Source organism: Lithobates pipiens, unplaced genomic scaffold, assembly GCF_037356315.1.
Source record: "Lithobates pipiens isolate NorthernLeopardFrog02 unplaced genomic scaffold, aLitPip1_a1.2 Scaffold_8, whole genome shotgun sequence".
Taxonomy (NCBI): Eukaryota; Metazoa; Chordata; class Amphibia; order Anura; family Ranidae; genus Lithobates; species Lithobates pipiens.
The window spans coordinates 325,582,808-325,726,986 of NW_027507903.1; the positions used below are offsets into that span (position 1 = coordinate 325,582,808).

General features: G+C 42.9%; 1 protein-coding gene across 2 annotated transcripts; it reads right to left on the bottom strand.

The window, feature by feature from the left end:
- Positions 1–27,813: 27,813 nt before the first annotated feature.
- Positions 27,814–111,972, bottom strand: DRD1 (dopamine receptor D1). Of its 2 annotated transcripts, none has more exons than XM_077472943.1 (3): positions 111,663–111,972; positions 110,412–111,330; positions 27,814–29,776 (listed from the first exon to the last, which is right to left on the bottom strand). In XM_077472943.1, exon 3 carries the CDS (start codon positions 29,301–29,303, stop codon positions 27,930–27,932), a length of 1,374 nt encoding a protein of 457 aa, XP_077329069.1. In that variant the 5' UTR covers positions 29,304–29,776; positions 110,412–111,330; positions 111,663–111,972; the 3' UTR covers positions 27,814–27,929. The 2 variants fall into 2 exon arrangements, with proteins under 2 accessions (XP_077329069.1, XP_077329068.1); XM_077472942.1 differs by having other exon boundaries at positions 110,412–111,368; positions 111,663–111,971.
- Positions 111,973–144,179: the final 32,207 nt, after the last annotated feature.

The following is a 144,179-nucleotide window of genomic DNA, read 5'->3' on the forward strand; positions in this document are numbered from 1 at the left end:
TGCTGGTCCAACTGACCAAATACGACACAAGGGTAGCTACAGCACCTGCCCACGAGAATGTTTTGCGCTGGTTCTCGGCGACAGGATATTTTACATCTCACGCTGGAAGCACCATTTAAAGACCTTCAGGTCTGGTATGGATTTTAAGGGGAACCCCACACCAAAATGTAAAGAAAAATTACCAGACCTTTATCCGAGCATGTAACCTGGCAGGCCGCAGGAAAAGAGGGGGGGGCGAGAGAGCACCCTCCCTCCTGAACCGTACTAGGCCACATGCCCTCAACATTGGGAGGGTGCTTTGAGGTAGCCCCTCAAAGCACCTTGTCCCCATGTTGATGGGGAGAAGGGCCTCATTCCCACAACCCTTGCCCGGTGGTTGTTGGGGTCTACGGGCAGGGGGCTTATCAGAATCTGGAAGCTCCATTTAACAAGGGGACCCCCAGATCCTGCTCCCCCTGTGTGAATTGGTAATGGGGTACAAATGTACCCCTACCATGTCACAAAAAAAGTGACAAAAAGGTTAAAAAAGACAAGAGACAGTTTTTGACAAGTCCTTAGTTATTAAATGCTTCTTCTTTCATCTTCTTTCTTCTGGTCTTCCTTCTATGTTCATCTTGTCAGAGGGGGAGTCACCCGTAAACAGATGACCCCGCCCCCCGACATCACGGGGAAAGCCATAGGGAAGTCCCTGTGCGTTGACGGTGGCCCCGCCTTCCGTTATTTAAGAAGTGTCAATAGAATCAAAGTGTCACACAGCTGAAGACACCCACAGAGGCGGATTGTGTGGACAGCATGGAGAAGAAGCCGGAGCAAGATGCGGGATGAGAAGAGCGGAGGAAGAAGAATATGAAGATGGAGAAGAAGTAGATGGAGAAACAAGATGAACACGGAAGGAAGACCAGAAGAAAGAAGATGAAATAAGAAGCATTTAATAAAGGACTAGTCAAAAATTGTCTCTTGTCTTTTTTAACCTTTTTGTCACTTTTTTTGCAAGATGGTAGGGGTATGGCAGATCTGAAGGGTATGGAATTTAGGGGGACCCCCACGCATTTTTTTTTTTTGGTTCGGGGGGTCCCCTGTGGGGAAATCCCCATGCCGTTTTTATCAATGAACTATTATGTGTATTGCGGACCGACAATTAATTGTAGCCGTAAATAGTTTTAAATGACTTTTTTTTCCTTTAGAAATGTAATTTTGCTGTCAGACTGTTCTAAACATGCGCCCCTTTACAGGCATAGTATAGACTATAGACACCCCCAGGTATGAAATTTAAAGGAATATTACACTTTTATTTTTTCACTTTAAGCATTATTAAAATCACTGCTCCCAAAAAAACTTTTTTTTGCATTGATACATGTCCCCTGGGGCAGGACCCAGGTCCCCAAACACTTTTTATGACAATACCATGCATATAAGCCTTTAAAATTAGCACTTTTGATTATTCATGTTCGTGTCCCATAGACTTTAACGGTGTTCAAGTGTTCAAACAAATTTTTTGCCTGTTTGCATGTTCTGGTGCGAACCGAATGGGGCGAGGGGGTGTTAGGCTCATCCCTACTGATAGATCACCATGTCTTTTTTACATTTTCTCTCACAGAGAAACCAAGTGTATATGAAAGGCAGAGACTATCCTGGTCAGTTCTTAAGGTAGATCTAAACCCTGAATAGGAGGGTATCCATGTTGCTAAAACATAGTGTATGATGGTATTTTCCATTGTCTCAGTCCATTGCATGCTGCACATCATTGCTCTGGAACAGCTTCCTCATGGTGGTAGTGAACCCTACCTGTGCAATGTGTATTGGAATCTGCTTGTAGTCTTCACCAGGGATGCATCTGACAGGATTACAATGCAGGATCACAATTTGGAAACAGGGGCACAGCTTTGTCACTCACAATAGGAAGTGTCTAAACAATGACCATCACCAAGTATTATTTTAAATGCTTCCCACTCAGCCACTGCACATGAACGCTGGGTGGGAACATGGCACTCATAGGCCACACAGCTGCTCGCTTCCAGTGTGCGTGTGTTCCCTGGAAACAGTGTACTGCCGATTGGCAGATAAGCTCTATGATTGGCCCTTCTGATCACATGATGTGTCCAATCACAGCCAACATGTAATATAAACATTGCAGCCTGTCACTTGATAGACACTGCTTCTCTTCATTCAGAGCCTATCAGTGAGGAGAGCCGATCTGTATTGCCAGCCGGGGATCAGTGAGTTTACAGCTTTTTTACTGCTTTATACACACTGATCATATAAAAGGTGTTCACACATCTGCCAAAGTGTACCAGTGTCTAATCCACATCTTTCAGTATACCAGTGAACATCAGCATCTGTCACAGTGTACCAGTGACCAACATCTGTCACAGTGTACCAGTGATCATTAACATCTGTCATAGTGTACCAGTGTCAAATTCACATTTGGCACAGTTTACCAGTGTCAAATTCACATCTGTCGCAATGTATGAGTGATCAACATCTGTCACAGTTTACCAGTGACCATCAACATCTGTCACAGTGTACCAGTGATCAACAACATCTGTCACAGTGTACCAGTGATCAACAACATCAGTCACAGTGTACCAGTGATCAACAACATCAGTCACAGTGTACCAATGAGGAGGCCTTGCAGATACTGAGTATGGTGGATGGGAGTAGCGGGGAGCTTGCTCTGTCAGACTTAGAATCTGTGTATGAGCCAGTTGAAAGCAGTGGGTCAGCAACAGATTCTGAGGATGAAATAGTCCAAACAAAAAGATTCAGAAGATCTGAGCAGGAGCAGGCATCCACCAGTAGCGCTGTAAATCCTGGTGCAGTGGCGAGTACAAGCAGTGCAGCACTCCCAGTTGATAAGCCTACTAGTAGAGGAGTGTCCCATCCCCAACAATGAAGTAGGGCCCATACTAGCCTCCCAGACTTATTTTTATAGCCCACATGGCTGCCCATTAATTTGGCCCTTTACAGCGCAGCCAGGCCCACTTTATTTTTTCATTTATTTTTTACTGATGATTTGCTAAAAAATGTTGTGGAACAGTATAATCTTTATGCCAACCAACATATTGACAACAATCCTAATTCATCGTATGCCCACCCATTTGTCTGGAAAACCATCACTGTGGAGGAATTTAAAGTTTTTCTTGAACTTACATTGAATATGGGAATGAGAAAAAAAGTCCATGCATACTGGTCTACCCAATCCATACATTACATGCCAGTCTATTCTTCTTGTATGCCCAGAATAGGTTATGAGATGTTGAGAGGTTTTTACACTTCAATAATAATACTCAATACCCTTCTCAAAATCATCCAGATTACAATAAACTGTTCAAATTTTAGCCACTAATCAAATTTGTTTGCAGTTAGTTCAAGGAAATGTTTACTCCCAACAAAACTATTTATGTAGCTGAGTCCCTCATCCACTTTACTGGAAGGCTTGGCATTAAACAGTACAGCCCTAGTAAACGGGCAAATTATGGGGCAAAATTCTACAAGGTATGCGTCGGGGCCACGGCATATACATACAACTTCAAAATTTATGAGGGAATGGACAGGTAGCTACAGCCCCCTGGATGCCCTACCTATATGTGGGCTAATGGTAAAATAGTTAGGCAAGTTTTAGAACTACTATTTGAGAAGGAGTATCATCAGTATGTATAAAAAGTCTCCCATTATTCCCCCATCTCTAGCTCTATCTAAAGCAAACTGTGGCCTGTGGGACAGCATGAGTCAACTGCAAGGGTTTCTCACAAAGTTTGGTCACCCCTAAAACAGGGAAACAGACAGTTTGCATAATGAAGAGATGCTAGCCCTAAAAGTGGAGATGTCTATATCTTTTCCCCAAACCACAATAATACCTCGGTGGAACTTCAAACAAAATAAGGCCCATCCAGAAACCAAAATACATACACCACAATTTGCAAATACACGCGTAAGCTTCAGGCCCCCCATATCTGTAGTCCTATCACTAGCTTATGAGTGACTCCACAATGGAAGCACATGAATTCTGATGGATAGATGGAGGGCAGATGGACTGAAGGGAGCCCACCCCTTCTTAACCACTTCATTACCCAGCCATAGTCAAATGACATCTGCAGATGGGATCTCCCATCCTGGGTGGGCAACATATGACGTATTTGGCTTCCCGGCTTCCCGGCTTTCCAGCGTGCTCTCTGATGAGGGTAATGAGCGGGTGGCGGAGCGCGGGAGACAACATGACTGGTTGTATCCAATCACAGCCAGTCAGAGCGGCATGCACCCTGCTCGTGCGCGTCCCTGGGGGTGCGCAGCTTAGCAATTGGGGTTGAGGCTTTTCCCTCGGACAAAGCCCAGCCCCGATCAGGGTAAAGAGCCAATGAAATTGGCTCTTTACCACATGACAGGCTGTGTCCAATCACAGTTGGTCACAAATGTCAACAAAGTGTGAGGAGGAGATCAGCTAACAGTGAGTTCCACATTACAGTTTGTACTACTGTGCCCAGATTGCCCCAACAAAAAAAGAGTACCTGTCACTACAGTACCTGTCATCAGAGTATCTGTCATACGAGTACCTGTTATCAGGAGTACCTCCCATCAGAGTACCTCCCATCAGAGTTCCCGCCATCAGAGTACCCATCATCAGAGTACCCGTCAAGAGGGTACCTGTCATCAGAGTAATCGTAATCAGAGTACCAGCCATCAGAGTACCAGCTAGCCACCCATTGTGGCTACGTTCTAGCACAGGGTCAGCCACGATCCCCCCTTTCACAGCACAGCCAGGTATGCAAGTCAACACTGAAGGTTTTTCCAAAACTGATTTTTTACATGTATTTTTCCCTGACGAATCAAGGCATCGTGGACCAAACCAATCTTTTTGCAGAACAAATCACTGAAAACAAACCCAGCCCAAGCTATGCCCACTCTTTTGAATGGAGACCCCTAAAAGTGGAAGAGCTTAAATTGTTTTTAGGCCTAACGCTCAACATGGGGCTTACAAAAAAATTAAGTGCATAAATATTGGTCAACCAAACCTATCCACCACATGCAAATTTTTTCATCTGTCATGTCCAGGTTCCGATATAAAATTATAATGCACTTCCTGCATTTCAGTACCCCCACCCCCAAATCACCCATGCTCTGATAAATTATATATATGATATAAAATTGATATAAAATTCTCCCCTTAATAGATTTTTTCTCCAGGAGGTTTGCCGAAATGTATATCCCTGACAAGAACATCTATGTGGACAAATTCCTGGTTCATTTCCCAGGCCAGCTGGGAATTAAGTAGTATTTCCCAATAAGAGGTGAGGTACGGGTTGAAGCTCAACAAACTCTATGAAAGCTCCACCAAATATGTGCACTCATTCCGCATGTACAAAGGCAAAGACTCCCAGCTCCAGCCCCTTGAGTGTCCACCATACATAGGAAAAATTGTCTGGGAGTTGGCATTCCTACTCATCCATAAAGGGTATCAGATTTACATGGACAATTACTATACCAGTTTGCCCCTTTTCTGCCACCTATACCTGAAAAATACTTTGGCCTGCGGTACAGCATGGAAAAACAGAAAGGGCTTCACACAGAATCTAGTCACCACAACGCTACGAAGGGGGAATCGACAAGCTTGAGGAACGAGGAAGTGTTGGCTGTGAAGTGGATAGAAAAGATGTGTACATCATGTCCACCATCCATGATGACACCTCGGTGGAACTTTGCAGTTCGAAAGCCTTCCTGTATCCACGAGTACAATAAATTGGGGGGGGGGGGGTGCATTTCAATAATCAAATGTTGCAGCCCTATTAATCAACATTAAAATCCCTGTACTGGTATAAAAAAGTCGCAATTTACTTTTTTCATTTGGCCATGTATAATTCTTTCATCAAATATCAAAACTCTACAGAAACACCCAACAGCTTCTTAAAGTTTATTGAAGACATTGTCACTGCCCTGATATATCAACAAGTATCCCCCCCCCCCCCCAAAAAGCATTCGCTCCGTGTCTACATGAGCATCATTTTCCTGACCATATTCCACCATCAGGATCCGGAAGACGACGATCAAAAAAATGTCGGGTGTGCACCAAAAGAGAAGACACCAGTTTCCATTGTCCCCAGTGTCCCTCCCTTTGCATCGGAGAATGCTTCAGACACTATCACACTCTTGTAAACTATTAGCCAATATTTCCCCGTTTTCAATTTCTGTCCTGAATATTTCCCTGGTGCCTCAACCAACCATATCATTGCCTTCCATGTGAACAGACCCTGGCCTGTTTATCAACTATGCCTCTTCCTGCCGTCTGCATTGTTTATCTGCCATGTTTCTGCCTTTCACGTGAACGGACCCTAGGCTATCGACTATGCCTCTGCCTACCATCTATTTCTGCATTTAACCTGCACTGAACTCGGCCTGTTGACCATGTTTTTGCCTGTCCCTTGGACTGATCTTTCACCCTGCTATACAGGGGTCTCACATATGTGAGGGGCTCCAGAATAGTGTTCTGTGTTGAGAAAACCAGTTTTTGGATTTCTGTGTTTCCAGAACAGGGTCTGGTTGTCCAGAGGCTTCAAAGAGATTTGGATGGGAGAAGTCTCTACCCCTGTCCCCATTCTTTCCTGACCGATGCCCTAAGCTTAATGGTCCTGCCTGCTCCCTGGTCAAATACTTTGGCTGTGCTGACCATATCACTGCCTGCTGCCTGTACTAACTATGGACAGTATTCTTGCCTTCTGCATGGTCGATCCTTTTGCTGCTGTAGACCACATCCATGCCTGCTACCTGGACCAATGCTTTGGCTGTGCTGACAATATCTCTACCAGTACTGACTATGGACAGTATTCCTGCCCGCTGCCTGTTTTGCTGTCCACGTTCCTGCCTGCTGGCTGGACCGATGCTCTCCTCTGTTGACCAGTGCACTACTAAAACCGCAGGTAATCTTTTCATTACCCTTTGCTGAGCAGAATGTATTTTGGTTTGTAATTGGTATGTACAGTACATGCTATGTGTTAGAAATATGAAGGGCCTTCAACAATGTGATATGTTGTCAGGAAATTGCATGTGCAATTTATGCTCCTAGAATGCCTAGAGGTGCTACTAGGATGTTGAGCCTCTGTATGTGGCCAGGTTATGTAAAAGTCTCACACATGTGGTATTGTCATACTCAGGAGGAGTAGTAGAATGTATTTTGGGGTGTCATTTTTGCTATGTACATGCTATGTTTTTCAAATATCTTATAAATTGACAACTTTGTATTAAAAAAATAGTTTTCATTTTTTTTCTCACATTTCCAAACACTTCTGGAAAAAATGAACCATTCAAAAGACTCATTATGCCTCATAGATTATATGTTGGGGTGTTAGTTGATGTCACAGTCCCAGAGGATGCTGGGACTGTGACATCATAATGGGTGGGGTCACCACGTGACATCACCTGGTGACCACGCCCCATTATACCTATATAAGTTGCCGCACAATGCGTCCCTGCCACTGTGGCCAGAGAGAGTTGTGTCAACATCGGAAGGAAGAAGGAGAAGGAGAAGAAGAAGAAGAAGGTGGCGACAGTGACAGAAGACCGGGCCAACGCTAGTAAAAGAGCTGGAAGAAGATAGCGGAGGCCCGACAAGAAGAACCGACGAGCGGGACAAGACCCCAAGTCGGTAGAAGACCCCCGGACAGCGGACGAAGAAAGCCGGGCTCCTCCGCTAGTAAAAGAGCAGAAGTTAGCGGAGGAGCCTGGCGAGAAGACCCCTGAAGACAGAAGAAGACCCCCAGAGCTGTCTAATAAAGTACTTTAAAAACCTGTGTTGTTTTTTTTTATGTACACTTTTCCCCCAGTTGAATGGGTAGGGGTACATTGTACCCCATAGTCATTCACATAGGGTGGGGGGCCAGGATCTGGGGGCCCCCTTATTAAAGGGGGCTCCCGGATTCTGATAAGAACTCTCCGCCTGCAGACCCCGACAACCAATGGCCAGGGCTGTTGGGAAGAGGCCCTTGTCCTCATCAACATGGGGACAAGGTGCTTTGTGGTGAGGGGGCCGCAGGGCCCCCCACCACCCAAAGCGCCCCATTTTGAGGGCACGCGGCCTGATGCAGCTCAGGAGGGGGGGCGCTCACTCGTCCCCACCCCTTTCCTGACTGGCTGGGCTGCGTGCTTGGATAAGGGTCTGCTATGGACTTTGGGGTACCCCCACGCCTTTTTTTGGCGTAGGGGTCCCCCTTTAAATCCATACCAGTTGACGGAGCTAGCGAGGTGTCAATCTCGCCGATTGACTTCCTTCCCTAGTTCTGTCTACCTGGAGCCACGTTCAAAACAGGCAAGTCTGTTCATTTCCAAAGTCCGGCAGACCCCGCCATAGTCCGGTGGATTGTCCGCCGTACCTAGTCCACCGGAAAACTCAGATCGTGTGTGGGCAAGTCCACTCGTTCGGAAAGTCCGGTGAACCTCCGCTGCAAAATCCAGCGGGTTGTCCGCCGGATAGTCTGATCATGTGTACGCAGCATTAGATGTTGGGCCTCTGTATGTGGCCAGGCTGTGGAAAAGTCTCACAAATGTGGTATTGCTATATGCAGAAGGAGTAGCAGAATGTACTTTGGGGTGTAATTCTTGCTATGCGCATGCTGTGTGTTAGAAATATTTTATAAATTGACAACTTTGTGTGAAAAAAAAAAAAGTTTTCATTTTATTTCCACATTTTCCAAAAACTTATGGGGCAAAAAGGACTAAAGACTCATTATGCCTCATAGAATATACATTGTGGTGTTTGCTTTCCAAAATGTGGTCATTTTGTGGGTAATTCTATTGTCCTGGTGCTCCAGGGCCTTTAAAATGTAGCCAGGAAATTAGATGTGTAATGTATGCCCCTAGAAGGCCCTAAGGTCCTCTGTATGTGGCCAGGCTGTGGAAAAGTCTCACACATGTGGTATTGCCATGCTCAGGAGTAAAAGAATGTATTTGGGCTGTAATTTTTGGTATGTACATGCTATGTGCTAGAAATATCTTATAAATAGACAACTTTGTATATAAAAAAAATAAGAAATACGTTTTACATTTTCTTTACACATTTTCCAAAAACTTGTGGAAAAAAAACTTGTGCCTGAAGGTGCTACTTGGGTGATGGAGCTCTGTATGTGGCCAGGCTTTGGAAAAGTCTCACACATGTGGTATCGTCATACTCAGGAATAGTATCAGTATTTTGGGGTGTAATTAAAAGTATGCTTTTGCTGTGTGTGAGAAATAACTTGTTAACCAGTTCCCAACTGCTACATGTAGATGCACGTCTACAGAATGGCAGGGCTGCACAAATGGGCGTTCCGGCACATTCATTTGAATTTGCCACCATGCCAAAAAGTGCATGTGGCACGCACCCACCGCAAGCTCCGTGAGTAGGATCACGGGACACCCACAATCATCTCACAGAGAGGAAGAATGGGGAAATGCTATTGTAAACAAGCATTTCCCCGTTCTGCCTAGTGACACTGTCACTGATCACAGCTCCCTGTAATTGGGAGCGGTGATCAGTGATGTGTCACATGTAGCCCCCTCCCCCACAGTTAGAATCACTCCCTAGGACACACTTAACCCCTACAGCGCCATCTAGTGTTAACCCCTTCACTGCCAGTCACATTTACACAGTAATCAATGCATGTTTAATCTCACTGATCGCTGTATAAATGTGAATGGCCCCAAAAATGTGTCAAAATTGTCCGACGTGTCACCCCATGTCACAGTCATGATAAAAATCGCTGATCGCCGCCATTACTAGTAAAAATAAATTTATAATTAAAATGCCATAAAACTTTCCCCTATTTTGTAGATGTTATAACTTTTGCGCAAACCAATCAATAAACACTTATTGTGATTTCTTTTACCAAAAATATGTAGAAGAATATGTAGCGCCCTAAACTGAGGAAATTTTTTTTTTTTATATATATATTTTTGGGGATATTTATTATAGCAAAAAAATGTGGGGGGTTTTTCGGTTTTGTCAAAAAAAAAAGTTAAAATGACGCAGTGCCGAATCGCAAAAAGTTCTCTGGTCTTTGGCCAGCCAAATGGTCCGGGGCTAGAGTGGTTAATATGAACATTTTGAACAAAAAAAAAAATTTTTTTTCCAAACAATTGTGGTAAAAATACTCTGGAGTGTCTTTTCTCCAAAAAGGGGTCATTTGGGGGGTATTTGTACTGTCCTGACAATTTCAGGCCTCAAGAAATGAGATAGGCAGTCAGCACATCAGTATTGATAAAGTGTTAATAAGACGTAGCATAGCTTTTAGACAATATAACTTTCACACAAACCAACTAATATAAACTTATTGGGATTTTCCTTTACCAAAGATGTGCAGCAGAATACAGACTTGCCTAAATGGATGATGAAATTTGATCCTATTGAATATTTGTTTTTGTAGTCAGAGTCTTCATACGGAAATACGATTACCCTAACTGCCAAGGCCTGAGGTGTGCCTTGGCCTGGCTGGACAGTATGCCTAAAAGAGGGCAAAAAGACACAAAGTAGGTGTGATGTGAAAGCTACAAAGAAGGCCTGCAACAATCGTTTAGTCCGGAAAATGCGAATGCCCGGCTGACTACAGGAAAGGGGGTTACGTATGTAGCTGCTAACATGGAGGATCTCCAGCGCCCCATGAACCTAAAGTAAAGAAAGGACCCCCTGCGAGACCTACCAAAATTGCCCAGGAACCAGATGAATCACCAGAAAAGGGGGTTTAGGATTCCAGCCAGGTTTGGCAAGTAACCTGGCGTGAGAACAACTGTTGGTAGTGAGAGGATGGAGAAAGCGCAGACCCACGGAATGATGCAGAGAAGGCCAACTTACTTGCCCGACCCTAAGGCACCGAAATATGACCAAACCCCTAGCTTACAACATCCCCTTCATTGGTATAGATGGGTAAGTGGTAAGAGAGAAACTGCCTAGAGCACTAACTGGGAACTGCCAAGGAAGGAGACAGGAAGTCTGAAACACCACGAAGACCTGTCCGGTAACTGGTAGCCGTGCCAAAGAGAAACATCCCTGACTCTCCTCCCTTGATGGTTAGAGAGGGTGAGCCGCAAAAATGGACAGCTTGACAGGAGTTTGTAGGTCCTGAAAACTGGTCACCTGCTGGAAACTTCATGGATTTGGCAGATGAGGCCAAATTGCTGATACGATACCCAGCGAAAGCCATAAACATGAACCTATGAGACCATCCCTCCTTGTAAGAAGCCCACTGCAAACTCTGGATAAGAACCAATGGTCAGATTGATTATGCGAGACCACACTGCCCCCAGTTCTACAAGCCACTGTGAGAAATTCCAACCACACCTGAAGGCGCACTGAGAAGAACAGGAGCCGCAGATGAGACCTCAGTGCAAGCCTAACAGGCTATGAACCCCACCATCCTGACTAACAAATAAGAGCGCATAGAGAAACTTCATGAACTGGGTTGAAGAATCCTGCACGAAACATGCGTTGCACTGGAGGATGTAAGAGGTTTGAACAGAGTGGGGAATAACCCACTGAATACTGCCCCCCCAGCTGAGGCCAGGAAAGGGGTACCCCGGCGATGACTGAGCTAAGAGAGTTTGGTCCCCCCCCTAAAAATGGAGTGCTACCAAGCACTGAACCCCCATGCCATGGTGGAAGGATGAATGCGCACCGGCCTCCTCCACAACCCACCCCAAACCCTGAACCAAGAAACACACAACAAGCGAAAAGAGAACAGACAACCAACACACGAAACAATACCCCTACGTACCTAACAAGTATGAGGATGTAAGTGCAGAAATGACAAGACCAACAGCGTGTGAATGTGAACCTAATGCTGACACAACCCTAGTGTATGTAGTGAGTGAGCCCGAGCAACCTGCAGCGCCAAGACAGGTAATTAAAAACGAACACTCAGGGCTAAGGTACCCACAGACCGTGGTGGGTAGTAGTAAAGGTATGGTGAACGTGCACGTATGACGTATGGTATACGGGCGAGAAGATTGTGGGACGACAATCAATTAAAAACGAAACCTCAGCCCGTATGGGTCCGTAGACGTGACGGACCCTGGATGTGAGCCCTAGCTAACCGACATACAACGAACATCAAGCTATGACATGAAAGTTACAAACTAAATGCTATGACAGAACAACAGAGACAGATAGCAAACAAACCCTCCGGGCTGGTGTACCCACAGACCGTGGTGGGTAGACATACAAGAGTGAAGAAATAACCGTGCAACCTATGACGTACAGTATACGGGCGAGAAGATTGTGGGACGACAATCAATTATTAACGAAACCTCAGCCCGTATGGGTCCGTAGACGTGACAGACCCTTGATGTGAGCCCCAGCTAACATGCACTATGAACGACAATGCTACGAATGGAAAAGCTGTGACAGAACAACAGACACAGATATCAAACAACCCTCAGGGCTAGTGTACCCACAGACCGTGGTGGGTAGACGTACAAGTGAGATGAAATAAGCATGCAACGTATAACGCATGGTATGCGGGTGAGAAGATTGCGGAACGGCAATCAATTGAAACGAAACCTCAGCCCGTATGGTCCGTAGGCATGACAGACCAGGAAATGAGCCCTGGCTAACAGAAAAGCTACGTAAAAAACGCCATGACAGAAAGCAGACAGGTAGCAAACAACCCTCTGGCCTAGTATACCCACAAACTGTGGTGGGTAGATGTGGAAAGAAATGAGCGTGCACCATATGACGTGTGTTATATGGGAGAGAAAATAAAGGGACGACAAACAAAATGAAACAAACCTCAGCCCATACGGATCTGACAGAAACGCTGGGCAGAAAACGCTACGACAGAAACGCTGGCCAGAAATCGCTACGACAGAAAACGCTGGCCAGAATACGCTGGACAGAATCGCTACAACAGAAAATGCTGGACAGAATCGCTACAACAGAAAATGCTGGACAGAATCGCTACAACAGAAAATGCTGGACAGAATCGCTACAACAAAATATGCTGGACAGAATCGCTACAACAAAATATGCTGGACAGAATCGCTACAACAAAATATGCTGGACAGAATCGCTACAACAAAATATGCTGGACAGAATCGCTACAACAAAATATGCTGGACAGAATCGCTACAACAAAATATGCTGGACAGAATCGCTACAACAAAATGCTGGACAGAATCGCTACAACAAAATATGCTGGACAGAATCGCTACAACAAAATGCTGGACAGAATCGCTACAACAAAATGCTGGACAGAATCGCTACGACAGAAATGCAGGACGGAACGATATGCCAGAAATGCAGGACAGAACGATATGCCAGAAATGCAGGACGGAACGATGTGCCAGAAATGCAGGACGGAACGATGTGCCAGAAATGCAGGACGGAACGATGTGCCAGAAATGCAGGACGGAACGATGTGCCAGAAATGCAGGACGGAACGATATGCCAGAAATGCAGGACGGAACGATATGACAGAAATGCAGGACGGAACGATATGACAGAAATGCAGGACGGAACGATATGACAGAAATGCAGGACGGAACGATATGACAGAAATGCAGGACGGAACGTTATGACAGAAATGCAGGACGGAACGTGATGACAGAAGAACTCAGAGACAGAAACCTGGGGCCGAATGCTGGGAAAAACCCCCCGTGACTGAAATGGGTGCGCGGACGCGCGGGGGGGGGGGGCCTCCCCTCCATGGAGCATGGCGAGAGTACCTGGGAGGTGAACTGCCGGCAAGTGGTAGGTGTAGGGTGACACCAAGACTGAAAGCTGGACAGAAACGAAATGACAGACCACGCTGGACAGGAACGTTATGACAGAAAATGCTGGACAGAAATGTTGGACAGCAACGCTGTGACAGAACATGCTGGATAGAAAACGCTTATGACCGAAACCTGGACAGAACGCAGGCTGCGATCGACACATAGACCAAAGAAGCAAATTTAACAGGACAGCAGTAACCCTGGCAGACCTGCCGTAGTAATATAGCTGTGGGTGGTCATGACAGTGACCGTACACCCCCAGAGCCCCGTCGCCCCCCCCCCTCCTGGTGGAGCCAGAGGAGAGGAGCAGGAGGGGACAGAACACTGACCCCCCACCAGGTGTGCGGCACGGATGTGGGGTGGATGCCGATCCCCCCCTCCAGAATCAGCCAGAGGGCATGGGGAGAGAGGAGCCGTCGGGCGGCCAATCCCCCCCCCCCACACACACACTGGGAGAAAACAGCAGGTGCTCTGCACCTGTGAGGGGAGAGGGGGAGTCGGCAGCGGCCGATCCCCTCCCCCTCACCAAGAGGAAAGCCGCAGATTCCAAAACTGACTGAAATGTAGGATAGAAAGACAGACCCCCCCCCCCCATTAAAAACGGGGAGAACCAGGCGGCGGCCCCCACATGGAGCCCGCAGTACATAGGGAGAGGAGCAGCCAATAAACCCCACCCCCCTCCTGACCTGAGTACCGAGCGAAGCGGCCCCGAGAGCCAGCATTACACGGGGAGAGGAACAGGCTGGTGGCCGAACATGCACACACACACCCCCCCTCTCCCGGCGGAACACCGGGAGAAACAGGCGGGTGGCCCCCATGTGGAGCCTGATCTACCCTGGACATGGGAGCTGATGGCAGCTGAAAGAACCCCTTCCGGCGGAAACCAGGAGAAGCGGGCGGCCCCCTCATGGAGCCAGACCCCCCCCCCCCCGGACAGAGGAGCTGACGGCAGCCAAACCCCCCCCTCTTCTCCCGGCGGAACAGTGGGAGAGGCGGGCGGGCGGCCCCCACGCGGAGCCAGACCCCCCCCAGGACAGAGGAGCTGACAGCAGCCAAACCACGCCCCCTTCTCCCGGCGGAACAGCGGGAGAAGCGGGCGGGCGGCCCCCACGTGGAGCCAGACCCGCCCCCAGGACAGAGGAGCTGACGGCAGCCAAACCGCCCCCCCTTCTCCCGGCGGAACAGCGGGAGAAGCGGGCGGGCGGCCCCCACGTGGAGCCAGGACCGGGAAGTTTGATGGGCAGCCGAATCCCCCCCCTCCTCTCCCAGCGGAACAGCGGGAGAAGCGGGCGGACGGCGTGTCCCCCCTCGAGCTGGTGGGCGGCCGACCTACACCGCAGTACCCAGGGGAAGCAAGGTGCACCTGGCGTGAAGTAACCCCCCCCCCCCACAAAAGCGGACGTATTACCGCGATTGGACTGACCACCACCCCGCGCTGACTCAGGCCGGCACCTGAGCGGGGCGGGTGGCATCCGATATGGGCCCCCGTTGATGCCACCCGCCCGCACCTACCGGAACTGCAATCACTGGGAGAGGAAACAGTGACAACTCCAGCAGGCAACCATGCTGCTGCTCAGCTAACCCGGAAGTGACGTGTCGGTAACCCAGAAATGAGCCGACGAAGGCTCTGATGGAGGAGGAGGGATTTTAAAGCCCTCAGACTCCTCCTACAAATTCAGGCTAGCCTGCGGCCAGCCTTCCAACATAACAGAAAGTTGAAAATATTGGGGTTTTTTTTCAAAATGTTCACTCTATTTTCACCCAGTGGTGATTAAATACCACAAAAATAAAGCTCTATTTGTTTGAAAAAAAATGATAATTTCATTTGCGTACAGTGTAGCATGCAATTATGAGACAGCACTGAAAGATGAAAACTGTTCTGGGCAGGGAGGGATTAAAGGTGCCCAGTATTTTTTAAAATAGAAAACTTTCTAAAATGCATTACCCTGTTGAACCTTGTATGACATTTTTGTTTTTGGGTTTACATCTTATTTAAGGTTGAGAAACAATTAAGGCTTGGTGTATTTTTCTATTTTTCTCATGGATTTTGTGGGGGTTTTTTCTTTCACCTGTGACCAATCACTTTTGTAAATGTTTTTTTTTTTTTTTTTAAGTATCCAATAATACTAAAGCAAACACAACTGGACTTGCTGATTAATCTAGAATAACCAGACAGTCCAGTTGTGTTAGCCTTACTATCACTATTACCACAGTGATCTGGATGACTAAAAATCTTCATTGATATTTCTTAAAAATAGGGATGAGGTCACGTTTGCATTTCTTCGTCTAAATGGGCAGATGGAGTCAAACCAATCCAACAATCTGCTGTAGGATTAAATATAGTAACTGTATCAAACCTCCAACAGCAATCAGTCTCTGCCTTTCATTAATCTCCAATCTCTTGAGGGTGGATCCAAAACTGAGGATATTAGCAGATTTATGAGGGTTAATTTACTGAGGAAGTACATATTTCACTTACCTCAATGAAGCCGTATTCACTTAGAGCTCTAAATTACATGCAAAGAAAATTCCTAGTTTTTTTAAACATTACACTGCACATGACTGAACACAGGTTCACTTGGCTAAGTGGAAAATGTAAAATCATCCCTATTGTGTTGCTGTCATTGCTATACACAACATTATTACTATTTCTTTATCAGACAGGCATAAAAGGTATCTAAACCCAAGAAAAAAAATATAATATATTTCAGCTTACCAGTCTATAGATGTGGTGGTTGCATAATATTTCCTTTTTAGTGTTTTACTTGCAAGGTCACAAAATGAAAATAAAGGAGAAAAAGCCTGAAAAAGGCAACTAATAGCTTGCTTACACTTACAGTTGGGGGAGGCATTATAATGACGTGGTTGAGCTTTGTTTTTGCTTCCTTTTTAGCTGCAAAGATAGTGGCTAGGGGTGTACACATGCAGCAAGCATGATGCTTTGTAGTGCTGCCTATGATTTATTTATAGAGTATTATTGCTGGGTCTTTCTTTAGGAAACCCAGTCTATGGTCCCATCACACATATCCATGTAATTAACCCTTTATGCACTGATGTTGTGATTTGGGTGTACATTAGTTTATTTTCAATTTTTTTGGGGCAGGAATCATACCCCTTGCCATGCTCTGTGGGCACTGTTCAAATTGATGAGCATGCAATGCATGCAGGCGCGGCATGGTGGGTGGCATTTAGGGGATAAAAACTGGTGGAGGTAACACAGCACCTCCTCACCACCTGGCAAATGCCTCTGAAAAGCAATCCGCCCACCGCAGTTTTTGTCCCTAGTGTACACAAGCCTTAATGCAGCCACTAAGAACTGGTAAGCTGCAATATATTACATTTGTATTTCTGGATTTAGATAGATGTTATTATTGCAATGTAAAGATAAATAATCATGTGCAAAATATATAAAGCCATTGAAACAAATTGGATTTCTCCTTTTACCAATCAGGCAACTAAAATCCAGTGGGTTACTGTGGATATTGTCTTTTCCAAATGATCACTGACTTATTTTCTATGTTTGTAAGTTATTCTAAGGCCGCGTACACACGGGCGGACTGTTCGCCCAACTTTGTCCGCTGAACAGTGTTTGGGCGGACAGTCTGCTCGTGTGTGGGCTTTCAGCGGACAGTTTCAGCGGACAGTTGGACGGACAAGGTTTTTCGGAAATTCCGAAAAACTGTCCGCTGAAACCTTGTTTGAGCGAACAGTCCGCCCGTGTGTAGGCTTGTTCGTCAAACAAAGTTGCGCGCATGCTCAGAAAGGATTTTCACGCCGAAAGCTATAATGCAGTGTATAGGACGTCGTATTTTTCGTCCCGTCGTACGTGCCGTTCACGTCATCGCGCACGGTTTCAGCAAACTGTTCGTTCGTCGTGTGTGGGCATGTCCGTCCATGCTAAGTTTGAGCGGACTGTTTGCCGAAACTGTTGGACGGACAAAGTTGGCGAACAGTCCGCGCGTGTGTACGCGGCCTTACTCTGTTAGCCCTTGTACACACGGTCGGAGAATCCGTCGGAATGTGTCCTATCGGACCGTGTCGTCGGATAATCCGACTGTGTGTGGTATGCATCGGACTGATTCCGTCGGACCCAATTTTCCAACATGTTGGAAATATTTCCCGACCAACTGGGCCCGGCGGACATACTCTGATCATGTGTAGAGAATTTTGATCGGACCAAGTGCCACGCATGCTCAGATCAAATTCCTACATCAAAGCTATTGGCTACTAGCCTGAATGTAGTCCCATCGTAACGAAATTACGTCATCACGTTCTGAAAGATCGGATTTTTCGCCAACTTTGTCTGACCGTGTGTATGCAACAATTTCGTACAAGATCCGACGGACAAAATCCGACGGGCAAAATCCGACGGATTTGGTTGTGGAAATCTCCGACCGTGTGTACAGGGGCTAAGAGATAGTCACCAAAGCATTTGCATCTCAGAATAAGGATGTAGGGTTACAAGTTAAGCCTCCCAGGCACCATGCAGCACTTGGAGATTAGGCTGTGTTACATCCTTGAGACCCGGCTTCTGAACACTGTCTAGTTAGTTGGCATGTGTTATGGAATATCTGAGCTGACAGCACTTCATTAAATAAAGGTCAGTCGGTTTCAGGTTAGGGTGTGTGTGCTGCTTGGCTAAATCACTCATCAGCTTTTGCAATCTCTCAGAGACTCTGGCAGCACGATCACCATGTCAACATCAATGTCTGCGCCTCTGCTTCTGCCAGTACAAGGGTTGTCACCCTCGCTGCAGATTTTTTTCTTTCTTTTTCCATTGCTGAGAAACTGAGGACAAACTCTTCTGTCAGGTGAGACAGAAGCAGATAGAAGACATATTGCTAGGCAGTAGGAAGTAAACACAATTCTTTAGCTTTATTATAAGAATGCATGATAGTCCTCTCTGCAAGCATAGTGTTCAGAAAATGAAACTTCAGTTGCTTGTTTTAATTCACTGACCATACTCATTATGAAGAAAGGGATTCAAAAACTCAACTCCAGCCAAAACGCATCTTGTATTTAGTTGTGGATAGATTTGGGAAAACTAAATCTTCCTGTGAAATTGGAATTGCTATCCCGTTAGAAAGATTTATTTTTCTTCTTTGACAGGAGAACAATAAATTAAGGGAGGGATTGTCTCGGGACAGCAAAACACAGACACAGTAATAAAACCTGACACAGGTTCTAACCGTGCCCCATTTTACTAAAAAGAAAAAATGTAATTTGTGGCTCTCTGGAAATATTACAATATCACTTGCTGTCATAACAGGAAATTAAATAAAATGTGGACGTCCAATTGGGGGACAAACAGCAGTCAGGGTTTTGCTTGGATTTGTGCTGTAATAGAATAAAAGAAAAGATGCTGAAGCTTGTAAAATGTGCAAGTTATATAATACATTAACTAATAAAGGAGACCAGACCTATAAAGTAATCTATACCCAAATTTCCTATGACCCATGTCTTAAAAATGCTGCACCCTGGCCATTGCAGGTAGTTCAAACTTGTGGTTGTGTGAATAAAGACAAAATGGACAGGAGCACGGGATCCATTAAAAAGGCTGTATTTTACAGGATAGTTTGGGTGGAATGGCACAGGCGAGGGGATCTGCCCTGAGCTGATGGTCGAGCCTACCTATCCCCCCCCCCCCCCCCCCATTTTTTTGTTTTTCTGCTGTTTCCTTTCTTTTTGGGGTTTTGTTGTGGTCTATAGCAGACCCTATTTTATAACTAGCAGTTTTTATGTGGAGCTAGCAATGACCCACTATTGTCTGTTTTATTGTTTACTGTTACTCGATATACACTGGCCTTATTGCTGTTATGCTGAAGTCTGTTTATTACAGAGTCAACTTCTTATCTATTTACCTGCTCTTATGATTAATAAAAATTGATATTGGGAAAAAAAGGCTGTATTTTATTTACTACATAAAAAAAAAATATATATTTGCATTCCAGAAGCTTGTCCAGCTTGAATAGGTACAGGTCATTACTTGCACAAAAGCAACTAGATTGGGCTGTGAGTAATAGCAGTTGTTCAACTCTGGTACCAGCTGGTTACAGACCCGCTCAGCTGCTGGAATGTAAGTGTTCTATTATGTAAGTATTGTAATAAATTGGTAAAGCCTTTTAACTGGATCCCACGCTCCTGTCCATGTTGTCTTTATTGCATCAGTTGGCCTGGATCAGTGAGAGGAGTTGCAGGAACCCATCTACAGTGTATTATGGACCTTTACAAGGGATGGAGATTAATAGCCCCTTTGTTTTTCCTAAACTCAGAATGTAAGCAACTGTTCACTTGTGCAATTTCATTGGATATTTTATTTATTTATTATTATTTATTATTTATTTGATTTGGCTGGCTCTCATCACACAAAGTGTCATCACTACAGCATGTACAAGCTGGCAGAAGGAACTGCTGCATGCAGCTGTGAGAAACCGGTATTCCATCCACCTATCCTGCAGCAGCTGATCAGTAGTGAAACAGAGGTGTTTGCAGATAAAACTGTTACCAGTAAAACAGGGCCATGCTGTAGATATTCAAATATTTACATATAGTTAACAAGCAGTAATTGAAAGCTTTAAAATAAGTCTTAACTGACACCTGTAGCTGCAAAAACTATGGAGGAACTCATCCTCAAAGTTAATAAGAAAAACACTGAAGTTGTTCAAGTCACATCCCAGCAGTATGCTCTCTCCCCTCTTCCTATGCACCTGTTCTGTGTGTATATAACAGCCCTGGTGCCCAACGCACAGCCTGTGGACTGCCCACTATGTGCAGCATGTGGTTTCTTCAGCTGTGCTGGCAGCATTAAGTACTGGCAGAGTCTTAGAGGTTGAACACCATGAAAGCAAACATTGCCAACTATTCTTTGTTTTCCTAAAATGGTGGTTAACTCTAGGAATGAATAGAAAATGTTCCCCCTGCAAGGCAATATCATAATGTGCGATACATAATATGTATTGCATACTAGCACATTATGAAAGACGTACCTTAACACAAAGCCCTCCAGTGGCAACGCTGCAGAGGCTTCCATCTTCACCCAGTCTTCCTTTTGGGTTTATGGACTCTGGCTGTCTGACTGGCTGAGCCACAATGATGTCACTTTCATCTGTGGCACACAGCTCTAAAGGAACGGCATAAGAAGGCCATTCCTTCAGAGCACATACGTCTGTGGCGTCACCGGCTGCTGCTGGCTAGAATATCTCCTAAACAGTGCATGTTTAGGAGATATTAATTTCTCCTTGAGGTAAGCTTTATTATATGTTTACCTGTAGGTAAAAATACAAACAGTGGGTTTACTACCACTTTAAGGAGGGTCAGCCAAGTGTACTTCCTTCACAGCCCATGAGACAAGGGCATTTGAATGTGTTTGGCTGGGACTGACAGTTGATGTCAGAGAACAACAAGAGAATAAAATGAAAATAGAAGTTAATATGAGTTCATGTAATTGTTTAAAGTATAAAACTGCTGTCTGTATTAAAGTCCTCTAAATTACATTGTGTTAGTCCCCATTATAGCACACAGTATTTTGTGGAGTTAACTTACAAAGATGGATGGGAGGCCCTGGATTTCACTTACTTTAAAATCATCCATACATATGTATGGTAGGCAGATCCTGCTTTAAGAGAAACGTCTCTTTGGCATCTCCTTTCACACATGTGAACTCCGTGCCAATGCGGTCTTCATTATGAGAATGTAAAAACAGTTGATAACAAATGATATGTATATAACTATAACTGGAATAAGCTGACAACACAAATTTGCAGGTATCTGCAAGTAATTAAAGTATCTGTATTGCTGATCAGCACTGCACATCGTTTCTAATAAGGATCAGAAAGAATTACGCTATAATTAAATGTGTTCCATTGATTTCCATTAATGAGACACCATTGATAAAGCTACTGAACACACTTAGAGAAAGTCTAGTTTAGAAATGGAAATCACATATGAAAGAGATACAGGTTGAGAAAGCGAATGGATGGATTATTTCGCCTATTAAATATCAAATTTACTGTACTGATTGCAGAAATGAAACATCGGACAAGTGTCACAAAACGGAGCAGTTTAAAATAAGCTAAATAAAGGTAAATCTTTATAGAGTTTTTTGTTTTATCTCTTAAAAATATTGATTTAACATAATAAATAAAAGTAGAATATGCTTACAGTAATATTTTCTTAAAAAAATACCCACTCTTACTATAAGGCTCCATTATTTTTTAAACAGGAAATTATAAAGGCATTTACGAAATATTTTACACAATCCATCATGGTAACAACCATTTCATTTAATTGCACCTTGTATGCTTCTAGCATTAATCTGCTTATAGGACAGAGTCATAAAATAGTGAAACGATTTGATTTACTAAAGCAGAAGTGAGTATCTACTCCTTTAGTAAATATGCTCCAGAAGAGCTCAGTAGTAATTTCTTAAACATTCAGTAAACTGTTTTATGAGCTTATGTACAGGAGAACATTTAACTGTAAACTTTCATAGTGCCACTTTACGTGCTGCTGGTCATTCTTTAGCTTCCTTACCAGCTGTTTTTGGGATTACAACTGGATAAAGCTGAACACTCTGTACAATGCACTATATAAATATATACAGCACTACTGAAAAACTTTTTAAAATTAAAGCCCAATTGTACTTTGCTAAAAATATCCAGATAAGTTGAGGGCACAGTAAAAAAAGTGTTTAGTAAATGTCTTATTTGTCCTACTGATTTCAATTGATACCTAGTGACGGTTAAAACCATAATAGCATATATTGCTACTATCAACGTGTAAGCAGTGGTTTGTCTGCAGCAGTCTGACATGCCCTCTGCTGTGTCAGAGCTGAAGCTTTCCAATTAGCAATACAGATACATTGAAAAGTGGTTTCCCAGCCAGGAGAATGGGTCACGGTATCCTCAATGAATCTGGACTTTTTTTTTTCTTTTTTTTTTTAGCCAAAGTGCAATTGGAATAAAAGGCTAAATACATATAATACTGATACTACATAACAAAAAAATTGTTTTTAAAATTAACAGAAACAGGATATTGTGTCCGAATCCAAATTAAACAGCTGTTTATTTTCCACATTTATTAATTACAGTAATTTGGGATTTGTCTAGAGTACTTCCTAGCTGTTTGTAAAGTGCAATGTGTAAAGTGCAAAGTCTTTCATTTCTTAGTACTCTCGTAAGATATTCATATTGAAAATCCTAATTGTGCCACAACCTTTATAATTGGTTGTAAAGCCTTAGGGGTTTTTCGTTTTTGTTTTTTTACTTTAATGCATTCTATGCATTAAGGTAAAAACTTTCTGTGCCGGGGATCCCCTCCAGGTGCCCCCGTTATGATTAACTGAGCCCCATTGCGATCCAGTGCTGTGCATGAGAGCAGCAGCTCTCCCTGCTCTGTCAGTCCTCACAAAGTAGATTGATAGCAGCGGGAGCCATTGGCCCCCGCTGCTGTCAAACTCTGTGATGAGGGAGCAGGAAGCGGGGCCATGCCCAGCTGTATGTGTCTATGGATGCAGGTAGCAGAGCTTGAGAGCGAGCCTGCACAAGTGCCTTCCTATTGGGGCACTGGATGAAGAAGAGGAACCATGAGTGTCAGTGAGGCCCGGTAAATAGAAGGTCAGAGACAAAACCATTGCACAGAGCAGGTAAGTATACCATGTTTGTTATATTAGTTAAAGCTTTACAAACACTTTAAGAATCAAGTTTCTCATGATAGTTTCCTAATTTTACAATAATTAACAATGTGCAAACTGATCCAGATAGCCAGGTTTGGATCTGCTGTATTTTCTATTTTCCTATTATTTATTTAATAAATTAATAAATTAAAAAATAATTTGTTACCAGTGCAGAATATCAGGCATAGAGGTTAGTTTCCACATAGTAAGCAAGCCAAACCATGCAAGTCCACTGCTAAATTAATAACCACACATCAGCATAGGACAAGTGTTTTAAAAAGGGCCAACTTTCAAACTGTCCCACGAAGTGCTGTGAAAAATTGGGGGTATGCAGGTAAGTTGCTACTCCTGCTCATCTTGGGTACCAGTGCATCTTTGAAACAAGAAGCACACTTTTAGCCCCCCTCTTAAAGTGTTGTTTGAGATAACAACTCTTAAACTTAGAGTTGTTATCATCCTCAATAGGTAGGACAAGATACTCTCATATATCATAGGTGAAATTTGCTTGAAAAAAATGTGTCATCTATTTCATAGTCATTGATTTGGGGATTTTTGTGTTTGTTTATTTATTTACTTTTTTGCTATTTATTGTTATTTGTGTTGTACTGTAATTCCTCTGTTTTGTGTTTGATTGTTATTTGTGTACTGTGGCTGTAATTTATTTTTTTATGTTACTTATTTCACTGCCTTTGCTTTCTTTTGGTAAAAACAGTACAAACATTAGGCTAATGAGTGGTGCACAGCCACATCATTCATTCACAACTATAAGTCTGGTCCCCCACTGTAGTAGATGGATTGGAAGTTGTAGTGGATTGTTAGTGTGCTTTGAAACTGACAGCCCATACAGAGGAACAGGCACAGAGCTCTAGGCAGTGTCTGCAGGAGCCCGACATTGCCCTTGTGATCCACAGATTACTGGCGCAATGCTCCGAAGACTCTTGTGAAAAAATAATAAACACACATAACTTGCCTTTGCAGTAAAGTGCACAAGGAAAGTCAATACACATCACAAACACAGAAGGGATTTCCCACCTTACTTACCAGCCAGCCTGCAAAACCCTCTGTGAACTGTTAGACAGAGCCAATTTGGTTATTCTGCAGGCTGGTTGATAAGTGTGCTTGGAAAGCCTTTGTTTTTGATGTGTATTTCCCTTTCATGTGCAACTTTCTGCAAAGGCCAGTTAGAGGTTGAGGTGGTTGCCACTTTTTTGTATTGGGCTAAGGGACACACTGGATGCTTTTGCTGCCATTGTGCTCTTGCTGGGCATTGTGTGCATCCCTGTGCCTTTAAGGGGGGTGGGCTCCCTCCAGGCATACCTGCCTTTAATCTATCCATTCTTGTACGTATTCCTACTATGGAAGCTCTAAAAATTTTGAGTTAGGACCACAGTATATACAGAGGTCCCTTGATGCGGGCACAGTGGCTTACGCATTTATTTCAAATGTGTGCAAAAAAACCCTCTGTTTTTAACGTAAACTGTTAGAAAGGACCAATTTTACAGGCCGGCTCGTAAGTGTGCTGGGAAATACTTTATTTGTGATGTAGATTTGTTATGCTTGTTTTCTTTTTAAATGTTCTTTACAAAACCTGGATCAATTACGGATTGAGCTGGGAATCTCCAGTAATGACTGCGACAGAATGTCAGACCTGGTAACTCAGGAGCACAGATCTAATGCACTGCAACCGACTTAAGTAGCTAATGAATGATTCAACTTCCTTCAACCTCCTAAAGACTGCACTATCAATTTTGAGTAGACTGACCCTTTATTTAGGGGTTGCAGTTGTACAGTAGTGATCTTATATCATTTGGTAATAATTATTTTTAAGTAGTGTAACATTACATTCTAAATGAAAGTAAAATTCAAGGCTAGAATTAACTAAGCTTGACATTGCTCCCCTTCTAACACCTATACTAAATAACATGTAGAAGTAAGATGTATATACTTGCCTATTCTCAGAACGTCCTGGTCTGGTCAGGTGCCAGCTATAAGGGAGAGGAGAGAGCATTGAAAACAGATGGAATGCCTGAGTCTTGAAGTCACCCATGGGCTTACTGTGGGGCATCTGTTGTCCATTGCCTCTCCTCTCCCATGGAGCCGGCCGCTGGGAGCTGATTACATGACCAAAATGCCCTGAGAACAGGTAAGCATAAGCGTCTTCCGTCTACAGAGTAGTTAGTATAAGTGTTAGAAGGGGATATGAGCAGTTTTAAGCTTAGTGAGTACTGGCCTTGAATTCCACTTTAAATAAGCTGCACATTTCTTATCATGGCGTACTGCCCTATCAAATTCTTAATATTGCACATCATATATTTATATTTTGTTCGTTATTGGAAAATAACTTACAAATTGCATGTTCGCAAGATAAACCTGTCAGCAAATACTGCTCGCAATGTGAAAAGTGAATAATTAGATAATTAATTACATAATTAACTAATCATATATTCTGTGTTCGTAAATAATAAGAAGAACCCTTAAATGGATGCCAAAGTGGAACTAATAAAAACAATACATATGAACCAAATAGGTTCCAAAAATACATATACAAAATTGTGTTCAAAAAGTGCTCAGTCCCAAACATAGTGCACATGATGCAATCATCCACATCAATTAAGTGCCTTATGCTTTTCTTCATATATTGCTTTTCATTTCAGTGCCACCAATACACTGTGTGTAAGGTAAAGGCCCTACTCACCAGATGTATATGACCCTCTTGGCATATGACAAAGAGGATTCAAAAGGGCTTTAAGTGGTCTCTCACAGACCCGTGATGGTCTTCGGGGAGTCCCCAATGTTTGTTCTTCCCACGGTGGACACGCAAGACAAATAAATTATGGAGTAAAAAGAGAGAAAGCTGGGCCTTTCACGGTGTAAAAAAGTTCAGTTTTATTGGTAAAAAGCTCCTTAGCTGATTACATACATCAAATAAAAAAATATGGGTATCCAAATAGCCAGCGGAAGTCATCGGCCAGCTAGACTCCGGCGTGCGTTCCAGCTGCATAAGGCACACTGTGCATTCCAACTCGTCGTTCCACTTGGACTTCTGAAACACGTCAAGTTAGAATACACGGTAGACCCTCACGCAACTATAACGCACGTCGGAGTCTAGCTGGCCTGTGGCTTCCATTGACCATTGGGGTGCCATATTTTTTATCTGATGTATGTAATTAGCTAAGGAGCTTTTTACCAATAAAACTGAACTTTTTTACACTATGAGAGGCAAGTCCTTCTCTTTTTTTTTCTCCATAATTGATTTTATGCCATGAGTGTCCACTGCAAGGAGAACGAACATCAATAATTACCAGAAACCATCACGGGTCTGTGAGAGACCACTTAAAGACCTTTTGACTCTTCTTTGTCATATGACAAGAGGGTCAATTACATCTGGTGAGTAGGGACCTTTACCTTACACACAGTGTATTGGTGGCACTGAACTGAAAAGCAATATATGAAGAAAAGCACAAGGCACTTAATTGATGTGGAGGATTGCATGTGTTTTGGGACTGAGCACTTTTTAAACACAATTTTGTATATGTATTTTTGGAACCTATTTGGTTCATATGTATTGTTTTTTATTATTGTTATTAGTTGCACTTTTGCATCCATTTAGGGGTTCCTCTTCTTATTTAAGAAAATGGAATACAGTGGTACCTTGGATTATGAGCATAATTCGTTCCAGAAGAATGCTTGTAATCCAAAGCACTCGTATATCAAAGCGAATATCGCTATAGAAAATAATGGAAACTCAGATAATCCTTTCCAGTGACACTGCTAGTGTATGCCGTACCGCATGTAACCAGCGGTGGCGGGTGTCAGACATTCGGAAAACACTCGAAAAGCACTCAGATGCACTCAGAGAAGCTCTAGGACATTCGGGAATGGAGTGTTTCTGAGCGGCTCCGAGCCCCCACACCTCTGGCCAAATGCGTTACTACACACCCCAGAGGCATGAATCCTGCTCGTTTTGCAGGATTACTTAAAAATAATAGCTCATGTTGCAAAACGCTTGTAAACCAGGTTACTTGCAATCTGAGGTATTACTGTATAAGCTTAATTATATATAAGTATAATTTAATTATCTAATTATTCACTTTTCACATTGCAAGCACTATTTGCTGACAGGTTTATCCTGTGAGCCTGCAATTTGTAAGTCCCTTTCCTTCCAAGTTGTTTAACTTTTCCAAAAATTTTTTCACATTTTATTGACTCTGTCCATTGCATGCAGTCAGTGTAATACTTCTATTTCTTCTGAAAGTCTGCACAATAAACAAAGACACATTCTCATAATACAGTATATGCTGTATGCGCCATCTATGAAAACATTACTAATGGCCTCCTATCAATAAGCTTATTTCCCTGTGAACAGCACAAAAATAAACACTTATACAAAATACATTGGAATGCATCTTTAAAAATCTATTTAAAAGTCAAATGTCTTTATTAATAATGCTCTGCAATGGTGTCCAATAGCTCCATAGTTCATAGAGACAGCATCAAGGAACTCCAAGCCTCACAACCTCATATTTACTATTCAGCTTTTTGGCTGCCCATTCTGTGTGATAGGATTTATCTTTTCTAGTGAGACTTCGGCATCGTAATCCAAAATACCAGAGAATGCTGGAGACATTTTATCCAAACTTTTAGATAAGCCACTCTCCTCCTCTTTTTTCAGGACTTCCTCTTCAGGACAGATAATCGCATGTGGGATCAAGTAAACTAAATTACACTCATTAGGAATGGAACCTTTGGGCTCTTGGTGGCATGAGTAGAGCACTGCCCCATTATTGTTTATGCTAACTGTTTCTATAGCATTGTTTGATGTAGGGCAAAGCCTGTAGCAGCCTAGCAAGTTTGAGAAAGCCTTTCGGAAATCAGCATTAAAAGCATATATGATGGGATTTAATGAAGAATTGGCCCATCCGAACCATACAAAAATGTCAAATGTGGTGGAGCTAATACAGAAAGGTTCTGCTCCACGCATGTAGACACTGGGGTCACAAAACGGCACCATACAGTTTAATATGAAGAAGGGGAGCCAGCAACATACAAAAACTCCCATGATCACTGACAAAGTCTTCAAAACCTTGGTTTCCCTTTTAAATGAGGTCTTCAAAGAGCTTTCAGGTTGTTGGCAATCAATGCTACTTCCATTGCCAGTGCTGTTTTGACAGTTCTTGGCATGCACAGCTGCTCTTTCCAGAGCTGAGATCCGTCTTATTTGTTTTGCTGCTATTCTGTATATTCTTGTGTAGGTTACAATCATAATGGCCACAGGTATATAGAAGCTAATAAGAGATGAGGAAATTGCATATGTCCTATTTAAGCTGGAATCACAATTATCCATTGCAGTGCTTTGAAATGTAATGTTCAGGTCAAAAAAACTAGTTGTCTTTGCTTTATGCCAATTAAGCTGCACAGGAATGAAAGATATTAGGACTGATAAAGTCCAAGCCACACTTATCATGATAAAGGCTACTTTTGGGGTCATTTTTCTCTCATATCTAAAAGGGCTTGAGATGGCCCAGTACCTATCAACGCTGATGACACAAAGGTTCAAGATGGATGCCGTTGAGCACATAATATCAAAAGCTACCCATATATTACAAAATGAACCAAAAGGCCAGAAGCCAGCAATCTCAGCAATAGCTTTCCAAGGCATGACCAGCACTGCCACTAGAAGGTCAGACACTGCTAAAGAGATCACAAAAAAGTTTGTGACTTTTGACCTCAGATGACGAAACCTGATGACAGCTGCACAAACCAATGTGTTTCCCAGAAGGGTTGAAAGTATTAAAACAGAAAGGAAACATCCTGTTAAGATGCGAAAAGATGAATCCTTTTCTGCAAGTAATATTTCTCCATCCATACTGGTTGTATTTAAAGTCATATTGCCTTGTAGAAACATAGCATGTATTGCTAGAAATACAGTTTTCTGTATTGTTCTCTCACGTACCCATTTTGTCTCCTGGTTTTCTTTTTCCCAAGCAGTTACACAGTCCTAGTGTAAACCATTTGTCATTTACTAAAAGCCATTTGAGCAAGCTGACATCAATAGGCTGTCATTGCTAAGTTAATGGTTGGTGTGGCAGCAGGATACTAGACTAGATAACTGACATTCTGTTATACTATTGATAATACGCAATTTCCGCTGCCCAGACTGGGGGAAATAGGTTATTGATCTTGCAGTCTAGTGTTTCTGACTGGTTCCCTTTATCGATTGCTTCTTTTCCTTTTACATGCTCGTGCTTTAAATTAACTTTCCAACTTGTAATCACAGGCCATCCTTCTATGCAGAAAAGTGCTTGTGTATAGTCAGTTTTTTGGGCTCCTCTTTCTACTTTTGCTACAGAAAGCAATCACTTCTTTGTCTTCACCAGTCTGTTGAAAAAAAAAATAATAATAATTTTATTGCTTTAGCAAAATAACGTTACCTTTTTCTTTTCATAAGAGTTCTTCCTACACTATTCTGAAGTTCTAATCTTCCATTGCTAGGAAATCCTTAAGTGCTATAATGTAGCTTTTATTGCCATTAAAACAACGTGACAAGAAATGTTATTTCAGTATTCACGTCTTAAGGTTCTATTTGCAAATGCATGAACGTAACAAGAGTGTTAGGACTTTTTTTATACTTAAGTGTTTGTGCTGAATCCTGCCATGTGAACTGTTTCCATTTTTATTTTAAGAAAACCTTCTCTGACTGTTCTTTCTTCTACTTCTTTCTATTGATTTTGATAATTATCTGCACAGCTAATAGGCAAAACATACATAACAAAGTACTTTGGTGATATTAACAAATTATATGTTTGTCCCTTCTAGAAGTTCTAAAGATATGGGTGACCCAATTAAATTATTTTATTACTGTATGTAAAACCCGATTGTTATTTTTAATTTTTTTGTTTTTTTATTGAGTAGAGAAAGGTTAAAACCCTGTCAGTTTTTTTTTCTCTGCCTTTGACTAGGAGATATGCACTCACATCCTGTCCCAGAAGTTGTAACAGAACACAGCAGGTAGTAAGGGGACATCTCTCTAAGTAGGGGGGTTATCCCCTTTTAGATGGTTGTCACCAGAACAGGCTTGCATATTGAAAGTTTTCTCTCTCCTATTGTTTTTGTGGCAATGTAAACACTTTGAGTTTTCCATCCCCTTATGTACACCAGACCATGGTTACCAGGGAGAATCTCCCCAGCAGGTACATAGACAGCAATAAAAACTAGAGAGGGGTACTAATCCTTTCATGCTATATCCAAAACATTTTGGCTTTACATACACTTTAAAGACCAACTCAGAGAGCAGCTCTGCGGAATCATTTAAAAAAATACCCAAGGATGGGATTTAAATGCCCCAATAGAACATCATAATTATCATCATCATCGTTATCATGACATGCGGGGAATGAAAATCTTTCACAATCTTTTAAATGGTCCTAAGCATAACTCTATAGTAGTGCAACTATTGAAAGTTTTTCTTTTATTTAATCTTATTGGGATTTTAAAATATATATTCCATTATCATTAGCACATAAAATGCATCCCATCTAACAACTGGGTTAGATTAATACAAGTTGGAGAAAAGAGAATTGTATTTCTTGCCTGTGGCAATCAATCAAGTTCCAGTTGTTATTTATTTTAATTTTTTTTGTATTTTCTTTATTTGGTTAAGTTAGTTTAGATAACTAATATATATGAGTGTAATTTTGGCATCAATGTTTATATTTGTGATTAAAGTCATTTTGTAATCTATCATTATTAAAAATATCTTACTTCAGCAGCCATCCATAGCATTTTATACAATAACTGCCAAAAAAATGAAATTTCAGTGATCATAGAAAGCAACTGAAGTCATAGCCAGGATTTCTCAGAACCTTTACCCCCCCCCCCCCCCTTTTTTTTAAAAAAAATCACTTCATTTTTATTGTTTTTTCATACAGACAATAACTCAAACAAAAAAGAACATACAACCCCAGCACATAATAAAAACACAACAAAATAAATAAATAAATAAAAACCTCCAATGCTCCCCGCCCCCCTCCTCGCTTCACCCTCCAATTATATATCCGAAATATCCAGCCATCTTCTCCATATCTTTTCAAAATTCCCTCAATGTCCTCTATGCAGAACATTTTGGTATCAATGTTTATATTTGTGATTAAAATCATTTTGTAATCTATCATTATTAAAAATATCTTACTGCAGCAGCCATCCATAGCATTTTATACAATAACTGCCAAAAAAAATGAAATTTCAGTGAGCATAGAAAGCAACTGAAGTCATAGCCAGGATTTCTCAGAACCTTCATCCCCTTAATTTGTAATTGGCATATGCCCTTTCTCACAGACATATGCAGAGAGTTCGAAGCCAAATTATATTCAGACAACTTCATCAAATATGGCACCACCAGCATGCATGTAGATGGGAATATGTAAGCTGAGGTTTTTGTTCAGTAAAATAAAGTCTCCTAAAGGTATATTAGACATCTAGGCAAATAGCTAAATACATATTTGATACACACATAAACTGGTTCCTTGCCCAATGATTTGTAATTCCGATGAGACAGTCTTGTTCACATACTGTATATGGCCTGCCAGGTGACACCAATGTTTACAGACTGACAATGCTGATTTTGTTTTTTAGGCTAATTTATTAAATTAGTTGGGAATCTTTGTTTAGATTAGAGCTGTGTTCACTTTAAATACCCAATTATATGTAGATGAAATAAACAGGACTTTGCTTTCCACTATTAGATAACTGAAGTGAATCTTCACTGAATTTATTTAGTAAAGGTTCTCAGTTACTTAAGCCCCCCTTTTACATGGGATTTCCAATTAGGCCCACCTGTCAGTTTTTCAGGCAGAAGTTACTATACATCCATATAGGCAGGCGGATGCAAACCGATTTGTATCTGTTTACATTCACCTACCTCCGAGTCCATCAAGGACTGGAAAAAAAAAATGAAAAAAGGACTGCATTATTTTGCATTTGTCCAGGCTTAAATGTTTTGGATTGGAGAATGGGCCGATAGAAGGAGTGTCCAAGTACACTTGGACCATCAATGTCCTGTTATGTAGCGCAACTCATCTTACACCATTGCATCCTTTTATTATGTTGTTCAAGGATGTTGCATTTTGTGTATTTAAATAAAGATTTGATAAACAAACTGAATGGGCCAGATGTCACAAAACTGAAAACCATCACATTGTGCTCCCATTCAGCAGGGGATCTGCTCATGGATCCTCTCTTCTGAATGGAACAGAGCAGCACCATGAGAAAAGACCCTTAATAAATCAGACTAAGTGTCCTATGATCAAGTGAGTGACAAAGGAACCTACAGATTAGAAATAGAAATGTAGCCTTCAATGTAGCCAGATTTGTGTGATGAAAAAGTTCTTAAATTTAATTTCAAATCAGCTGCCAGGTAAACCAGTTTGTATATATTATATGGTCAAATCACACCTACATAAGGTTGTTGGAAATACCAATCCAACACCATAGGTATTAATATAGAGTTGGTGTACCATGTGAAACAAGAAAACCGGGAAGACTTTGTACAGGATTTTGGAGTTTGCAGAAATTTGTGCCTATTCAGCCAAAATAACATTTGTAAGGTCAGGTAGTGATGCTGGCTTGCAATCAGCATTCTAATTTATCTCAAAGTTGTTCAGTATAGGTTGAGATTAGGACTCTGTGCAGACCACTATACTTCCTCCACACCAAACATTTCATGCAATGTTTTTTTTTTTTTTTTTTTGTGTACAGAAGTACAGTTTTGGTGGAACAGCAAGGGATCTTCAGCAAACAGAATACACAATTGTTTCATATATCTACTGTTTGTATGCTGTAGCTTTACCAGTATACAACATTGCAAATGCCTATCCATAATAATTTGCAGGGGTGTCTACAGACTTTGGCAATGTGGCTATATGTACTGTATCTAAGCTGTATATTTTGCAGACTTTAGGAAGCTGTGTGATTTAAAAGTATAATCCCAGGGACAAGGTGACAAGGTGAAGGATGTGCTTACTCAGAACATCCAACAATACATATTTGGAAAACATTAGCAGCCGTACTGTCATTGTTTATGCTCAATATAAGGCAATAGGAATCAGCAATAGCATGTTTTAACATACGGTACTTGCAAGGTATGCACTTCCCCAAGGCATCTATTATTCATTTAATTAAAAATATAGCAGCTAGATGGGCACACTGGTTACCATGGATATAGCAAACAATTTTCTTTTGTGTGACATCTATAAAACTGCCCCACTGTGATTCAAGTAAAGTAATGAATGACCCATTAAAAATGTTTGTACTGGCAGAAATATGGAGGCTATAATATATGACCTTTTTCATAGATTGCTAGGTGTCTGGTTGTCTCTGGCTTCAATACCATTTCAGTCACAGGGCTGCAAAAAGCATGTCGATTAGAAAGTGGCAGAACTCCAGATCTGCACACTTGTTCCGCGTCAGTAATTATTGAAATCATTGAATTAGTATTACAGCTAGGCAAATGGCATTTTGAGAGGGAGAGGTCATCAGTGGTAGCCTTCATATTATGCTGGATTCCGTTAAAGTTACAAGGCATGCAGCATGATGCAAAGTAATTTCTATAGCAAGCAAATCTTTACCAGTGTTCCAATTTTGTAATAAGGACAATGCGTTATTTTAAATAAAGTTTGTTATAAGCGGCAGCGCACAATTTTTTAGCAAACAAAAAAGGATATCCAACCTTCTGTATTCATGTCACATTAAGAGGCTAAATCAGCATTTTCAGTAGCACACGTATCCAGCTGAAAGTGAGCGATGACTATAAGAATCATAAGGCCAGCAGTAATTACCATAGTCTCAATCTTCATTTAGGTGGAAGCAAAGCACACACAAGTGTATGCTTATTAACCACTTCAGCCCTGGAAGAATTTACCCTTCCTGACCAGAATACTTTTTGCGATTCGGCAAAGCGATGGGGGATCTATGGTTTTCACTCTTTCAGCCCAGTTGGGTATGGCCAGTGTATGGCCAGCTTAAAGCTGTAGTAGATCACACTTTTTTTTTTAAACCCTGCAAGACAATTGCATACTGTGTTAGAATGCATCGCATACTAGCACATTATGCAATACTTACCTTAGAACGCAGCCCTCCAGTGGTGTGCTGTCACCGCTGACAGAGTTTCCATCTTCACCTGGTCTTCCTTTCTGGGTTTGTGTCCTCCAGCCATCTCCGATCGGCCGGGTTGCAATAACGTCACTCCTGCATAAGCGTGTGGAAGTCACAGACTGCGGCACGGAACTCTGAAGGGACAGCACGGGTATGCAGACTTAGGAGATATTCACTGTACCAACAATTAAGCCTTATTATAGCCAGTAGGTACAAGTAATAATAAAAAAGGTTTACTTCCATTTTAAAGCATAAGGGTATGGCCAGTGTCCAGTTTGAAGTAATTGTAAATGCATTTTTTTTTCTTTTAAATAACAAACAGGCGTATACTTACCTGTTCTCTGCAATGAAATTGCACAGAGTGGCCCTGAACCTCCTCTTCTTGGGTCCCCTGCTCGCACTCCTGGTTCCTCCTTTCTGGCGAGTGCCACCATATGAAGCCACTTCAATGGACTCCCAATAAATTGTCACTGGCTTTAATTGACAGCAGCAGGAGCCTCAACAAAACCTGTGAGACTGGGAAGTGAGGGGAGAGAGGCGTGCACAGCTCTGGAACGAATAAGGGCTCAGGTAAGTAACACAGGGGAGGAGGGCGAGGGGACTACTGATGCCTGAACTATTTTTAGCTTAATACAAGGAATGCATTAAGGTAAAAATGTTTAGGCTTTATAACTATTTTAAGGAATAAGGTGATTTTACATGGGACAAATGTGACAGTCACCCGCGCTATTGAGCATAGTCGGGGCAAATGCACCATGCGATTCAACTCCGCCTCACTCTGGCCGCTTGTATATACAGCATACGCCTTTAATAGCAAAGCTTGGGAGGAGGTATTATAAACTAATGGTCAGCCAGGTGCTTCTATCGCACTCTATTAAACTTGCCATTTGGTATTTACTTGCAAGACTGCAGCTCATTGTGCTGTGATGAGAAGTGGAAAAAGTCCTCTCTGCTTTGTAAACCTCCACACAGAGGAGATGGGCTGCGGTAATCTTTATTGCAGCTTATCTCTGTTTAATAAAAGTACACCACAGTGTGGCTGATTTAGTAAAGGAGCTGAGCTTGTTCACTTTGGACAGTGATTTTTTTTTTTAGTGAATGAAGTGAATCTGCACGGACTTCCAAACCTGTTAGAAAAAATTCTAAATAGGTATGTAAAATGTCCATTCCATAAATTCCATTGCAAGGTGACATCATGTTCTACTTGTGTATTAAATTAGCCACATTGACTACTTCACTTTTCTCTTTTCTCCAAACAAAAGCAAACTGAGTGCGTATCTTTAAAACTGTTGTACTATGTAGAGCTACCTGAAATAGTTTTTTAAAGCCACATTTTTTTTCCTGACTGCAGTCTCTGTATCCTGCCAAAAAATGTCCAACTGCTTGTCCCCCCTCTCCTCCCTATAAAGTGTAGCCTGTAAGAAGAGGAAAAGAGGGCAGCACTGCTACAGATGGACACAGCAATGGATCAAGCCCTCTAATGCCGTGTACACATGACCGGACTTTGACGGACTAGGTCCGACGGGCTTTCGGCGGAGTTCCGACGGACTTTCCAAATGAACGGACATGGCCACACACAATCACACCAAAGTCCGACGGATTGGAGCGCGATGACGTACGACCAGACTAGAATAAGGAAGTTCATAGCCAGGAGCCAATAGCTGCCCTAGCGTCGGTTTTTGTCTGTTGGACTAGCATACACACAAGCAAATTTCTCGATAGGAACTGGGTTCGGCAGAGGTCCGGCGAAAAAATTTGAAACGTGTTCTATTTCTAAAGTCCGTCAGATTTTTGAACAGCGAAGGTCCGATGGAGCCCACACACGATCAAATTGTCAGACAGATTTGTTCCGTCGGACCTTTGCTGTCGAAAAGTCTGTGTGTACGTGGCATAAGTCCTCCCTTGATCCATTGCTGTGCCCATCTGCAGAAGTGCTGCCCTATTTTCCTCTTCTTACAGACTACAAGACAACACCAATAGCAGTGGGAGCCAATGGCTGGCAGTCAAATCCTGTAAAAAGGAAGCAGGGGGTGTGGCCAAGCCATGCTGTGCGTGTTTATGGATGCACACAGCTCAGCCCAACAGCATGCCGATAAATGGCCTTCATGACCATGCCATGAAGGTTATAACACTTCCATTTACAAGATGACACCATTCTGTCACTGTCTCCCAGCTGGGCTGTTGCATTGCCACCCAGTCACACGGGCTTCCAATAGAGACTTCAACTATCTGTTTTACACACATTTGTAGGCATGGTTTACTGTTTTCATCATCGGGAAACCCAGAAACATGCCATGCAGCCATTACTAGAGTGCATGTACTGTAGACATCTAACTGCAAATGACCACAGGGGATCAGCAGCACTTAGATGTAACAAAGGATGAAAAAAAAGTAAAAACATGTAGATTATTTAACCCCTTCATGACAAACTAAAAAAAAAAAACTGAACACAATTTTGCAACTGTAAAACAGTACGTACCACATCCCACCTACCTACTTGAGTTTTTTTTAGGACACGTTTGGTGGTGAATAATAATGGATATCTCTTTTTTTTAATTAACTGGCACAAAATAGTAAAAAAAAATATATATTTTTAAAACTTAGCTGCAAATCTCTTGCTATTACCATGGCCGGCCACCAAAGAACAACCCAAAACAAATTCTCCTACTCCTGACAATTGCAGCAATACCACATATGTGTATATTATTTGTTGTATGTTCCCTTAGTAGGGCCCACAAACAATAGTGCACATTTTCTTTTTCTTTTTTCCTACCTAAACACACCGACATGAAAGGTTTGAATCCAATTCCAATTCTATTTGTACCATGTATGGGCAGGCTGAATGTAGCAATGTTCCACCTGGTGGGGTGGTGATGAGGAGAACACAATGGCTCTGCGGGAAGGGTTCCCCCATCAACTCTGACTGTGGTTGCAGGAAAGAAAATTGGTCTATGGCCAGCTTAAATTACACTGTTACTGAATTATACAAATTGCCTCCTGTGTCCTAGGCAAGCTAATGTGCCAAAAGATAGACATTTGCGCTATCAATAAATGTGTTTTGTTCTGTTCCGTTTCATATTAGCCGTTAATTCATATTTTGTAATTTGTGTCCGAAATTCAATTTGGATTTGTACGAAATACAAATTTTCATTAGGTTCGTTAACTTTTCATAACAATTACGAACGTTCGTTATGATGAATTTATCATTATGAGGGGCTCCCACCACCCCTGTGCTGTCCTACTGAAGGGCGATCCGCATTGGATTGCTCTTCAGAGGGCATTGGCCAGCCAGTGGGGAGGTATTATAATGCCTCCCCACTGCCTGAATAAACCCTGTAAATACCACACTACCACACTACAATTGCATGCAGGGTGATTACGGCACAGCCCCATAGCCTTGCATTAGTCATGTTTGGTGGCCGTAACGTCCACCAGATGTGACATATAGTACTGCTTAATTTTTGCCACAGGCACATCATAGCCAAGGCATGTATATAGCCCTGAGTGTCTGCATGCCCTGGCTCAGGTGGACAGTTAAAGGGCAGTAAAAACAGGGCTTAACCTCCTGGATTTACTGCCTCCTGACTGTACATGTAAATGAAGCCTAACAAAATAAATCCATATTCTGCTGCTTGCTCACCTAATCCTCCCCAATGCTAATGAATGCATACAACTATCATGAGCAGCACCATTGTCACCAGTAACAGTGATTGCTACCTACGTACTTTTACTGTATCAGATTGCTGCAAGCTCTCATTATGTTTCCATTAAAAAGATTGATAGGCACAAAGCTACGTCATTAAAAAAATATATAAATTCTATTTACAAAAATACACTTGAAACAATATTAAAATCACTGACTATTCATAATGTTGCCTTGAAGCATATAACACACTACCTACAGAACAAAGGTAATACGCTACTTAGTAAAGAAAAACCTAGAACCAACGTCTATAAGATAATGTAGTATTGTGGAGTATGATAGGCGGTGTGTCGTAATTCAGCTTAGCTCTACATGTTGTGCGTACTCAAGAACGCTTCTTTAGGAGCTTGGGGCATGTTATATGAATAGAAAATTAACAATAAATGTCTACATAATTTTAATAAGAAAAGAAAATCCCCCTTCGTTGGGACTTTATAGGCAACAACCACACATAAATAGATTAGAAAATGTATGTATACATAAAATCGTTCTATCATGAAATGATCATTTGTTTAAAAAAGACATATCGGAGAATATACAAATTACCAAATCAAAAAAGAAAAGACAAAAAACACGACAAGCTACATGATTTTAATGACATAAAAAAATACTCTCCGGTACAGAGTGGTCTGCTGTACCCGACACATTTCTGGTTCAAGCACCTTCGTCAGGGATATTTGGTAAGAGTATATGCAGTCATAGTTTTGTCTTACATCTAAAATGTTCCATCATGCAACTTTAACAAATTAATGAAGCACTGCCAGCGGGGGTGCTAATAGGTGGCCACCAAGGACACCAGTATCGCATGGTAATGTCAAAGGAAGAAACTCGCCTATTTAATTTGCCTGGTGATCACAGGAAATCATATGTAGCATCTTGCCAACTACAAGGTCTGTAGATATAAGGAGTGCCGCTATCCAAAGCTTCAATATGGCTTCATATCCAGGTATAGCACTCTCTGGGTCATTTAACATTAGACTTCCATGTGGGAAAGGGAACCTCCGTCTGAGCGTCACCCCGCTCTGCAGTACTCCATAGGATAGTTGTATAGTGATTCTGGAATGCCAAGGGATCCCCCATTTGTCACATATTTCCATTAATCATCAACTTACTGTTCCCGTGCAGACATCTATTTAAAACAGATACAGAGCAAACATTGAAACAATTGATCAAAGATGCCCTTAATAAAAGTAATCCCCTTCAAAGGTCCCATCTCAAAATAACACATACCATCAAGATAATCCTCCACTGCAGAGCTCCGCTGTGCCTAACCCACCCAGCGGGGTAAATGGTGGCTGTATGAGATGCAAAACAGGCGTCCCTTTGTATACCTGTCCCAGTCGTGACGCCAGAGCAACGCGGCTGGAAGTGACACCAAACAATCCGGCTACCAGTCACTGTGCATGTGCCCAACATCAGAGATACTGCTCCTTGAACATTGAGTGACACAGGGAAGTATGAAGCCTGGCGGATGACGCAGCAGCCCAAGTCTGGGAGGGGGCAGAGTACCACCCTCATCCAGATGCTAAAAGAGCAGCCGACTGCCACTAATAGAGAGGCTCCGTCAAACGGCGCTTTGTGGCCAGCATAGCCATGATGTAGTACCCAAACATATACCCGGGAACCACAATGGCCAGGAGCGGTCAGGGAATCAAACAGTAAACAATACAAAAACAGTACAACAAGGATATTGACATATTTCTCATATAACAACCAGTATATAAAAGACGCAACCAGGATGTAACTTAATGTCTTGAGAATTTTTCTATTTGAGCCACAGCCATGGCCGTGGCAAATTTAACTTTGTCCATAGTGTGCATTTCTAGCCACTTGCCGACTGCCTCCTGTGCATATACGTCGGCACTTGAAAGATGGGTATCTCGGTAATGGCAGCAGCTGCTGCCACAATCGAGATGTCCGTCTCTTCAGTGGGCGGTTCTGTTTACGATAATGGTGATCTTTGTGGAAGATTCACCACGAGATCACCATTATCGACAGCGGGAGAGGGGCCACCCCCCCTCCCTCCACCGCTTACCGGAGCCATCGGCAGCAGCGGAGGTGATCGGGACCTGTCCGTGGCTGGGTATGGAGATGAGTGAGGAAGATGGCCCACACTCGTCTCCATACCATAGCAGGGCGGAAGTGACGTCAAAAACTTAATTTCCACCCATATACATCTTAAAGGGACATTTTTTTGTTGTCATTTTTTCAAATGACAAAATTCTTTATTTTTTTATTGCATTTAAGTCCAAATATGAGATCTGAGGACTTTTTGACCCCGGATCTCATATTTAAGAGAACCTGTCATGCCTTTTTTCTATTACAAGGGATGTTTACATTCCTTGTAATAGTAATAAAAGTGACCCAAATGTTCTTTTCTTTTTAAAAACAGTGTAAAAATAAATAAAATCAAGTAAAATAAATAAGAATTTTTTTTTTAACTACTTCCCATCCGGCCAATGTACATATATGGGTGCCCTCTGCTTCTGAGTGGACATTCAGGAATGTCCTTCAGAAGGAGGGGGATTGTGCCGCTACCCGGACATGACGCATCTTCGATCGGCAGGAGGGCTCTATGATTAGCCCTCCCGATCACATGATGGCCGTTTCCAATCACAGCCGCCATGTGATGTAAACAAACAGCCAGTTGCTTGGCAATCGGCTCTCCTCTCCTCACACGGAAGTCGTCGCTGAGGAGAAGAGAGAGGATTGCTGCAGCCGGCTGGGGATCAGTGAGTATGAGCTGTTTTTTACAGCTTTTTACTCACTGATCACCAGTCTTGTGTAAACACACATGTAAAACACACATGTCCCCAAACAATGTCCCCAAAACACACATGTCCCCAAATAATAAAAACACCTGTCCCCCATATATGCCCCACTAAAATCACATGTCCCAATGATTATCTGCACACATATGTCCGTGATCACCTGCACACATCTATACATGATCATTTGCGTACATATGTCCGTGATCACACAAACCAATTATTATACACTTAATGGAATTTTTTTACCAAAAACATGTAGCAGAATACATTTTGGCTTAAATTTATGACAAAATTCGATTTTATTGGATTTCTTTTAAAATAGAAAGAAGAAAATATTGTTTTTTTTCCAAATTTCCGCTCTTTTTTGCTTATATATCGCAAAAAAAAAAAAAATGGAGTCATGAATAAATACCACCAAAATAAAGCTCTATTTGTGCGAACAAAATGATAAAAATTTCAATCGGGTACAGCGTAGCATGACCCCACAATTGTTATTGAAGGTGCGAGAGCGCTGAATCCTGAAAAATGGTCTGGGAAGGAAGGGGGCGGAAGTGGCCAGTATTGATGTGGTTAAAGTGCCTCGTCTGACGAGCTCGCATGCAGAAGCGAACGCATAAGTGAGTAGTGCCCACATATGAAAACAGTGGTCAAACCACACATATGAAAACGGTGGTCATAACATTATCTTTCATAATAAAAAAAATAATTGGGCTAACTTTACTGTTTTATCATTTTTGTATTCAAAAAAGTGGATTTTTTCCAAAAAAAGTGTGATTGTAAGACTGCTGCGCAAATACAGTGTGACAAAAATTATTGCAATGACCGCCATTTTATTCTCTATTGTGTTAGAAAACATTTATAATGTTTGGGGGTTCTAAGCAATTTTCTAGCAAAAAAACACTGAGTCTGAAAAAGAGGCCTGGTCTTTAAAGGGCTAGTAGCTGCTTCCTCGTAGTTTACCAATAAAAAAGGAAATCTTGCTGTAGCATTACCTTCTTTGCTCTGTATGCTCTACTAACTTACTCCTTTATGATGTATACAGACTCTCAAAAAAATCATTTATTCACCTTGTTCACCTTCAACAGCATTCTTCCCAAAAAATAAATATTTTCTTAATGATTTTGAAATTTAGCAACATTATGTTTGTTCTAAGATACTAAAATTATTGTAATTATTTTTTTCTTTTTAAATCAACAAACATGTCATACTTACCTGACCTGTGTAGTGGTTATGCATAGAGAAACCCACGATTACTCTTTACAGGCATCTCCAATACACTTTCTGTAGCACCTATATTGAGATTTTCTCTTTATCTACATTTTTTACTATAGTATTTTAAGTGCAAAGGGTGATTAAAATGTTTTAAGGGTGTATTTCTTTACAGCTATATCCAAGGCCCAGTTCATACCAGATGCAGTCCAGTGTATTTTTTAATTTGCATCAAAAACGCATGCATACAGGTAGTATTTTCCTTGAATTCCAATGGCCTTAGTTCACATCAGTGCACTGTGTTCCAATGCAGTCAACAAAAGTAGAAGAAGCTGCATTTTTTCAGGAATGGAATTCATCTGTAATATGGCAAAATGAGTGCAAAATGCACCAGAGCGCATGTAAATGCACCAAAATGCACCTGTGCTGAATTGTGATAAAGAAATAAAGAGGGGAAACCATGCACTGTAACACATCAAAAACACATCAGATCACACCAAAAATGTGTGTAAACTCACATTCAGAAATGCATCTAAAACACAAAAATTGTGGCGTGAACCAGCCCTAAAGATAAGAGGATGTTCACTTAGCAAAGTGAATGTTAGTGAACAAGGGGGTTTACTAAAACTGGAGCACTCAGAATGTGGTACAGCTGTGCCAATCAGCTTCTAACCTCAACTTATTCAGTTAAGCTTTTGCAATAAAACCTGGAAGTTGATTGGTCTCTATTCAGAGTTGCACCAGATTTTGCACTCTCCAGTTTTTATTAAATAACCCCCAAGGCGTATTCACTTTGCATATCCAATCATGCGTTGGAAAAGTCCTCTTATTTTTTTCACACTAGGTTTTAAAAGTTCGTCTTTTTTACTAACATCGATTTTACAATGTGAATATTCACTTTGCTAGACGAACTTCCCTTGTTCCATTAGTAAATAACCCCAAAGCTTTTCTAATCCAGGTACCTGATCAGCCTAAAAACCCAAGTCCAAAAAGTGTCCAAAAGTTGAAGAGGAGGAGGGGATGCAGAAAAGTGCAATATGCCTTAGGGGTGAAGGTCCGCTTGAAATTGACTGCAATACTGACAAATGCATCAAATGTTAAGGTGTAACTGAAGGCAAAACATTTTTAATTTTGCCTTCAAGTTTTGCCTTTTAATTATACTTTAAGATAAGTATTAACTACTAGGTAGTTACAAGTTTTGTTAACTTCTTTAAGGAGGAAGTAAACTCTCCCTCTCCAATGCTGCTTTTCAAACAAGCCTGTAGCTAAATGTATTCTAATACATTTTACATCATATTTCAGCCCCAATTGCAAATTCCTTACTTTATTCCAGCTCTTTAAAAGTTTGTGTTTCCTGTGATAAGACAGCGCCAACTTAACTGCTGTCTTCCGTGTCCTTAGTGTAATATACTTCCGCCCCTTCAGCTGCAATCTCGCACATGGACACAGGGTGTATGAGGAGAGTATGAATGAGACTGTAGTCTCACGATATCTCGGTGCAGTACCGCAGGGAGCTGATATGATAGATACGGAGTTCAAACAGCACACTTCGTAATGGAAGAAGTGTGCCGTGAATCAGGGGGAGAGATGGGCATGCGCAGCTGAAGTCACTACAAAGAAAAATACAGATTACACGCCAACGGAGCAAGTAAGGTGACATTTACATACAGTGTCAAGCAGTGCTTTTAATGAGGATTTAGATGTGCAAAAGGTATTGGGGAGGGTTTACAACCACTGTAAGAATTCAAAATTAACCACTTAGAAAGGATTTAGAAATACCCTGACTTTTAACACTGGTCACACCTATTTATAAAAGAGCCACCCTGTTGAGATGTCTGGACGTTCGACCCCTAGTGCTGAAAGCGGTACCATTATTTTGCATGGAAATTTGGCGTTTTATATTGTGAGCCTGTAATTCTTAGGAATAACTCACTTTAAATCTGTCCAAACCAGAGTCTAGTAGACCTCCCGGTTATGATAAAGTTTGAAAAACGAAATAATAAATTATAATAAATAACTATAAATAATTATACCAAATAATAATATAATAATAATAAAAATTATTCAATAATGTAATCAAATCAAAAACACTGAAATTTGCTCAGTTGTAGAATTGTCGCTGTCATTACTTTTCAGTGTTCGATGACAGATCACCCCACAAATCACTATCGCTCAATTCTGCGAGTGATTCTAATTTATTATCGCTGTTTTCTAGCTGGTCTAAAACCACTTTTGATGTAAAGGAAGGGTTTTGGTTGCTATGAACAATCTCCAGTTTCCAGGCAGAAAGAACAGTTTTTATAATATAAAACTGCATGTAGGACACTGGAGAAACCACAAGGGACAAACTGGATGTGAAATAATTTCATACAGCAATGTAATCTGTAAGATCACAGTATACGGTACGTATAGTGTGTGTTTCACTTTTTGAATTTGGCGCCGTTCTCCATCCCCGTGCGTCGCAGCGGTTTCAGGGAACGGAGCCCAGCTCCATGATGAATCGAGCAGAGGACAAGCTGCTCACACTGCGGGGAGACATTGCAGGATTCTAGGGACAAGGTAAGTAAGCTCTTCCTGGATACTGCGATGCGATTCCGAGTCTGGCTCGGGGTTACCGGGTTTTGGTTCTAAAATTCGACCGCCAGGGAGGTTAAAGGCAGATTTTTTTGTTTAAAAATAACAAACATGTTGTATTTACCTGCACTGTGTAATGATTTTGCACAGTGCAGCCCCTATCCTCCACTTTCCGGGTCTCCTGCTGGCACTCCTGGCCCCGCCCCCTGTCTAGTGCCCCATAGCAAGCAGCTTGCTATGGGACTCCTGACCTGCTGCTCTTTGTGTCCATTCACACACAAAGCATGGCTTGGCCCCACCCCGCTCTCCTCATTGGCTCAGTAGCTGTGATTGACAGTAGTGCAAGCCAATGGCAACAGCTGCTGTCCCAGCCAATGAGGAAGAAGAGACCCGGGAGAGCCAAAGCTCTCGTGCACAGGGCTGGTTTAGGATTGGGCTCATATGAGTAATAGAGGGGACTGAGGGGGGGAGGGCTGTGCACAGAAAGTTTTTCACCTGCATGCATAGAATGTATGAAGGTGAAAAACCTTGAGCCTTTAAAACGACTTTAATGTCACAAGATTAACAGGTGAAAAGAACCATATATACTGTATATATAGAAAAGCCACAGACTAACTGATTTGGAACAACAACCACATGCAGTAAGACATTGTGCTGTCCCCTGAGGGAAGGCATTGGGGATTCTGGCGTCTACCCAACAAAAGGAAATGTGCGCTCTAATTAAAAAATTTTGATGAAACCCCCTTTTTTTTTTTTTTTATTGCTGCCAAAAGGAATGTTATTACAAACACAATTTTTCTATATTTTTTGTGTTTTTCTATTGTTTTAATTGCATTATTATTATTATTATTATTATTATCTGCCTATACAACATACATGTCCAGTAAGTTCACCCGAAAAAGAAAAGACTCGAAGCCGTCAGCAGATCCAGAGAAAGCAAAACATATCTTATACAGCATCAACCAATTTGTTCTAACATAGAAAGCATTTCCCAAAGGTAATATTGGATATTCCCTGGGTCAGCATTTTGCAGAAGTTATTAGTGAATGTATTTTATATGCTTATACTTTATATCGGTGACAGCATTCTTTTTCTTGGTAATTACTGCGTCTAGTGTTCAAAACACTCTATATTAAAATAAAATTATTTAATTTGTATTACATTTTGAAACCATGTTAGCTCTTGATCACTAGAAGTGAATTATAACTGCTATAGTAAAGAACAATATACTGCTTACATTATATTTGGATGATATGACTATTTTGTTTAGATATTACCAAAAATATATGTTTGCTAAAACTTTGCTAAAATGGAAAATATTAAAATATAGTAAAACCTTGGATTTGGAAACATAATTTCTGCTGGAAACATGCTTGTAATCAAAAGCACTTGTATATCAACACGAATTTCCCCATAAGAAATAATGGAAACTCAGATGATTCGTTCCACAACTATTTATACATACCGTAAGTCCTTCAGTTTATAGTACATATACAAAGATTATAGCAATGTGATAGGTTGTGTGACCATAAAATGTCCATCCACAAATGGCAACCTCCACAAGGAGATTAGAAGCCAAATCCGGCAGAAACTACAGTGTATAAAAGAGAAGAGAAGCACCTCTAAGTGTAGCAATATGGTTACATTTAATGAAGGTACAACATTTAGCAACTCACATGGTGCAGGCATCTGGGGTAAAGCTGTCCACATAGACCATCCTCTGCACCACCGACTCTCACCGTTGTCAGTCTGCAATTGTGACCGGGAAGACTACCCAGCAGTAGAGCGATCTAAAAGTGAGGCTTGAAGCGCTCGTGGAGTGCAGCGTGGAATGTATGACATTGATGGTGGGGTGGAGGATGGTCTATGTCATGGGTCTTCAAACTATGGCCCTCCAGTTGTTCAGGAACTACAATTCCCATCATGCCTAGTCATGTCTGTGAATGTCAGAGTTTTACAATGCCTCATGGGATGTGTAGTTTCACAACAGCTGGAGGGCCGTAGTTTGAGGATCTCTGGTCTATGTGGACAGCTTTGCCCTGGATGCCTGCATACTTAGATGTGCCTGTTTTAACCACTTTAATTCAGAGCACTTTCCCTCTTCCTGCCCAAGCCAATTTTCTGATTTCAGCGCTGTTGCTGTTTAAATGACAATTGTGCGGTCATGCTACGCTGTAGCCAAACAAAATTGTTACTATTTTTTTCCCACAAATAGAGCTTTCTTTTAGTGATATTTGATCACCTCTGTGTTTTTGTTTTTTTGCTAAACAAATAAAAAAAGACCAAAAACTAAAAAAATAAGTTTTCTGTCACTGATGGGCACTGAAAGGTGACACTAAGATGCAGCACTGATGGGCATTCATAGGTGGCACAGATGGGCACTCATAAGCGGCACATATGGGCACTAAAAGGCAGCACTGATGAGTACTTATGGGTGGCACTGATGGGCACTGATAGGCGGTACTGATGAGCATGGGCACTGAGTGGCACTGAGTGGCACTGATTGACACTGATAGATGGCACTGATTGGCATCACTGATTAGGAGGCACTGGCAGGTATTGCTGGTGGGCACTGTTTGGCATCATGTGTGGGCACACATTGCCACCCATGGCCACCAGGGATGCCATCCCTAATAGTCATCCGTGGTGGCCATCCCTGGTGGTCCTGGCATCCAACGGGGGGCTGCACTGATAAACAATCAGCGCAGATCCCCCCTGTCAGAGGAGCAGCCGATCGGCTCTCCTCTACACACGTCTGTCAGACACAAGTGAGGAAAAGCCGATAAACGGCTCTTCCTGTTTACATTGTGATCAGCCGTGATTGGACACGGCTGATCACGTGGAAAAGAGTCTCCGTCAGAGACTCTTTACCTAGATCGGAGTTGCGTTGTGTCAGACTAACACGCCGCAACAACAATCGCTGTGATGATTATTCTGACCATGTCATGTGACGTCCGGTCAGGATATAAAAAATACTTTGCCGGTGTCATTTTGTTACATGGCGGGCGGCAAGTGGTTAAGCATCAACTATGTGAGTTGCTAAATGTTGTACCTTCATTAAATGAAACCATATTGCTACACTTAGAGGCGCCTCTCTTCTCTTTTATACTCAGTTGTTACATGACGCTACTTGTATATCAAGAGATTGATTGTATATTGAGTCAAAATTTTAGAAAAAATGTTGCTTGTCTTGCAAAATGCTCTCAAACCAAGTTACTCTCAAACCAAGGTTTTACTGTATTAGTACACTGTGTTCATTTTTTCATGCTATCTTTTCAATTGCACTTCCATGTAATTGGAAAAAAAAAAAAAAAGCTTGTTGTACATTACCTTCAAAGCTCATCCTTCAATGTGCCTTTTATTCATTAAAAACAATACAGCTAAGGCTGTGAACAGCTGAGACTGTGTAATTGTGGCCTTTATAAAATTGAGGTCAATATACGTTTTTACACCCATGTGTTTAAATTTTCAAGTTAAAAATCGAAATATTTAGGGGAACATCTCAGTGTTTTGAAAATATTGAGGGGGCACCCTCTTATTTTTTTGTTTTTTAAACTAAGGCTAGGTTCACGTGTCTGTGTGTCAGAAACGTGGTCAAAATTTAAATTTGGCAGACGCATAGGGGGGCCATTAATTTTTACACCTTCACACATCAGCAACTGTGGCATGTTTTCACATGTGCCATACTGCATGGTGTCACAGCACCATGTGCTTAAGTTTCACAAAATGGTTGGGGGATTTCTTTCCCTGTGTTTTAATTTCAATGGGCAGCCCTACATGCAGCATGCAGCCGCACAGATGTAAACCATGGCTGATACTTTCAAGATATACATTTTAAAGACAATCAAAATGTAAGTAGAATAGCAAATGTTTCTAAGAAAAGAAATAAACATATTATTCAAACAAAAATATTCTAATAGAAAACGTTCATCCTGTGCGGTATGGTATATAGTGGTACGGCAGGTAGCTTTGATTATGTAAACAGGAAGAAGGTGGGAAGGAAAGAAGATTACCTCAATTAATTCCTATTCCAAATTAAAATGAAGTTGTTTCTCTTCCTAAAAAATATTGAATATTGAATATTAAAAAAATTAACCAAAGAAAATAATGTAAGGTAATCTGTGATGTTGCACATTCAGGAAAAAAAATGGGTTCCCTTGCACGCATCCCACTGACATTTCCACCATTGCTCCATTCAACTGTTGAAGCTCTGGGTCTAATCCCTGTTTAAACTTACATCATTCTCTAGCAAAGCTTACACAGGGTATATAATTTTTTTCCTCCCCTCACTTGACAGTGTTTGGGTTTGTGATTAGCTGCCCAGGACCATCCCGGCAGTAAGAGAAGCCTGTAACGGTGAGTATCAGATAGATAAGGAGATGGCGTAGAAAGATAACCTGAATGGGCAATGTAATAGATTATCTTTAAAATGACCAAGACAATATTCATCCATCTCTATGCTAACTGCAGGTGTCCCTAAAGTCTGGTACACACTAAAGCCCCTATGCACCATCAGATTTTCCAACGGGAAATATTGACAGGCTGTTGGCGAAAATCCGACTGTGTGTATGCTCCATCGGACAATTGTTTCGTACTTTCTGCCAACAATGTTAGCATGTTTTCACATTTTCAGCCAACAAATGTGTGTTGTCGGATTTTCCGATTGTGTGTACACAAGTCCGTCGGATAAAAGTCCAAAGTACACTACAAACATGCATGCTCGGAAGCAGAAGCGGTCGGTCTTGTAAACTAGTGTTTGTAATGGGAAATTAACATTCATGATGTGGCAAATTATGAAATCTCGAAACACAGAACCAAAGCCAAAATGTGGTACTTTAACCGGTTATGCACATTGGGCATGCTACACAAGCCAACAAGATTTTATCTAAATATTTTGGGTATGTGTAGTATCCTCATCCTCATTTACCACACTCATTTACTTATTTATTTTTAATTGGTGGCAGTGGGCATTTTTCCTGGACTGAGTAGTGCTCACATAATGGCATATGAGCGCTGAGTCCTGGATTATTATAAGTCCTGCATGATGGAACCTCTTGATGGGTGTAAACTACAGACTGGACTCACAGAAAATGGGCAGAATGACATGAATGTTATTCTGTCCCAGGACCACAGGGAAGTTGAAATCTAAAAGGTACTTCTTAACCACTTCAGCCCCGGACCATTTTGCTGGTCAAAGACCAGACCACTTTTTGCGATTCGGCACTGCGTCGCTTTAACTGACAATTGCGCGGTCATGTGACTTGGCTCCCAAACAAAATTGATTACCTTTTTTTCTCACAAATAGAGCTTTCTGTTGGTGGTATTTGGTCACCCCTGTGTTTTTTATTTTTTGCGCTATAAACAAAAATAGAGCGACAATTTTGAAAAAAACTCGTTATTTTTTACTTTTTGTTATAATAAATATCCCCCAAAAATATATAAAAAAACGTTTTTTTCCCTCAGTTTAGGCCGATACATATTCTTCTACATATTTTTGGTAAAAAAATAACAATAAGCGATTATTGATTGGTTTGCGCAAAAGTTATAGCGTTTACAATATAGGGGATAGTTTTATGGCATTTTTATTAATAATTTTTTTTTTACAAGTAATGGCGACGATCAGCGATTTTTATTGTGACTGCGAAATTATGGCGGACACATCGGACATTTTTGACACATTTTTGGGACCATTGTCATTTATACAGCAATCACTGCTATATAAATGCAGTGATTCCTGTGTAAATGACACTGACAGTGAAGGGGTTAACCAGTGGGTGGCAGTGTAGGGCTTAAGTGTTCCTAGTTGCTAGGCAGAACGGGGTGATGCTGTTTACAACGGCATTTCCTCGTTCAGCCACCCCGTGAGACGATCGTGGGTATGCCCGTGACGATTGAGTCCGCGGGACCCGCGACCGGACTCATGGGGTCCCGACCAGCACGCGATGGCAGGGCGGTAAATTTAAAGGAACGTACATGTACGCCCATTTGCCTGCCCGTGCCATTCTGCCAACATACATCGGCGTGCGCTGCTCGGGAACCGGTTAATAAGTAGGTCCCTAGCTGAAATATGAAAACTGGTCCATTAGGAATATGCAATTTTGAGAGCTGTAATGGATAAAAATCGGATCCTATTATTAAATGGGCTATACTCAGATTGCAATAAACCCCTAAAAATCACTTTTACCTTTAAATTAATGTTCCGCTGTTTTATCCACTTAGACCCCTTTTCACACCGAGGGCGTTTTGCAGGCGCTATATCGTTAGAAATAGCGTCTGCAATCTGCCCTCAAACTGCTGCAACATTGTCTCCAGTGTGAAAGCCCGAGGTGCGCTGGCAGGACGTCAGGAAAAGTCCTGCCAGCAGCTTCTTTGGAGTGGTGAAGGAGTGGTGTGTTTACCGCTCATCCACCGCTGTGCCACCTTGAAATCAATGGGGCAGCACTGCAATACCTCCGGCAAAACGCCGCCATTGCGGCATATTGCGGGCGGTTTTAACCCTTTCTCGGCCACTAGCGAGGGGTAAAAGGGCCCTGCTAGCGGCCAAAATGCGCTGCAAATCCAAAGGTAAAACGCTGCTAAAAATAGCAACGTTTTACCGTGACGCTATGGGCACGGCAGTGTGAAAGCCCTCTTAGGTCATGTTGAATAAGTGTAATAAATTTCTTCAGCCTGTGAGGTTTTACCAATTTTTGGATTCATAAGTATGGGGTAACCATTTTCTGCATCAAGTTTACAGTAAGTTGGTTGTTAAAGTGTAACTCAAGACATCAAAATAATAATAATTAAAAAAAACATTCATTAGTGAAACCCCCCTGTACATGTATTTAGGCATTTGTAAAAACATACATTTTTTCAGCTTTCAATAGAATGGTAAAGAGCCTTTTCCCTATGTTTTCTGCTGGCTGTGCCCCCACTTAAGTAGGAATCCCACACTTTTAGACTGTTAGGGTAACAAGAGGTGAGAAATGGGGACAAATGTTCTGTTGACAACAACGGTCTATGAAAACTCATCCACACAGACCAGTGCCTGCTTTTGACTCTTACCAACCACTAGAACACAAATTGGGGGTTATTGGAACTCTGCAATATTGGGCTGTAACAACAAACACAAAGTCTAAAGACAAAGAATACAGACATTTCAGGAGTGCACTAAAAATTTGTGGCTATGCAGACTGGAATTTAGCTAAAGCGATAAGGCCAAGCAAGATCACAGAGCCATAAAACAGCTTGTACATCAAAAGGCCCGAAACCCAAACACATTTAATGTAACTTGGTATTCGCAGTGTAGTGCCGTGAGGAGTACCAAGACCTGCACATTGGGGACATGAAGCAACCTCTTAAACAAATGACCCAATATAGAAAGGCAAATTCTAAAGATCAGGGCCCTGTAGTTTTCCTATACCTTAAGGAAAATGGATATTCTTTGAGGACAATGAGTTTCACATTTTGGATAGAAAGGATAAATGGTTTTCCATGAAAGAGGCCAACTACATCAAACTGAAGAAACCATCATTGTACGGAGAGAAGCCTTCAACACCATCTGTCTTCACACCTCTACTCCGGTATTTTTACAACAGTTTACACCTTCAGCCCTATAAATTGAAGGAATAACATTTATGAAATCTTCCTGACATCAGGGATGGGACTATGTAACTAGAACAGGGTGGTTCCACAGTTTCACATCTCCAATTATATCCTCAGACAATAATCTCTGCCTTTCCACGGTTTTGGAATAAGGTGTCGGTAATACCTGCACTGTCACTCAACTGTTTTGCCAGAAAGAGCTGGAGGGTCACAGATGTCCGAGGAAGGCTCTGCATTCAGTTCACACTAAGCCATGGTGGCACCAACATTTTCAGAAACTCCAAAATGTGACTGCAGCACTACCACTACAGCTCATAGAAACTATAATTCAGCCTCGGGTCAATATTTACAGCTTGAATGCTGGTTGCAGAGCAATATTCTGAAATGTACGGCAATGCTACTTTCAGCTGCTGCTGCTACAAAAGAGAGCAATTGAACTCTGCATGCACAGCTTTTAAATCAGAGAGGTGCTCACTGCCATGATGCTGGGGGCAAGCCATAAATGTATGCTGTGTCCTAGTAACCAGCAAGATGGTGGCATACTTGTGTAGCCAGGTGCTTGACTAAGAATGGATTGTCAGAGAAACACTGGCTGCAGCTGTTCTTTGTAACTGCTCCCCAGTGGAGCTGAACTGGGTAACAGCTATATCAGCAAGAGGAGGAAGTGGCTGACCAGGAAAAGTTCAATAGACTAACTCAGACAGCAATGCACTATAGGAACTGTAGCTCAGAGAAGAGCAACTCTACAATAATCAACTGTCAAGAATTGGGAATTCTAAGGATATTGGGGCAGTTGCTAAGGCTGCTCCCTTGATATCCACACCCAAAAAATGTTTGTTGAGGGGACTATTGCGGTACTAAATAAATAATTCATAGAAGACTTTGTTATAAAAAATTACAAATAATTTAATAAAGGCAAAAAAATAAAATCCATCAAAACTTCCATATTGCTAAAATCATACACACCGCAATTTAATAAACTACCGACGGGTAACCCCGTAAGGTTTCTATTGAAGAGGGGTATAGAAACGTTTCCTCTACCGGTTTCGCGGCAAACCGCTTCTTCAGGAGGATAGTCTACAGAATAAATAAAAATATTTGCAAATAGTCAAATAGCAGTGAATCATATAATGACATAACAAAAGATTTACAATAATTTGAATAGTGAGGGGATCAGCTCACCCACAGAGGAGGAAGCAGTAGATCGCAGGACCCATCGGTTTCCTCTACAATAATCAAGGGTTTTTCAACTGCATTTCCCAGATAGAGATTGCCAGGAGAAGGAGAAAGAGCTGAATTTTCTCAGGCTGTATAGGACACAGCTTCCTATTGCCATGAGGGAGACCAACGAGTGCACATCTCTGTCCATTGTGCACCATCACTGCTGCATGTCCGCCTGAGTAGGATTTGGAGTGCCAACAGTCAGTATCACATGGCTGCAGAGCAGAGAGTGGGCTAATCACTGTGTGTGACCAATTGGTGAGTTGCAATATCCCTGGGACTGGTGACCTGCTGTGGGGATTTACTACCTGATTCTAGAGATACTGAGCCTTTAGGAACAGACTATACAGCCATCTAGTAGACACATTGCTGCCTGCAGGATTGACTGGGATTATTGCACCAATGGTACAACTGGGCCCCAATGCTAGTGAGCTGAAAGTTAGGACTAAAGATTGCCCTCTTACAGCTTCTACACAGAGACCTTTACATTTTGCTTATGCTCACAAGGAACATTGCACAATATACTGGCCTTTCTCCTAGAATGCTCTCTAGACTAGTTACAGTATTATTATTCACATTGCAGTTAATGTTTATATGCACTGTTTATTGCTGACTTTGCTGATTTATGTGTTGACTCCAATCTAGTGGTACAGAACTATATACTATTTACAGTGATTATACGGTCTATCAAACTGGGATTGATCTACTAAAACTGGAGAGTGCAACATCTGGTGCAGCTCTATATAGAAATCAAATATCTAAATGGGGTTTATGGCGCAGCTTTAGAACCATCTTTTTTACAGTGTATTAAGTGTGTGTATCCCACTTTGAGCTGCTGTCTTTAGTTTATATTTGTTTTTTGATGTTTTGATGTCCTTTTACCTGATCGCAGTTTATTTTTACCTATATAGAAATCGGGCTATAACTTTTACGCAAACCAATCAATATAATTGCTTATTATTAAAATTTATTGGGAATGTTTTTTTTTGCAGAAAATCCAAAATATTGTTTTTTATTTATTTATAGCGCAAAAAATTAAAAGTGATCAAATACCACCAAAAGAAATCTCTATATGTGGGAAAAAAAGGACATCAAATTTTTTTGGGTACAGCATCGCACGAACGCGCAATTGTCAGTTAACGTGACAGTACCGTATCGCAAAAAATGGCCTGGTCAGGAAGTGGGGAAGACCTTCCAGAGCTGAAGTGGTTAAATAACAGAGCTAAATAACAATGCTAGAATGTCCATTTTAACACCAATCAATCCTACACTATATTCTCTAAATCTTTGTCTGTAAACTGTCATGGATAGAATAAACAAATCCCATGGTCTGCCACTATGTTTCAGTTCTACATCTGTTCTCTCTGGGGTGAAATTATATGCCTGAAATCAAATGAATAGTACAAAATATGATATTTCATCATAGCTGGCTTCTCATCTCCCTCCCTTCGGTATGGAAACAGCTTATCAGCCATGTAAATTCAGTACACCAATCCCATACATCATGTCCAGAGACATTTGTTCAAAACTAAATATAAAGAAAAAGCTGAAAATTGTTTTAAAATACAACACAAATGAACTCTAAAAACAATGTCAACTATCCTGAAAAATATTAATCTGAGTCATTACATAGTATAAAGATCACAATCAGAATTCCCATTTTATTTCACACTGCCAGAGTGACTACAACAGTTACCTTTATTCACAAGTGTTAAATCTCCTGTGACCAAGAGTCATTAATGACTACATGCTGGCCAAATATAGCATCGCCCATACGTGTTTGTAACTTGACTATAAAGCTATATCTAATTTTCCTCATCAAAAATGTTTTACATTTTCTATTCAAGGAAATATACCAATTTTATTTTGTATATTGGTTTAATTAATTGTTTTAATTAACACCCTGCTAATTTTTGTTTATTATAGGATGCACAAAAACTACTTTAACAGTGTATAATATAATGTAATATAATATAATAAGGTGGTTTTTCAACCTTTGTTCAGTCAAGGCACCCTTTAGAATCGCGCAGAATCCAGGGGCACACCAGTCAGAGGGCTCATTCACATTCAGAAGGTGCAGCCGAGCGCACACGCTTTTTTGCACGTTCCTACAAATCACTTTTTTTAAATGAGCTGCTCTATGTGTGAAACACACAAAAAAGTTCCGGTATTAGTTGTAAAATTGCATAGCACTAAGACACATGGTACCATGCATTTTATGTAAATAGTGTAGTACCTCAAAATGTTAAACAATAAAGGTTAATAAATTGGTATCCTCATCCTCTTTAATTAGAGCAAAACAAAGGGGGAGATTTGACATGGACTGCTCCAAATAGATTACCATGTACCATCAGTGGAATTGAGGACTATCTTGATGCCCAAAGGATTAGACTAAATAAATAAAAATTACATATATTTTATTCAAAAGACATTTTCCAGATTAAAAGCATTTGTTGGTAACCAACCATTTGACAAATTTATACATTGTAGCACAAACGATATTACAATGAAATGGTACCCGGCTTCCTATAGAGGGGAAGGATCCGTCTGTGCTCCTGGTCCCGGGATGTCTACATGGGAACCAGGAGCTGATGAGCGTGATCATAGCCTGACGCATGTGCATTAGGAGCGGTGGGCCCATCGACGTCAACGTCTATTTGGAGTAGTCCATGTCAAATCTCCCCCTTTGTTTTACCATGCGTTTTAGCAGGCACAAGCGTATGCGCATTTACAAGATGCCTGGGGGTGTCATTGGCACCCACACGTGTCTGCAAAGGCCAATACAATTTTGCCCATGTTACCACACTGCACCTGGTGTGACTAAGCCTTTAACCACTTTCAGACCGGACCATTTTGCTGGTAAATGACCAGAGGTCTTTTTACACTTTGGCACTGCGCTGCTTTAACTGGTAATTGCGCGGTCATGCAATGTTGTACCCAAACAAAATTTGCGTCCTTTTCTTCCCACAAATAGAGCTTTCTTTTGATGGTATTTGATTGCCTCTGCGATTTTTATTTTTTGCGATATAAACGTAAAAAGACCGCAAATTTTGAAAAAAAATTATATTTTCTACTTTTTGTTATTAGAAAAATCCAATAAACTCAATTTTAGTCATACATTTAGGCCAAAATGTATTCAGCCACATGTCTTTGGTAAAAAAAAAGTCAATAATTGTATATTTATTGGTTTGCGCAAAAGTTGTCACATCTACAAACTAAGGTACGTTTTCTGGAATTTACGCAGCTTTTAGTTTACGACTGCCTATCTCATTTCTTGAGGTGCTAAAATGGCAGGGCAGTACAAAACCCCCCCAAATGACCCCATTTTGGAAAGTAGACCCCCTAAGGAAATTGATAAGAGGCATGTTGAGCCCATTGAATATTTTATTTTTTTGCCTCAAGCGATTGAATAATGACAAAAAAAAAATTTTTTTATTTTTTTTACACAAAGTTGTCACTAAATGATATATTGCTCACACATGCTATGGGCGTATGTGAAATGACACCCCAAAATAAATTCTGCTGCTTCTCCTGAGTACGGGGATACCACATATGTGGGACTTTTTGGGAGCCTAGCCGCGTACGGGGCCCCGAAAACCAAGCACCGCCTTCAGGCTTTCTAAGGGCGTAAATTTTTGAGTTCACTTCTCACTACCTATTACAGTTTTGAAGGCCATAAAATGCCAAGATGGCACAAAACCCCCACAAATGACCCCATTTTAGAAAGTAGACACCCCAAGCTATTTGCTGAGAGGCATGTTGAGTCCATGGAATATTTTATATTTTGCCACAAGTTGCGGGAAAATTACAAACTTTTTTTTTTTTTTTTTTTTTCACAAAGTTGTCACTAAATGATATATTGCTCACGCATGCCATGGGCATATGTGAAATGACACCCCAAAATAAATTCTGCTGCTTCTCCTGAGTACGGGGATACCACATATGTGGGACTTTTTGGGAGCCTAGCCGCGTACGGGGCCCCGAAAACCAAGCACCGCCTTCAGGCTTTCTAAGGGCGTTACAGTTTTGAAGGCCATAAAATGCCAAGATGGCACAAACCCCCCCCAAATGACCCCATTTTGGAAAGTAGACACCCCTAAATTTAGGGGTACACTAGTGAGACTAGGTAATAAATGGCGGGGGCCCTGAAACTATAAAAAAATAACTAACCAACCAGTGTCACCTGTAACAGTTATATGGTGATCACTGGTGAAAGGGTTAACTAGGGGGCAATTAGGGGGCTTTATGCGGTAGTATATGGGGGTCCCTGGCGCTATAAAAAGCTGCAGCGAACCTAAATACCTACCTGCCTAACTAGCGTCACCTGTGACACTAATACAGCGATCAGAAAAACGATCGCTTATTAGGCTGGGTTCACACTGGAGCGATGCGGGAACGCCACGAATGTGCGGCGGGTTCCCGCATTGCATGCCTCCCGGCGGCAGTTCACACTGCCCTATGCGAACTGCTGGGAGTGTCAGTGAAATGTTACTGACACCCCCAGATCAGTTCACATATCGCAGTGCGATCTGCAAACTCGGATCGCATGGTGTGAACACCCATGCGATCCGATTCTGCTGCGGGCCAAAAAAAGGGTCCCGTGCGAATTTGCGGCGGGTGCGGCGGGTGCGGCGAATGGCTGAACTCGAATCGCACAGAGATCGGATGTGATTTGCACTGCAGTGCGGTGCGAATCACATCCGTTCTCATAAACCGCTGCAATGTGAACCCAGCCTTAGTGACACTGGCGACGGGGGGTGATCACGGGGTTAAACCTTTATTGGGGGGGTTAGGGGGGTACCTTAGAACTAAAGGGGGCTAACCCTAACTGCCCTAACAGTTATTAGTCACAAATGACACCCGCCGGGTGATCAGGGGGTTAAACCTTTATTAGGTAATAAATGGCGGGTGCCCTGAAACTATAAAAAAATAACTAACCAACCAGCGTCACCTGTAACAGTTATATGGTGATCACTGGTGAAAGGGTTAACTAGGGGGCAATCAGGGGGCTTTATGCGGTAGTATATGGGGGTCCCTGGCGCTATAAAAAGCTGCGGCGAACCTAAATACCTACCTGCCTAACTAGCGTCACCTGTGACACTAATACAGCGATCAGAAAAATGATCGCTTATTAGGCTGGGTTCACACTGGAGCGATGCGGAAACGCCGCGAATCCGCGGCGGGTTCCCGCATCGCATGCCTCCCGGCGGCAGTTCACACTGCCCTATGCGAACTGCTGGGAGTGTCAGTGAAATGTTACTGACACCCCCAGATCAGTTCGCATATCGCAGTGCGATCTGCAAACTCGGATCGCATGGTGTGAACACCCATGCGATCCGATTCTGCTGCGGGCCAAAAAAAGGGTCCCGTGCGAATTTGCGGCGGGTGCGGCGGGTGTGGCGGGTGCGGCGGGTGCGGCGAATGGCTGAACTCGAATCGCACAGAGATCGGATGTGATTTGCACTGCAGTGCGGTGCGAATCACATTCGTTCTCATAAACCGCTGCAATGTGAACCCAGCCTTAGTGACACTGGTGACGGGGGGTGATCACGGGGTTAAACCTTTATTGGGGGGGTTACATTAGAACTAAAGGGGGCTAACTCTAACTGCCCTAACAGTTATTACAGTCACAAATGACACCAAAAAAAAAAAAAAAATGACATTGGTGTCACTGTGACTGGGGGGCAGGGGTAATTGGGGGGGTGACCGGGGGGTAAAGGGGGGGTGTGAGTGTGCCTGGCATGTTCTACTGTGTGTGTAGAGTGTTGGTGCAACTCACCGATCCGCTCTCCTCCGTGTCGGAACGAAAAATACCGACACGGAGGAGAGAATACATCACTTCCTCTCCTGTGTTTACATTACAGGAGAGGAAGTGATGTCACCGGGGATTTCTATTCGTCGGGAGCGATCGCGAGGGGGTGGCCATGAATGAATGGCCGCCCCCTCGTCCCGGATCGCTCCCGGACGAAAACCGACCGCCGCAGGCACCGGGCGGGGGTCCGATCGGGCCCCCGACCCGCGGGAGGCAAGGGACGTACATGTAAGTCCTTATGCCTGCCCGTGCCATTCTACCGACGTACATCGGCGTGCGGCGGTCGGCAACTGGTTAAATGTACTCTGGGAGACAGTTCAGTCGTTTGTAGAATGTAAACCCCCGCTCCCCCAAAATCCCCCCTCTTAGCACAAATCCCCCCTAAATGCCTCCTCCTCCACAGCTTTCTATTTTGCCAGTAAGAGTACAGAGAGGAGTAGGGATTGGACTGTCGCCGTGGCACCCCTGAGGACTCCTCATGGCACCCTGGTTGAGAAACACTGATAAAATATAATCTAATATAACCTACTTTTTAAAATTAACATATTTTTTTCACAGGTCACCTGTAACTTTAACAGAGAGAGCTTACTTACTGCTTCCATCTGTGCAAGACACAATGAAAGCTGTCTGGCCCCAGGTCTTGGTATAAAAATGTCATAGTGAGCACATTATTAGAAACCATGCTCATTGGTTACCAATCACTGTATCTGACGGGGCCACTATCAGGTACAACGGTGTATACTTTTTAAAATGGTTTATATGTCTGCTATTCTGTTCGTGTTATAGTCATATCCACCTACTGTTGCTCTGCTGTTTTCTTGAGCAAAACCCCAAATGCAGAATATATCACTGTATTCCGTCCTCCCCTCCTAGCGCTAAAGCAAGAGGTTACATTGTGATTATATTGTTTTTCTTGGGGAGGTTTTTGGTGTCTAACTGCAACACCAGAGTTGAAAATGAAATTGGTACCTCTTAAAAAGCCAGGTTACAAATACTTGTTAAAGAGCGGTTCGAGTGTGACCAAGAATGACTACCGAACATTTTGGTGAAGGTCGTTTGTGATTGAAATGTTGTTCAGCACATTAAAGGCATTTGATTTTTCTGTTGAAACAAATATTTGCAATAACTGGTAAAATAAAAGTATGTCTTATTAGACTGGAAATTGACATTAACAGGGGTTGTAAAGTCAGAAAGTTTGTTTATCTTAATGCACTCTATGCATTAAGATAAAAAACTTCTGTGTGCAGCAGCCCCCCCTTAATACTTATCTGAGCCCATCTCTCTCCAACAATGTCCATGAGTGCCTCGGCCATCCAGGGCTCTCCTCCTGATTGGTTGAGACACAATATCAATCAAAGCCAGTTAGCCAATCATGAAAGAGAGTGGGTGGGTCTAAACTGGGGCTCTTTGTCTGAATGGACACACAGAGCTGTGACTCGGCTTGGGTGCCCCATAGCAAGCTGCTTGCTGTGGGGACACTCGACAGGAGGGAGCGGCCAGGAGCACAGAAGAGGGACTCGGGTAGAGGAGGATCTGGGCTGCTCTGTACAAAACCATTTCACAGAGCAGGTAAGTATAACATGCTTGAGAAAAAAAAAAGGAGACTTTACAATCACTTTAAGTTCTTTAGCTCCATCCAACACGCTTCAAAATTGCACAGGCACGTGGAATGGTGCCAAACTTCAGTACTTAAAAATTCCCATAGGAGACGGTTTAAAATTTTTTACTGGTTACATTTTTTGAGTTACAGAGGAGGTCGAGGGTTATAATTACTGCTCTCGCTCTAACGTTCGCAGCGACACCTCACATGTGTGGTTTGAACATAGTTTTCATATGTGGGGGGACATCCCCTTTCGCCACCCATAAGAATGATCAAGCGGGGGAACAGCCGATATGATCATTCTTATGGTGTAGGGAATCGCAGGCTGAAAATGCCGAAATATGAATGATGCCTGTAGCTTCAGGCATCATTCAGATACACCACTGCAAATTCGAGACTGTCAAATGACGGCCTGCCAGTGTCAAGTGGTTAAAGTATAACTAAAGGCAGAACTTTTTTTTTTTAGTTGGATAGAGTGGAAAGGGATTAGAACACTTGTCATTTTTTTTTTTATTGCTGTCTGTGCCCCTATTAAGGAAACTCATCCTCTCTACTTGAAAGTTATAGTATAAGAAAATCCCAAATTTTGGGTTGTCCCCAGAAAACTAATAGATAGGAAATCTTCCAATGGAGACACTACTTTTGGTGACCTGGGGGTCCCCAAGGAATTCTCTTAATTTGCAGGGGTGTCTGCTCACTCCCTGCTTGGCTATGGAACAGAAAGTATAGGGAATTCTCCACAATGGCACACAGATATGCAAAAAAATCTGACAGGGGTTATGCTCTATCCAAAATAAAAAAAATAAAACTTTTTGACCATAGTCCTATTTTAAGTATCTAAGCCAGTACCCAACAATTCTATTCCAAACAAGAGAAAATGTTATTTTCATGAAGTTAACAGCCAATTCCTATACTGTATATAACACATTTTCTGTTCTGAGATCTCAGATTTTTTTTTTGGTGGGGGGGGGGGGATTTGTGTTAGGAAGGGTAATTTTGGGGGGATCTGTGCTAGTAGGAATATTTGGGAGGATTTTTGCTATGAGAGGATATTTGGGGGGATTGTGCTAGAAGGGGGGATCTGGGGGGATTTTGGTTAGGAATGGGGATTTGTGCTTGGAGGGGAAATTTGAGGGGTAGAGGATTTGTGCTAGGAGAGGTGATTTGGAGGGAGGGAGATTTGGGGTAGGTGGGACCATTTGGGGAGGGAGAGGATTTGAGCTGGGAGGGGGGATGTAGGGACCAAAGATTGGTTCTGGTAGGGGGGGATTTGTACTGGGAGAAGGGGGAATTTTTGTTTGGGAAAATGTTGGCTTGCAAAGGGAATACATGCTTAGGGGATAAGCGTACAAATTAGTAATTCATTTTTTTGAGAGGGTGGGTCTTTTGGCTGACACATAATGCTGAAACATCTTGGGGGTTGCTACATGACCTTGTCCCGACACTGACTGTATGTGAGGGTTGGGTGCCATTATAAATGTATGCCACTGTCACAATTCATTCTAACATCGGAAATGTTTATTTACCTCTACTTTTCTTATCACTGATATGGTGGTATTTCTTAATGAATCTAACAAAGCCGTAGTGCCAGAATAAAAAAAGTGTTGCACATAGGAACTACCTGAATTTGTTACATGCATCAGTAATAGCAAGAAAACTGTTACACGGCTTCCATGAATTTCTAATATGGGTATATTACCAGAGAATTGTTGCAAATGCCTTACTGAATCACCCCCATAGTACCTTGTGTTAAAATGTACTGTATGTAAACCTTAACACTGAACTTATCTTATTTACTACCTTTTGATCTGTTAAATATACTATTAATGTTTTTTGTCAATAAGTGCTAAAGAAAATATCTGCTGATTCTACCAGAAATGCAGAGCTGTTCTGTGTCTTTTTTTACATCTGTGTTATATAAGAAAACCTAATCATTCTTCCCAGTTCATATCTTGGACTAAAAAATAAATGCCCTTTATGTTGTGGAGATGAAGAGGGGGAGGGATGCAGTCGTTTAGCAAAATATAACTGAGCAGAGCTGACACCATTTCTTCTAAATTGCAGTCCACAAAATGTTGTGTGTTGTCAATCCTCAACAGGTAATTAAGAGCCGAGTGCACTTCTGGCAGATCAACAGCTGTTTTTATGTGCCTGTATGATCTGTAATCCATTACCCTAGGTTCACATCTATGTGTTTTTTCTCTTTAACAAACTGTGTATAGCTTGTTGTTAAAGAGTGGGCTGGGAAGCTGGCTGTTGTGTTCTTTACATCTTTTTTTTTTTTTTTTTACATGAATGTTTTATTGATAAAAAAAGGAAGAAAACGAATTCACGAATTCAAGGGTACAAAACAAGAAAGTGGGGGGGGGGGGACACAGAAGGGAAAAAAAAACCTCCATTCTTACATAGCATAAGTATTGACTACAGAGGAAGTGAGAAATACAGCTTGTACAGGTTTATACTTCCATGTTCAGTAGCAAGGTTCTAAACAAACGTGTTTAGAGAACAAAACAAACAAAAAAAAAAAAAATAATAATTAACTTGCAATAGCATTGAATGTAACAGTAATGATATAAACAAACCCTTCTAGCTAGCATTGCCCTCGACTTGTTGTGCGTAGCTCGTAATCTATGGGGACATAGGGAGCGAGCGACTGAGCCCAAAAAATTGAGAACTGGGTAGCAGTGATAGTTAAAGGAAACAATAGGCTATCCCCCTGACGGCCAGAACATTACAAAATATCATGGATTGGGGATTTCAATAAAACCCTTCGGCTCTCTCCCGTATAGGCAAAGACTACTGTACTGAGGGAGGGCGCAGAAAAGGGGGGGAAGAGAAAGAAAAAAAAAGGGGGGGAGGAGGGATGGGGGAGGGTAAAGGAGAAGGGTAGGAAGGCTTGTACTGAGGTGGTGGAGGGTGCTTCCCTGGCTGGATCAGTGACCCAGCCCTAAATAGCGATCTACTTTCCGGATTCTGGGGCTTTCAGGCAGGGGTAGGGGGTGAGAGCTTCACCAACAGCCCTAACCCCTACCTGGAGGCCCCGCCCCACCTGCTTGATAAGGTTGGTCTGTAGATAGATTTTTAGGGGTTCAGAGAGCTATCAAGTTCTGCTTGTACGGCTTCCCTGTATTGTGCAGAGTTTCTAAAGGATAGCCAAGGCCCCCAGGTGTGTGCAAATTTATCTGCTCTGTCCACGGAAATGTGAATTAACTCCTCCATTTCCGCTATGCGGTCAGTTCTTTACATCTTATGAGTCATCAGCTGACAGCTGAATGTGAAAACAAGAATTGCTGGCAATAAAAAAAGAAATTTAAAAAAAATCGGGAAAAAAAACATGCTGGCCCGACAATGTCAAATGGGGCGTGGTTACCCAGTGACATCAGCGGCTGACCGCACCCCTTAGTTTTTTAAGAACTAGCAGACAGCGGAAGCCTTTAGCAGGAGTGGACCCTTTTAAGATTGATGATTGATCTACTTCAGGGGACATTGTGTTTTTTTAAAATAAAGGACTTCACTATAGTACATATTAAAGTCCTTTATTTAAAAAAAAAAAAAAAATTCCCCCGAAGTAGATCAATCATCAACCTTGACTCTCGCTGTCCCCGTCGACCAGAAAGAAGAGGAAAAAAAACGGTCCACTCCTGCCCCCTTTTGACATTGTCGGGCCAGCATATTTTTTTCCCCCGTTTTTTTTATTGCCGCCAATTCTTGTCATAAGCCCCCTGACCACAGACCACCACAACCACTGGTCAGGGTGGTGGGGAAGAAGTCCTTTGGGGGGGGGGTGCAGATCCTATATTGCATCTCCTCTTGTTGACAAAATAGATGCCCTTATTCAGGCGCTTTCATCTTCCCTTAATATCTTTGCCCCATTAAAAACTCCAACCGTCTCATTCTCCCATCCGGCTCCATGGTATATTTCCCACCTACATTCAGTGAAAGCAGTCTTGCGGAGACTGGAGAGAAATTGGCGCCTGTCCAGTTTGACTGTCTATTGTCAAGCATGGAAAGACCATTTGTGTGTCTATAAGTGTGTGTCTATAAGGGTAAAATTGAGACGGCTAGATCAAACTTTTTCTCCCATGCTATTGAAAAAAATCTGAGCAGCCCTAGACAATTCTTCTGCATCATTGACAGATTATTAAAACCTGTGTTACAGATCTCTAACACAGCTCTGTAACACCTAGATTTTTTTTCTCCTCAAAAATTTACAAAATAAGACACTAAATTCTTACCACACCACATGTTTTAGCCACATCACTTCCTGACCCACCCAGTTTTACTGGTTCTTCTCTCTCCCACTTCTCTCTAATTGACTCAGCATCTCTAACTTAATTAGTCTCTAATATTAAATCCTCCACCTGCATACTTGATTCTATTCTGACCCATTTATTTAAATCCTGTTTTTGTTCTCTATGCCCCATTATTCTCAATATCATAAATGACTCCCTTAGCACCGGTTTTGTACCAAAATCCTCAAAACTGCCACCATCACCCCAGTCCCAAAAAAAAACCCAATATGGCTCTGGACAATTAAACCACTTCAGCGCCAAAAGGATTTACCCCCTTAATGACCAGGCCATTTTTTGCGATACGGCACTGCGTCGATTTAACTGACAATTGCGCGGACGTGCGACGTTGTACCCAGACAAAATTGATGTCTGTTTTTTCCCACAAATCAAGCTTTTTGGATGGTATTTGATCACCTCTGTGTTTTTTTAGTTTTTGCGCTATAAACAAAAAAAGGCCAACAATTTTGAAAAAAAACAAAACAATATTTTTTACTTACTGCTATAATATAGAATAATAAAGTTAAGTGCAGCACTAAATTCAAAATATGATTAAAATAGTGTACAGATGGTTTGAATATAATGAACAAAATAAAAACATGTGTCCATAAGTGAAATATGGGGACCACACCGGTCCTAATGTGAAAAAAACAAAATAAAATCCAGTGAAATGAATAACAGTCTACTCGAATGGATCATGAGGAAGTATCAAAATATGAATATCACATAAATGGAAATTGATAGAAGATCCACCACCAAAGTCACCAATCGCTTACCGGAAGGATTGAATTCAGCTAGGTATACAACTAATGAGTCAATCAGGCTTTTGTGAGATGCCCAGGATGATTCAGGCTCACAGTATAACCGCAGCTACGACTAGCTGCAGACACAGGGCTGGAGGAGAGATTGGCAGTCCCAGACAAGGAGCCTTAGTGCGCAGGCACACTGCAGGGGGAGCTGCAGTTATACTGATAAATGAAACTGGCAGGGAAGGGATTAACACTAGGGGGCGATCAAGGGGTTAACTATGTTCCCTGGGTGTGTTCTAACTGTTTGGGGGCTACTAAAACGATGGGGCTGATACAAGGCAAATAGACTGTGCATTTTGCAAAGTGCACTTGCTCTAGAGCTTAGTAAATGAGGTAAGGCTTTACTTTGCAAAGAGTATACAATCACATGCAAGGAAAATAAAAAAAACTGCATTTTTGCTTGCACATAATTGGATCATGGAAGTCAGCAGAGTTTCTGTTCATTTACTAAACTCCGTAGCAACTGTACTTGCAGAGTGCAACTGCACTTTGCAAAGTGCACAGTCTGTTTGCCTTTAATAAATCAACCCCATTATGACACTGCAGTAGCTGCAGAAAGGAGACATCAGGCTGCACTCACACCTGAGCGACGGAACGTGTCACATTTTTTGGCATGTTTTTTGTTACATTTGTCACCTGACAGCATAGGGAAGCCCATTAACTTAAAGGTGCCACCCTACATGCAATAAACACACCAAGGTAGCTCAAGCATCTTTTTTAGGAACTGAGTCAAGCGAGTTTTGCATTGCGTGCTTTGTTGCACAACAAACGTGTGACAAAATGCAGGACTGATACCCACTTTTTGGGTGCCATTAAGAAATAATGGCCCTGTAAGCCTGATGTGTGTCTTGCCACATTTTTTATGTGTTTCTGGAAACGCAGGCAGAAATGCACATTTCTGCCCCTGTTCTGGGAAGGAAGTTGGGGGGGGGAATGCAGCCCTAAACATTATGTTCTACCAATCACTCCTCCCTACCTGGTTTTTCATGTCAGGAAACAAGTATCACTAAAATATTAGGTAAGGGGTGGTGAAATTTTGATACAAAGAAAGATGAAAGTTAACTGTGCAAAGCCCCATCAAAGTGATTGTTATTTTTATAGGAAAAACGAGACTTTACAAACATGTTATACTTACCTGCTCAGTTGTAGTGGATTTGCACAAAGCAGCCTAGATCCTCCTCTTCTTGGTTGCCTCTTCTGTGATCCTGAACCCTCCCTCCTGTTCAGTGCCCCCACAGCAAGCAGCTGGGGTCATCCGACCCGAGTCACAGCTTCCTGTGTCCATTCAGACATAGAACCCCGACCCGTCTGTCAGGGAACCCCCGTCGCACTCCGCTTGAGTACTTCCATCAGTACACTGGTTCCTCCAGCCTTGACCTTCAGATATCTGATATTAAAGCCACATATTGTAACCAAGAACCAGGCCAGACTAGCTCAGTTACAAAACTGCAACATGGAATGTTTTATTGGACAAGGATACAGGCTTTTTGAACAAACTCTAACCAGAAACATAAATTAACATGAGATAATTAACTAGTCATTTAACCAGCCTAGGTGACTCAGAGCTCGTCTCCTAGCTCACAAACTACAATACACATTATCATAAGTATAAACACAGGACATCTTCACACAATATCAGGAGCCCACCAGTAGCAGACTATCCGTTTCCTACATTGTACAGAGGCCAATGTGATTGGCTCTTTCAATTAATTTATAGTTCAATATCAAATAAATCAGGAATAGTCTTTGTATATTCCCTGGGAGATATTGTGGATGAATATTACTGTCACATCTGAAGTAAGCTAAACCACAATCTCAATGTCCATTAGTAGCTGTCCATTTTCTCAGTCACCCTGTGCCCCTAATAGACACAGGGAGACTTATACATAAGAGGGGCCTGGGGAGCTAAAACAAGAGTTTCCCAACCACTCCAGGGGATTCTGGGTTCCACAGGGCCCCCACCCAAAGCGACCCCCGTCACAACGCCTTTCTCCCTTGATTGGCTAGCTGACTTGGACAGCAGCGGCAGCCAATGGCACCACTGCTGTGTCTCAGCCAATCAGGAGGGAGAATCTCAGATGGCTGAGACACTCGTGGACATCGTTGGGCAGAGAGGGACCTCAGGTAAGTGTTAGGGGGGCTGAGGGACTGCTGCACATAGAAGGCTTTTTATTTTAATGTATAGAATGTTTAAGATATAAAAGCATCTGCGTTTTGAAACCACTTTAAAATACATTTAGCTTTTCTCCTTGTAATTATATATGAATACATTGTTCCCCAGAGTTTTTTTTATTTTATGGGACTAATACATTTATAATAATATTTCCTATAACATCTAACAGATGCATGCTGGCATTCTCCATGTTTTATTCTTTCCCCTTTATGTGAGATGATGCAGCTACATTCATACAATAGAACAATGTTTCTCAACCTTTTTTCAGTCAAGGCACCCTTTAAAATTCCACACAAACTCGAGGCACCCCATTCTAAACTAATAGTTTTGCATAATGTAGCAACATCCACATGTGTAGAACACGCAACATTAGCTGTTATTTATTCTTCCAAAGCAAATACATTTTTGAAAACTGGTACTGACTAGTACACAATGTTTCTCTTCTCCCTCGGTTTCTCTCCCTTAGTCAGTTAATGTGACCCCGGTGCAGAAGGAGAGTGACAGGGGAGGGGCAAACTAGGAAGCTGTGCAGGTTTCCGACATCCTCCTTAACAACCAATGACATCATTGGTTATTAGGACACTAGTAGCTAGAAGGTCGTAATGGTGTAAAATAGGCAGGCTCGATCCAACCGCTGACTTGTATACAGTGTCTGGACAATTTCTAAGTGTTTTGCTAAAGCACCCCTGAGGACACCTGAAGGCACCCCAGCATATCTGGGCACCCTGGTTGAAAAAGGCTGCAATAGAGTAATACGCTATGAGGAGCCTGAATACAGACCAATGCCTAACAAATGCATAGATATTTAACCACTTGCCGACCAGCGCACGACGATGTACGTCGACAGAATAGCACGGGCAGGCAAATGGGCGTACATGTACGTCCCTTTAAATTTGCCGCCCTGCCATCGGGAGCGTGCCACCGGCGGCGCGCTCCCGCGCTGGTCGGGACCCCCGTGAGTCCGGTCGCGGGACCCGCAGACTCGATCGCCGCGGGCATCCCCACGATCGTCTCACGGAACGGCCAAATGAAGAAATGCCGTTGTAAACAGCATTTCTTCATTCTGCCTAGCAACTAGTGACGCTGATCTCTGCTCCATTTGATTGGAGCAGAGATCAGTGTTCACTAAATGAAAGCCCAACCCTCCCACAGTTAGTAACACACCCCTAGGAACACTTAACCCCTACACTGCCACCCACTGGTTAACCCCTTCATTGCCAGTGTCATTTACACAGGAATCACTGCATTTGTATAGCAGTGATTACTGTATAAATTACAATGGTTCCAAAAATGTGTCAAAAATGTCCGATGGGTCCCCCACAATGTCGCAGTCACAATAAAAAACGCTGATCGCCGCCATTACTAGTAAAAAAAAATAATAAAAAATTATTAATAAAAATGCTATAAAACTATCCCTATTTTGTAAACGCTATAACTTTTGCGCAAACCAATCAATAATCGCTTATTGCAATTTTTTTTACCAAAAATATGTAGAAGAATACGTATCGGCCTAAACTGAGGGAAAAAAATGTTTTTTTATATATTTTTGGGGGATATTTATTATAACAAAAAGTAAAAAATAATGCATTTTTTTCAAAATTGTCGCTCTATTTTTGTTTATAGCGCAAAAAATAAAAACCGCAGGGGTGATCAAATACCACCAAAAGAAAGCTCTATTTGTGGGAAAAAAAGGATGTCAATTTTGTTTGGGAGCCACGTCGCATGACCGCGCAATTGTCAGTTAAAGCGACGCAGTGCCGAATCGCAAAAAGTGGTCTGGTCTTTGACCAGCAAATTGGTCCGGTCTGAAAGTGGTTAATAAATGGAGCAGAAAAATAATTTCTAGATAATTTGCCTGTTTTGTTCTTCAATAATAAACATACATTTAAGTATACAAGTATAATTTATAATTTAAGGTATAACTAAAGGCAAACTCTTTGCATTTTAGTTTTGAATAGAATGGAAAGGGATTATAAAACCTGTCAGGTCTACATTGCTGTCTGTGATCATCAAAAGTAAGAGAGAACCCCAAATGTTGGGTTGTCATGAGAACAGTAATAGAAGGGAAATCCTCCAATAGGGACTAGTTCTGCTGACAATCAGAGATTCCCTCATTTTGGAGGGATTTCCTCGCACTTCTTGTTTTGGCTATGGGTCCGGAAATGAAGGGAAATCTCCCTAATGGGACATAGGGGGCAAAAAAAAAACTGATAGGGGTTATAACTATTCCATACTCTATCCAAAATGAAAAAAATGTACATAACCCCCCCCCCCCCCTGCGTTATTTTGACTGACAATTGCCCGGTCATGCGACGCTGTACCTACCTAAACAAAACTTTTGTCTATTTTTTCCAAAACAGATAGAGCTTCCTTTTGGTGGTATTTCATCACCTCTTCGGTTTTTATTATTTGCACTATAAACAAAAAAAGACCATCAATTTTGAAAAAAAAAATATTTTTTTACATTCTGCTATAAAACATACCCAATAAAAAAAATTAAAATCCAATAATTTCATCAATTTAGGCCAATATGTATTCTGCTACATATTTTTGGTAAAAAAATTCCAATAAGCAAATATTTTGATTGGTTTGCGCAAAAGTTATAGCGTCTACAAACTATGGGATGTTTGCATTTTTTTTTCTAGTAATGGCAGTGATCAGCGACTTACGCAGGACTACGATATTGCGGCGGACACTCAGGACACTGACACTTTTGGCACTGTCACTGTACTAATGACGCTGGCTGGGAAAGGATTAACATCAGGGGCAATCAAAGGGTTAAATGTGTGCCTGACCAGTGCTTTACTACTGTGGGGGAGGTGCTTGTACTAGGAGAAGGCAAAGATCGGTGCCCCTGCTTAGCAGAGACGCAGGATCCATGCCTTCTGTACTGACAGAACATCAATCTGCCTTGTTTATATAGACCGACCGCCATTTTGCCTGTGGCCCAAAGCATTGGTTCAAGTCCGCCTACCCGCTGATCAGCTCCCACTGTATCTGATCACTGCATGGCAGCAAGCCCCTGTGCCCCAGGGCTGGAAGTGCAGGATCCTGTGTAGCAGGGCCCCTTGCCATCGTATATATTATATAATATATATATATATATTGTGGCAGCAGGCAGGTAAAGTCACCTGGTTGTATCCAGGATGGGAAATATGTGTGCCCTAGATTCAGGCTTTATGCAGACTTGTACAACTAGAGGGGAAGAGTTAATGAGCCCAGCTGAAGTAAGTGGGCTCATTAAGACCTCTACAAAAAAAACCAGCATGCTTAGGGAGATGCTCCATCCTGGAACCAGTTTTGTGTGTATAGATTGGGGAGTGTGACACCTGTTCGGTGCGGTGAGTTAACGCCTGTGTGGCAAACCTCTACAACAGAGACAGGGACTGGTGCAGCACAAGGCTGCACTCAGTTGTTAGACAGGGAATCTAAGTGTGTAGTTAGAGGTCGAGCTGACCAGGATTTATTTTCATGTTTTATTTTTGTTTGGCTGTTATATGTATCACTGCATGTAGCATAAATAAACCGCTTCTTTTGTTTTTTTTGCACCTACAACGCTGTCTGCTGTGCCTGATTTTGTGTTGTGAACCCATCCAGGGGGTCACACACACCCGCTGCCGAGCTAACCCCTCACAATATATATATATATATATATATATATATATATATATATATATATATATATATATATATATATATATATATATATACACACACACACATACACACTAAAATATTACATACATCTTCTGTGCTCTTTTTATTTTTTTTTATTTTTTTGTAGAACCAGAAAACTCTTGGAAATTGTAATGACATATATACATATATAAAGAGAAAGAGAATGAGAGAGAAAGAGAGACAGTGGGGAGCTGTTGTCATAAGTGAAATATGTTTTACTTGGGACAATCCTTTTTTCTATTTAAAGCTTGGATGCTTTGATAGATAGTTCCCATGGGGGACACAAAGACAAGAAAATGCAAATATGCCAAAAAGGCTTTGTGCCATAAAACTAGGGCTAAACCTCTGCTCTAGGTCAGCCAGAAGGATAAGTCTCATTAGTTGTGACATATTTTATTACTCTATATAGTTGTTTTTCTCCCCTGAAAGTCTGAACAGAAGCCAAAATTAAGCAGTCTCTAGCAACTGATGTCTGGTGAACAAACAAAAACCATATCGCAACTGTGGGAAGCTTTAGGAAATAGAAAACAATCTGTTTATATTACTCTTTAATACATGTATCCTGTTCCCACCGGCTGTACGCATATATGCGGCCATTAGGCGGTTGGACTTTAAAGTGATTCTAAAGGTTCTTTAACCACTTGCTTACTGGGCACTTAAACCCCCTTCTTGCCCAGACCAATTTTCAGCTTTCAGTGCTGTCACTCTTTGAATGACAATTGCGCGGTCATGCTGCAATTTACCCAAATGAACACACAGATAGTGTTTTCTTTTGGTGGTATTTAATTGCTGCTGGGTTTTTTTATTTTTTGCTAAATAAAACAAAAAGGGACTGAAATTTTGAAGAAAAAAAAAAAACTGTTTTATAGTTTGTTATCAGATTTTGAAAACAGGTAATTTTTCTCCTTCACTGATCTGCGCTGATGAGGCTGCACTAATGGGCACTGATAGGCGGCACTGATGGGCACTGATAAGTAGTGATAAGGCGGCACTAATGGGCACTGATAGGTGGCACTGATAAGCACTGATGGGGCGGCACTGATAGATGGCACTGATGGTTGGCACTGAAGGGCACTGATAAGCGACACTGATAGGTGGCACTGATGGGCACTGATGATCATCACTGATGGGTGGCACTAATGGGCACTGGTAGGCACTGGTAGGAGGCACTGATAGGCAGCACTAATCTGTGGCACTGATTATTACACACTGATGGGTATTGATTGGCAGCAATGGTGGGCATTTATGGGTGGCACTGTGGGCACTGGTAGGTGGCACTGGTGGGTACTGGTGGGTACTGATAGGTGGCATAGTGGGCACTGGCAGGTGACACTGGTGGGCACAGCCGCAGCTTTCTGAGTGAGGGACCGATGTCCCCCTGACAGAAGCCGGTGATTGCCTTTTTTTTCCCTCATGCTGACAGTGTGAGGAAAAAAAAATAATGGTTACCGAGCTTCTGTTTACATCACGTGACAGCTGATCACGTGGTAAGAGGCCAGGATCAACCTCTTATTCGGATCATAGAGTGAGCCGCGCATGACTTACAGGCACCGCTTGCTCGGGAGGAGGTTCATGGACACCCTCCCAGCAATTAAGGCTCGCCCTGTAGCCATCTTTCGGTTATAGTGCGGGCGGCAAGTAGTAAAAAAAAAAAACAACAAAAAGCATGCCTGCTCTGGGTAATGGTTTTGCACAGAGCAGCCCTGATCCTCTTCTTCTCTGGTTCCCATGCTGACACTCCTGGCTCCTCCCCCTTGAATAGTGCCCCCAATAGCAAGCCATTTGCTATGGGGGCACCGTTGCATGCTCACTCTTGACCCCCGCTCTATGCGTCCATAAGACACATAGAGCTGTAGCTCGGCCCCACCACTGTTCTCTCCTCATTGGCTTATTGGCTGTGATTGACAGCAGTAGGAGCCAATGGCCAATGAAGAGAGAGAGAGACCCGGGACAGCTGAGGCTTCCATGCACATCGCTGTAAACAGAGAGGGCTAAGGTGAGTACAAAGGACGGCCTGTGGGGTGAGCAGCACACAAAAAGTTTTTAACCTTCATGCATAGAATGCATAAAAAGGTAAAAATATTCAGCCTTTACAACCACTTTACCACTTAGCGGCAGCATATATGCATCCATACAAAAATAATTTTCTTTGCTAGGAACGTGCTTACTGCGCATTCTCAGCACAGTAACTGAGCTGTCACAGGCTGCTCCCGATGCATGCTTGTAATCAGCAGCTTCAGATCATGTGACCACTGTGTAAGTCAGTCAATCACAGCAGTAACAAGATCAGAAAGCCTGCCTCTACTTTCTGGCACTTGGATCCTTTTAACCACTTGCCAACCAGCCGCTGTCATTGTACTGTGGCTGGTTAGCTCTTTCCTGTGAATCGCCATCATTGTATGTTGGCTTGGGAACCCAGTGACAGAACGCAGTGACAGAACGGGGATCTGCCTATGTAAACAAGGCAGATCTCTTTTCTGACAAGGGAGATCACACAGATCCTGTCTTTCTGCTGTGTAGGAAGACGGATCTGTGTGTTTCCCCAGGCAGCCCATCTCCCTATACAGTTAGGCAACACCTGCAGGGAACACATTTAACCCCTTGATTGCCCCTGATGTTAACCCCTTCCCCGCCAGTGCTAGTACATAATAATAATAACAGTGCATATTTTTAGCACTGATTACTGTAATAATCAGTCACTGGTTCCCAAAAAAGTGTCAGTTAGGTGTCCGATGTGTCTGCCTCAATGTTGCAATCCAACTAAAAATCGCAGATCACCGCCATTACTAGTAAAAAAAAATAATAAAAAAAATGCGATAAATCTATTCCCTATTTTGTAGACACAATAACTTTTGCACAAAGCGATCAATATACGCTTATTGCGTGTTTTTTATTACCAAAAATATGTATGTGTAAAGAATACATATCGGCCTAAACTGAGGAAGAAATTTGTTTTTTTTATATTTTTGGGGATATTTTTTTTTTTTATTTATTTATTTATTTTTTCCATGAAAATTTTTTTATTAGAGATTTTCGAGATAAAAACAACAAAGAGGCAAAACCGATACAGAAATGTACAGTATACAATAAATGAACCGGTGACGTGTGTAATCATACTCTAATACAGGATAAATCTGACTGAGCATGTGTTACAAGCAGGTTTTAACAATATTCCAGCAACTGGCTGTAACTCCGCTGAATGATGGTGTTTACTACAAAGCAGAATACGTGTGGTTGTCGGGCCCTGTCTTCCACAGTAAGGGAAGGAAGATCAATCACCCTTATTCGGCGGAAGCTGACCTGCAATGTCTGTGAGCTGGTTCGCTGCATCTGAGATCTGAGGTCCTGAGCATGAGAATGTTGTCACCTGTCATTGACAGGTTCGAATGATAAGGAGATGTATCGGTCGTTCAAGGTGGGTCAGTCTTGGGAGGAGGGGGGGGTTGGTCGTCTACGAGGGGGGAGGGGTGGGTATACTAGGGACAGTGACGAGGGAAGAGGTGCTGGGGAGGGTCAGGTGACTAGCAGGGGTAGGGGAGGTAGGGGAGGGCGGGAGTAGTCCAGAGGCGTCACCTTCTCGGCCCCCCCCACATCAGGGGAAGGTTTCCCTCGGGGACCCCCGTCCTGCAGGAGGGGATATTTATTATAGCAAAAAGTAAAATATATAGCTTTTTTTCAAAATTGTCGCTATTTTTCTGTTTGTAGCGCAAAAAATAAAAACCACAGGGGTGATCAAATATCACCAAAAGAAAGCTTTGTAGGGGGGAAAAAAAACACATACATTTTGTTTTTGTACAGCGTTGCGCGGCCACGCAATTTTCAGTTACAGCGGCGTAGTGCCGTATCGCAAAATAGGGCCTGGTCATTAAGGGGGGTAAATCCGTCCAGTCCATAAGTGGTTAAAGGCCTGGGGGGAGGTGGTGGCAAGGGTTTAAGTATATTTAAGTAGATGTACACCCTTACTGAATGTGGCATTCTGCACGTAATCAACGCACGACATTCTCTCACCATACTGCGTCTATGGAGAAGCATTGTTGCCACCCTAAAAAAACTGCAGAGCCCACCCCTCTCTTCTTCTCCATAATTTAAAGGGGCACTGTAATCTACAGAAATAACTAACAATGTACCTGATAAGACTGCAGGACAGGCAGAGAGCACAGGAAGTTATCATCTAGATTTCTAGCAATATCAGCAGTTTTTTCTTTTTATTTTGCGCTTATAGAACAGATATAACAATAGTTCATTGTCAACATTTATAAACCTTTTTTAGCTATGCATTGTCTAATTTTTAATAAATGGCAACGCTTTTTGCCATATGTACCTCTAGATGCAGGGATGTAAATTAAGACTTGGGGTTTTGTAGTTCAGTTTATTCCTTCATCTGCATACCTGATGATGTTAAAATTATTGAAATCTGCCTAAATATGCACTTTTTAACCACTTCAATACAGGGCATTTTCACCCTCTTCCTGCCCAGGCTAATTTTCAGCTTTCAGCGCTGTCACATTTTGAATGACAATTACACGGTCATGCGACGTTGTACTTAAATTCATTTTGATTGTTTTTTTTCCCCACAAATAGAGCTTTCTTTTGGTGGTATTTGATCACCTCTGCGTTTTTTATTTTTTGGTGAAATGAACAAAAACAGAGCATCAATTTCGAAAAAAAAAACACAATATTTATTACTTTTTACTATAATAAATATCCAATTTTTTAAAAAAAAATAATACTTTTTTTTGCTCAGTTTAGGCCGATATATATTCTTCTACATATTTTTGGTCAAAAAAAATCCCAATAAGCGTATATTGATTGGTTTGCGCAGAAGTTATAGCGTCTACAAAATGGGGAATAGATTTGCCATTTTTATTATTTATTTTTTTTACTACTAATGGCGGCGATCTGCGATTTTTATTGTGACTGTGACATTGTGGCAGACACTTTTGACACTATTTTGGGACCATTCACATTTATAAAATGATCGGTGCTATAAAAAAATGCACCGATCACTGTATAAATGTGACTGGCAGGGAAGAGGTTAACACTAGGGGGCACTGCAGGGGTTAAATGTGTGTCCTTGGAAGTGATTTTAACTGTGGGGGGAGGGGACTGATGAGGGGAGGAGACCGATCAGTGTTCCTCTGTACAAGGAACAGCTGATCAGTTCTCCTCTCCCCTGACAGGACGTGGATCTGTGTGTTTACAAAAAAAAATTTGGCACAGTGCTTAAAATTAGAGAGCAGCGGAGCATGTGCAAAGCTGGGTGAGACTATGGGGTTGATTTACTAAGGAAAATCCACTGTACTGCAAGTGCACTTGGAAGTACAGTCACTGTAGATCTGAGGGGAAGATCTGAAATGAGGGGAAGCTCTGTTGATTGCTATCATCCAATCATGTGCAAAAAAAAATTATGTTTTTTATTGTCTTTGCATGTCCCCCTCAGATCTACAGTGGCTGCAAATCCAAGTGCACTTGCAGTGCACTTCCGAGAACACGTGCACTGCACCTGTAGTGCACAATGGAACACTTGTTTTTTAATGTTTTATATAGCTATACCTGCAAAAGGGGCCAGCATGAAGTGATCTAGCAGGACTTCATTTTCTGACTTAAGATCTGCTTTAAGATTCAGTTTACAAACTTTGTGATTAGAAATCCCAGTTATGATGTTTTAATTCTAAAAGAGTAAAATTGTTAGTTCACTGCTCTCTCTTTTATTTATTTTTTCCCCACATCCTGTTTGGCCTATAGCAAAATGACGGCCCGGCGGTGGCTATTCCATTCTGACTGGACGTCATATTATAAGGGAATACTTATTAAGGTTGCCAAAAGATATACGGTACTAGGTTAAAGGTCTAAGATAATATGCTTAGGCGTGCATTTCACTAAGTTCAGAATTAAGATGCAAGATGTTGACATATTAGGAAGCATCTGTCTTCGGTAAGAGGTACAAAGCTAAGATAGGACTGGTTACGCAAGAATATGGTCAGTCAGCAGATGTTGAAATGACGAAATAACTATCAGAAGACTGTATTTCACCTTTGACTTAGATAATGTCATGAGTTTAAGAAAAATGTCGATGTATGTATGAATTACCTGATTGGCTAAACCACAGGGCTGTCCTTCAGCTCAAACTAAATAAAACTGTTGTGTGTGCTTCAATATGCACATTCATTATTCACGTACAATAGTGTGTATGTGTAATGTTTTGTCCACCGGTGAAAGGGACCTCCGCCCTTCAATCCTAGCCTAGGCTACCAGGGGTTACTTACAGAAGACGAGCAACCTAACAGTTTTGGTACCAGGAGTGGGGTTCGTCTTGTGACAGGTAGGTCACTTTACTCTTTTTTACCTGATTGGTGAATGGTGTAAACACTTACTCTGTCCGGGCGGCCGCTACGAACTTAGTTTAAAATTAAAAGAAGTAACTGTGCCTTCGCGGTGGACTAGGCTGGTCCCTCGGGAGGTTAAAAGGGCTCGCAAGGAATTTATAGGTTTAGGGGAGTCCGACTAGGTTGGTCTGACTTAAAACTATTGGTGATAGTATTTTTAACACGGGAAGTAGTAGATTACGCCCGTGACAAAGGGATTGGTGGAGTGGACGCCCATTTGAAAAACATTTTTTTTTTTTAAAAAGTGCACTATAAATTGATGAATGTATTGCAATACGGTTATTTCATGTCTTAAAGTATATTAAGAATATGTCTGTTTCTCTCTAGGTACGTGTGTAAGTATATAGAGTATAAGTTTTAATATAGAGTATAAGGAAAATAATTGTTGTTGTTTAAATAAGTGCAGAATATGAGGAGCCCTCTTGTAGTGACATAGTATCCGCCTGCCCCCATTGCACGTTAGGTCTACTCTTCCTAAGAATAGATGACAAGTGGATTTTACTGACCACCAGACCAGGGGGGTTCTCTTGCAGACTTGGTGTAAGAGGGGTATATCCCGCCACCAGGAAAGATTTACCCTTCATCGTATATTAAGGGTGAATCTTCATAGTTTTATATAAGTCCATCTGCCCCAAAAAAGATCAGGGATCCTACTCCCAGACCAGAGACCGGATTGTTGGACAAACCAGGTGTTATCACCTGTGTCCTGCCACTAGACACACACTGCCCAGACTACTAGATGGGGAATTCTGCAGCAACCCAAGCCATGGCCACCCCATCACCCTATGAATTTGTCAGTAATATGATCCCTGGCCCCCAGGTAGAACCATTTTGGACACAAGTCTGGGAAAGGTGTCACCAATTGGGAATCCATGACCCAGGACCCCAAGGTCCTTGTTCAGAGGAAGACTGGCAAGAAGTCAGTAAAATTTGTCAGGTACATAAGCATTCTTATCCTCCCTGCAAAGGGGCTGACCCACAATACATGAAGGATTGTTTCTGTGCATGGAACAAATGCCTTGGAAAATATAGGCAATTGTGGACAGCAAGGACATTGGAAATCCCAGTGCCCTTATAGGACTGGACAGATTAGAGCAAGAGGCAGAGGCAGGGGATTTAACCCCCAGACCCGCCCACAGTATCCCCGTTATCTGCCATACCAGAACCCTCGTCAACCACTACCCCAATATCCTACACAGCCACAAATAATGCACCGAGGGAAACTCTGTTGGTATTAATGGGACACCTGTCACCCATCCCATCACTCCACCACTGACTGTAGCCACTCCAGAAGGACAGAAATTATGTACCCAAACTTTTGCCGTCTTGTCCTCATGCCCTGTGCCCCTTATGGGACGGGACCTCTTGGCACAACTGTGTATTACCATTAAGTTTAATAAAGAAGGTTCCCTTACCGCTAGTTCACCATTATGTGACTTACATGGCCCTAAGCGACATGCACACAGAGGGTTCCCAAAAAGACATGCACACAGGAGTTTCTTTCTAATGATACCTTCCTCCCTTGACCATCACACAATTTGGGCAGAAAACAAAGGTAGTGTGGGCTTTATTAATTGCACACCATATGCACCCCAAATGCGGTCAGATGCAGGGATACGATATCAAAAACAGTATCCCCTACCCCCAGAGAAAGTCCAAGGCATCTCCCCTCAAATTAATGATTACATATCAAAAGGTATCCTGAGACCAATCATCAGTCCCTGGAACACGCCCATTTACCCCGTAAAAAAGGCCAGTGGGGAGTGGAGACTTGTACAAGACCTCAGAGCAGTAAACAAACAAGTGATTCCCCTCCCACCCCTAGTCTCAGACATCACTTTTATTTTCTCATGCATACCGGCAGACTCTCTATGCTACACAGTAATTGATTTAGCGAATGCTTTCTTTAGCATTCCCATTGCAGAGGAAGCCCAACCTATGTTTGCTTTCTCCTGGGCCGGGGGCCAACTAACCTGGCAAGGGTATGTAGACAGTCCAGCCGCCTTCTCTATGGTGCTCAACGAGACTGTCAAGTCTTGGACTTCTGAGCGAGGGTCGGTACTAATACAGTATGTGGACGGCCTGCTCCTGTGCAGTCGAACTGCTGAAGATTGTGCGGTCGATTCAACATCACTGTTACAACACCTAGCTCACGCCGGGCATCTAGCCTCAAGGAAGAAAATACAATGGTGCCAGCCACAGGTAGAATACCTAGGGTGCATTCTAAAGGAAGGAACAAGGCTGGTGTCACCTAAACGTGCCGCAGCCCTACAAGCTCTCAGTCCGCCAAAAGACAAGGCCGCCCTACTCTCATTTTTGGGTGCAATTGTATATTGCCGCCAATGGATCCCTGACTGTTCTCACTATGATAGTATCCTAAGAGAGGCTACTGGCTCGACAGCCCCTAAATTAATAGATTGGACTGAAGACAGACTACAAGCTTTTCAAGCTCTATTAAACAGTCTGTCAAATGCTCCCGCCCTGGGATTGGTAGACTATGGTAAAGCTTTTCAGCTGTACTGTGTAGTTTCAGGAAGCTCTTTTGCCGCCGTGCTAACACAACAACATGGATCAGGGTATCGCCCTGTCTCATATCTATCAAAAAAAAAAACTCCCCATCCAAGTACAGGGAATGCCATCCTGTCTCCAAAATCTTGCTGCCTGTGCAATGGCTGTACAAGATGCAAACAAATTAGTGCTAGGTCACCCATTGACTCTCTATACCACTCATTCAGTCACGCATCTTATTCAGAACATGAATACCCAACATATGACCTCGCAAAGACTTAGTGGTTATGAGATAACACTGATGAACACTGATAACCTCACACTCAAATATGTGCCTGCCAGCAACCCCGCTGTGCGCCTTTTGCATTCCATGTTGCGTTTACCACATGACCCAGACATTATACATGACTGTTCGGAAAAGGTTGCTGCTATTACCAGTCCCAGACCGGATCTCACTGACACCCCTATCTCAGGTGCAGAGGATGTTTTCGTTGACGGTAGCTGCTCACGTCCCTCTGACTCCACCTTTTTAACCGGTTATGCAGTTGTTCAACTACCAGACATCGTACTGGAGGCAAAATCATTGCCTCCTTCTTCAGCCCAGGTAGCAGAGTTAGAAGCCCTCACTAGGGCCTGCATTCTATTCACCGGTAAAGAGGTGAACGTCTACACAGACAGTAGATATGCTTTTGGAGTGGTGCATGATTTTTGGTGTGATATGGGCCAATAGAGGTTTTAAAACAGCAGACAACAAAATAATTGCCAACTCCACACAGATTAGTGCTCTCCTCCAAGCCATTCTTCTTCCAAAAAAGGTAGCCATAATTAAAGTAAAGGCACACTCCTCTGACAGCAGTCGTGTTTCAAAAGGGAATGCTCTTGCTGACAGAGAAGCTAAAAGAGCTGCTGCCTTTTCCCCTAACCCACCTGCCCCCACAACAATGTTTTTCAAGGAACACTTCGCAGCACCTAACTTTAAAACTGTCATAGCACAGATGCAATCAATGGCCACAGAAGATGATGTCCATTTTTGGACAAAGGAAGGATTGACCAAAGACCCTGAAGGTCTTTGGTCAAAAGAGGGGAAGATCCACATGCAAGAACAAAACTATCACCCTTTGAGGTTCTCATGGGAATCCCCGCAAACATAGAATTACCCCCATTAGACCAAGACACTGATATTGACATTTATTCCCAACAGGAAGTGTACGTGAAAAATCTGGTAAGTATGCTTCATGAAATGAACAAACAAGTTTCTGTCACCTTTTTCCCTCTTCCCACAGAACCAACGCATCCCTTCATCCCTGGGGATAAAGTGCTGATCAAACAATTAGCACAAAGAAAGAGTATCGGACTGGCTTTCTCAGGACCATGGAAGGTGGAAAAGGTATCCAGGACCGCAGTGTTAACAGACCTAGGAAACACCTGGATCCACGCCAGCCGTCTTAAAAAGTGTCCCCAGCTTCCCTCGACTCCAGAGCCCCTGGCAGTGACAGAGAGCAGCAACTCCCAAGAACAAGATCTACAAGAAGTTCAGAGAGGCATAGAACAAATTTCCCTGGAAGATCCCACACCCCCTCAAAAGGACAAAACAGAGCCAACAACTGCCGGGATGAGAAACGAAGAAGAAGAACAGAACTCTTAGATAACAAATAATCAGAACTTTAAAAAACAAAGATGCTTTCTCCATCAGTGTCAGGGAAGGCTGTATGCCTTTGGGGTAGTCTGGTACTATTTGTATTCCTGCCCACATGGTTTATAGCCAACTGTATATATCATCCAGAAGATTTAGGTTTATTAAAAGGGATATGTGGACCACCTAAGATGAATAATACCCCCGGCCAAAGACATAGTAGAAGTATTGTACCCGTTAATGAGTCACCTAAGGGACTGACTAGCAAGATGTTACTACTAAAATTCAAATATAGCTATGCTCAAAAATCTGGTTTTGAGAAATGCTGGATTTGCAGCAAGCTACATCCCAGTACAGCTAGAATCCCTCTCATGGCAGTCCCCTTGAATTTTACCCCCCTCCTTAATGGAACACCCCCTATCGTCCTAACGAATGTTACTAGGACCCGTCCAAATAAAACCCTCACTTTCCAAATTATAGGTAGAAGCCACTTCCCAGACTGGTGTTTCCGACTGGGAAACACCACAGATGGAGCCGAGGTTTGCAAACAAGCAAAACTTAACATTTCAATGACATCATTTAACAGTCCTTCTTTCTTCCATACTTCAGATCCCACCCTAAATGCCACCTTTTTAGACTTTCTTAGCTCCAGTACCAAGACTACAATACACCAATTAATGTCAATTCTGGTGCTCTCTGGCCTTTCTGATACTCTTAGGAACGTGTTCCATAAACGACCCCTAGCTCTAGGAAATACCATATATATATGCTGCGGCAAACTCTGTCACCCCTGGATCCCAACCAAACCCCAGGGGTGGTGTTACCTTGCAGCCCTGGTTCCTATCATGGGGGTATTAGGGGATAACAAGGGAAGTCACCTCCTTGAAGCCAGCATGCATCCTAGATATCCCCTTAGACACCGTAATAAACGAGAATTGTTTTTAGAAAAAGATATGGCCTGGGCATGGTTCCCTTCCTGGACAGGGTGGGGAATTGACCTAATGAAAAGATTAAATAATTACACTGGCATAATTGATGAGATTCTGGAGGAAAATTCTGATGACATAACCAAACTAAATCTAGAAACTAGGGCAATTAGGAAGCAACTAGAACTACATGAGTTGGCTATAGAAAGTATGAGTGCAGCCCTTACTGGCCTCTGTGAGACTACTGAGGATTATGAGTGCTGTACCTGGATTCATAATACCAGCATCGAAGTCCCAGACTACTATGACGTTATTGCCCAACACAGGGAAGAGGTAAATAAACTACAGAAAGAGGCAAGGAACATAGGAAAAAACTGGGATCCCTTCTCGAGCAGTTTTAGTTTTGGGGGATTAATATCTTGGCTCCGAAATGCTGCCATGACAATTGTCACTGTGATTCTCTTCATTCTATTTTTATATGCCTGTTATAAGATAATCAAATGTTTATGTAAAAAGGGAAACACGGTCGCTCCGAAGGATCTGAAACTCACTTCCATTGTTAAGGATCCAACGGTATGGTATAGAAACCAAGAGCACAAGGGTTCGGAGTATGAAGCCTGTACTATTAAATTAGAAAAGGAATGATCATTATGTAAATCACAGAATGATCAAAGGAAGGATTATAAGGGAATACTTATTAAGGTTGCCAAAAGATATACGGTACTAGGTTAAAGGTCTAAGATAATATGCTTAGGCATGCATTTCACTAAGTTCAGAATTAAGATGCAAGATGTTGACATATTAGGAAGCATCTGTCTTCGGTAAGAGGTACAAAGCTAAGATAGGACTGGTTACGCAAGAATATGGTCAGTCAGCAGATGTTGAAATGACGAAATAACTATCAGAAGACTGTATTTCACCTTTGACTTAGATAATGTCATGAGTTTAAGAAAAATGTCGATGTATGTATGAATTACCTGATTGGCTAAACCACAGGGCTGTCCTTCAGCTCAAACTAAATAAAACTGTTGTGTGTGCTTCAATATGCACATTCATTATTCACGTACAATAGTGTGTATGTGTAATGTTTTGTCCACCGGTGAAAGGGACCTCCGCCCTTCAATCCTAGCCTAGGCTACCAGGGGTTACTTACAGAAGACGAGCAACCTAACACATATGATGTCCTTCAGAACAAGCCGCTTGTGCATGTCCAATCATGGTAAAGAGCCCATCCAATCACAGCTGATCACAGCGTAACTAGGAAGTGCTGGTTATTGGCATTCCTCTATTCACGTTGACAGGGCATGAGTAGAGCCGATAAGCGGCTCTCCTGACAGGGGTAATCAGTACTGATAATCAGTGCAGTGATTATCAGTGCAGCCCCATCAGCAATGCCTATCAGTGATGCCAATCAGTGCCTCCTCATCAGTGCCACCTATCAGTGCCCATAAAGGGTGCCCATCAGTGCAACCTATCAGTGACAATCAGTACCACATATCAGTGCCCATCAGTGCTGCATATCAGTGCTGCCCATCAGTGCTGCATACTGTATTAGTGCCTCCTCATCAGTGCTGCCTCATTAGTGCACATCAGTAAGGGCCGGTTCACACTGCGAGCGGCGGCGAGGCGTCTCCGACTTCCTCGCCGCGACTTGCAGGGGGGGTCAGCGGCGACTTGCAGAGGACTTCTGCATAGAAGTCAATGCAAGTCGCCCCCGAAGTCGCCCCGAAGTAGTACAGGAACCTTTTTTCTGAGTCGGAGCGACTCGAGTCGCTCCTCTCAGAACGGTTCCATTGTACTCAATGGGGACGACTTGCGGGAGCGAGGCGAGGCGAGCCGTGTCGCCTCGCCTCGCGCCGCAGTGTGAACCGGCCCTGAAGGAGAAAACCTATTTACAATATTTTATAACATGAAAGAAGAAGAACCTTTTTTCAAAATGTTCATTATTTTTGCATTTGTTTAGGAAAGAATAAAAAAACCCAGTGTTGATTAAATACTACCAAAAGAAACCTATCTCTTTCTCAAAAAAAATGGTAAAAATTGAAGTGGTTAAAGATTATTGCTACATTTTTTATTTAAATTCCAAATTCAGATTCAGATTTTTTTCCCCAACATCTTACTTTTGTTCTTTTCTTAGAAACCTTACAGAATGTTTTTGGAGGCAATTATACTACTAATAATACTGAGCCCAAATACTTTTACAGTTAAAAAAGCTGCCCTAACTTTAAAGGAGACCTTGCCCTCCATGCAAGGTCTGCGTTTTTAGTGCAGCCCCCTTTCTTCTTTGCTGAAATACCATAATGGACACAACTAAGGGAAGGGACTGACATCAAGAGTGCTGACTATGCCCACCAATTCCGCCATGGAATATACAATTAAAATACAGCTTTTATGATAACACTCAATCACTGAATAGAGAAGGCGGACCTATCAATCATCCACCTGTCCTCCATTCAAAGATCGCTTTCCATTCATTGAAAGCTGTAGTATGGCTTCTATGAATGGCAGGGCTGGGTGGTAAGGGTGGGCATTGCAAGGCACTCTTGATGAGAGCCTGTTTCAGGCCCTTAGTTCTATTAACCCCTGCCACACAGGAAGATTACAACATTGGAGGTAGGATGGTATGGACAGAGGAGGATTTCAACTAATAGAAGAGACATCAGCACAAGGGAGACCTCCTACTGACTGTATGTTATGTGTTTTTCACTGACTTTGTGTTTTTTATTTTGGCTGCACCTAAGCTTTAAGCCTGGCTTTTCTGCCTCTTGACCATTCATTTTGATCTTTTTTTATATATAGAGTCTGAAGTATATATATATATATATATATCTCTTTTAACGTGTTAACAAATAAAGGGTATCACCTTAAGGTTGTACCTTCAGTAGTGCACAGTAGTACAAGCTCCTCTCTTGTACGGAAATTCAGAAATAGCCCATGTAATGGCTGGAGAAAGTCTAGCATCATCTAGCTTTTTAATCCCCAGACTTTCTGTCACTGACCTACCCTTTACATTTATTGAATTTCAGTTCTCCCGATCATGGTGGCTCAGTATTACCTCTGGGCTGCCTTCAAATGCTGGCGTCCATCCATTAGGTAATTTTGATATTCAAATAACTCGTTCCAAGATCCACCCCCCCCCCCCCCCCCCCAGCTTGCATCAGTGCTGAAGGCTCTGTCTCTTAAAGAGGAAGTAAACTCTCCCACTCTGATGCTTCTTTTCATTTAGTCCATTATAATAAGTAATTATCAGACTATAGTCACTGTAATCCAGCACAAATCGCATATCACTTACCATTTAAAGAAACTTAAAAAAAACTTGTTTCCAGGGGTTAGGAAGTGTCATCTTAAGTAATGTTTTCTGAGTCCACAGTGTAATTCCGACCTTACATTGAACACTTCCTGTACTGTTAACCAAGCCTCCTTCTCAATCCAACATTTCTATGGCAACCCTGCTTCCCTGTTCATAGCTTACTTGTTTATTTCATAGTATTTACTTGCCAATGTCTAATGTTTCCCTTTGTCAGACTTATCAGCTTCAGCTGATAAGACTGCAGTAATGGGCAAGTTTAGACTGTATGTCATGTCACATGATCACATGGTGTGTAGGAGGAAGCTCTGAGTGATTAGCAGAGTTCAGTGTTGTGCCGTAGGAAGTCTTGATAACAGATAGATAAGACATATAGAGTGTGCCTTAAATCAGGGGAGATCTGGGCATGCTCAGTGACTTCATTCTACAGAACAACAAGGATTACAACAATATTAAGCAAGTAAGGAGATATCTACAAGCAGTGTTCATTAGGGTTTTTTATACTGATTTACATGGGACAAAGTTGTGGGGTTTACAACCACTTTAAGAGAGATGGTGAGGCAAGGGTACTGTGATGTTTTCAGGAAGATATGTACAGCATCCCGCCAACCGCTTCAACCAGCCATGATCTGCCTGCATTGCATAGTAAAGCACAGACACCTAATGATAACTTCATTGGGTTTAAAATAGGTACCTAATCAAAATAGAGAGGTGTTTATCTTAAGTGCTTAAAGTCGATGTAAACCCAATTTTTTTTTATGTCATAATGTAGAGTATAAGATTTCCTATCATTTGAGCCCAGTCTTGCCACAAAGAGTTAATCCAGCTCTGAGCAATCCTCTTTTATTGTTCAGTGAGAAATCTTGACTAACAGAGTAAAACGTTGTTATCAAATCCTCCCCCTTTCTGTGAATGACAGGTGATTTATACTGTATATCTCGTGCACTAGCCTAAGAGACATGCTTTATTTTTTAAGTCCCTCCCACTACTTTCTTCTGCTGATCTGCAAGGATTGGCTGTTCCACACCTCAGCATGGTTTGGCATGCTGAAGTCATGTGGGGACTTTTCTGGGTTTTGACTGGATGTTAGTGATCATAGCAGAAGTTCAGTGTAAGAAATACACAGGAGAAAATGCATGTTGATAAGGGGAGTGTAGAGGTGTGCGGGGAGGCTACTGACATCACGACTCCACCCACTGAGCCCTGAAAAACAGACTCACCCACAAAATCTGCAGTTTATCGGGTCTCATAGCAGACAGAGGGGAGACATTTGACAGATAAGTATACATGGAGGAGGCATGTATATCCATCTAGATAACCAATATTGCAGTAGTTTAGAAAGTATGAGAGTGGGTTTACATCCACTTTAAGGAATGCCCCATGTACATATACTGTGGCAGGGTGGCCCTTAAGTGCAAAATCACGTACCCATACGTGATTCCTATGATCGACTCTAGGGCGCGCCACCAGAGCCCCGCTCCCACTGTGATTGGACATAACGAGAGCCAATCAGTGGGACCGGTGGCAGCGATGGTTTCCAGCCACCTGCGATCGTTCACAGGAGAGGCAGAATGGTGGTCTGCCTGTGTAAACAAGGCAGACTGCCATTCTGTGAGCGAGGAAAATGGAGATCTTGTGCTTCTAAGCAGAAACACAGATATCTGTTTTGCTCCTGTCACAGCATTCTCCCCACAGTTAGAAAAGACTCCCTAGGAGCACACTTAACCTTTTGATCGCCCCTGATGTTAATTCCTTCCCTGCCAGTGTCATTTATACAGTGATAGTGCTTATTTTTTAGCACTGATCACTGTATTGGTGTCACTGGTCCCCAAAAATTGTCATTTAGTGTCATATTTGTCTGCCGCAGTGTCGCAGTCCTGCTAAAATCACTGCTTACCGTCATTAATAGTAAAAACAATTAAAAAAACTTCCATAAATCTATTCTATAGTTTGTAGAGAATATCAAATTTTCAAAGATTTTACCAAAAATATGTAGCAGAATACATATTGGCGTAAATTGATGAATAAATTAGATTTTTTACATTTTTTTATTGGATTTTTTTTATAGCAGAAAGTAAAAAATATTGTTTTTTTCAAAGACATTTTTTTGCCCTTTGTTTATAGTACAAAAAATAAAAACCGCAGAGGTGATCAAATACAGCATGGGTACAGCATTGCACGGCCGCACAATTGTCAGTTAAAGCAATGCAGTGCTATATTGCAGACAATTGCCTGGACAGGAAGGGGTAAAACTTATCGGAGTTGACGTGGTTAACGTTCTATTAGCATGTTGATAGGGGAGGAAGAAGGAACCACAGAAGGCAAAATAGAACCATACCAAGCCTTAGCTTTAGGGTGCATGCACACCTGCAAATTTGACACTGATTACATTAAAGACTCAGTGAATGGGAGGCAGCCCCATTGAAAACAATGAGAAGCTGTAGGCTCCCTCAGCCCACTGCGGCCACTCGCATGTAATTGCTCATGCAGTGATCATCATATGTGAGTGATCGGCCCTGGACGCAGACTGCCTTCACCCAGAGCCATGGGAACCAAACATTCTGCATTAATTCATGGCTAAAATGGTGCAAAACTCTACTGCTAGTCTTTTTATATAAAAAGTAGCCTCACTGAGCAATAGGGAGCTTCGGGGATCTAGAGTGGGGGCCAAGCTCATCTTCAGCTGTCTATGGGGTTGATTTACTAAAGGCAGAGCTTAGTAAATGAGGTAACGCTTCACTTTGCAAAGAATACCCAATCACATGCAAGGAAAGTAAAAAGAAAACTGCATTTTTACTTGCATGTGATTGGATGCTGGAAGTCAGCAGAGCTTCTGCTCATTTAGTAAGCTCTGGAGCAACTGCAATTCATAAGTCTATTTGCCTCTAGTAAATCAGCCCCTATGTCTCTGGATCTAGTGGTCTTAACATGAAATTTTTACTGCAGGTAACCACTGATTGTCCTATTTATTAATCATATGCTTATTTTTAAACTGCTATTTTTTGTGACAGGTTTACTTTAAGCAGACACATATTAGAGACCAAAAATTGAATAAAATTAGGCTAGACATATACTTAAAAGCAAATTTTTATGCATATTTTCCCTACTTATATGTGTCTGGCATTCCAGCTTAATAAGACAATGGAGCTAGGAACCAGTCTCACAGAGGGATTGGAACATATCTAAACTCTAAATATTAATTATCTTAGCTGTGGCCAAAAAGAAACTCATCAGCTGAAGTTTAAATTAAATGCCACAAAAACTGTAAAGCAAAGTAGACGCTTTTTAAAATGGAGCAAATTTGCATGTTTTACTTTCACAAATTTTAATAAAAAAGTGTTTATTTCTTTTTTTTTAGGATAGTCCTTTAAGTCCACTACACCATAAGCTGTCCAGGTACATTTCTTGTTGGACCTAAAGCCCTACTCATGCACCTACCTGAACATGCCAACAAGACTAAAACAAATGTAGGTTGATAAGAAGGGTTCTACAATGCTAGTTTGTATGTGTACTGTAAATCAGCAGTTTTGAATGCAGTTGGTCCAGGGCCTTTAACCTGCAGGGCCTTTAACCACTTCAGTTTACATTTTTTCATTTTTTGGCACACATGTGAAAATGCACATTTTAGGCCTGAAGATTAGTTAAAACCCTCAAACAGTATATACTGTATATATATTCTGAAGGCATAGACTCTGGGGGAATAAAATTGTAATAATTGCAATTTTTTGGATAAAATGGCATTGGTGCAATGGTTTATCAAACTTGTATTTTTGGTAAAAAATACACTCAAGTTAATTTTAGTGCACAAAAACACAATAGACTACCGACTTATTTGGTAAAATAAAAAAAATTAGGTTGTGTGTGCCATGTACATGGATACCCAAGTCAAGGCTTACAACTATGTGTGCCAGTGAAATGGCACCAATTTTTAGTAACCAACAGTGTCCATAGTCAATGTTTTAAAAGCCTTTCCAGGTTATCAATTCAGAGTTAACCATAAATATGGGGCCTAGAATTATTGCACTCAACCTACAGTGTGCGGCAATACATAACATGTGTAGGGAAATCTCAGTTTTTTTCTTTTGTAGGTGTCCCGATGCAAGAGTTTGTGTATATATGTTGGGGTAGGGGGACCTTACATTTTTTTCCATTCTGATATTGCTATCACATAGGGGATCGATGCCTCTTATGTGATAGCATATAGGTGGAAACATCAGGGGTCTCCTCTGTACTCCACTGCAGTTAATGGAGCCCAGTGAAGTGAAGTAATATGTGTTGCTTCCTGGTTCATTCAACGGAGGGAGGATTAGCTCAGAGATATTTCCTGAGCTCCATCCACCCTACCCAGCGAACCCCCTACCATTGCTACTCCAGGCCTGCAGGTAGAACAGTTGAGCCTGGAGTACATAGGGAGGAAGTGGCGTGTTGTGGTAGTTGTGGAAGTAATGAGATGCCATATAAATCACTTCCACCTTAAAGCTGACAGTCAGCCTAATATGTAAGTAAGCTATAGCATCCGGGATTGTGTCTAAAAGCAATGGATCCCAGTGCCATTTTAATGGAGGTTGAGTAATCCACCTCTATCCTAACATAATAGGTATTATTATTTGAATCTGTGATGATGGAAAGTGGGCATACAGATACATTCTGTTTTAAAAAAGCCCTCCTGTTCCTGTCCTCTTCATCATAACCTGTCAGTTTATACTTCCTGTTGGTACAATTATTATTTCTATGTTTGCCCCAACCACAACTTTCTGTACTTGATTTGGTCTTTAGTTAAAATGGGTATGCTGTTAAGGAAGCGGTGGGACTTCATAGCATAGCATGAAAATCCATCCAACACCTCAGATGTTATGCTAATGACAGGTGGCTTTTAGCCAACATTATTCCATTCACTGGACTCATTCTGAGCCGAGGTTGCCCTGGACCCATCCCAGCCTGTGACTGGACAGTGAAAGGGGAAGCAGCGCCCTGTCACTCTGCTCTTTACTCTTTTTCTTGTCAGAACATAAACTGATTGGCTCCTTGCCCTGCTTTTTTCCCCTCACACTCCAGCTCTGTTGTTCAAGGACTGCATGATGCTGATGCCAGGTGAAATTAAAGTATTTATACAGCTTGCATTTAACAAAATAATTTAATGATTTATTCATGATTGCAGAGATGCTTTTGCGTCTGGTATATCTGCTTAACTTTAAACAAAGCTGTGACTTACATACTCTTTATTATTTTAGCATTATCTACTCACCAGGTACCAGATGATATAGGTAATAAACAAATCTGAAGATACAACATTTTTTTTTTTTCGTTGAAAGATTAAAAAACAAATGCCCTTGCTTGCATAATAAACTAAACCTATGAACTGAACCGAAAGATTTAGGCAGCATAAGCGATCAAGATAAGCATTTTAATACCTGTTACTCCAGTTCAGCCCAGAGTGCTCTGCAAGTGCCTATGCAATACTGTCTATGCAAATGAAAAGCTCTAGACATACTTCCTAAGTATTGCATTGTGTGTATAGGAGTCAGTGGTAGTGGGAGGCCCTAGGTCAAAGCACTCTGGCTTTTACACTGGGGTGGCATGGGAGGCGGTTTTCAGGTGCTTTACAGGTGCTATTTTAGCACTAAAATGCCTGAAAAACACCTTCAGTGTGAAAGTAAAACATGCCATTTTTATCTCTGTAGCTATAGAAATTGTGGATAATTAATTTTTTAAATCCAGAATATAAGCACTAAAAATCACAGATTTTTCCCCTTTAACATTTTTTTAATTTGCTGTGCAATTTGGGCAGCATGTAATATAAAAGCACAGCAGCTGTTTTAACCTGTTGAAACCCAACTGAAATTTAACTTTGAAATCTTTGTCTTATGATCTTTGAGAATTAATATTATATATCATATTAAAAGTAGCTTGAGAAGTCAGTATTAACTTTCTTTTGAAGCTCTTTTACTGTTGTACATAGTTTACAGGTACAGGTGCACTTTAACCACTTAAGGATCGGGCCATTTTTGCTATACGTCACTACTTTGTTTTAAGTGACATTTGCGCTGTTGTGCGACGTTGTACCCAAACAAAATTGATGTCCTTTCTTTCTTACAAATAGAGTGTGCTTTTGGTGGTATTTAAACACCTCTGTAGTTTTTATTTTTTACGCTATAGACAAAAAAAGACCGTAAATTTTGAAAAAAATTACAATATTTTTTACTTTTTGTTATAATAAATATCACCCAAATATTTCTTCATCAGTTTGGGCCAATATGTATTTGTAGCACAGGGGTTGTGACCCAGTTATCATGTTAAAGCGGGAGTCCGCCGGGACTCCGCGTTTTTTTTTTTTTTTTTAAGTCAGCAGCTACAAATACTGCAGCTGCTGACTTTTAAAATAGTGACACTTACCTGTCCAGCGCGCCCGCGATGTCGGCACCCGAAGCCGATCTCTAGATCGACACTCGAGTGCTGCCGCCGCCATCTTGGGTATGGGAATCAGGAAATGGAGCCTTTCGGCTTCATTTCCCGGTTCCCTACTGCGCATGCGCGAGCCGCGCTGCGCAATGAGGACGGTCCCCGCTGCCTCTGGGATCTGTGTGTTTCCCAGCAGGCAGCGGGGCACTTGCGGAAGGGGGCGGGCACTTGCGGAAAGGGACGTAATGTACGCCCCTTTCCGCAGAGAGCTAGCCCGGAAGTGGGTGCAGTTACCTGGATTATCCAGGTAACTGCACCCCCCTCCCCCCTGAAAGGTGCCAATTGTGGCGCCGGAGGGGGGGAGGAATCCGATGAGGGGAAGGTCCATTTTAGGGTGGACCTCCGCTTTAAGTAATGTGATGTTCCTTAAGCAACAGTTTGGCTCCTTCTAGTGTCCTTTTGATGTTAATGCTGTTGGGACTTTTCTTACAATTCTTGAGCAGCGCTGCAAAGCATTAAGGGAAATGTAGTTCAATGTTCAAATGACTCATGTGTTTAACTCAGTCAAGGAACTACTGACCCACAATGCCCAATTCACTTACCCACAAGGTCAAGCCACAGAACAGCCTGCCGTGTAGGAAAATAAAAGGGACAGGCGTGGCATGTTTTCTCGCTCTCCAGACACCATTCAACACACAGCAGGAGATGTGTGTGTGCCCAGGGCTGGAAGAGCCTGCAGCCTACAACAGAGAGCAGATCGCCCATCCCAGAGGGATCCTTGTGAATTTTCTCTGCTGATCGAGCAGGAGGATTGGTCTGCGCTTCAAAGTATCTGAAGCCATCTGCTTTTACAGTCGTCAGCCATCTGAAGGAGTGGTGCAGTGTGATGGCGCCAGCTTGGATCGGGACTGGAGATACCAGGAAGGGAGTCTAACAAGCATCAGGGCCTGGTGTGGCGAGTGGGCACTTGCCCAGATCGATATAGTGCACTGTTGCTGTTTGAATTAGTTCCAGACTGCTGGTGGGATCTGTAGTCCCACAGAAGTGATCTCATTTAGTCATAGACTGTGTACAGTGGAACTACAGTGGAACTTAAGGGGTTGCCTTCCCTGTACTGCAAAGTAAATGCTGAGTTACATCGCTCATTAAGGAAGATGTTCTACGGGTGTCTTACATGTGCATGCACTCGGTTGCCAGCATGTCACTTCTACTATAATTTGCTACCTACTTGTTTCTTACCTGGATTTACAAATACTGCAGTCTAATATAACAAGCTAGCTGAAAAGGAAGAAGACAAGAGACTTTGTCATTTTCTATAAAGCAGCACAACTTCGGGCTGCAGAGGGAACGGTATATTGCAACCTAGGGGGAGCCCTTGAGTACATGATACAACAAAAATATATTGTATTGTGCGGTTGTATGTTCATAGCATTGGGCTGCAGAATTGGTATGTGTGTGTGTACTCGGAGGGTTCAGTGGGAAGGTGCTCAATATAGCTGCTGATTGGTATTGGGTACCTGTCCCACGGTGCACCTGTTTGCATATGCTATCTATGGTGATCCTTGAATACAGTTTCACATTTACATTGACTGTTATATTGCCATTTACTGTCTCTGAGTTATCACACTGTTAATTGTGTTAAACTTTTACCTCAGTAAACTTTCAGATGGTTAATTGATACCCTGTGTGTGCTTCTATCTATTATTACAGCTGGTGATGTAACGAGTACCAAGATGATGGTAAATATACAGTACAGTGTGTTATTACCGTGTTTTTCTTTACCATTGGGTCTTACACTAAGCCCCCGTGTGCACAGAAATCTGTTTTTCCAACAGATTTTGTCCGAAACTGGTGTTGCATACACACAGTCGGACAAAGTTGTCAGAAAATCCGATCGTTTGGAACATGATGACATTCGTTCCTTCCGACTGGACTACGTTGCGGCTAGTAGCCAATAGCTTTGGTCTCGTAATTTGATCTGAGCATGCGTGGCACTTTGTCCGATCGGAATTCTCTACAAACGATCAGAAAAAGTCTGGTTCGGATTTTTTTTGTTAGAAAATTTGAGATCCTGCTCTCAAATTTTTTCCATCCGGATTTCCGACGGAAAAAGTCCGATAGGACCCACACACGATCGGATTTTCCGACAATATAATCCGATCAGAGTGCAGAATTGGACAATTATCAGCAGCTCCTTCGGGGGTAAGTGCTACATATTCTTCTACATTTTTTGGTAAAAAATAAAAAAAAATTGCAGTAAGTGTATATTAATTGGTTTGCGCAAGTTATAGCGTCTACAAAATGGGGGATAGATTTATGGCATTTTTATTATAAACTTTTTTATACTAGTAATGGCAGTGATCAGCGATTTTTAGCAGGAATGCGACATTGAGGCGGACAGATCTGACATTTTGACACTTTTGTTGGGACCACTGACATTTATACAGAGATCAGTGCTATTAAAATGCACTGATTACTGTATAAATTACACTGGCAGGGAAGGGGTTAACAGTAATGGTGATCAAGGGGTTAAATGTGTTCCCTGGGAGGTGTTTCTAACTGTGGGGGAGAGTGGACTGACTGGAGGAGGAGAGAGATCGCTGTTCCTGATCACTCGGAACAGACGATCACTCTGTACTTCCCTGTCAGAACAGGGATATGTTTTTTTACACTGACAGATCCCCGTTCTGGCTCTCTGTGGAGCGATCGTGAGTGGCCAGCAGACATTGTGGCCGCCAGCCGTGTGCATCAGCATGCACGCCTGCAATAGCTCTTAAAAGTGTCGATGTACAGCTACGATGATTTGGTGTAACGTGCCAACCTGCCGTAGTATAATGACGGCAGCTGGTCAGCAAGTGGTTAAATTTCAAACATGTAATTTCATGGAATATAATATCAACTGCCACCCGTTGTGGTTTTTATAGAAATTCTGATCCGCATTCAAATATAAGTTCCCACAACTTCTCTGTGTTCATCTAACTGTGCTGAGAGCAAATTACTATTTCCCACAATTATTTATATCAAGCTAAATTAGGCTAAAGTAGGGTATCAAACTAGGCTAAAAAAGTTTATCATTTTCCACATTATTGCAGATAGGTTTCCAAATGTTTAACATTATATTGGCTACACTTTTTCAATAGACTCATGAAATATTTATATGCATATCTTGGAAAGATATTTACATACCTCCCAACATTTTGAGATGGAAATGAGAGACACCTACTAACAAACATATGTAGGCATAGGACAAGCCCCCTGCCACGCCCCTTAAAGGGGACATAACCAAAAAAAGGTTAATAAAATCCACAAGTGCTTTTTTTACCACTACTATTCCTTTATATTAGCTTTTAAAATGAACAATTGCAGCAATTTAGAATTTGAATGAAAGGTTTAGCACTGGGAAACACTTTTTGAAATATAAAAAGTGCATTTTATATACAATTATATAGATCAGACCAAAATGAGGGACGAATGAGTAGGAATTAGGGACAGAAGGATATTGCCTAAAATCAGGGACAGTCCCCCCAAATCAGGGACAGTTGGGAGCTATGTATTTACAGTGATTTTATGAAAGAAATATTAGTAAGACTGTTGTATTTCAGAAATTTATCAGCATTGTGTGTGGGTAAAAAAGAAGACAACCTTTGTCAGATGACATCATAAAGCCCCTACTGTACATGGAAGGTACGAGTTATGTATGTCTAACTAAAAGCCCCCAGGATTGTGTGTAAAACTGACAAGCAGAATCCTGTCTGTCAGGTGAATGCATTTGAGAGGCTGCACTGCCACCCGATTGCCTCCACACACCCACGGTACTGCCCCAGACCCCCCCCCCCGCCATTTATTTTGGGCTCTGTTTGCCTATCTGCAGGCCCGAGACAGACATGGCGGGTGCTGGCGGGTGGAGGGGAGGGAAAAGAGCGGACACAATCCACTCTCCTCCTCTACTAGCTGTGACCCGGAAAGCAGGGTGTATAGGTAACTTTCAGGTCAGGCTCTCAGTATCCCCGGCTAGCATAGTCAGGAAGAGATGTATTACAATGCGATCTGGACAGCAATACATTCAGTGGAGTCCTGAGGAGACATGCAGGCTCTTTTAGACCACGCATGTCTCATTAAAGAGAATCTGTCACCTAAAATTCATCACATAGGGGACTTTTTGTCTCCTAAAAAAAAAAAATATTCACTTTAGTGTGTTTTTTAAGGACATTTTGCATTTCCTAGACTTTTGCGGTAATATCAAGTGACATATAAAATTGGAATTACATTATTTTATTCTCCATGGTGTCTCCTTTTAGAAAAGATATAATGTTTGGGGGCTTTATTTAATCTTCAGGCATACATTTTTTTTTTAACTGCTTGCCGCCCGCCCATGTCAAATGACAGAGGGACGGTGGGGCTCTCGTTCTGGGAGGATGTCGTATAACAGCGCCCCTGGATGGTCGCTATCGTGTGCTTGCGCTCATCAGTGCTCTGATTACAGGAAAGCCCCAGCAGTGCCACCAATCAGTGTCCATCAGTGCCACCAATCAGTGTCCATAAGTTTAACTAATCAGTGCCCATAAGTGATGGCAGTCAGTGCCTCCCATCAGTGCCGCCCATCAGTACCCGCCAGTGCTTCCCATCAGTGCCACCTATCATCAGTGCCGCATATCAGTGGCACTTATCAGTGACCATCGGTGCGGCAATTTTCGTTTTTTTTTTCCAGTAAAAAATAAAAATCCCAGCAGTGATTAAATACCATCAAAAGAAAGTTCTATTTGTGTGAAGATAGAGATACAAAAATTAATTTGTATACAGTGTTGCATGACCGCACAATTGTCATTCAAAATGCGACCGCACTGAAAGCTAAAAAAATGGCCTGGACAGGAAGGGGGTGAAAGTGGCCAGTATTGAGGTAGTTAAACATGTGTTGCACAAAATGCAAAAATAGCTCCGGCAGCGAAAGGGTTAAGGGCCTGTTCACTTTTGTCTATTTTGATGGAGCATTAAAATGCATGTCAAGCAGAAACTGCATTCCCATCCCATTTGGGTTCACAACTATGCGCTGCAGTTTAGTGTGAAAGAAAAAGGTAAACTTAAAGTGTTACTAAAGTCAAATCGGTTTTAAAAATTAAAACAACAAATATGCTATACTCACTTGCTCTGTGCAATAGCATTACACAGAGCGGCCCAGATCCTCCTCTTCTCAGGTCCTCCGGCAGCGATCCTGCCTCCTCTTCTTCTTCGTGTGCTGCTTGCTGTGGAGGTACACACTGTTTGAGGGCTCCAGAGCTTTGTGTCTATGGAGCCGCGCTCTCTAGACTTACACAGCGGGACTTAGCTCACTTCCTCCTCACTGCATTTGATTGATAGCAGCAAGAGCCAAATGCTCCTGCTACTGCTCGAATTATGTGTAAAGAGGAAGAGAGGGGAGAATAGATGCAGCCGTGCACAGTGCTGGATCTATTTTCTCCTCTCTAATCCCCTCACACAGGGAAGGGGGAGGCAGATAAATTGAAAACTTGGTTTACCTTAATGCAAGGAATGCATTAAAGCGGTTGTAAAGGCAGAAGTTTTTTTTTTTGTATTTTATGCATTAAAATGCTTAATGTGATTGTAGCCGTATTAGTGCAATTGTGACAGAGAAAATTGAGTACCGTCAGTGATACTTTTTTTATTTGCACTAACATACAATTTTTCAGGACAAGCTTTCGGGGTATGTCCCCTTCTTCAAGGTCCAAGCAGTACTGATTTACAAATTTTTAAGCAGAATGTAAAAACAAAACAACAAAAAAAACACCTCTGAGGGAAAGAAGAGAAAAAAAAAAACACACACACATACAAATCAATGGCAATAAAGATAACAGAAGAGTTAGCGAGATAAGACAGAGGGAGAGCTATGGAATGGAGGGGAGGGGGTGCTAAATTCAGGCCATTATTTTTTGTGTAAAAAAGAATTATCATTCTTAGTTCAAAGGTTTTCCTTTCCTGGATAGTTCTGAAATTCCCTTTAAGAACTAAAACATTGAGGTCTTCTATAGTGTGGTCCGGTTGCACACCTGTGGGACATCACTTCTCACAACCCGACCACACTATAGAAGACCTCAATGTTTTAGTTCTTAAAGGGAATTTTAGAACTATCTGATCCTGACTCGGGATCACCAAATATTCCCCTTTTCACTGCACAGCCAGGTGTACCAGCCAATACCCAAGATTTCACAGATATTGATTGCTTTTATCTTTTTTTGCCTGACACTTTGCTGCAATTCATTGTGTGTGTGAGATTCGGTGGCTACCCTGCAGTCAGAGGCAGTACAGGTAGGCTCAAAGGCAATATACTGCTGGGTACCAACAACCCCCAATCATCATATGCCCATCCGTTTGAGTGGAGAGATCTGAATTTGGAGGAGTTTAAATTGTTTATGGGCCTCACCACAAGTATGTGGCTTAGAAAAAAAATGAAGGACATGCCTACTGGTCCACCAACCCCATCCACCACATTCCCATTTATTCTGCCATAATGTCCAGGTCCCGATACGAGATGATTATGCAATTCCTTAATTTTAGCGACAATACCCAGTACCCTCCCCACAATCATCCAAATTACGATAAATTATATTAAATTCACCCACTCATAAATTTCTTTTCCCAACGATTTGCAGAGCTCTATGTCCCTGATCAGCATATATGTATAGATGAGTCCCTGGTACCCCCCTTTTCAGACCAGCTAGGAATAAAATAAAACATTCCTAGCAAAAGGGCCAGATACAGAGTCAAATTTTACAAGCTTTGTGAGAGAGTCACAGGATATTTGTATGCGTTCTGCATATACGAAGGAAGAGATTCCCAGCTCCAGCACCCTGAGTGCCCGGCCTACATGGGCACAACTGGAAAAATTGTATGGGACCTGGCATACCCACATTTGAACAAAGGATATCATATATACCTTGATAATTTCTACACTATCCTGCCCCTTTTCAAAAAAATATACATCGTAAAAACCCTGGCCTGCGGAACCTCCAGAAAGAATAGGAAGGGCTTCCCACAATCTCTAGTGAAAAAAAAGCTGCAAGGGAGGAAAGAGCATCATTGAGATGCAATGAAGTGCTGGCCTTGAGGGATAACAGGAACATGTACATGATGTCCACCATCCATGATGACACTACAATTGATGTTCAAAGAAGACGAGGTCTCATTGAAAAGCCAACACGTGTCCAAGATTACAATCGCTTCATAAGGGGAATGTGGATTTCAATGATCAAATGATTTAGTCCTATAAGGAGGTCCCGTTTCTGGTACAAGAAGGTAGCAATTTATCTCATCCATTTGGCCATTTATAATTCCTACATAGTCTACACCAAATCCATTGAAAGTCTCGCCCCTTCCTAAAATCCATCAAAGAAGTTGTCATGTCTCTGCCTTCCACATGAACTGACCCTGGGCTGTTTTTTGACTATGCCTCTGCCTTCCGTTTGGACTGCTTCCACATGAACTGACCCTGGCCTGTTTTATGGACTATGCTTTTGCCTACCGCTTGGACTGATCTGTTGCCCTGCTACTGTAGTACACAGGGGTGTCACATATGAGGGGCTCCAGAATTTTTTTTCTTTTCTCTGGGCTTCGTAATTTGCGGATTAGGGTCTGGAGTCCAGAGGCTTCACAGAGATTTTGGTAGGTGGAGCCTCTACCCCTGTGCCCCTGTGCACAGGTCTTACCTGATTGCGGCCCTCAGCCTGCTGCTGACTTACTGCCATCATGCCTCAGCCTGCTGCATGAACTGACCACACCTTTGCTTGCTACCCAGACTGTGCAAATAATTTGTTGTAGCAAGAGGCAGTATGTTTATGAAGGGCTGGAGAGCATCACAATGAGTGTCTGCAGGTAACAGTGTGCCAGGACCAATATTATGGCTTTGCCGGTTGTCTCTGCCTGGACAAGTTCTATGGAAAAATGCTTTGGCTGTGCTGACGCTATCCTTGTGCTGACTATAGACAATATTCCAGTCTGCTGCCTGAATAATTACTATTGCTATCGCTAAGCACATCCCTGTCCGCTGCCTGAACCAGTCTGTGGATACTACTACAAGCACAGGTAATACTTTTTTACCCTTTTCTGCAATAGAATTTATTTTGGATTGTAATTCTTAGTATGTATATGTGTTAAAAATATGAAAGGCCTTGAAAAATGATAGGTTGTCAGGAAATTATATATGTAATTTATGCTCCTAGAATGCCTGACGGTGCTACTTGGATGTTGGGCCTCTGTATGTGGCCAAGCTGTGGGAAGTCTCACGCATATGGTATCACCATACTCAGGAGTAGCAGCAGAATGTATTTTGGGGTGTCATTTATGCTATGTAAGTGCTATGTGTTGGAAATATCTTATAAATGGACAACTTTGTGTAAAAAATGTGTTTTCATTTTTTTTCCCACATTTTCCCTAAACTTCTGGAAAAAAATTAACCATTCAAAATACTCATTATGCCTCGTAGATTAGACTTTGGGGTGTCTGCTTATCAAAATGGGGTCATTTTGTGGGCAATTCCATTGTCCTGGTCTACCAGGCGCTTCAAAAGTCTAATAGATGGTTGAGAAATTAGATGTGTAATTTATGCTCATAGAACGCCTGAAGGTGCTACTTTAATGTGGGGCCTTTGTATGTGGCCAGACTGTGTAAAAGTCTCACACATGTGGTATTGCCATACTCAGGATGAGTAGCAGAATGTATTTTGGGATGTAATTTGTTGTGTGCATATGCTCGGTGAGAGAAATAACCTGTTAATATGACAATTTTGTAAAAAAAAAAAAATCTTCATTTTGAAAAGAATTGTGGGTAAAAATTACAACTTAAAAAAAAAAACTCACCATGCTACTTACTTAATACCTTGGAATGTCTACTTTCCAAAAAGGGGTCATTTGGGGGGTATTTGTACTTTCCTGACTTATTATTTTCCCAAGAAATGAGATAGGCCTTCAGTACATCAGGTGTGATCAATAGTTTGTAGACTCTATAACTATAGATAGATACAGATAGAATGTTATTAGGGTAAATTAATCAGGTTAAAATCAAGGCAGTGGGGGGATGATTCACTAAGGGCAGACAGGCTATTCACCTTGCAATTTTACTTTAGCCTAGTGAACAAAGTGAAGCTCTGCTTGACTTCCATCATCCAATCATGTGCAAGCAAACATTTTTTTATTTTTCCTTGCATGTTATTAGGTATTCAAAGGGAACAGCCTCTTTGCCTTAATAACTCAACCCCAGTGTATCACTGAAAAGTTGATTGTGAAATCCTTCTTTATTATATATGTGTGTTCTATCATTACACTTCTTAGTTGCCTTGTCTTCACTTAGGATATTCTCTGTACAAAGCTTTGCTTGTTAACCACTTTGCCGACCAGCCACAGTACATATATTGCGGCAGGTATGTCATTTTGTGCAATAGCCAGTGGGGGGTGCATGCGTGTTGATCGGCCAGAGAGGTAGAACAGTGGCATGCCAATGTAAACAAGGCAGATCGCCATTCTGACAGGGATGAACACAGTGGTCTTGTGTTTCTAAGCAGGAACACGGATCTCTGTGTTCATCCAGTCAGTCCATCCCCCACACAGTTAGAAAGTAGCCCCTAGGGACACACTTAACCCCTTCCCTGCAAGTGTCATTAGCACAGTAACAGTGTAATTTTTTAGTTCCAAAAAAGTGTCAAAAATGTCAGTTAGGTGTCCGATTTGTCCGCCACAGTGTTGCAGTCCAGCTAAAAATCGCTGATCACCACCATTACTAGTAAAAAAATTAAGAAATAAATAAAAATGCCATAAAAATATCCCATAGTTTGTAGACACAAAAACTTTTGTGCAAAACAATTAATGTACGCTTATTGGGATTTTGTTTACCAAAAATATGTAGCTAAAAGCATATTGACCTAAATTGATGAAGAAATTAGATTTTGTTTTATTTTTTTTATTGGATATGTTTTATAGCAGAAAGTAAAAAATATTGTTCTTTTTTTTTAAATTGTTGGTCTTTTTTTGTTTATAGTGCAAAAAATAAAAACCGCAGAGGTGATCAAATACCATCAAAATAAATCTCTATTTGTGGGGGAAAAAAAAGAACATCAATTTTGTCTGGGTACAACATTGCATATTGCCTTCACTTAGGATATCTCTCTGTGCAAAGCTTTGCTAATTAACCACTTGCTGACCAGCCATAGAACATATATTGTGGCAGGTACGTCATTTCGTGCAATAGCCAGTTGGGGGGGGGGGGCGCACGTGCACTGATTGGCCAGAGAGGCAGAATGGCAGTCTGCCAATGTAAACAAGACAGATGGCCATTCTGACAGGGATGAACACAGTGATCTTGTTTTCCTGCTAAGCAGGAACACAGATCTCTGTGTTCATCCAGTCAGTCCACCCCCACACAGTTAGAAAGTAGCCCCTAGGGATACACTTAACCCTTTGATCGCCCCTGGTGTTGACCCCTTCCCTGAAAGCCTTGAAAGTGTCATTAGTACAGTAACAGTGCATTTTTTTGGTTCCCAAAAAAAGTGTCAGTTAGGTGTCCGATTTGTCCACCTCAGTGTTGCAGTCCTGCTAAAAATCGCTGATCGCCGACATTACTAGTAAAAAAAAAAAAAACTGAATAAAAATATCCCATAGTTTGTAGACGTGATAACTTTTGTGTAAATCAATCAATATACGCTTGTTGGGATTTGTTTTACCAAAAATATGTAGCTAAATGCATATTGACCTAAATCGATGAAGAAATTAGATTTTTTTTTTTTTTTATTGGATGTTTTACAGCAGAAAGTAAAAAATATTGTTCTTTTTTCAAAATTGTCAGTCTTTTTTTTTGTATATAGCTCAACAAATAAAAACTGCAGAGGTGATCACATACCAACAAAAGAAGTCTCTATTTGTAGGAAAAAAGGACATCAATTTTATTTGGGTACAGCGTCACACGACCACGCAATTGTCAGTTAAAGTAACGCAATGCCATATCGCAAAAAAATGACCTGGACATTAAGGGGGTAAAACTTTCTGGGCTGAAGTGGTTAATGGGAGAAAGTAAAAAATATATACATTTTAATACTGCATAAGACTGAATTAGATTCATACAATTGGTGATGTAATGTATGTGCATTGAGATACATAAATTTTTTCATCCAAAAGTAGACATATATAAATCTTAATATGTTGAGAAAAGTGTGTAACTTTTAAAAGAACCCTTTCCAGATTAAGGTTGATTTACTAAAACTGAAGAGTACAACATCTGGAAATCTGGTACAGCTGTGTATGGTAGCCAAACAGTTTTTTAACTTCAGCTTGTCCAATTAAGTTTTGACAAAAAACCTGAAAGCTGATTGGCTACTCTGCAGAGCTGCACCAGATTTTGCACTTTTCAGTTTTAGTAAATCAACCCCTATAGGACTAAAGGTTGGTTGGGTAGCTTATGCTCAGTATTTGAAGGATGATTGTGGTCAGAGAACTGCTTACCCATGACTTTTGGCTAAGTGTAAAACATATATGTTGTATTACAGCCTTTAGTAACTGTATATAGTCCCCGCTGATGATGATGATGAAGTCCCATGGGACATAACACGTATGGGAGGTGAAGCTGCACCAACTGATGTCAACTGCTGCTCTCCTGGATCGAGTGTGAGCCATTTGTGTACATTTCCAGTCGTTCATGAGTGTAACCATTAGATGCCTGATTCAAATGGTTTTAATGTGAGTGTTTCTATTTACATTTTATAAAAGTTCAGCAAGTTTAGCAGAGAGCAGTATTAGTCTTCTTTGCTTTATTTATATGTTACCTGGGATCTCATCTCTATATTGAAACCTGACGCCTTTGAGTACTTAAAACCTGTGGTGGGACAAGCGCAAGAGACCATACTGTTCATTCAGAGGTCAACAGACTGAGGTGAGCGACCAGTCTCTATTTTGGTGGTGGGAGTTTATCAGTCCAGGTTCTCTTCCATTATCTTACTTTGACACAAGATTTTTGAGTGGTACTGTATTTGGACTTTCTCATATGATCTTTACCAAGGAATGGTCATTTATTAGTGTTATGCCCCGTACACACAATTGGATTTTCCCACAACAACGTTGAATGTGAGCTTGTTGGCAGAAGGTCCAACTGTGTGTATGCTTCAGCAAACATTTGTTGTCGGACTTTCTGTTGGCTAACAGGTTCTCAAATTTTACACCAACAATTTTTGTTGTCGGACTTTCCGATCGTGCATACACAAGTCCATCGGACAAAAGTCCACGCACGCTTGCAATCAAGTACGAGCCGGAAGTGCTCGGTCTTGTAAAACTAGCGTTCATAATGGAGACATTACATATGTCTTGTACGTCACAAAGTTTGTAATTGTTGGCCACCATTTGTGTGACCGTGTGTATGCAAGACAAGTTGGAGCCAACAACCTTCGAACAAAAAATCCACGGTTTTGTTGCCGAAAAGTCAGATCGTGTGTACGGGGCATTAGTTGCACTGCACTGATTGACTATGTGTATATAGATTAACAGTCAATGAATGTTACCTTTAAGATGCCTTTAGACCTATGCATTGCAATAACTAAAAAGTATATAACTAAAATGTGTGTTTGGTAGCATGGTAATGGCAGTTTTTGCAATAAATGGCGTATTGATTTATTTAAAATGACATCCTAAATTACAACAACCCATGTGGCTGCACACTACAGTACACATGCAATGTGTTGTGATGCACTGCTTTACAAAGTGTTGTATTCTTTCTTACCTTAGCATTAACATGTGTGTGATAAAGAACCATAGCAGCATGAACAAGTCTGAAGGGGCACTTAGGCCTAGTACACACAATTTTTTTTTTCGTGCTACCCAGCAGGGCTGAATGAAAAAAAAAACTGACCGCTCTTGAGGAGCCACTGTTCCGATGATAGTACAGCAATCTCCCCTGCTGTGCTATTGTGTCTGACAGGCCCCATCAATTGAAGTTGGCTGAATGGCTGTCAGACGGTTTCTATTAAACCGGTCAATGCCACCCAACATTTGGCCCTTGTGTACTAGGCTTTAGAGTTATAGAATAATGAAGAGGGTTAGCACATGGTGCAGAATCAACCAGGCCTGGCTGAAAACAACAATAGAAAAATGGGTAAAATAACTATATTATTCAATATATATCATGTTAAAAGTGTATTTATTGAAACATATATATATATTACAGGTTGCTAAATTTGGTATTTTTGCAAGGTTTACGGGTAACATTGCATAAACTAGATTATCCTTTAAAAGCCAACATCTCCCTGCACTTTGAAGTATTATTTTGCTATTTAGCAGACAATACAAATGTATGAAACTGTTAAAAAAACTAGATCAATGCATACACAACGGAAATCTATTTCAGGGTGTGGATATCTTATCTTTTTTACCACTGTCTCCATCATGTAGGACAGGAGTATTCAACCTGCGGCCCACAGGCCGAAGATGGGTAAAATAACTATATTATTCAATATATATTGTTTTGAAAATGTATTTATTGAAACATATATATTACAGGTTGCTAAGTTTGGGATTTTTGCATGGTTTAGGGGCAACATTGCTTAAACTAGATTTTCCTTTAAAAGCCAACTTCTACCTGCTCTTTAAAGTATTTTTTTGCTGTTTAGCAGACAATATAAATGTATAAAACTGTTACAAAAAAATAGATCAATGCATACACAATGGAAATCTATGTCAAGGTGTGGATATCTCATCTTTTTTTACCACTGTCTCTATAATGTAGGACAGGAGTAAGTATCCAACCTACAGTCCATGGGCCACTTTTGGCCCAAGATGGTTACGAATGCAGCCCAACATAAAATAATAAACTAATACATTTTTGTAAACAATTGTTAATTTGGAAAACACATGCGGCCAAAGAAAAAATTTACAGTGTCTCTTTACTGGAGTTCTATCTTCTCAAAGAAAAATATTCACAAACATGCCTTATTCATGTCATCACTTTTCAGCTGCACCTATTGTGAGCAACTATTTTCAAGGATGAAGCACAGGAAGGGTAAAATTAGAAGCAAAATATATGATGAGCACCTTTAGAATCATCGTGAATTGCTACTACGTCCATGGAACCAGATATTGATGCGTTAATTTATTTAAAAAAAATATCACACTAGTTTTAAGTTGGCCTCTTTTACTTTTATAATAAGAAAAATTACAAAAAAAATATGTTTTATTATTTAGATAGGTACATTATCGGTATCATGTATTAGTGATCATTAACTTGTGATCTATCAGACTTTTTCTGCTCATCAGCTATCCTTATTGATAGTCTATTTTATGTGTGGCAATTCCTCTTTGTCCAATGTTGCCCAGAAAGGTCAAAAGTTGGACACCCCTAGTGTAGAAATTTTGACCTGCTATAGACTCTAAGCCCTTGTACACACGGTCGGACATTTCGGCAACCAAATCCGACGGATTTTGTCCGACGGATTTTGTCCGAAACTGTTGCATACACACGGTCGGACAAAGTTGTCAGAAAATCTGATTGTATATAATGTGATGACGTTATTTCGTTAGGACAGGACTACGTTCAGGCTAGTAGCCAATAGCTTTGGTCTAGGAATTTGATCTGAGCATGCGTGGCACTTTGTCCGTCGGAGTAGGCTACACATGATCGGAGTATGTCCGATCGGAGCATTTTGTCTGAAAATTTTAGTTGGAAAAGTTGGTCCGTCGGATATTCCGACGGAAACAGTCCGATGGAGACCACAAACAGTCGGAATATCCGACAAAACGGTCCGATAGGACACATTCCGTCTGAATCTCCGACCGTGTGTACAAGGGCTAACAGTACCTCATATGATCCAGTTATTTCTCCTGTCCTCTGTGAGCAATTAGAGCATTGTTAACCATAAATAAGAGATAACTTTTTTTAATAAAGTCTTTTCTTTTTTGCCAAAGTTAGTGCCTACTGCAGGTTGAAAGAAAATGATAAAAAAATTTCAATATGGCTGAGGGATGGAAACACAAGTTTTGAGGGATGATCTGCCACTTACCCCCTTTAGTAAATTTCACAATAATCTATGGCAAACACTGAAGGTACAGTGATGTTCTAATATTTAGGCATAGAGTGAGAGCTGCATACAATGGACCACTATTTAATTTTTATTAAATAAAGAGTGTGCACAGGGGATATGCATTAGTACATAACCATATTTGAATTACCATTACACAGCAGTGTTCACTTTTAACTTTAATGTGTTAACATTTTCTTTCTTACTCTGAGAGATATTATAAATAGGAAAGTTTAAATGGTTAGGTATCGTTGTACAATTCACAGCTGTCTTGTATAAAGTGAACATTTGGTTTTGAAATCGTTAAATACCAAGTCTGTGTTTGGAGCTTCTAGTTATATAACACTTGAGTCATTCAAGCACTTAGAGCACAAATACTGAAAGATGGCTCTCTGTATACACAGAATTCATTAATTCACAAGGCCCTTTACAGTCTGCCTACTCTTTCTATCGCTGCCGGATGGTGCCCCGTACAATGTAAATAAAATTTCCTATCTTGCTGATTATTCATTATTCAGCACACTATTGCAGCCATGCAGCATCCTGTAGCTGAATCACTGAATTACACTCTTTATATAATTCAAACATTACAAGAGTAGGAAAACCATCTCTAGAGAAAAAGGATGGCACCTGATAAGTACTTATTATAGAGTGTCCTGAAAAATGCATATTGATTTCTTGGCACACTCCTAAAATTTGTATTATTTACAATTTTAATATGAATCATTCCACTAGGCTTTGGTCATTGAAATTATTACAATCTTGGAGAACAATAAAATAAATAAAGGTCACAGGAAGAGACATCAAGCACCAGCAGACAGAGGGATTGATTTACTAAAGGCAAATCCACTCTGCACTACAAGTGCACTTGAAAGTGCAATTGCCGTAGATCGCTGTAGATCTGAGGGGAAGCTCTGAAATGAGGGGAAGCTCTACAGCTTTTATCATCCGATCATGTGCATGCGAAAATGCTGTTTTTTATTGTCCTTGCATGTCCCCCTCAGATCTACAGCGTCTGCACTTCCAAGTGCACTTGTAGTGCAAAGTGGATTTGCCTTTAGTAAAGAACCCTCAGACTTCCCTACAAGTCTTCTAAGCGGATCTATCCAAAGACTTTGCATGAATAGACATGTTTCCAATTTATTTTGGGTCCATGTATTAAACTGGGGTTTCCTTCGAATTATGCATAGTTTATGCCAAATGTATTTATGTCACCAGACTTTTATTAATGTACATTAGATAGCAAAACATTTCACTTGAAAACATGAGATAGACAGATAAATAGATATATAGAAAGTGTTACCATACAGGTCCTGGGGGACAGTGTCCACAGATTCTGCAGGAGAGGAGAAACCTCCTTGACCAGCACCTCTTACATCCAACACATGAGCTGAAGTTTTTAGGTGGATACCCCACTACTTTCCTTGTAGTCACACTAATGCAAATCCTGCTATCGCGTTAATAAACTTTTCATGGTTACGTTTTCTAACGTATAATCCCTATCTAATATATATGGACAACTTAAAATGTCATATAGTCCGTACTATGTGGTACACCTGCGATTCTACCCGGCAACATTTTTAAAAAAGTCACGACCAAACCATTACTATTCTGTAAGGCAAAAAAGGTATCAGAATTGCGTATTCAGTAAAAGACAGGAACTAACAGTTATTAACTAGTGTGCGTTCACACAATGTATGTAAAATATACAAAATGTGTGTGCGTGCATGTACAGATATATATATATATATATATATATATATATATATATATATTTACCTATCCATCTACCTATCTATCTCACTTTATATCTAGCTATAAATCCACATACTTTGAGGGCTATTTTAATTAGCTCCATCACATTAGCTTGTTGAGTTTCTCTTTCAGCAGATAAGCCACCATAAATATGCAGTATGGCTGGTCTGTATTTGTAGGACTCAAAAGACTTAATTAAGCTCTGGAATATCCTTATTATAATCTCCCATAAAGCTTGATTTTTATTCAGCCATTAAAAGAGCACATCCAGTGCTCCACTACTACATTCTGCATAACTAGGGCAATGTAGCCTGGATGAGGCAGCCCTAAATGTATCACACAGAATAAATGTCACGACATTATTTATTTATTACATTTCGCTTTAGAGGCTGCAGATGCCTTTAAAGCCATACTTTGCACTGCTTAGTGGATGACTTGGATAATTACAACCAATCTCACGTACACATCACAGAGCAGAAATTACAATACTGTACCTGGAACCGCTAAGGCTTGATCTCTTCCGGAAGCAAAGGTAGCTCTTGCATTGTCTTGGAATCTGTTGTATTGATTATCGCTTTTCATACTCAATCTTTCTTGGTTTTTGGCTGTACTTTTACATTCTTCTTGCTTGTCAGACAGAGGCATGACTGCAAATCACTTCATTTCTATATTTATTTCTTGTGTTTTTCTTAAGATCCATGGATAAAAACTAAGAAAAAACGCATTTGCTCCCGGCTCTGTTACTTTCTAATTAAATGCCCACGATTACAATTTCTTTCTGCCAATGGCAAGTTGTTAGCTATCTAGATTTATCATGCCTTGGGCAATATCCTCAAACAAGCAGTGAGAGTATATTGGCATTCCAAACTCTGATGAAGGTTTTGACGTGGAGGTCAGTAGTTGGTTCAGAGTCCTCCAGAGTAAAGTACCAGAGCATATGCATCAGGTGAGGTCAAGAAGCTACAGAACATCTGTGTGACACCTAATGTTAATTGTTTGAGGTTATCTAGAATATATTTCCAGAGTCTTTAGTTTTTATGACGTTTCCACACAGGTTAAGGTTACTGCCAAGGACTTTTATCTTGGTATCATGTTTTGTATTCAGATATTTGGATCCCTGAAGGTTTTTCTTGTATATATGAATGAAGGGTCCAGATATGAAATACCTGGCTGTTGTCCTCCAGATTGAGTCTTTTCTGATGGATTTTCATCACGCTGCATTTTTACATTGGAAAATGGCATTTGGCTGATCTTGACGCAATCTAACAAGACCTTAATGTGTCTCCTTTGGTATGGTCTATACATCTAAACCACCATGGCATTGTGTTTTCCGTAAGTCTACCTGAGCCCAATTACAAAGGAATGTTGCACACCTTGAGCATCCAAAATATTCTGTGCATCTGAAGGGTCTTCCTAAAAACATACACATGGCTCCATCAGAACCCATGAAACTGCAATAAAATATGTGAAATGCTTATAAAACACCTTTAACAATGATGATATTTAACTCATCGTCCTTGAGCCATAAAGCATCACATAAACTAATCTCCAACATTGAAATTAAGTAATGACATATTAAAACTAAACAGTTAATTAAAAAAGGTTGAAACATATATAAGCTGTATATCTTCTGAATACCTTTTTCTGAAAGACTATTTCCATGATCAAAGTACACATTAAAATTGTATTTGTGAACATAAAGAAGGATACAAGCTAGTCTACAGCAGAAAGCATGGATCACTTACATGGATCTAGGAGACTTCAGCTGATCCTCAATATGATTCTGATCTCATCATGTAGTAGATGAAAGTAGCCTTCCCCATAAAACAATGCTGCCTTGTCTTCTTCACTTTGAGAGTGTCGTTGTCTCTCGCAGCCTGTTCTTGTTTCATTGTTAGATTAGCTGACGTCCTGGGAAGAGAAAGTGGCTGCATGGCACCTTCTAGTGGCTGCATTTGAAAACAGCAGCAGGCAGCAATCCATGGTATCACACTATAGACAAGAGGGACATCATAGTGTTTGTTTAACACGCTATGCACCCTTGAATGAAAAGAATTCATAGTTAAGTAGGTATCATATGACTGCTACATATGTGCAAAAAAAATAGAATACATGCAGGATTATTATGTGTTAATAAATAAAATCCATATTGTGTTTAGATTTGGAGGCTAGTTATAATGTGTGCCATGTCTGTGCAAACAATAAATTAATTTGCAATAATAAAAAAAAAAAAGCATTTTACTTAAACCAGTTTTATGATGCTTGTCGAAACTGTGTTTTCTGCTTCCTGATTAAATTCTCAGTATGTAATACTTCTACATACCCATAGGCAGCCAATTTGTGCAGCATTATACTGAATCAGCCTCACTTAAATGAAGGATATTAAAAAAGACTGTTCTCTGCTTATCATCGTTGATGCGTCATTTTAGCGTTTGCTATCAAAGGAAATAAAACGTACAAAATTATTTTATTGAACAAGTGTGGCTAATTCTTAGTTGTTACCCTAGGCAAACATTGATGAAAAAACCTGATAGATTCAAGAAGTGAGGATTTTGGGTACATACTGATGACAGTAAGCATATTTGAGTTTTGAGCTAGACAAATATTAGCTTTCCAACTCCAATGATTTTATAGATTACATTTTTAATGAAGCAATTTGAACTTGTGTCATGTTAACAAATACTGAAACATTTTTCTGATAGTATTAATGGTAAATACAACCACATATTTCAAATCAGTTAAGCAATAGAAAGATTCAAATATGACATATAAAATGATATTGTTTGATCAAACCATGAAATAGCATAAAATCCATTTTCTTTTCTTTGAATTGGCTGGCTGGTGATGATGCTTAGTACTTTCTTAGCTTAAAAAAAAGTATTTTATATGTACAATTCTTCTTACTGCTATTGTTGTAAGTACGCTCTCAATGTTATTTTTCACATAAGCACATGTAGAGTGCTGAAGCTGCAGCATGACGTTGATACGCTTTAGTGTGTTTTGGCATGCACTGATGTGCATTTTATTGTGCATTTAAGTGTATTAAATGCTCCAAGATGCACAAAAAGGCATGAAAGGATTTACTTTATTACAGCCTGTGCACTTAGCAAAGAAAATTTTCACTTTGCAAAGTGAATGATAGTAAATATGTTGCGTTCAATGCCCAATCATGTGCAAAGGAAATAAAAACAATATTTTGGCTAGCAAATGGCTATAGAATTGAAAAAAAAATAGCTTCATCTTATCTTATTATTATCTTATTATACACTTATGCTCAGTGAACATGAACATCGCTAAGTGTATAGGAGTTGAATTACTAAAGACAAACAGATTTTTCACTTTGCAAGGGCATTTTCCCCAGTGCTTTGTGAATGTATTGACCTTCATCATCCAATTGTACGATCGAAAATGCTGTTTTTTATTTTTCTTCACCACATTCAGCAAGCGCTGGACCAAATTCCCTTGCAAAGTGCAACTTCTCTTGCAAAATGAACACGCTATTTCCATTAAGTCAGCCCCAAAGCCTCTAGTTCTTTAAAAAAAAAAAAAAAAAATCAGCCTCAACATGCTAAAACTAGTTAAAGGTGGCATAAATGCTAGTTTAAAAAGATACAGAGTCGATCTGGCTTTTTTTATTCTGCCACAGTAAATGAGCTAGAGAAGAAATCAAAACTCTAATGCCCCGTATACACGAGCGGATTTTCCGCTGGAAAAAACTTGGATGTTTTTTCTGACAGAATTCTACTCAAGTTTGGCTTGCATATACACGGTCACACAAAAGTTCTCTGAAATTTCGATCATCAAGAACGCAGTGACGTACAACACTACAACGAGCCAAGAAAATTAAGTTCAATGCTTCTGAGCATGCATCGAATTGTTTCCAAGCATGGTTAGGAATTTTGCATGTCGGAATTGCTACAGATGATCGGAATTTCCGATCGGAACTTTTTCAGTTGGAAAAATAGAGAACCTGCTCTCAATCTTTTGCTGGCAGAAATTCTGCCAGCAAAAGTCCGATGGAGCATACACATGGGACTATCCGACCAAAATCGCTCATCAGACTTTTGCTGGCGGGATTTCTGATCGTGTATACGGGGCTTAAGGGATTGGTTTATTTAGAAAATAGACTGTTTACTTTGCAAGGGAAGCTGCACTTTGCAAACTAAATATCCCCAGTGAATGTGGTGACATTTCACCTTGTGAAGAATACCCAATCACCTTCAAGGAAAATAAAAAAACACATTTTTGCTTGCACATGATTGGATGATGGAAGTCAGCAACCTCATTCACTGAGCTTTGGGAAAAGTTCCCTTACAAAGTACAACTTCACTTGCAAAGTGAACAGTCTAGTTGTCTTTTTTTTTTTTTTAAACAGTTTTTTTATTGTCATTTTCAACAAGACAGTTTAAGCAGGGACATGTACAAATAGGGCACAGAAAAATATATTCAGCAATCAGTCAAAAATTTTCCATATTGTGAAAGAACAATCATATCATATAACAGAAAATCAAACAAAACGTAAATAAAAAGTGCACCTACATATAGAGATCTGTAGCGTTAATACCTGACTTTGATAAGTATATCATATAGCTAACAGAAATAAAGATAGAAGCTAGTAGTCCATATATAAGTAAGTATGGTCAACTCTCCTCCCCCTGTATTAAAATCAGATGAAATCCTAGGCCTCAGGCAATGTACAAGTGTCGACACGTTCTGTCCAAGGGCCCCATATTTTATCAAATGTACGCGGGCACCCTCCAGCTTCATAAGTGAATTTAGTCTAATTGTCTTTAGTAAATCAACCCCTAGTGATTAGGGTATCAAAAAATTCTATGTCTGCTTTGGATTAACCACTTCAGCCCCAGAAGAATTTACCCCCTTCCTGACCAAAGCATTTTTTGCGATTCGGCACTGCGTCGCTTTAACTGACATTTGCGCAGTTGTGCGGCATGGCTCCCAAACAAAATGGAAGTCCTTTTTTTCCCACAAATAGTTATTTCTTCTGGTGGTATTTGATCACCCCTGCGTTTTTTTATTTTTTGCGCTCTAAACAAAAAAAAGTGTGACAATTTTGAAAAACGCATTATTTTTTTACTTTTTGCTATAATAAATATCCCCCAAAAATATATATAAAAAAAACATTTTTTTTCCTTAGTTTAGGCCGATACGTATTCTTCTACATATTTTTGGTAAAAAAAAAAAAAAACACAATAAGCGATTATTGATTGGTTTGCGCAAAAGTTACAGCGTTTACAAAATAGAGGCTAGATTTATGGCATTTTTATTAATAATTTTTTTTTTAAATGGCGGCGATCGGCGATTTCTATTGTGATTGCAACATTATGGCGGACACATCGGAAATTTTTGACACTTTTTTGGGACCATTGTCATTTATACAGCAATCAGTGCCATACAAATGCAGTGATTCCTGTGCAAATTACACGGGCATTGAAGGGGTTAACCAGGGGGTGGCAATGTAGGGGTTAAGTGTTCCTAGGGGCGTGTTACTAACTGTAGGGGGCGTGGCTGTGTGTGACACGTCACTGATCTCTGCTCCGATCACAGGGAGCAGAGATCAGGGACACTGTCACTAGGCAGAATGGGGAGATACTTGTTTACATTAGCATCTCCCCATTCTTACTCCCCATGAGGCGATCGCGGGTATCTCCGACTCACGGAGCCTGCCACGGGCAACGTACAGGTACGTGATTCTGTGTGTATGAGCCCTTCTGCCGACGTTTATTGACGTGAGGCGGTCGGCAAGCGGTTAACCCACCTTACAGTTTATGCTTTGAGCAATGTAAGTGGAGTAATAGACTCAAAAGGGTGTACCACCACCAAACATTCCACAGTGACTCAGAAGAGGTGTATAACTTATGGCAGAATATTGCCAGACACCAACCCTAAACTACCCCTTATTATGTGGATAGTCTGTGTGTGGTTACCTGATAATGCCTTGTGTAATCCTGCATGCCTTAGACTTTTGCAGATTTATTTTTTAAATATTTGCTTGTTGCAGAATAAAGAATGAGCTATCTCTCTTGGCCATAGAAGGGTAATTATTCCTTCTAATTGGATGCATCAGGCCCTAATTAGCAATTTTGCTAATGTAATTGCTCTCAAAGATGTGGTTGCCATGTTAGACGATGCAAGCTGTACTGTTTGCTTTGGTGACATTTTTACACCCCTAAAGAGGGTGTTGGTACAAACCAGCATTGGTCTCATCACATGCTTCTTTTGTTATTTCTGATGAATCACCCACAAGGAGACAACTTTTCTCATGTAAGTAACTAAACAGGCTCTGTTAGGGGCTAGACTTATACAAAAAGGAAAACTGTAAGCGCAGAGATATGTGTACCTCTATACATGCAAAAGTCATAGTTCATTAGTCCATATGATAAGCTAAACAATGGCAGATCCTAAAAGGAGATGATGGTGGGCGTCAACTATCCATAAATGGATGTGTATATATAGGAGACCCAGCAACGTTGCCTGACACATGTAATACTTACCTTACTAAACACTTATAACCTAGAATATACAAAAAAACATTATTTAACTAATGAAATCAAATCATAATTGGCCAATTATTAAAAACCCAACCATGGCAGCTGCAGGAAAATTGTGTAAACACCCCCCCCCCCCCCTAAAAAAAAGGCAGCGGAATAATTATGCAATTTCAAGTGTTCATAGGTAAGTATACCCCAGTAGGGGGCACAATCTGGCAAAAAATATTTACAGGCATTATTTATTCTGGCCACTTATCTAAATGAATGGGGCCTCCATAGGTAGCACTTGTTCTTTGGATTTTGCACAAAAATAACAAATACAAGTCTAACCGCTTCATAGTTGGAACATTTGCTAGTTGCTGCAGATTTTTAAACCATGATCATAGCTTTAGGGGGTAAATCAGGCATACGGTCAGTGGAATAGATTTAAAGATGCACAATCAACGTTAATGGCTTTTCATTACTAACTGTCTGTTAATTGTTCCCTCAACTCTCCTTATCGGGCGGACGCCAAAACATCCATACGAGCATTAAATATGAACTGCAGCCAAAATACCAAGTACAACTACAGACTAGAGGTCAGTATTATTTGGCTGGAAGGTTTTTATTTTAATTTCCTAGATTTGTAGTTACTGATTTTTATTAATGGCATATGCCTCGTGGCTGTTTCAAAATAGGTGGTGATAGACTTTAATTTTTAGTACAAAGTGACATACTTATGGATACACCCCAATATACCAACTTCGCTCATATTGATTTTATCAACACAGGTCCTTTTAGGACTCATTTACATCATAATGTGTGTTCTAAAAGATGATAATGCATTGTGCAAGTGAAATTCAGTGTTTTGCAATTCACTAATAATTGCACCCTAGTATACATACACAGCACGATGTAACGGGTCACAATGCAGAGATGTGCATGTTTTGCATTTTGCATTGCAGTGTGTTGCAATCTTAAAAATGGTACAGATCCTATTTTATGTGTGATAAGTCATGTTGTCAGCCCATCCAAAAAAATTAGCTTTGCTTAGCTTAACTGCTTAGCACAACAAGACCCACTGCACGAAAATGTGTGCTATATGGTGCACACGTTATGGTTTAAATTAGTTCTTAAGAGCAGGAAGTAGAGTCAATCATGTTCCTGACCCTTTGGCTTGGGTTACATTGGTCAGTGCTGACGTTCATTTCAGGAGAATAGAAAAGCTGAAGGGCCTAAGCAGGGTCTGTAAAAAAAAAAAAAAAAGATACTAAAATGCAAGCGGGGAAGGTTAATATCTTGTTAGTGTAGACCAGGGGTCTCCAAACTTTTCAAGGCAAGGGCCAGTTTATTGTCCTTCAGACTTTTAAGAGGGCCGGATTGTGGCCAAGGGGGGCAGAAAATGTCCTGGGCCCAGCATCAGTAAGAATAAATATGGCCTCAAGGTTGGTGGTCACCAGGGCTGGACTGGCCTACCGGGATACCGGGAGTTTTCCCGGTAGGCCACCTGCCCTGGGGCAGCTTTTGGTTGCGGCTACATTGCTCCCTACTCTCCTACTATATGGATAACACAGTGCGGGCTGGCTGTGTGTTTGGCCGCCGCGATGTAACACAGTCCCGCCCCCCCCCCCGGACCTGCTCGTGTGATAGTAGATAGAATCAACGCTCTGCCTATCACACGAGCAGGTCTGGGGGGGCGGGACTGTGTTACATTGCGGCGGCCGAACACACAGCCAGCCCGCACTGTGTTATCCATAGGAGGAGATTCCGCCTGTACAGCCCGCTCTGTGTGCCTGGATAAGAGGATCGAGGGGGGAGGGGCTGCATATAGAGGAAATTATCTTTCTATATTCCTCCATGCAGCCGCTGTGAGAGGAAGAGAATCAAGCATTCAGCGGCTGCATGGAGGAATATAGAAAGATCATTTCCTCTATATGCAGCCCCCACCCCCTCGATCCTCCTATCCAACTTAATTTTACTGCCCCCCAGTTCACCTTGTGCTCCCTGCCCCCCCTGCTCTGCTCCCCCACAGCACTCTCCTGCCACCCCTGCTCTCCACTCCCCCCAGTGCTCTTACCCCCCAGTGCTCTTACCCCCCCCACTGCTCTCCCCTCAGTGCTCTTCCCCCCTCTCCCCCCAGTGCTCTTACCCCCCAGTGCTCTTACCCCCCCCACTGCTCTCCTCTCAGTGCTCTTCCCCCCTCTCCCCCCAGTGGTCTCCCCCCCAGTGCTTTCCCCCCACTGCTCTCCCCTCAGTGCTCTTCCCCCCTCTCCCCCCAGTGGTCTCCCCCCCAGTGCTTCCCCCCAGTGCTCTCTCCCCCCAGTGCTCTCTCCCCTCAGTGCTCTCGCCCCCCAGTGCTCTCGCCCTCAGTGCTCTCCCCCCCAGTGCTTCTCCCCCTCAATGCTCTTCCCCCCAGTGCTCTTCCCCCCAGTGCTCTCCCCCCAGTGCTCTCCCCGCTCCCCGCTCCCCCCCCCGTGCCCCCCCAGTGCTCCCCCCCAGTGCTTTCTCCCCCAGTGTTCCCCCGTGCTCTCCCCCCTGTTCTCCCCACCCCCCAGTGCTTTTCCCCCCTAGTGCTTCTCCCCTCAGTGCTCTCCCCCTCAGTGCTCTCTCCCTCTCAGTGCTCTCCCCCCAGTGCTCTTTCCCCCACCCCCCCAGTGCTCTCCCCCCCAGTGCTCTCCCCCCCCAGTGCTCTTCCCCTCCGGTGCTCTCCCCCAGTGCTCTCCCCTCAGTGCTCTCCCCCCAGGGGCTCTTCCCCCCCGCTCTCCCCCCAGTGCTCCCCCCCCGTGCTCTCCCCCCAGTGCTCTCCCCCTCAGTGCTCTCCCCCCTGTTCTTTCTCACCCCCAGTGCTCTCCAGCTCTCCCCATCACCCCAGTGCTCTCCAGGCCCCCATTCTCCCCACCCCTGTTCTTTCTGGCCCCCTGGTGCTCTCAAGCCCCACCCATCTCTCTCCTGCCCCCCGTGCTCTCCACCCCTGTTCTTTTTGGCTCCCCCCAGCACTCTCCACTCCCCACCCCTTTACTCTCAACCCCCCCCCCTGCATTTTGCCCCCACCCATGTGCTCTCCAACCCTGCCAGTGCTCTCCACCCCCCATAGGGCTCCCCAGTCCCCCATTCTTTCCACCCCTGTTCTGTTATTTCTTGGGCTCTCAAGCTCCCCCCCATTGCTCTCCACTCCCCCCGCTCTTTGTAGCCCCCCAGTACTCTCCAGCCCCGTGCTCTCCAACCCTGTTTTTCTGCCCCCCCCAGTGTTCTTCGCCACCCCACACTCTTAGCCCCCCCCAGTGCTCTCAGCCTACCGTGCTCTCTGTGTTCTTTTTGCCCCCCCCCCCAGTGCTCTCAAGTTCCCCCAAGAGCTCCTCACCCATGTGTTCTCCAACCCCGCCAGTACTCTCTGCTCCCCCTTCTCTCCAGCTCCCACCCAGTGCTCTCCACTTCCCCAGGACCAGAGGACAGGCTGACTGGGGCTGGAAAATGAGGACGGCTGAAGGTGGAGGTGGCCAGGGACCACTCCATCTCACAGCAAACAGATCCTCTGGAAGGAACACGTCCCCATCCAAAACAAGAACAGACCCTGCCTGCTGCTGGCCATCATGGATATCCTGCTGGCATGCAAGGTACCGTACCAAGCATCAACAACACACCTTCCCACAGACAGGGACTGCAGACTGGGACATGGGGCACAGGAGGGGCTGCATTTATGGGCATAGTGAGGCTGCATTCATGGGCACAGTGAGACTGCATTCATGGCATAGTAAAGCTGCATTTGATGGGCACAGTGAGGCTGCATTGGTGGGCACAGTGAGTCTACAATGGTGGGCACAGTGAAGCCGCATTTGTGGGCACAGTGAGACTACATTCAAGGGCAGAGTAAAGCTGCATTTGGTGGGCAAAATGAGGCTGCATTGATGGGCACTGGCGAGGCTGCATTGAGCTCTTGCATCTAGTCTGCAGTCTCTGACCATCTCCTGTATCATGTCTGCAGTCTCTGAGGGATTCTGGAGAGGAGTCAAGAGTGGGAGTGCCGCCAGGATGGGGGTCATGGGAGAAGTCAGACTTGTGTGGTATGTGGAGAGGAGACTATAGGATAAAACCAGAGCCACCAAGCTGGCGCCGACTGACTGAGCCCTGCACAGTGCACCTGAGAGTAGGTCAGTGACAGCACCGCCAGACCAGTCTGAAGGGGGGGGTGACTGATGTAAGGGGGGAGTGAATACGATAATGTAAGGGGGCACTTTCCCCCTTATATTGGTAACCCACCCCCCCTTACCTTAGTGTATTTGATAAGAAATATGCAAAGAATTACAGGTGATATCGATGTTTGCCTTGTTCCTTATATGTACTTTGTGTAGCTAAAGAGCCTGACCAAGGCCTGAGGCAATACTTGAGAAACTAGCAGATATTACCAAATATTACTAAAAGCTTGTAAAAGGCACTCTGGCTTTGGCAATAAAGCTGACAATGCACCATGAGTCACCAGTGTGCCTTAGCCAATGGCAGGTTGCCAAATACTGCTATAAAATGACTGTGTACATATTTCCTGGTATGACTTTGCTGTGGACCTCCTGCTAGAAGGGTCCCTCATCCGTTTGTACTGGTACATCTGTAATAAATTTGTCTTCTAATCAACATGGCCGGAGTTGACTGATCAGTAAGAGGAATGGAATTTTACTGGCATTATGGTCCTTTCGAGCCGGAAGCAAGGATTAGGTGGTGGATCGAACGGTTCTGTCCAAAATATAGGTGAGTATCAGACTCCCTCTCGCCGAGACCTAGGTCCTCCCACTCAAGTTAAGTGGTAAAAAGAGTCTGGTCGGTTCCGGAACCACACCTAAGCTCTGCTACTGGACTTATTTGATCCAGTCCTCCATCTGTGAAAGGTAAGACAGATCTTTTCTTTTCTCTTCTACTCAAGGTGATTTGTTTTTTTTGTTTTTTTTATTTATTGAGTATGCCGGCACTGTGGCTAGGTGACACAGTGGCCGAAGACAGAGGCACTTGGGGACGTTGCCTATGGTAAATAGACGTAGCACGTTGTCAGAGACAGATTACAAAAAATATAAGGTACCGGAAGATGATTGATAATTGTTGTGAATAGTGACTACAAGTATTCTGGATAGATTACAGAGAGTCACGGTGGCCATTTCAGGTTTTTGATGGTTGGGACAAAAGAGGAAGTGAATGTGCGAGTAACTTTCTCAGCAACACTTCCCCCCATAGATCAAATCTTTTTTTCTCTTTTTCTCTCGAGAGTAATATTTCTAGCACTGTTCCTTTTGCTGCATTTGTTAACACATGAGACTAACTCTCTTGGTCTTTCTTCCTCATGTTTAACCTTACTGCAGCGATTTTTTTTGGATTCTCTACTGAGTGTGGAGTGTCTTGATATTTTTGCTTTTCTTGTATTCTTATTGTTCATGATCCAAGGGTTGCTAGTCTGGTGGTTTACAAATTGATAAAAGGCCCACTTAAATGCTAATGGTAGGGAATTTGTTTGCTAAGGTATATATATATATATATATATATATATATATATATATATATATATATATATATATATATATATATATATATGTATCTCTGTGTCCCTGCAGATTTGTGGTTAAAAAAAAAAAAAACACTGGACTCACCCTCCCCCCTCCACGGACTTCTAGTGAACTTCCCTTTTTGTTTATTTGTTTGGTGTTTGGTGTGTGTGTGTGTGTGTGTGTGTGTGTGTGTGTGTGTGTGTGTGTGTGTGTGTGTGTGTGTGTGTGTGTGTGTGTGTGTGTGTGTGTGTGTGTGTGTGTGTGTGTGTGTGTGTGTGTGTGTGTGTGTAAAAAAAAAAGAGAGAGAGACAGACATGGGGAATAGACTCTGCAAAGGTATTTCTTGTGCTTGTTTGTGTTGTTGCTTTGTACCAAATGTACCATTAGAAGGTGATAAGAAATGTATGCATGGTAAAAGTCCAAAAGAATGTTAAATATTGCCGTAAGTGGGAAAAGGACTGTGGGTTTAATGGGAAACTAACAGTGAGGGGTTGTCAAGCTTTAGTAGATAGAATTAAAATTTTTGGACCAAAGGATCAGAAGCGATATGGACTTCAAGTAGCAGAGGAATGGTTGCAACAAGCGCAGAGTAGAGCAGAAAGTAAAGCTAAATCAAACCAAAGGAATAAATCCCAAATGCAGTTGCCTTTGGTTGATGGAGAAGATGATACTATGTGTATAGTGCAGCAACCACCGCCCTATCATGCCCCGCCCCCTCCACAGCCTACATATCCCACCCTGCCGCAGGGGGCTGGAACTAACCCCTTCATCCTGCAGTCACACGCTCTTCCCCTTCAAGCCTCCCCCCCCAAGAAGGGACCCAACCAGCCCCCAAAGGAAGGCTTGGGCGTCTCCCCTATTGTACAAGCAGCCCATGACAGCCCTAGCTTAAACAGATCCATGATAGAGACATTAATGGAAGCCATTGCTAAGGGGTGGGCACAGGGGGGAAAACAGCTCGAAATCGAAGAGCTCCCACAAGATACCCTGGGGAGGACGAGGAGGAGAATATGTGCCCTCTGATTGAGGTCCCTAATCCAATGGCAGGCCAAAACATAAATGGACAAGTCCAGCCTCTTACTATGACCGTATATCGGCCCTGGACTGAAAGTAATGTGCAGTGGACCACCAAGGGAATAGGGGACTCCCTCTTGCTCCAAATCACGCAGATTTAAATGCGAGAGTAAATAATCTTCTCCAACGAATAACTAATAGATTCATCCAGCGCACAGATTGGCAAAAGATCAATATGACTGCACAAGAGGATAAGGAAAACGTTAACGATTATTTAAATAGATTAAGGGAAATTTTCAAATCATACTCCGGATTACCGGAATCAGAGGACGTTAATAGTGCATATCAGCAACAGCTGAAGATTACTTTTGTTAATGGATTAAAACCAGAGCACAAAGAGTATATCACAAAAAGTATGGTCACATATAGAACGGCTGGAGTGTTAGACACATTACAATGGGCAAAACATAATGAAAGGTGGCTTAAGGAGAAAGGAAAGAAGAATGTGAAAGTGAAAGTTTTCTTGCAAGGTAACAATAATGAGGATGATGGGGAGGAATATACTGTTGATGCCGCGCCCGAGAACAGGTATAGAGGAAGAGGTAGGAATGAAGGGAACAGAGAAGGATGACATACAGTGGAATGAAGAAAGTGAGACAGCTTTTACTGAATTAAAAAGAACATTAACAAGCACCTCAGTGCTGGGACTACCCAACTATGAGAAACTGTTTGAGCAAACTGTAGATTCAAGAGATGGACACATGACATCAGTACCGACACAGACACATGGGGGTAAACAAAGACCAATCGCATATTACTCCACTAAACTTGATAATGTGACAAGAGCACTTCCCCCATGTGTGCAGGCAGTGGTCGCAGCAGCAGAAGCGATTAAGGCTTCAGCCTCCATTGTACTGTATCACCTCCTCATATTAAAGGTCCCACATGCTGTATCAGTAATATTACTACAACAGCAAATTTCACACCTTAGCCCAGCAAGACACTTATCCTGTATGACTGTGCTTTTCACACAACCGCATATAACCATCCAAAGGTGCACTACTTTAAACCCATCCACACTTCTGCCAATACCAACAGACGGTGAAAAACATGATTGTACGGCCGCTATTGCTGAGAAGGTATTACCTAGGATTGACTTTAAAGACACCCCATTACCATATTCTGACATGACACTTTTTGTTGATGGATCCAGCAGAAAGAATCCTGATGGCACAAATGCTACTAGATATGCAGTCATCACACAAACAGAGGTACTGGAAGCTGAAATGTTACCTAGTTATTACTCAGCACAAGTAGCAGAATTAATCGCTCTTACAAGAGCATGTACCCTAGCTGAAGGGAAAAAGGCCACCATCTACACAGACAGCCAGTATGCATTTTCTACAGTACATGCATTTGCCCAGCAATGGAAAAACAGGGGAATGGTCACTTCTGGGGGCAAACCCATTTCACATGCTGATTTCATTTTAGGATTACTCGATGCTATCCAGCTTCCAATGGAGCTGGCAATATGTAAATGTCAGGCCCATACAAAAGGCAAAGACCCAATATGTGAGGGGAATAAAAAAGCAGACAAAGCTGCTAAACAAGCAGCTAATCAATCTACACAAATCTTAGTACAACAGGAAGATATACAGTTAGATCACACAATTTTGAAGGATATGCAAAGTTGTGCAACCCCATCTGAAAAACAACTTTGGGTCACAAAAGGATGCACCCTCCAGGAGGACATATATATCTCTCCAGAGAACAAACCAGTCCAGCCAAAGACTTTATTTAAGTATGCAGCATTCTTGACCCATGGAGTAACACATGTGTCAAACAGGGGGATGAGTGAGATACTAAATAAAGTGGTAGCAGCCTATGGCTTTACAAACTACTAAAAAACTTTTTGTTCTCAATGCATTATATGTGCAAGACAATGCTCAGAGAGGCATAAGACCACAGAAAGGGAAGTTCCCCACACCTCAATATCCATTCCAACACATTTGCATGGATTTTATTGAATTAGACAAATGTGAAAGGAAGAAACATTGTTTGGTAATCATTGATGCATTGACCAAATGGGTAGAGATATTCCCCACAGGAAGTGCTGATACCTTAACAGTAGCCAAAGCCTTACTAAAAGATATCATTCCACGATTTGGGATACCAAAGAAGATTTATAGTGATAATGGTCCACATTTTGTAAATCAGACCATAAGACACTTGACAGAAGTGATGGGTATAGAAGTAAAGAATCACTGTGCATATCACCCTCAGTCAGCAGGGCTCATAGAAAGACATAATGGGATATTAAAGAGCAAGCTAAAAAAGGCTATGGCAGAGACAGGGAAAAATTGGATGTACTGTCTCCCACTAGCTATTTTAAGCATGCACATCACCCCCACTAAGGAGGGGCTGAGTCCATTTGAAATGATGTATGGTAGACCTTATAAAATACCTTTATTACCAAATGAAACCTACATAGAGGAAGTGGAGAGAACCTTAGCAGAATACATGTCAAGGTTATTAAAACAGAAACAAATTAACCAAGTGTGTTCCATTCCAGAAGGAGAGCCCATAGGAGAAGATAAAGTACAAATCGGAGACTGGGTCCTCATCAAGGTGATCAAAAAGAAGCACTGGCACTCCCCTAAGTGGGATGGTCCATATCAAGTACTCCTTACTACTCCCACCGCAGTAAGAATTGCTGAAAGGTCTACCTGGATTCACCAATCCCACTGTAAAAAGGTAAACATAGGTAGAGTAGGGACAGAAAGACTGAAGGAGGGGGAAAGTCCAACTACAAAGGGAGGCAGATAAAAGGTCTGCTTGTCTCAACCTTGGTGAAGAAAAGGCTCTATTTAGGCCCCCCTCACTTCAGATAGGATGGTAGGGATTTTATTCCTCGTGGCAGCATTGGTGACTCTAGGTGAGGCCTCTATACGGGCAGGTAGGAGACACGGGAGGATAGTGGAACCAATCAATTGGGAAGAGACAGGAAGAGCATTGAACCTCACCTTTGATGAGGGAACCACCAGTACTATACCGGTGGATTTCTGCCAGATGACAGATTGTGGAGATAAGGTAGCAGGTAAGCTGACCTGGGCAGACAAATACGTGTGCTACTTGACTGGAACTACCGGGTGTACTACTTGGGATTCAGTCATGTGGACAACTGCAGCCCAGGATTGGGGATATGAGATCCCAGCAGCAGGAGATTTAAAGAATAGATTAATCATAACTAAAGCGGCCCACTCTCCCTGTACAGAGCCAAAGAATTGCAATATATTATTGATTTCCCTAAAGGACCCCAAACTAGAAGATCAGAGGTTATACCGTATAGGCGCTTGGATATCAGGAACTGACCCTTTGGGAAAATTCTTCCTTGAAGTCAAACCCAAGAATGAGACAAACAAGAAGAAAGAATTATCTAATGAGGACCAACTTACAGTAGAGGTATTAGGACCCACAGTGAGATTCACCAATCTCACAGTGGAAGAAACTATAATATTAGAAACAGGATACCAGGATAAGAATGAATGGCTTGAATGGTTAATATATACTGCTAATACCCTTAAAAAGAGAACTGCTTGGTCTGTGCAGGGGCCAGACCCCAGCTAGCTACAGTGCCCTTTCCCTTAAATAATAATACAGATCCAGATGGCTTAGGGTGTATGCTAAAGCTGTATCAAAAAACATACAAACCTGACACCAACACTTCCTGTCACACGTTAAGTTTGTTGTTTCCCCAGGTTCAGAGACCTCAGATACCCCCAGCTGTCATGGCATACCCTGGCAACTTTACTTGTTTTGCACTTCCGGGGAATGAGAGTGGCACAGATTTGGGGTCTTTACCGGATGACTACTGCATGGAGAGGATTAACAAAATTGTAAAGGGAGAGGGTGACGACTGGGTTGAGCACGACACCCAGAGGGCGGACGTCTGGTGCTTATGCAGAGATAAGAGGCTCAGAGCTTGAATCCCAGCCTGTTGACTAGAATGTTGACTAGATTAACTATATATACACTATAACCAACAAAGGTTTGTAAACTACACCAGTGATGCAGTTAAGGGATTAGCAGAGCAATTAGCCCCTACCTCTCTGATGGCATGGCAGAATAAGATGGCATTAGATATGATCCTAGCAGAAAGAGGAGGGGTCTGTAAAATGTTTGGCGGTATGTGTTGCACTTTTATTCCTAACAATACAGCTCCTGGAGGAACCGCGACTAGAGCCCTCGAAGGATTGACAGCTTTATTGAATGAATTCGCAGAAAACTCGGGTATTAATAATCCATTCACAAATTGGCTTAAAGGTTGGTTTGGGAAATGGACTGGACTTGTCACCTCATGTTTGATCTCTATCGCCGTGGTTTTAGCCATCTTAGTCATTTGTGGGTGATGTTGTATTCCCTGTATTCGAGGACTCTCTCAAAGATTAATTGAGACAGCCATGACCAGGACAATGTACCACACAGTTCCCCAAGGAGAAGATATCTATGATGATGAGAGTACTCCTCTGAATGAAGTAAGGTCTGAAAACCCAGTTGTGGAACGGACCTGCACTGAAATAATAAATTGAGGAGGCAAATATAGATATCAGAGGAGGGAATGATAAGAAATATGCAAAGAATTACAGGTGATATCGATGTTTGCCTTGTTCCTTATATGTATTTTGTGTAGCTAAAGAGCCTGACCAAGGCCTGAGGCAATACTTGAGAAACTAGCAGATATTACCAAATATTACTAAAAGCTTGTAAAAGGCACTCTGGCTTTGGCAATAAAGCTGACAATGCACCATGAGTCACCAGTGTGCCTTAGCCAATGGCAGGTTGCCAAATACTGCTATAAAATGACTGTGTACATATTTCCTGGTATGACTTTGCTGTGGACCTCCCGCTAGAAGGGTCCCTCATCCGTTTGTACTGGTACATCTGTAATAAATCTGTCTTCTAATCAACATGGCCGGAGTTGACTGATCAGTAAGAGGAATGGAATTTTACTGACAGTATTCTTTCTGCGGAAGGTGGTCCCCCCCACGTTCTGAGTTCCTGGGGTCCCCCCAGGATGATTGACCACTTACCACTTTTAACTGGAATTTGTATATATATATATATATATATATATATATATATATATATAAAAGCCCTGTGGGATTTAATATCTATACATAATACACTCAAATGTGCTTTAAAATGTATGGATTTTGTTTTCATGATTATGCTGTTGGGCTGGTATAATAATGCTGTGGGGCTGGTATGAAATTTTTTCCAGGGCTGTTTTTTATTCCCAGTTCAGCCCTGGAGGAGTAGTAGTGCCCCTATTAGTAAGAGGAATGGTATCTCATCATTGGTATCAGTGGAAGAAACAGTGCCCCATTGTTGGTGTCAGTGGGAGGAATAGTGCCCCAAGGGCCAGATAAAGGCTAGCAAAGGGCCACATCTGGCCCTCGGGCCACAGTTTGGAGACCCCTGGTGTAGACGATTGGTTAACATTTTTTTTAAGAAGGTAATTTTCAGTGCATAACAGATATCTGATGCTCTGAGCTTAAAGATGTGTAATGCCCTATTTAACAAAGATTGTTTTTTAGTCATTCCCAAATGCATTAGATCACTCAGCACTGGCATTTTGTAGCTGTGCAGAATTGTTGTCAAGAACCTGAGTTTTTTTATATCCTTAATTCAGGCATAAAGTATCAGTCACATGGATATTTTTTCTGGTGGCTTGTTATATGATTATATAGCTAGCTATAATGATAGCTAGCTATCATTTTTGAAATGTCATTCTAACATAAATGAAATTTACCAATGTAGCTCTCCTATGAGAAGATGCATTTAAGGGCATACAGTATGAGCAACTTGTTAACATACATAAATACAGACACTCCTCATTTAACTTAGCTGTTTAACCACTTCAGCCCCGGACGATTTTACCCCCTTCATTACCAGAGCACTTTTTGCGATTCGGCACTGCATGGCTTTAACTGACAATTGTGCGGTCGTGCCACACTGCACCCAAACAAAATTGACGTAAATTAATTTCCCCACAAATAGAGCTTTCTTTTGGTGATATTTGATCACCTCTGCGGTTTTTATTTTTTGAGCTATAAACAAAAAAATAGTGAAAATTTTGAAAAAAACACAATATTTTTTACTTTTTGCTATAATAAATATCCAATAAAAAAAAATAATAATTTTTCCCTCAGTTTAGGCTGATACATATTCTTCTACATATTTTCAGTAAAAAAAAAAAAAATCGCAATAAGCGTATATTGATTAGTTTGCACAAAAGTTATAGTGTCTACAAAATAGGGGATATATTTATGACATTTTTTTTTTTTGCTAGTAATGGCGGCGATTTTTTTCATGACTGCGACATTGTGACGGACATATCGGACACTTTTGACACATTTTTGGGACCATTCACATTTACACAGCGACCGGTGCTATAAAATTGCACTGATTACTGTGTAAATGTGAGTGTCAGGGAAGGGGTTAACACCAGAGGGTGCTGCAGGGGTTAATATGTTCCCTGGGAGTGATTCCCACTGTGGGGGGAGGGGACACACAAGGGGAGCAGACCTATCGGTGTTCCTCTGTACTGGGAACACACCATCGGTCTCCTCTCCTCTGACAGGACGTGGATCTCTGTGTCTACATACACAGATCCACGGTTCTGCTGTGTTCTCGGGCAATCGTGGGTGCCCGGCAGACATCGCGGCCGCCGGGCATGCGCACCGGGTCCCGGCCCGCGCGCGCCCCCTAGGCAGCCGGGAATGGGAGATCCCATCTGCGGGCGTCAAATGACTATGGGAAGTGGTTAACGACCAGCTTAGCTGTTTAATGACCAGCTCTTACTTTTACTTTTTGGGCACTGTACATCATTGTATTGTGCAGTACAGTACAGGATTTTTGTGTTCTGTACTTATGCAAATAAAACAACGTGACTGAGTTGGAGTCTTGTGTTTGGACCTAATTTTTCAGAATATAGTACAGTACAGTAGTTAAGCATGCTTAGGGGATAACTGCACTTTCGTTGGGGAAAAAAATAGCAAACAAAGAAAAAATAATATAATGTATGCAATTGCGATACAAGTCATATTGTAATTGAATGTTATTAAAAAATTACCTTTCCTTTTCAATCTTCAGCTCTGTATCTTTCTGAAAATGCAATATGGCTACCTGGAGGTCTGTGTACAGAATGCCCCCCCCCCCCCCCCCCGAAACATAATTTCCTGCTTGTGTGATTGGCCCACTGATTTGCCCAGAAGTCTGTACTAAAACACAAGTGAGATTTCTGGCATCCCCTGCAACAAAAATTTCATTTTTGGGGAGATACTTTCAATAGGAAATCATGACTAAAGGGATGCTGACCCTACAATTTTCCTCATTAGAGCCCTGCAGGTACACAGCTGGTTGATAATTATGAAACCACTCCAATTAGACTTCACACATGAGCACAGAGGAACAAACAGTGATTGTTTTAGAATAACAAAAGGTAGAAATATAAAACAACGTTTGTTAAAATCCTTGCACTGTGCATAGATCATCCATAGGGAAATGTTTTTTTCTCAACTCATGGAGTTATGCTTTAAAATATTGATTACTTGTGGCTCCTTGTTTAACGACCAATTCATTTAACAACCTTGACGCTGGAATGAAACCTGGTCGGTAAGTGAGGAGAGCCTACAGTCCATATAGTAAACTTGCAAAGTTGCTCACTTTAAAGCGTATTAAAAGTAAAAAATGTAATATATTGTAGCTTACCAATCCATTGATCTTCCACCAAGTGAAGTCACCCTAATGCCGCGTACACACGAGCATTTCAGCGGACAATCCGCTCGTGTGTGGGCTTCTTCTGACTTTTTCAGCGTGCAGTCCGGCGTACTAAGAATTTCGGATTTTTCGAAATTCTGTCCGTCGTACTTTGGTTTCAGCGGACAATCCGCTCGTCAGTATGCTAGTTCGACGGACTAAGAATGGCGCATGCCCAGAAAGGATTTACACGGCGGAAGGGTGCTTTGCTGTGTCTTGGACTTCCTATTTCTAGTCCCGTCGTACGTGCTGTACACGTCATTGCGTAAGCTTTCGACGGACTGTTTGTGCATCCGTGTGTGGTCAAGTCCGTTCAGTCGAAAGTACGACGGACTGTCCGTCGGATTGTATGACGAACTAAGTACGCCATACAGTCGGCTCGTGTGTACGCGGCATATGACAAAAAGTGTTTTAGCAAAGAAAATAAAGGGAAAGAAACCTAAAAGAACACGAATGCAGCTACCATATTTAAAGTGGGTGTAAAATCAAGTTTTGTTATCTTAATGCATGCTATGCATTAAGATAAAAAGCCTTCTGTGAGCAACAGCCTCCCTCAGCCCCCCTAATATTTACCTGAGCCCCATCTCTATCCAATGTCCACAAGTCCCTCGGCTATCTGAGATTCTCCTTCCTGATTGGCTGAGACACAGCAGCGGCGTCATTGGTTCCCACAGCTGTCAATCAAATTCAGTGGGGGCACTCAACAGGAAGAAGGGGCCAGTATCTCCAGCCAGGGACCTGAGAAGAAGACAATCCGAATTGTCCTGTGCAAAACCACTATACAGAGCAGGTAAGTATGACATGTTTGTTATTTTAATAGAAAAAAAGCACAAGTGTATAATCACTTTAAGGATTGGTAAGCAAAAAAAATATATATTATTTTTGTTTTTGGTATTAGATACACTTTAACCACTTCGCGCCCGCGCTATAGCCAAAAGACGGCTACAGCGCGGACGCTTTCTGCCGGAAGGGCGTCCCCTGACGTCCTCCCTTTAACTTCCCCTCTGCGCACCACCGCAGGTGTGCATCAGGGAAGTTCTGTGCTGGCCGTGTCTCCCGGACACAGCCAGTCACAGATTGCTGTAAACGGGCAATCACAGTGGCCGTTTACAGCGTGATTGGCGTGCCCAATGAGAGATGATCTCATATGTAAACATAGACAGCGTGTGAGGAGGGAGAGATGAACTGCTGCAGAGATGCAGCGGTTAGTGTAAAAATGTAAAAAAATAATAATAATAAGATGAAAATAAAGTGCCCATCTGTCCCCACTGCCATCTGTCCCCACTGCCACCTGTCCCCACTGCCCCCACTGCCATCTGCCCCCACTGCCACTTGTCAGTGCCATCTGCCCCCACTGCCACCTGTCATCAGTGCCATCTGTCCCCAGTGCCACCTGACATCAGTGCCATCTGTACCCAGTGCCATCTGTCATCAGTGCCATCTGTCATCAGTGCCACCTGTCCCCAGTGCCACCTGTCCCCAGTGCCACTTATAAGTGCCACCTGTCATCAGTGCCACATAGTGCCATCTGTCATCAGTGCCACATCAGTGCCACATAGTGCCATCTGTCATCAGTGCCCTGTATCAGTGCCATCTGTCATCAGTGCCACCTGTCAGTGTCACGTGCCATCTGTTATCAGTGTCACGTGTCATCAATGCCAGGTATCAGTACCATCTGTCATTAGTGTCACGTGTCATCAGTGCCACGTATTAGTGCCATGTGTCATCAGTGCCATGTATAAGTGCCACCTGTCATCAGTGCCACGTATTAGTGGCATCTGTCTTCAGTGCCACGTATCAGTGCCACGTATCAGTGCCATCTGTCATCAGTGCCACTTCGGTGTCACATGTCATTGTTCTGGTGCTCCAGGGCCTTCAAAAGTGTAATAGGTAGTCAACAAGTTAGATGTGTAATTTATGCTCCTAGAACATATGATGGTGCTCCCTGCATGTTGGGCCTCTCTATGTGGCCAGGCTGTGGAAAAGTCCCACACATGTGGTATCGTAATACTCAGGAGGAGTAGCAGAATTTATTTTGGGACATTATTTGTGTTATACACATGCCATGTGAGAGAAATAACCTATTGACAATTTTGTGGAAAAAATTTAAATAAAATAAAAAATCTTCATTTTGCAAAGAATTGTGGGAAAAAATGACAACATCAAAAAGCTCACCATTCCTCTTACAAAATACCTTGGAATGTCTTCTTTCAAAAAATTGGTAATTTGGGGGGTATTTGTACTTTCCTGGCTTGTTCGGGTCGCAAGAAATGAGTACCAGTACATCATATGTGATCAATTTTGTGTGATTCGCACCACAGCTTGTAGACTCTCTAACTTTCACAAAGACCAAATAATATCCACTAATTTGGGTTATTTTTTACCAAAGATATGTAGCAGTATAAATTGTGGCCAAAATTTATGAAGAAAAATTAATAATTTGCAAAATGTTATCACAGAAACAAAGAAAATTTAGTTTTTTTTCAAAATTTTCGTTATTTTTTCATTTATAGCGCAAAAAATAAAAAACCCAGAGGTGATCAAATACCACCAAAAGAAAGCTCTATTTGTAAAAAAAAAAAAAAAGGACAAAAATTCATTTAGGTACAGTGTTGCATGAGTAATTGTCATTTAAAGTGTGAGAGCACCGAAAGCTGAAAATTGGTCTGGGCAGGAGGGGTGTTTAAGTGCCCAGTAGGCAAGTGGTTAAGGTCATTGCAAATGACTCTTTCCATTTGGAGTAAAAGAGGGTTAACTTCTGCATACTGAAAAGTTTTTGAACAGTAAGAGCTGTACAAATGTGGAGCTAGTTCTAGATCTAGACAGCTTAGTATATATATATATTTTTTTTAATCCAGATTTTTTTTTTTCAAGTTGCACAGAATATACTTGTAAGTAATAAGTAATAATACCATAGATTGTTGATCCAGGAAATGCCTGATTGCCTTGGAGGATCAGGAAGGACATGTCTCCCCCTCCTCTCTGCGGCGCCGGCATTGTAAGTGTGGGCACCCAGCTGTAGCTTCCCAGCCGGGCACCCACTGCGCATGTGCGAGCCATGCTGCGCACAGTGACTGGCCGTGCAATCATCTGGGACCTGTGACGTATCCCAGATGATTGCCAAAGGTGGGGGCAAGAGGTGATCTCCCTTCCGGTGCCGTGGTGCGCCGGAAGGAAGTGGAAGCTGGGACCCTCTGAAAAGAGGGTACCGACTTCTCCCCCAAAAAAATGACATGTCAGGGGGTCACCTTACCTTAAAGCGGAAGTTCCATTTTTGGATGGAACTCCGCTTTAATAACTATGTAAGCATCCAAAAAAGTGCATATATATTTAAATGTGCCTTTAAATAATACACAAAATAAATTGTGACAAGATAATGGTGCATTAACCACTTAATGACCGAATGCCTGCTACAGGGTGGTATGATAACTGGGGCGCGCACATGGTAGTATCCATGACCGCCGGATCAAGAGCACCCAGCGCATCACAGATCACGGTAAATGGCCACTTATAGTGGCCGTTTACCACGTGTTCGCTCCAACCATCCCGCCATCCACGATCAGCCATTTCGCCATCCACACTCAGCCATCCCTCCATCCATGCTCATCCATCCCGCCATTCACGCTCATCCATCCAGCCATCCCTGCTCAGCCATCCCGCCACCCACGCTCAGCCATCCACACTCATCCACCCCACCATACATGCTCAGCCATCCATGCCATCGACGCTCAGCCATCCACGCTCAGCCATCCCGCCATCCACGCTCAGCCATCCCGCCATCCACGCTCAGCCGTCCTGCCTTCCACACTCATCCATCCATCCACCCATGCTCAGCCATCCACGTTCAGCCATTCCGCTATCCACAATCAGCCATTTCACTATCCACACTCAGCCATCCCGCCATCCACACTCATCCATCATTCCATCCACGCTCAGCCATCCCGACATGCACACTCAGCCATCCCGCCATCCACGCTCAGCCACCCCACCATCCACGCTCAGCCATCCCACCATCCACGCTCAGCAATCCTGTCATCCAGCTCATCCATCCCGCCATCCACGTTCATCCATCCCGCCATTCCCACTCAGCCATCCCGCCATCCACGCTCAGCCATCCCATCATCCACGCTCAGCCATCTTACCATCCATGCTCAGCCATCCCACCATCCACACTCATCCATCCTGCCATCCATGCTCAGCCATCCCACCATCCACACTCATCCATCCCACATCCACGCTCAGCCATCCCACCATCCACGCTCAGCCATCCACGCTCAGCAATCCCGCCATCCACGCTCATCCATCCCGCCATCCACGCTCATCCATCCTGCCATCCACGCTCATCCATCCCGCCATTCAGGCTCAGCCATCCCGCCATTCACGCTCAGCCATCCACACTCAGCCATCCCATCATCTATGCTCAGCCATCCTACCATCCCGCTCAGCCATCCCACCATCCATGCTCATCCATAACACACATCCACGCTCAGCCATCCCGCCATCCACGCTCAGCCATCCCACCATCCACGCTCAGCCATCCTGCCATCCACACTCATCCATCCCGCCATTAATACTCATCCATCCATACTCATCCATCCATGCTCAGCCATCCCTCTGTCATACTTATCCACCCATCCATGCTCAGCCATCCATACTCAGCAATACTCATCCATCCATCCATGCTTAGCCATCCCCACCATCGACGGTCAGCCATCCACTCTCATCCATCCTGCCATCCACTCTCAGCCATCCCGCCATCCACGCTCATCCATCCTGCCATCCACGCTCAGCCATCCCGCCATCCACACTCATCCATCATTCCATCCACGCTCAGCCATCCCGAAATGCACACTCAGCCATCCCGCCATCCACGCTCAGCCACCCCACCATCCACGCTCAGCCATCCCGCCATCCACGCTCAGCAATCCTGTCATCCAGCTCATCCATCCCGCCATCCACGTTCATCCATCCCGCCATTCCCACTCAGCCATCCCGCTATCCACGCTCAGCCATCCCATCATCCACGCTCAGCCATCTTACCATCCATGCTCAGCCATTCCACCATCCACACTCATCCATCCTGCCATCCATGCTCAGCCATCCCACCATCCACACTCATCCATCCCACATCCACGCTCAGCCATCCCACCATCCACGCTCAGCCATCCACGCTCAGCAATCCCGCCATCCACGCTCATCCATCCCGCCATCCACGCTCATCCATCCTGCCATCCACGCTCATCCATCCCGCCATTCAGGCTCAGCCATCCCGCCATTCATGCTCAGCCATCCACACTCAGCCATCCCATCATCTATGCTCAGCCATCCTACCATCCCCGCTCAGCCATCCCACCATCCACACTCATCCACCCTGCCATCCATGCTCAGCCATCCCACCATCCATGCTCATCCATAACACACATCCACGCTCAGCCATCCCGCCATCCACGCTCAGCCATCCCACCATCCACGCTCAGCCATCCTGCCATCCATCCCGCCATTAATACTCATCCATCCATACTCATCCATCCATGCTCAGCCATCCCTCTGTCATACTTATCCACCCATCCATGCTCAGCCATCCATACTCAGCAATACTCATCCATCCATCCATGCTTAGCCATCCCCACCATCGACGGTCAGCCATCCACTCTCATCCATCCTGCCATCCACTCTCAGCCATCCCGCCATCCACGCTCATCCATCCTGCCATCCACGCTCAGCCATCCCGCCATCCACACTCATCCATCATTCCATCCACGCTCAGCCATCCCGAAATGCACACTCAGCCATCCCGCCATCCACGCTCAGCCACCCCACCATCCACGCTCAGCCATCCCGCCATCCACGCTCAGCAATCCTGTCATCCAGCTCATCCATCCCGCCATCCACGTTCATCCATCCCGCCATTCCCACTCAGCCATCCCGCCATCCACGCTCAGCCATCCCATCATCCACGCTCAGCCATCTTACCATCCATGCTCAGCCATCCCACCATCCACACTCATCCATCCTGCCATCCATGCTCAGCCATCCCACCATCCACACTCATCCATCCCACATCCACGCTCAGCCATCCCACCATCCACGCTCAGCCATCCACGCTCAGCAATCCCGCCATCCACGCTCATCCATCCCGCCATCCACGCTCATCCATCCTGCCATCCACGCTCATCCATCCCACCATTCAGGCTCAGCCATCCCGCCATTCACGCTCAGCCATCCACACTCAGCCATCCCATCATCTATGCTCAGCCATCCTACCATCCCCGCTCAGCCATCCCACCATCCACGCTCAGCCATCCTGCCATCCATCCCGCCATTAATACTCATCCATCCATACTCATCCATCCATGCTCAGCCATCTCAGCCATCCCTCTGTCATACTTATCCACCCATCCATGCTCAGCCATCCATACTCAGCAATACTCATCCATCCATCCATGCTTAGCCATCCCCACCATCGACGGTCAGCCATCCACTCTCATCCATCCTGCCATCCACTCTCAGCCATCCCGCCATCCACGCTCATCCATTCTGCCATCCACGCTCAGCCATCCACGTTCAGCCATCCCGCCATTCACACTCAGCCATCCTGCCATCTACACTCAGCCATCCCGCCATCCATGCTCAGCCATCCTGCCATCCACACTCAGCCATCCCGCCATCCAAGCTCAGCCACCCCACCATCCACACTCAGCCATCCCGCCACCCACGCTCAGCAATCCCGCCATCCACGCTCATCCATCCCGCCATCCACGCTCAGCCATCCCACCATCCACGCTCAGCCATCAATTAATACTCATCCATCAATACTCATTCATCCATGCTCAGCCATTCCTCTGTCAACCTTATCCACCCATCCATGCTCAGCCATCCATACTCAGCAATACTCATCCATCCATCCATGCTCAGCCATCCCCACCATCGACGCTCAGCCATCCACACTCTTCCATCCCCCCATCCACGCTCATCCATCCTGCCATCCACGATCAGTCATCCATGTTCAGCCATCCCACCATCCACATCCCGCCATCCACACTCGGCCATCCCACCATCCACGCATAGCCATCCACGCTCAGCCATCCCGCCATCCACACTCAGCCATCCTGCCATCCACGCTCAGCCACCCCACCATCCATGCTCAGCCATCCCACCACTCACACTCTGCAATCCCGACATCCACGCTCATCCATCCCGCCATCCACGCTCATCCATCCCGCCATCCATGCTCAGCCATCCCATCATCCACGCTCAGCCATCCATTCTCAGCCATCCCACCATCCAGACTTATCCATCCTGAAATCCACGCTCAGCCATCCCACCATCCACGCTCATCCATCCCGCCATCCATGCTCAGCCATCCCACCATCCACGCTCAGCCATCCTGCCATCCACACTCATCCATCCTGCCTTTAATACTCATCCATCCATGCTCAGCCATCCCTCTGTCATACTCATCCACCCATCTATGCTCAGCCATCCACTCTCAGCAATACTCATCCATCCTTCCATGCTCGGCCATCCCCGCCATCGACGCTCACCATCCACGCTTATCGATCCCGCCATCCATGCTCATCCATCCACGTTCAGCCATCCCACCATCCACACTCAGCTATCCCGCTATCCACACTCAGCCAACCCGCCATCCACGTTCAGCCACCCCACCATCCACGCTCAGCCATCCTGCCAGTGCCACCCACGCTCAGCAATCCCGCCATCCACGCTCATCCATCCCGCCATCCACGCTCATCCATCCCGCCATCCACGCTCATACATCCCGCCATTCACGCTCAGCCATCCACGCTCAGCCATCCCACCATCCACATTCATCCATCCTGAAATCCACGCGCAGCCATCCCACCATCCACGCTCATCCATCCCACCATCCACACTCAGCCATCTCACCATCCACGCTCAGCCATCCTGACATCCACTCTCAGCCATCCCGCCATCCACGCTCAGCCACCCCGCCATTAATACTCATCCATCCATGCTCAGCCATCCCTCTGTCATACTTATCCACCCATCCATGCTCAGCCATCCATACTCAGCAATACTCATCCATCCATCCATGCTCAGCCATCCCCACCATCGACGCTCAGCCATCCATGCTCAGCCATCCCGCCATCCACACTCTGCCATCCCGCCATCCACACTCTGCCATTCCGCCATCCACACTCTGCCATCCCGCCATCCACACTCTGCCATCCCGCCATCCACACTCAGCCACCCCGCCATCCACGCTCAGCCACCCCACCACCCATGCTCAGCAATCCCGCCATCCACGCTCAGCCATCCCACCACCCACACTCAGCCATCCTGCCATCCACACTCATCCATCAATTAATACTTATCTATCAATACTCATCCATCCATGCTCAGCCATCCCTCTGTCAACCTTATCCACCCATCCATGCTCAGCTATCCATACTCAGCAATACTCATCTATCCATCCATGTTCAGCCATCCCACCATCCACATTCAGCCATCCCACCATCCACGCTCAGCCACCCCACCATCCATGCTCAGCCACCCCACCATCCATGCTCAGCCATCCCACTACTCACGCTCTGCAATCCCGACATCCACGCTCATCCATCCCGCCATCCACGCTCATCCATCCCGCCATCCATGCTCAGCCATCCCATCATCCACGCTCAGCCATCCATGCTCAGCCATCCCACCATCCACACTCATCCATCCTGAAATCCACGCTCAGCAATCCCACCATCCACACTCATCCATCCCGCCATCCATGCTCAGCCATCCCACCATCCACGCTCAGCCATCCTGCCATTCACGCTCAGCCATCCTGCCATCCACACTCATCCATCCTGCCTTTAATACTCATCCATCCATGCTCAGCCATCCCTCTGTCATACTTATCCACCCATCTATGCTCAGCCATCCATACTCAGCAATACTCATCCATCCATCCATGCTCAGCCATCCCCGCCATCCATGCTCACCATCCACGCTTATCCATCCCGCCATCCACTCTCAGCCATCCCGCCATCCATGCTCATCCATCCACATTCAGCCATCCCACCATCCACACTCAGCCATCCCACTATCGACACTTAGCCATCCCGCCATGTGCGTTCAGCCACCCCACCATCCACGCTCAGCCATCCTGCCACCCACACTCATCCATCCCGCCATCCACGCTCATCCATCCCGCCATCCACGTTCATACATCCCGCCATCCACGCTCATCCATCCCGCCATTCACGCTCAGCCATCCCGCCATCCATGCTCAGCCATCCACGCTCAGCCATCCCATCATTCACGCTTAGCCATCCACGCTCAGCCATCCCACCATCCACATTCATCCATCCTGAAATCCACGCTCAGCCATCCCACCATCCACACTCAGCCATCTCACCATCCACGCTCAGCCATCCTGACATCCACGCTCAGCCATCCCGCCATCCACACTCAGCCACCCCGCCATCCACGCTCAGCCATCCTGCCATCCACACTCATCCATCCCACCATTAATACTCATCCATCCATGCTCAGCCATCCCTCTGTCATACTTATCCACCCATCCATGCTCAGCCACCCATACTCAGCAATACTCATCCATCCATCCATGCTCAGCCATCCCCACCATCGACGCTCAGCCATCCACGCTCAGCCATCCCGCCATCCACACTCAGCCATTCCACCATCCACACTCAGCCATCCCGCCATCCACGCTCAGCGACCCCACCATCCACGCTCAGCCATCCCACCACCCACGCTCAGCAATCCCGCCATCCACGCTCATCCATCCTGCCATCCACGCTTAGACATCCCGCCACCCACACTCAGCCATCCTGCCATCCACACTCATCCATCAATTAATACTCATCAATCAATACTCAGCCATCCCTCTGTCAACCTTATCCACCCATCCATGCTCAGCTATCCATACTCAGCAATACTCATCCATCCATCCATGCTCAGCCATCCCCACCATCGACGCTCAGCCATCCACACTCATCCATCCCCCAGCCATGCTCATCCATAGTGCCATCCACGATCAGTCATCCATGTTCAGCCATCCCGCCATCCACTCTCAGCCATCCCGCCATCCACACTCGGCCATCCCACCATCCACGCTCAGCCATCCACGCTCAGCCATCCCGCCATCCACACTCAGCCATCCTGCCATCCACGCTCAGCCACCCCACCATCCATGCTCAGCCATCCCACCACTCACGCTCAGCAATCCCGCCATCCATGCTCATCCATCCCGCCATCCGCGCTCATCCATCCCGCCATCCATGCTCAGCCATCCATGCTCAGCCATCCCATCATCCATGCTCAGCCATCCCACCATCCACACTCATCCATCCTGAAATCCACGCTCAGCCATCCCACCATCCACGCTCATCCATCCCGCCATCCATGCTCAGCCATCCCACCATCCACGCTCAGCCATCCTGCCATCCACACTCATCCATCCTGCCTTTAATACTCATCCATCCATGCTCAGCCATCCCTCTGTCATACTTATCCACCCATCTATGCTCAGCCATCCATACTCAGCAATACTCATCCATCCATCCATGCTCAGCCATCCCCGTCATCCATGCTCACCATCCATGCTTATCCATCCCGCCATCCACTCTCAGCCATCCCGCCATCCATGCTCATCCATCCACGTTCAGCCATCCCACCATCCACACTCAGCCATCCCGCTATCCACACTCAGCCATCCCGCCATCCACGTTCAGCCACCCCACCATCCACGCTCAGCTATCCTGCCACCCACGCTCATCCATCCCACCATCCACGCTCATCCATCCCGCCATCCACGTTCATACATCCCGCCATCCACGCTCATCCATCCCGCCATTCACGCTCAGCCATACCGCCATCCATGCTCAGCCATCCACGCTCAGCCATCCCATCATCCATGCTCAGCCATCCACGCTCAGCCATCCCACCATCCACATTCATCCATCCTGAAATCCACGCGCAGCCATCCCACCATCCACGCTCATCCATCCCGCCACCCACACTCAGCCATCTCACCATCCACGCTCAGCCATCCTGACATCCACGCTCAGCCATCCCGCCATCCACGCTCATCCATCCCGCCATCCACGCTCATCCATCCCGCCATCCACACTCAGCCATCCTGCCATCCACGCTCAGCCACCCCACCATCCATGCTCAGCCATCCCACCACTCACGCTCAGCAATCCCACCATCCATGCTCATCCACCCCGCCATCCGCGTTCATCCATCCCACCATCCATGCTCAGCCATCCATGCTCAGCTATCCCATCATCCATGCTCAGCCATCCCACCATCCACACTCATCCATCCTGAAATCCACGCTCAGCCATCCCACCATCCACGCTCATCCATCCCGCCATCCATGCTCAGCCATCCCACCATCCACGCTCAGCCATCCTGCCATCCACACTCATCCATCCTGCCTTTAATACTCATCCATCCATGCTCAGCCATCCCTCTGTCATACTTATCCACCCATCTATGCTCAGCCATCCATACTCAGCAATACTCATCCATCCATCCATGCTCAGCCATCCCTGCCATCCATGCTCACCATCCATGCTTATCCATCCCGCCATCCACTCTCAGCCATCCCGCCATCCATGCTCATCCATCCACCTTCAGCCATCCCACCATCCACACTCAGCCATCCCGCTATCCACACTCAGCCATCACGCCATCCACGTTCAGCCACCCCACCATCCACGCTCAGCCATCCTGCCACCCACGCTCATCCATCCCACCATCCACGCTCATCCATCCCGCCATCCACGTTCATACATCCCGCCATCCACGCTCATCCATCCCGCCATTCACGCTCAGCCATCCCTCCATCCATGCTCAGCCATCCACGCTCAGCCATCCCATCATCCATGCTCAGCCATCCACGCTCAGCCATCCCACCATCCACATTCATCCATCCTGAAATCCACACGCAGCCATCCCACCATCCATGCTCATCCATCCCGCCATCCACACTCAGCCATCTCACCATCCACGCTCAGCCATCCTGACATCCACGCTCAGCCATCCCGCCATCCACGCTCATCCATCCCGCCATCCACGCTCATCCATCCCGCCATCCACACTCAGCCATCCTGCCATCCACACTCATCCATCCATGCTCAGCCATCCCTCTGTCATATTTATCCACCCATCCATGCTCAGCCACCCATACTCAGCAATACTCATCCATCCATCCATGCTCAGCCATCCCCACCATCGACGCTCAGCCATCCACGCTCAGCCATCCTGCCATCCACACTCAGCCATTCCGCCATCCACACTCAGCCATCCCACCATCCACGCTCAGCCACCCCACCATCCACGCTCAGCCATCCCACCACCCACGCTCAGCCATCCCGCCATCCACGCTCATCCATCCTGCCATCCACGCTCAGCCATCCCGCCACCCACACTCAGCCATCCTGCCATCCACACTCATCCATCAATTAATACTCATCAATCAATACTCATCCATCCATGCTCAGCCATCCCTCTGTCAACCTTATTATTATTATTATTCAGGATTTATATAGCGCCAACAGTTTGCGCAGCGCTTTACAATATGAGGGCAGACAGTACACTTACAATACAAATCGATACAGGAGGGAATCAGAGGGCCCTGCTCGTTAGAGCTTACAATCTAGAAGGGAGGGTCAAGTTGAAACAAAAGGTTTTAACTGTGGGGGGATGAGCTGATGGAGAAAATGAAAATACAGTTAGGTGTGGGTGGGGTAGGCTTCTCTGAAGAGAAGTGTTTTCAGGGATCGTCTAAAAGCTAATAAAGTAGGAGATAAGCGGACAGATTGGGGTAGGGCATTCCATAGGATTGGGGAGGCTTTGGAAAAGTCCTGGAGGCGAGTATGGGAGGAGGTGATGAGGGAGCTAGAGAGCAGGAGGTCTTGAGAGGAACGAAGAGGACGAGTAGGTTGGTATTTAGAGACTAAGCCAGTGATGTAGCTGGGGGCAGAGTTGTGGATGGCTTTGTATGTAATTGTTAGTATTTTGAATTTAATTCTTTGGCTGAGCAGAAGCCAGTGGAGGGATTGACAGAGAGGGGTAGCAGACACCGAGCGATTGGTAAGGTAGATGAGTCTGGCAGCGGCATTCATAATGGATTGAAGAGGTGATAGACTATGTAGAGGTAAGCCAATGAGGAGGGAGTTGCAGTAGTCAAGGCGAGAGATGACCAGCGAGTGAATTAAGAGCTTTGTTGTCTCATTGGTTAGAAAGGGGCGTATTTTGGAGATGTTGCGGAGGTTGAGGCGGCAAGATTTGGACAGTGATTGGATGTGTTGCTTGAAGGAGAGTTCAGAGTCCAAGACTACACCTAGAATCTTGGCATGAGGGGATGGGCTTATGGTTGTGCCATCAATTTTGACAGTGAGATCAGGGG

Coding starts and splice junctions, on each gene's coding strand:
- DRD1 (XM_077472943.1), bottom strand. CDS start 29,303: ATGTTTCTACAAGGCAATATGACTTTAAATACAACCAGTATGGATGGA.